Source organism: Myripristis murdjan, chromosome 12 (assembly GCF_902150065.1).
Source record: "Myripristis murdjan chromosome 12, fMyrMur1.1, whole genome shotgun sequence".
Taxonomy (NCBI): Eukaryota; Metazoa; Chordata; class Actinopteri; order Holocentriformes; family Holocentridae; genus Myripristis; species Myripristis murdjan.
In genome coordinates this window covers 5868604-6012782 of record NC_043991.1, presented here as the reverse complement: position 1 = coordinate 6012782, position 144179 = coordinate 5868604, and the positions used below count along the sequence as shown (strand labels likewise).

The following is a 144179-nucleotide window of genomic DNA, read 5'->3' as shown; positions in this document are numbered from 1 at the left end:
AGTATTAACATGTTTTTAGCAACAAGAACTGACAGTCCCTGCATAAACCTCAATGGAGGGGAGCAGCAGAGAGCATTCTAACAGCTGATATGCAATTCCACCATAGAAACCATTGCATTTAGGAGAAAATGCCTTTTAAACAGCTGTCCACTGTAGTGACCGCTATGCGCCAAAGGGTTAAATTAACATTTACTGAATGCGAATGTTATGGGCTACCTTGTCTCTGTTAGCTTCAGTAAGTCTGCACTCCATCTGCAGTGCACTTACTTTAAATCTTTAAAAAATGTATCGTGTCCATATGAAAAAATAAATAAAAGGCCGTTTTTTTGTCAATCGGCCTCGTGAATGCAGATATCATCCAATCTCAAAATCTCAATATCGCAAAATGCAAGATATCGGCCGGAATGATCAGCCGATCGATTGATTGGTCAACCTCCGATCCAAATCAGTTCTGCTTCCTGTATGAGAAGACAATCTGAAGAACTAATCGATGAAAAACACATGATATATAATGGCTTTCTTTGATGGAGAGGAGCTAAAATGCGATGAGAAAAAAAACTGTAGTCGGTGACGATGGTTGGCCACTGTGATGTCAAAAATGAAGTCCATTTCACATTTATCTTTATAGTAACTACCAAAAATGGCTTGCTTAAATTGAATTTGAAGAGCATCCAGAATTAATTTAAAGAGCATCCACAAGCAAATGTTTTAGTAAAGTTCGATGCTGCTTTGAGAGGTCATCTGTCAGAGAGCAGCCTGGCACCGCGGGGTAAAAAACATCACCCTGCTGGAAGAAATTCCTCTTCACGTTTCAGACAACCGTCCCTTATACGTCCATGTATACGTGGAGATATGTAACACCGTCCAGATATTTGCTCGCCTGAGTCTATTCCTGCTCCAAACATCTGTGGGGAACAGCAGAGCCTCACAAAAAACCTCCAGCGCGCTGCACACCTGTGAAATTCCACCAAAGCCACCAAAAATGCAGGCCTGGAGCCAGAGAGACATGAGAGGATTTGTGGTGAGGGGAAGAAAAAAAAAAGAAAACTACGATGTTTCTGACTCAAGTTCAGCGTTTTACAGGTTTGTTCAAATATGATTCATCAAATTAGGACGTTGTAATCCACAGGAAGCGGCCCTCACTCTCACTGTGAATGCTTTAGGAGTCACTTTATTAATATTCAACAGTTTCAATCCATTTGACCTGATAGAAACTGATCAGGTTTTTGAAACAAATAGATCCCTGCACATTTTCTCCAGAGCAGTAAGCGAGTAAGAGTCTCCCGGGTTTTTGCTGCTGAGTTGTGTTTCGATTGATAAAATATTAAGTTAAAGAGCTGCGAGTTTTGGAAAGGAAGCACATCTCGCATAATTAAACAACATCACACGAGACGGAGTGATGTTATTATGAACATCATCACATCTGCAACTCGGTTGATTCAGTTTTCAGAGGTTTTTAGATATGCAGTTGCTTTGAGACAACGGTTCTACTAAATCTACTGAATCAATTTTTCATCCCTGCCAACACGAGCAGCTCCGTCAGAAATCAAACAGCTGACCTGAACACTGCAGCTCCTCCTGCCCATCGCTGCAGAGCATGTGCAGCAGAAAACCGATCTGATAAAATCCTCAATAAAACAGTGACAACATGTTAGCCTGTTAGCTAAAAACAGCATCACTTTGCAAATCGGACACAGGGAGGCTGTTGCCATTGGCTTAATACGATAATTATCTTAATAATCTAACAAAAATGAGACTGGCTTTAACCGACATAGCTAAGTGTATCTAACAAGTTCAGGTTTTATCATTGTTTTACTGATACAACCATAAAACATGGGACTACAGGGCTTAATTAGTATTTATTTTATTTTTAGCTGAGAAGCAGCACTGCCTGTCAACAGCAGGGGGCGCTTCCGGTCAACAGTGGAGGCAAAAAGGAAGAAATGTCCAACATGTCGTCCTTCTGCTCAAATTCATTTCAATTTAACTCCATTTATTTTTATTTATTTTTGTGCGAAGTTTGTTACCGATAAAAAGTAGATCCAGGGCATTCATGCGAATAACAGCTGTTACTAAACATCAGTAAAGTGGAGGGATACATAATAGCAACACACCAGCGTACTGATATACTGTATATCAGCACCCATGTAGCACCTCTTGTCCAATCAGATCGCACCACTGGACCTAACTTTTATAATTCAGTCAACATCAAGTTCTGGCACATAAACGAGGGAACATAAAAATAGATGACAGAGGGTTTTATATTTTTTCAGTGATTTTTTTTTTGGCATCACTTATTTTGTGAGGGAGATATCAACGTAATGTAGTGTGCTCTTTACAAAAAAAAAAAAAAAAAAAGGTGCTATGCAAAACCTTCCCACAGTCCACAGGTAGCGTTCTATTAGGACCCCGGCCCCGTCAGGTCTCGGAGCTTGCGGTCGGGTTTGGCCTCGTCTTTGCGAGGTTGTGAGAGGCGTTTGGCTCGGCGGCGGCGGTGATGGCGGCGGCGAGGCCAGGTTTGGCCGGTGTCAGCGGAGGAGCTGGCTCGGGGCCAGGCAGGCCACAGCGCGGCTGAAAACCTGGCCGGCGCAGAGAGAGAGAGCGCGGGCGTGCCAGGAAAGATTTGTCAGAGTGGGTGTCAGACTGTGAAACGCTGAAGGATTCATTTTGGAATTAAACCTCAAAAAAAAAAAAAAAAAAAAAAAAATCCACGGTTGTAGTGAAATATTAACATTTCAAGCCGACTGAGTGATGCCTGCGACTCCGTTTGACATTATAACACTTTTTTTTTTTTTACCACCTCAGTGGCAAATTACACAGTAAAAAATGAGATAAATCCTGTCACTTGTCACCATAAAATGAAGAACCACCATATTTTACTGCTTACATAAGGCTGACATTATTTCTAACATGCGTGTAACAGTAAAAGCGACGTGTTAAAGAGCATAAACTCTGTTCCACAAATGGAAAGTTGAGTGTTGGTAGAACAAGCTGGACTGATTTAACACTGAGCGGCGGCATTTTAAGCCGTTCACCGCTGATGTGTATCCGCACAGAAACAGGAGAGGCAGGCCCTTCTTAACTAATAGCTATTGTGCCCTAACACACTTTTCCCCTCACCTATAAACACACACACACACACACACACACACACACACAGCGAAAAGGCTCTTTAGGGCGACTTCACAACAGGACATTATCAACGTCTCAGGGAAACACAAAGTCCATGCTGTAATTAAATCCCCAAAGTCAAACCCTGCACATAATTAAGAAATTAATAATTTTCAGCAAAAAAACTGAAAATTGAAGTTAAAATTAAACAGATAAAGCGATTCACACGAGGTGAAGTGTTCTTGTTGTTGGTTTTTCACTGTGCAGCACATCAAAACAGTCACATTGGGTTTATTTTTTGTGTTGTTAACGCAATAAGAATCTCATTAAGGCTGTTTTGCAGTTTCCAGTCTCGATATGTAAGATCTAATTTGTTGGATTTTGTTTCAAATGAAGTTTCACTCGGAGAAACTTACAAGGAGATATTCGCCAGTCTGAAAACCGCAGCACCTCCGCGTGAAATTAAAGTGTTAATGTGTGAAAATGAAGTTATAGTTGTCCTGAAATCAGGATTTTAATTAAATAAACTGTTTTTGTAGCCATTCAGGATTGTACGTTTCACAAAATGTTAACACTGGGGGGTTAAACTGATCTTTTTTTTAAATATGCAAACACTTTTCTGGGGATGAACAAGTTTCATGCTAATTCGCCGCTGATTGGCCGCGGCTCAGCGTCGACGGCGACCCCCGGGTCTCTGGCTCGTTCGCCTTGCAACAACCTCGACTCGCACAACAATGCGGCGACTGATGGGCAGCAAACAAACTGAAATTAGCATCGTAATGACGCCTAATGGCCCTCGCATGCGACTCACATTAGCCTTGAATACGAAAAAGCAACTGTTAGTGAGCGTTAAGTAGATTTGTGGATTTACAGATCGGCGAGCCTTTCGCTTCAGCTGAGGTGGAGGTGGAGGCGTCAGGCACACGCACGTTGCTAATTTAAATTTGCTCCACACTGCAAAAAGTCCAAATCTTACCAAGATTATTTGTCTTATTTCAAGTAAAAATGTCTCATTTCTAGTCAAAATATCTCATTACACTTAAAATAAGACATGATCACCTCAGAAATAACTTGTTTCAAGTGAAAATGTTGCCAATGAAACAAGCAAATTTTCACTTGTTCATTTGTGTCACAAGTGAAAATTTGCTTGTTTCATTGGCAAAATTTGTTTCTTGTTTCAAGCTAATTTTCACTTGTTTTAAGTGGATATTTGCTTGAAACAAGTGAAAATTGTCTAAAAACAAGTTACTTCTGAGGTGATCATGTCTTATTTTAAGTGTAATGAGATATTTTGACTAGAAATAAGACATTTTGACTTGAAATAAGACAAATATTCTTGGTAAGATTTGGACTTTTTGCAGTGCACAACTTCAAAATAATAATCAGTTTCGCCAGTTTCAGCACACATAAACCAGTTTGAACCTGAAACCTGCAGATGTGTTTGAGGAAATGACAGAAAGTATTCAGTGTTTCTCCGCTGCAGCAGTCAAATCCTGGACGGAGCCGCTTGTTAAAGTTCATTAAAGCTGCTGCCGAGAACAGTGACGGAGATATCTGTAATTTTATCTACACTTAGGTTTATGGGGTAATTTTTTTTTTTTTTTTTTACTTGTTTCATTTGGGTTATCATGCCTTCATCTTAGACGGTGATTGCGTGTTTGAATAAGAAAATCGCTGCCTGGGAGGAATTCCTCTGAGTGAGAGTTACGGCGCCTTGTGTGTAATTGGATTTATTTTTACACATGGGCTATTTTTAGTTTCACTATTTTTTTTTTTTTTTTTTTAAAGTCATTCTCACATGATTTGACCCTGCATATTGAGTTAATATGTCCCAACAGCAGACATGTAAAAATGAAAATCCACTGTTTTTTTTTTTTTCTTAAACACTGTGTGACCCTGATCTGCCTGATTTTGTTTTTCTTACAATAGAAAAGCATTTCTAAAACACAGTCTGGGACACATGGGAGTGAAAAATCAGCTTCTCTGTTCCATTTTAAATTCACCATAAGACTTTCTATAGTGTTTTTTGTATTTTATATGGGTCTCCTCTGTGCCTGGACTGTTTTGTTTCACAGGTAACGGAGGTGAAAACGGCATCGAACGCCTGGGGAAGCCGGAAGAAGGGTATTTTGCCCAACACGTCCTTTAAGCCCTCAGTGTTAAAAAAACCCGAGGAGTGTGCAGTCATCGATAAACACAACACCTCTAATCATGCAGCAGCGCCGCTTCCTCTGCAAAGAAAAGATTCACAGATGCAGCTGCGTGAAGATCTTAGGCTTTACTGCGGCATCCTTCCTCTTCCTGCACTACAAAGTCTGTCGTTAATCAGTGGGCTTAGCAGTGTGGGGCCTTTCTGACATTGCTACATGGTCAAATAGACACACACACATACACACACACAGGTACACACGTGCGGTGCAGCTCCCCGGCCCGCGCACGTTTTCACGAGCCAGCGTTGAGGCAGAGAGACGAGCTATTAAATCCCTATCGGAGCTGCACAGCCCTGCGTTACACAATCAGGAAAAGCCCGCGGCGCTTTCCGAAAGACGGCCTGCCTGCGCTGCACACACCGGCCCGCGTTACTCTACAGACTTTCAGGGATCTGAGGTCTTTTCCTTGGCACGGGACTGGCACCACGCAGCTGCATCTGATCAGCTTTCATCCAGGTACTCGCGAAAAAACAAAAGGATGTACGTGGACGGCGGATTTTAATCAGGAATGGAAAGATCTTTTAAGTTAATTTGACCTTCTGAATGTTGGACACGTGAGGATCGGGAGGATGTCAAAGCCAAAATTAAGAATTGAGGTGCAGCACAAATCCAGTGTCTAAAGTCTAAAGAAGGGACTTTCTGGTGTTTTATCAAACTCTGTGAAGCAAAAAATGCCAGCTGCGATTAAAGAAAATCTCCCGAAAAGCATCACAGAGAGCGCTACTCATTGCCCGATTAAACAAGTGTTGAGTAAATTTCAAAAGATGCTGTGAAATCATTTTTATAATCTGCATGAAAACAAAGCGATGTCGTGTTCCAAGTCATATTCCTGATAACACAGCTGCTGAATGCAAGAGTCCTCTGTCCTCCATCAAGACAAATGTGATGAAGCATATCAGGGCTTTTCATAATAAAACTCAACACCGAGTCTGGTCTGTTCACTGGCCAACCCGACTTCATGTTCGATGAAACGAGAGGGATTGCACATCGCTGTTTGGCGCCATCTTTCTAAATCAACAACATGAAGCCGGTCGATCTGAGAAGCCAGCATCTAAACAGAGGAATCGACATTCCTGATGCACAAAGAGAGAGCAAAGGAAAAGCGGTTAAACAGGGATGTGCTCACAAAGGAAGCCAAAATGAAAATATGAAGAAAATCTGCATCTTTTTTTTTTTATGATGTGGAGCCGCAGGAACTCCCAAAGAAAGTACACACACTTCTGAAGCGTTAAAAAATGTCAAAGTCATTGTTCATCACACTATCACACAATATCAGTCATTTTGGGTCAAAGTTTTAGATGGATTACATTCATAAATTATTCCTATTGAAAAGCTGTTTTTGCCCTTACTGTAACATAACAAGTTGTAAATGAAATAAGTGTCCATAAATTAGGTGAATAACATAAATAAAATATTTTGTGGGTTTTGTGGGAGGTCCTGCGTGGGAGGCGGGTCGCCCTCCTGAGGCAGTGATATGGGAAACACTGGTGGTGTTTGCTGCTCCATGCGACGTGATACATCCACCAGGTTTGGCTCTTTAACTCCTTCCCTGTCTCAAGAGCAAGAGCTTCACCCGGAGTGAACCGCGTTTTTGCGCAGCGACACTAACCTGAAAACTGGTTTAGAGCGATGCACAACATCACAGGTTTGCTTTGGTCTCACTATCAACGCTCCTTCCAGGCCCTCCAAAATGGCGGGACTACTTTCTGCCGTAGCACCGCCACTGTGTCACCCTGTAGGTTGAATATGGGTACCGGAGCGCCGCAGCGTGGTGACACAGTGGCAGTGCTACGGCAGAAAATAGTCCCGCCACTTTGGAAACCAGGAGAAATTAAAGCACCTATATCTACTTTGTTCATTTTAGAGCCTTACACTCCCGGTGAAGCTCTCGTTCTTGGGACAGAGAGGGAGATAAAGGACCAAACTTGGTGGATGTATCACACTCGCAGTTCAACCAAGATTTAACACCAGCAGCAAAAGAGCACCAGTAATAACACTATATAGCTCCTATCCAACAGTAAAGGTGGAGCTCCTACTGCTCAGTGCTCATTGAACTGTTATATTGCAGTAATAATATATTTGAACTAGAAAAGTGCAGTTTGTGTGGGCAGGCTGGCAGAGTGACAGTGGCGCTTGGGAGAGAATCTCCTGAAAGTAGTGGTCAAACAAATGCTTTTTCCTCAATGACAGTAAGTCCGAGCAGAAAATAAAATGTATCATGAGAAAGGTAAGGCTTTGGGCTTTCAAACTGTGTCAAAATTATTTTTCAACTCCCCAAAATGCCTGCCCTAGAGCGAGTTAAAAAAGTGTGTGTTTCTCCTTCTCTCCCCAGATTTCGGTTTCGGATATAATGGGAGTCTATGGGGGAGAGAGCTGGCACTCCTGCCGTGTTAAGTGTCACCATTTAAAAAGTTGAAACTACTTTGCTTTTGTATTTACATTTTTCAAAGCAGAACTAGTTTTCCTACTACTTTACCCGAATTTATGCATGTAGAGTGAAAATTGTGGCCGGGGGAGCAAGTAAAAGACCAAATTTTTAGACGATTTCTCAGGGCTGCTGCACTCTAGCTGTGATGTCACTCACTCTGGCACTCCGAACATTCTGCCATTAGTGTGTATTGCGTCCAAATTTCGGCTTCAAACTGGAATTGCGGAGAAACGGAAAGTCGGATCGGTTTGAAAATCGACACACCCCTTCTTCTCCACAAGACGCACGTTTTTCATATTTGGTGCGTGGACGCAGGTCAAAATCTCTGCACGCCAGGCCCTTGGGAAGTTTTGGCTATTCATTTTGGATGGCCCAAATTTTCCATAAAATCGGAATTGTGAACATTCCGTAAGTCGGAATGCTTATAAAAGTAACAGCAATCTTCTCCCAATCGGGCCGCACATTTTTCCAATTCATTGTGTGGGCCTAAAACGAAAGCTGTGGAAGTAGTTACGTGCCAAAAAAATGTGCAGAATAATAAAGAAAGAAAGAATTAGTAGGAAGAACATGAGGGTTTAAGCCTCCAGTTTGCCCACTAATAAAAAATAATATTGAGTAGCTATAGACTTAATTCATGATAACTAGCTGACAGACCTTCAGCTTCAGTCTCTGGCTGTAAATCAGGACACATGTGACAGAGAGACAGACGGCACATCTCGGTCTCTGGTGTCGTCTGTCCCGGCAGACGGACAGAGAACACCCGAGGAAACGGCAGATATTTAATCTGGAGCTGTTTGGTCAACAGTAGGAAGGAAATCAAGCACCTCAGTGAGACAGACTGGAGGTGTGAGGCTGTGAGGACATGCTGCAACTTGAGTCTGGAAAACTGTACACACACACACATGCACACACGCACACACATTCATACATATTTGAACATGTGATACATGCAACATGCAATGCACATGCAAAAAAAAAAAAAAAAAAAAACAGACACACGAGTGAGTGCAAAAACACACATACAAATGGATAAGGACAATTACACAAAGAAAAATATATGGACAAAAACACAATTATGTATACACACGATCAGGGACACACACACACACACACACACACACACATGCAGCTGGTGAGTGAAGTAAGGGAGCAGTGAAAAGGCAGCTTAAGACACTTTAAATAAATCAATCAATCAACTAATCAATCAATCAATCAGTCAGTCATATGCCAGAACACTACTGTGTATATCGATTAAAAGCAGCCTTCATGTTCTATAAATGTCATTGTATTAGTATTTGGATGACATTTGTATATTTTTTTCTTACTTTTATAAGAAACATTTTGACCAGGAATCAATTTTTAACAACAGGTCTTATGTTTCATCTGTGAGTCTATTTTTTTTTGGGGGGGGGGGGGGGGGGGGGGGGGGATGTACTGCAACCACTGCCAGGGTTGTGCAATATGATGATGTATGTCCCGGGACGAGAGAAAAATGTCTATCCTTGGAGATTTTCCTCGATTGTTTCAATCGCTGTCGTCACAAAAAAAACACTTGACGGCAGTATTTTAATGTCACTGTGTCGGAGCTCTTCGTTTAGTCTTTGAACGCACCATCACTACACACGGTCTCAGTTGAGGAACTTGTAACTTGTTAAAAATCGGCGTACTTGAGTTGCTTGGATGTGAATTCTGATGCCGAGCAGAAAATGGCGCTTTTGCAAAATCCACCGCAGGCAGAGGAAACAGGAAGGGCAGTACAGGGAGACCCAAAGACCCTCAGTTCTGTTCAGTGTCACTCCCAAATAAAAGGAGAAAAGAAAAAGTGCCTTTCCTTTGTCCTTAGTCATGACGCAGGTGTTTATTGTGTCTAGACAACGAAACACGCTGATATATATCGCGTCAAGTCATGAAATCCCTCCTCCATGTCGTGTAAAGAGCATGCAGAAGCACCGGCGAGTTGTAATTCTCCCAGAGTTTGGCCCAACAGGACTCCGCCGGGGCCAGGAACAACTCGACACCAGATCCAGAGAACAGAATTATTCATTAATTTCAAACTGCGGGCCGGATGATAAATCACTTGTGCTAGCGAGAACATGTGAGAGGAGCCACACCGCGCTTGTTTGGGCCGAATTTTTTTACCGACACAGATTATGAGAATAAGCCACGGCCTAAAGCTGAAACAAGATACTCATCCGTTAGTTAATGTTTGGTCCAAAATTTATTAACTGCATATAAATCTGCAGCTGCACTGTTAAAAAAAAAAAAAAAAAGAAAAGTTCAGCTTGTGGATTCAACTTAAGGGGAAACTGCTCAAGCTTATGCAAGTTAGATCTGATTATTTTACTGTAAAAGCAGATAGTTTTGGTGGCTTCAGCTCATATGTTTCATGATGATATCACAAATAAAGACTCATTCTCTCTGAACAAGTTAAACTATCCATTATAAAAGTTTATTTGATCAAAAGTCTTACTTTTTTATGTCAAAATAAATCTTTATGAAGCATTTATCTCTTCAAACTTGCATGCCACCTCGAGATAATTTTAAATGCTTTAACGAGCTTAATGAATTAAGATTTCAGGGTAAGAGGAAGGTGAGATGTCTTGCTGCTCTTGTAATTTTTTGCAGCGTGCATGCATGAGGCCGTGCGTATAGAGTTTCATCGCGGCCGGCCGTCCTCGTCCGTGTGCCACCGTCACTAAATCACCGCTTTGGACGGACGCGGCTCTTTCCAGCGGGACAAATGAGATCTAATCGAATTTGCTGCCCGTGTGGTGAAATTACAGTGATTTATTGGAAACACCGTCTCCTCTCTTGTGCTCTCTCTCTCTCTCTTTCTCTCTCTCTCTCTCACACACACACACACACACACACACACACACACAGACATGCACACACATACGTTACAAGCCAGCTCAAACACAAATGCAAATACACAAAAGAATTGTTTCTCCAGTGGAAGAAAGTACCTTTTGACAATTTTCCTAATCAGGCAAAAGAGGAGAGGGGAAAGATTTCTAGCACACACACACACACACACACACACGCACACACACACACGCACGCACACACACACACACACAATGCGTACATGCACATTAGAGATGCACTGATCCACTTTTTTCCAGTTCAGATCTGATTCTGAGACCCGAGTACCCATCAGATACCAGTTTTTTCTTGATTATTCTAATTATTGTAGTAGTAGTAGTAGTTGTTGTAGTAAACCACACAAAGCGTCAGATAAAAAAGCAAAAATACACAAAGATGCTTTAAATTTACAGGTGGAGGAGTGCAAATTGCCACAGCCGCTCCTTTAACGTTTTGAAAAAGATGAACACATTATCCGATAGTCATCAGTAGATTTGGCTGCAAATGTATTTTCTAATATGACTGCAGTACCGGCACACACCACCGTGGCGCTGTATCCTCATTAGCATAATGCATCCGGGAAGGCACTGCAGAAGAAGAAAAAACCCTCTGCGTTCACTACCTACAGACGGGCCAGCAGACTGCAGCAGTGGTAGATTAACTACAGAAATATTATAGAAATATTACATATAGCAGTCTGCGTGTGTGTGTCTATTAGGTCTGAACAATATATCGTCATCATATTGTTATCTAGATATGAACGTGCATGATATTAATACCTCAAAAATAAATTATATGGATAATTTAGGGTTAGGGGTTAGCCTAAGACACTGATTGGTCCGTTCTGATCAATATTTTGTGAGGTAACTGCATTTTCTACGTGTGTTTGGTATCATTATGCTATTTTTTGCTTAATTGTTGCTAGACTTAAAATTTCAAATAAGTTTGAACCCACGGTCATATCATATATTATATCGCTAACAAGATATTTGGCATAAATATCAAGTTATGAAATTTCGCTCATATCGTGCCGCCCTGGTGTTTAGCACGTCTCCGTACCTGGATCGGTAATATCAGTTCAAGAAATGGGTCCATGAATGAAGTCTGGATCAGCGTCAATACATCGGTACATCCCTAATGCACATGCACAAGTACACGTCCTCTCTCACACACACACACACACACTTTCATCGCCATCATCATCATCATCACCATCATAACCGCTCATTTAATCTCATTAGCGGGAGAGCTGACACAGATCCGCCTGTACATCAGTGGCAGGTCGCCCAAAAAACAGGACACAGTGTCAACGCCGGGCCGCAAAATAAGCACAGCCATTGTTTTCTCCCGGATCTCCAGCTTCACTTTTTCACAGAATTTACATAACCGAGTCCCTGAGCGGTGATTAGGACCGGAGCGGCGCAGATCCGGGGGTTTGGAGACGCTCACGCTGACAGGTCTGCGGTGTCCGATGATTTTTTTTTTCGGTACAGAGCGAGCTCCGGGACGCCGTGTGTGTGACCTCTCAGATCTACACGACACCGCCAGACGGTGAAGTTTCCCACACATTTGCTGATTCATGAATATCATAGTGGATTTATTCACAGTTCACGAATATATATTCAATGTGCTACAGAAACCTAATATTCCACTTTTGCCTTTTTTACTATAATTGAGAGCAGACTCGCTTCCCGATGTATAGAAAATGTCTCGAGGGTCAAGCTAAACTGTTGAAAAACAGCACGAGCATCAAAGAGGTAATACAACTTTTTTTTTTTTTGTAGTTCCTGAGAGTCGACATTTTCAGAGATGCAAGGTTGTTGCAGGACGCCGGCAATATGAGACGTAAACGTTTGGTTTGGGCCTGATATGCTTGTTACAGCCACATTTAAGGAACAGCATTCTTCTGAAATTGGGTATGGAAATGCTTAAATTGCAGACAGGCAGGAGGATATGATAATTGGGTTAAAATCACCAGCGCCGCTGAGACCGGTTCACGCTCAGTTTCACGTTGGGCAAAAGTTGTGTTTGGATTTGGTCGCTGAAATAACTTTCTCATATCTTACGCTTGTCTTACGGCGAGGAGGGAGAGTGTGAGCGGGGAGAGAGAAGAGAGACAGAGAGAGAGAGAAAGGCAGCGAGGGGGAAAAGTCATTTCTCATCCTACATAAATATTTTTCAAACAAATTTAATTAGGCCTCTAACTTAAGTTGGAACTAATGAGACCTTGAACGGGGAAAAAAAAAAAAATCTCACGGCAATTGAATTACTCGATCAAGTGAGAAATCAACCGTACTTTCAGGCTGACAGCCATGCATTTCTGAGATCAGAGGGTGGCTTGTGAATGGATTTCGTCAGCCCTGTCTGGTGAAGCCCGGCATATGGCAAAGCATGTAAGCCCTCAATTCAAGCGAGAATAAAGCGCTGGAATTGAAGTTACAAGGCTGTCACACAGAGGCAACGTCATGATACCTCTAATGGAGACAGCGTCACGCCTTCCTCCTTTAATGCGAGCGCCGCGCCGATCTCGGGTTTTGCATCTCGGCCTCTCCTCGTCCGAGCCCCTCTCAGTCATGAATGAACCGAAAAGGGGTTTCAAACATTCCTTCCCCTTTGCTCGCGGACGTACACTGAGAGCGGCATTCATCACCTCTCCATGCACCATTACTCCCAGCGATGGGAGGAGGGGGGAGAAAAAAACAACACTTTCATTAGCAGGTCTGCTCCATTGAGGTGAGGAATGTCCCGTGGGTTTCAAACAGCGGCGACAGAGAAAGCAGTCCTTCATGCGGCTATTGTTGTCCTCAACAAGCTCACTTAGTGTAATGGACAAGGCCGAGCTCGCTCGTCAAAAGACAAGGGGCACCATGCGAGAGAAAGGGCAGCCATGCTTAGACAGATTAGAGATCCCAAAGGAGAGAGAAAATAATATTTCATTGTGGATTCACACAGCAAGGCAGATTCAAAAACGGACGTAAGATGAGATATATCAAACAGTCCTCCTGTTTTTCTATGTAAAAATGATTTCAGCTATTTTACTGCCTAAGTCTCACACATATTTTCCGATTTACAACACTAGAGATCCAACACAATGTGAATCAATTCAGTTCTTGTCAGCCTAATCGATGTGTCAGTGCATGAAAACAAACATATTTAATGTTAATATATGAGGAAATAGACCTTTCCTCAGAAAAGGAAAGGAAGTTCATTTCCAGCTTGGCTTATAAACTGTACTTTTCTTCACAAGCTGCAAAATTATCTGCATTTTAACCAAATCTTAACATCTTAACAGAACATAAACAAGCAGGTAGGATGGTAATATTTATCTGTTTTCCCATGAATAAAGGCATGACATTTTTTTTTTTTTTTTTTTTTGGAGAGTTATTTGCTTTTCCATTTCCCTAACTCTAAGGTCTGTTTCATGCCAGTCGCAAATGGCCAGTGAAAATATAGGCTATTACAGGCGCTAGATATGGTTGTACAGCTGAGGCTTGATCTGAGCAGCGTTTTCACTCGGCAAATGGCTGCGGCTGAGGCGGCGGTGTGGTTTCACACTCATCTGTATATCATACAGCTCAGCTGAGCCAAAAGGTTTAGAGTGACGCTGCCCTTTTCAACTCGACAAGGAAACTGTGAGAAATGTTTTAGAGCTTAAAGCCTGAGGGGTCAGCTGTCCGTCAAACTGTTGATTTGATTGAGGCTGACTGGAGACGCTGTGGCATGAGATGCTGCAGGCTGTGTGGGTGCAGCTTTAGGCCATATCCACATGAAGCCATTTCAATCCAAAAACACATTGTTTGTCTGTGTTTTGGCCTCCCATCTGCATGTAATATCGTATATTGGGGCAGCCCTGATGTCCTTTTGTGTCCACGCAGAGGTGGACAGCAGACATGGACGAGCAGGCTGGGATGGAGTCTGCATGGTCACAAAATCTGCAGACTTATAGGCAGTGATGAAATTTATGTCGCACGGTCCCTCACAGAATCGCAGATATGGAAAGTATGATAGGGCCTTAAAGCGACATTCAGACTGAAATCTGCTACCTGCCTCACAAGAGTTCCTGCGTTTGCAACAAACTTTTGGCAGAGGCAGTGCAGAGATTTGGGCTTTAACTTGGGGCTTAAAGTGTGAACCGGATCTGCTCAAGATGCCTCACAGTCTGTGATGCTGGAGGAATCTGCCTCTCTGCATAAGGCCAGTTCATACTTTGTGTGTCTGCAGGAGTCTGCTTTGGCCTGTGTGACGTAAGTGTTTTCATCCCCCGGACCCTTATCCTGAGGTCCCAGCCCAAAATTTGTGACCGTGCACAACGTTGGTCTGGTGTTATAGTTCTTACAGGGGAAACTGCTTTTTCAAAATGGTGCTATGGGATTTTCATGTGATCTAGGTCATAGTCTAGCATCAAGTGTGCAAAGGCTGTTTTAGTGTGGATGGTGGAAATCAGTCTGGAAACGCTAAACAAGGTGTTGTTTGGCATCCTCTTGATCAGTGTTCCCCAACCCAGTCCTCAAGGACCGCCTGTCCTCCAGGTTTTGGTTTCAGCTCTGCTCTTGCACACCTGACCCAATTAAAGCCCATGCATCTTCCTGCACGCCCTGTTCAGGTAGATCTGCTTCAACCAATCAGCATGAAGCCCTTAAATGGATCAGGTGTGAAAGAGCAGAGCTGAAACAAAAACCTGCAGGACAGGCGGTCCTTGAGGACTGGGTTGGGGAACACTGCTCTTGATAATGACAAACACAATTTCGTCCACCCGACTTTTTCATTTAGCACCCACGGCACTCACCCTGATTTAATAACTCAAGCACTTCCATCAGATCTGCTCAAAACCAAAGAACTAACAAAGAAACAAAGCGATTGCTGTGATTTGCCTTTGTAGGACATTGACCTCCTCTGATGCTAAGACACATCATTTCACGGTAATATTGCACGTACATGTGGTGGCATTTCCAACACGAGCCAAATTCCTGAATTATCTGTGACAAAAATACTGCCTCATCTCCATCGGAGTGTAAGCCCGGCCAACAATTAAGAAAAAAATACACATTAAGTCACCATGCCCGGTGCTTTTCTCTGAAACTCCGAATCTCTAAACACTGCTTTGGGAAACCGACTTCACTTCACTTAACAACTGCTATGAAAGCCCGGTAACTATACGTTAGAGCGTGTATATATTATATTCCATTATTTCACACAGGCTGTATGTATAGTTCACAAGGGATAATGCTAAAGAAATGACTGCTGGGTGGTTTGGGGCAGACTGAGAGGCCAGCTGCTTTAAAATAACAATACTTAAAGCTTCTGGGTGTTAGAGTAAATGGTCAAGTGTAATCCCCTTAGCTCCCAACCAGCATTAGCAGAAATTCCACAATAATACGCAACATGATTTCAGAGTGACTGCCACCTTTGAAAGGCGTCTAGTAATTGTAAAAGGTCACCAAGGGGCACAGACGAGACAGACACAGGAACCTAAGACCGCCGGCTTAAAGAACAAGGTTTTCTTTTTTTTTCTGCCGATTTCAGACGCGAGTCATTAGGATCCATTTTTCTTTAACGACAAAAGACACAGCTGAGCACGGCCGAGTGTTTTTACAGCTGATTATGAACACCGCACCTCTCGCCCCTCAGCTATAATCTCTGAGAAAAAAAAGCAGGAAAGAGAGAGGGAGAGAAGTGCAGACCTCTGTCCTCCCACAGTAATCGTGACATGTGAATCTACACACCTTGCGTTTTTTTAGTCTCTTGAGATACTGCGCTTCGCAAGGACGGCTGGAGCCCGTTCAGCCCGAGCAGATTTAACGAAAAGTTAAAACAATAAAGAGAGAAACTTGCAGCCGAACAGTGATATGAGACCCTTTTTCGACACTCAGTATTTCGAGCCAAATATTTCCACTTCATTTTCAACAGAGCTGCATATTTTGATAAAAAGCATGCAGCTGAAAAAAAAAATTGTTCTTGTTCACTCCAAACCTGTATGTTACTCTATGTCTTTAGGGCTGAAACTTCCTATTAACCGACTTCTCATTCTGTCCTTAAAATGTTCCAAAATAATGACAAAGTCCTATCTCAAGTTACCAAAGCCAAAAGAAATATGTTGTAAGTGCTTACTTAGTCTGACCAGCAACCAAAAACATACAAAAAAAAAAAAAAAAACACACACTCTCCTTTGTAAACATGTCACATTGAGAAAACCAAGCAAACCTCAGCATTTGCAAAGCTCCATCTAGCAACTGTTGGGTATATTCCCTTGATAAACTCTTAAAACCTTTAATCAGTTACCAAAATTACAATCGATTCATTTTCTATCAATCGACTCATCGAATCAGCACATTTTTCAGCACTAAATGTGGTGAATGATCACAGGGAAGGACTCACAAAACCATGTCCCAACAGGCAAAGGGACTACCAATGGAAACTGGTCTAATGTTCATTGGTGTACGCCTTTACAAATAAATAAATCTGAAATTTTAAAGTATCAATTGACTTTGAAACTCACCTGTGAGAAGTTGAGCCCATTGAGCGGGTGGCACTGCTCCTCCACCTTCTCCACGGCCCCCGTCCTCTTCCTCATCCTCTCCGCCTCCTGGGCCAGGTACAGGTCCAGCACCGGCACCCCTCGAGTCTTAATGTCCGCCTCCGTCAACGAGTTCACCATCAGCATCACCCAGACGGGCCGCTTCCTCTCCCAGTTCCCGGCGATGGCGTTGAAGAGGTAGTCGGCGTAGAGCCCCTTCCCTCTCTGGTCCGGCGTCATCCAAGACGGCATCATGAGTTTGACGTACTCCAGGTGTCGTTTCAGCCGCCGATAGATGTCCCTGGGCAGGACGTCCTGGAGGTTCTCGCCCTGGGGCAGCAGCTGGCAGCTGGTCAGGGCGGAGATGGTGTACGGGTCGGTGAGGTCCAGCTCGAAGTAGACGATGTTGCTCTCCTGGAAGGCCTGCTTGGAGTTTTCAGGGATGAAGTCCCAGACGCGCGTGTAGGGGACGTGGATGGTGCCGTAGAAGTAGGAGGGAGGGTCCCGTTTGATCGTCCACAGGAAGGAGTTCAGGTCAGTTTGCTGGGAATAAGAAGAGGATATTAGTGTAAAGAGAGACACAGAGGAAAGAGAGGCATATGGAGACAAAGAGAGAGAGAAAGAAACCGAAAGAGAGAGAGAGAAATAACCAGCATGCCTCACAGAGCACAGGAACAAAAACCTGCAGAAGGACCACACCAGGGATTTTGAATTTTTGTCCCATTTACTTCAATTTCCCCACATTTTTCATCGCAGTAAAGCATGTTTCAAATCACTTATGATTTCACAACATGTAAACCAAATCCCTCACTTTTCAAAGTCCAGTTCACCTCATAATATTCTGCCAACATTCATAAACCACAGAACTGATAGCCTGATGTGTAAAGCAAAGTTTCCCCGGGGACTATTTTCACTGGCGGAGGGGGGCGTTTCACTTATTTCAAAAAGTCCTGAAAACACAACAGTGCTGCTGCTTTTAGGAAAACTGATGTGGAGGACTTTATTACAGTGATGGGATGCTGGTGTGAAGAAAGTTTGCAGTCTCTGAAAGTTCATTTTCCTATCATAGTGGAATGAATGGAAACCAGCAGCTGGAGGAACGTGAAGGAAAAATGATATTGGACTTCTAAAATATGACTGCTCGCTTTGGGAAAATGATATTGTAAAATTATATTAGGCTAAACATGCAAAATCACTTGTACGGTGCTTTCAGTTTGTTAATGCATCACAGCTGTTCAGTGCAGTTGAGCAGTCCAGGTGGGTAGAGGAGGGCTGGGGGCTCAAATTAAATCAATTCAGGCAGACAGAAACAGTGAAAATGTGATTCATGTCGTTCAGTTGTGTGTGTTGTAATAAACCAACAGTGCGCGGGCCCCGTCTGACACTGTATGTGTTTTACCAGCTAACAAAACTGCCACTTTGTTTGCGAGGCTGTTTATTGGACGGGCTGCTAACAGAGTGATAATGACTTATTAACAGGCCACTTAGGAGCCGAGTGCCAAACAGACAATACACACAGCGAGCTGGTCAAACTTCTGGCTCAGCGCAACAAAAACAGGGGGGACTGCCGCTCTGTGATGTCCAAAAAGACGCATTTAAACATCCATTCTGACTTTTAGGAACATAATTCACCAATGGTAAGTTAATTAAGAGGGCATTTCATTAACAATAGCGTTGCATTAAAAAAAAAAAAAAAAAAAAAAATCCCAGCTCAGTGTTAACATGGGTCTTATTATTTTGGGCATTGTGTCAAAAAAAGAAAAAAAGAAAAAAAAAAAGAAATAAGGAGAAATAACATCTTTCATTTTTGCTGTCTCTTTAATATAAATTATATGACTTTCTAACAGCAAATAATGCAATTTTTCGAAAAAAAAAAAAAAAAAAAAGATTTAGTATCCATATAGGCTACAGTAGGCTATTCAACAGTTTAGAGAGACTGAACCTTACTTTTAAAATGTGTTGTCTGTGGTATTGCTGTAATATTCCCATAATTTCTCTACAGGAACATAAAGTGTCAGTGGTTCCTCTGCCTTTACAGTTTGGTGTCAAAATACATTTCTATAATGTGGTTGTATTATAGGCTATTTGTGAGCCTGTGGGACAGTGCTGTTTGCTTGTTGGGGGGAGATAAAGAGGTGATTGACTTACTTTCCTGTTCAGCTCGCAGTTGGTGGAGTCCTTCAGCCTCCATTGATCCGCCCTGACCAGCAGGATCAGGCAGGACTGGATGAATGCGCCCAGAGTGCCCCGCATCATCGCTCTCCAAACGCGCCCGGTAGTTTTTCACAACGTGTTGCAGCGGCGACTGTTCCGCGGATCCACTCCTATTCCCAAAGCTCCGGCTCCGCGGAGGCACGTAAAACCAGCTGACAAGGATCCGACGAGACGCCGGACAGAGTCATGTTGGACGGAGCCTCGGCTCGGAGCGAACGGCGCTGTTTCACGTGTTTGAGTCGGACTGAGAGACAGAGAGAGAGATGGGCACTGAAGTGGATAAAACGCAAGGTCACATCATCCTGTCGTGACTCTGTTCCTCTCCCCAAACCCCTGATCCGCTCCTGTGCATCGCTTTCCCGAGGGTTTACAAAGCACTTTCCTCAAGTTATCCACAATCCAAAGTTTGAAAGTTTGAGGCCACAAAAGTAAAAGCTCAGCGCAACAGGTCCACTCGTGTGTCAGCGCACCTGAAGCCAAATACTAAAGCAAGTTTTTTTTTCTTTCCTTCTTTCTTATTTTCCCTTTTCCCGTTTCCACGTTGCTATAAACGTGCATGCATGTGTGGATCTGGGGTCTCCGGCTCTGCTGTGAGGGAGAAAACTGCACCGATGCGCTGCGCTTTCAATGGAAAAAGTCATAATCCAGGTCTCTGTGAGAGAGAGAGCGCTCGGTCTGCTGGTCCCGCTGCTGTTTCTGACTGCAGCTCTCTCTCTCTCTCTCTCTCTCTCTCTCTCTCTCTCTCTCTCTCTCTCTCTCTCTCTCTGACGTGTGTGCGGGAGCATCTCCGTCGGGAAACTCCATTCTACCTACCCCCTAGGTTGTCCCCCTACACCCCTCCCCTCTCTCTCTCACACTCTCTCTCTCTCACACACATACACACACAAACACACATGCACGCGCACACACACGCTATTAATCTGATTACGCATCACCCTGCACGCCACTCGGAGAGACGCGTCTGTTCACCCCAAAGTGAAGGTGAACCACGCAGCCTGCAGATCTTGGTCGGTAACTTTTACCATAATTGGGACAACAGCTGTCAAAACCCGCATGTGCAAATATTGCATTACTTTTATTACTTTGTCAGTGGGCCGGAGGATCTCACAGGCCCATCTTGGTGCATGTCTACATGTCTCCAGTCTGTAATTTGTGACCTTTTTTTCTCTCTGTGGTGTAATTATAATAATTCACGCCGTCATTACCGCCCATTTTCGGTTCCAGAATCACACTTCTCAGCCGGGCTGATTGCCTCTCTTGTTGTTTTCTCGTCTATTAGCTCTGCCCCGGGAGGCCCGCAGGCGATCAGGGGGTGTCAGCGGAGATCCCGTGGCTAGATTATCATGCGCAGGTAATTAATGCCTTACAAACTGGCGGCATTAACATTAGAAAACCCACTACAGCCGCAGCAGCGCTACAGTACATCTGAGCACAGATATAGAAGACATAGAGCGGTCATTCCCTTTCACCATCCGGATCAGGGACACGGCATGGCCACTCACGATCAAAAAAAATCCCAGAAATGTGTTAAAGAAGGCAAATGTGTGCCTGTGTGAGATGGTCATGATTTAATCATTTAGATAATTTATCACAGTGATGGAAAATAACACGCATCAGCCACTGCCCGGCTTGTCCACATGCAGACATTGTGTTTTAGTGGCAGATCAGCCGTGTTTTCTTTGCGACCCAGCAACACAGCAGCTCCTTTCACTGATCAGCACATCTCCAGCCGGAGTGGGGGGGACTAACCGGGTGCAGATCTGTGTGTTTTAGGTCTACCTCGTCCCCCGTCCAGCGCCGGGCTCAGCCGGGGGCGGCCAGCACATGTTGATGTTGTCAGACGTCTGAGTAAATACAAAACGTTTTGTTGACAGAGCACCGACTCAGGACATGTTTTCATTAGCTGCTGTTTGCAGACAAAATAAACCAGACTGCAGACTTTTTCTTCATTTATTTATCTATTTATTTGTGTACAAGGTGGAGTCCACAGATGAGAAAATCAAAACTTTCAGCTCTACAAAGTGACACCAGTATAGAGACTACACTATAACTTATTCCCATTATCTTCTATTTTAAAACAACATAACATTACACTGGGTAGCACAATTGTCTCTGTTTTGCAGAAAATGTACATTTCATAAACCTATGGTTGTCAAATAATGTAATATTTCATAGATTTTCATGATGGAAAAAGTATCTATCTATCTATCTATCTAGTTCAATCTATATTGTATTGATAGTTTAATAGTATATTCCTATTTATATGTTTTGCAGCTGTATATTCTGCCTGGACTGCAGCTCCCAAGAACACTGCATGGTTTCTCTTGAAGGAGAGAGAGGAAGAGAGAGTGAGTGAGAGAGAGAGAGAGAGAGAGAGAGAGAGAGGTGCACTGAACAAGAGAAAGCTGCTGATCATTCTGCTTGTGGCTGAAGAACAACTCAGACGGGGGAAATCTTCACGTTGTTTCATCTTCCCTCTTCCAGTTCTCCTGTTTCCCTGCAGATCTCTGACTTTCACGCCTGCACCTTGTTCCCTGATCAGCTGCACAGTGGAAATACCTGCGTGTGTGTGTGTGTGTGTGTGAGTGTGTGTGAAAAGTGAGTGTGTATAATTGATTTTCTGTTTTCATTTAGTTTTAGTTTTGGGGATTCTTGCCACCTTTTTACTCATCAGCCATCTCTAAAAGACTCCCCTACAGCCTGCCTGAGCGTCTGCATGCGGATCCTGTCTCTGAAGCCGAGCGGCAGAGCTGCTGACACGCACGAGACGCTGTTTCTGTTCCCTTACCTTCCCGGCGGATCACCACATCACAAACACCTGGACGAGCACATTCTGGAAGAGACGTTCCTCCTGTTAAAACCATTTAAACAGAAACAAGCGCTTTCTTTCTATCACAGATTCTCCTCTTTGCCTGCTGGTGGCGCTAGAGCGAAGGCCACCCAAATTGCAATGTTTCATCCTCCAACCAGCATGAATGTTATCACAAAATTTCAATCAGCAAAACAGATTTTTCAGACCTGCCTGTCTGGACCGAACAGCTGGGGCAAAAAGGCACATTCCATCTATTAACTAAATCATTTGTGTGTGAAAGACAAGAGTTTTCTTTTTCTTTCATTGGGGTTATTTATATCACATCACATCATTGGGAGGGGAATACCACCCCAAACTCCCTTAGATTGCTGGTTAGATAGCTGGTTTGTCCCATGTAGTGGCTCCGCCGGTCCAAGAGTGTTTTATAGTCAGTGAAGATATACTGACTGTGAAAATGAAATTAATAAATCCCGTTCTGGCTCGGCGTAAGTCTCAGTCAGACAAGGCCGTTACAAACATGATTTATGTGAAAGAAAAACAGGGTGTAGTGCCACAGCGTCGCTTTGAATTCATCAAAACACGCAAAGACATTACGAGATGGAGGAAATGCACCTAAAGCCCTATGATCGAGGCCGCATCATCTTTTTTTGTGGTTTTTGATTCACTATAACATCACCTCAGCAGCAGCACCACACGCCATTTACTTTGAGAAAACCGCACCTTTCAGCTTTCAAAACTTTACTGACAGTTTGCAAGCAAAATGTAGATGTTTGTCTCGACCGAGGAGTTTGATTTGAGTGAGGATGCCATTGAAAAAAATCATAGGACTGCATATTTACAATAAAAAAAAAAAACACAGTGGACACTATAAGGACATTTAAAAGATCAACTGAAGTGCAAAATGTGCAATATTGGAAAGAGCACAGTCAGAAATAAATATGAAAAATGCTGTATGCTGATTATTTTCAGTGCCCTGATGTTTTTCTGTGTTTATACACACCTGTGAGGGAAAAAAAAGACCTCTGCTTGTACCATTCCTCAGGTCAAACAGGGCCTGTGAGAGCCCCCCCTAGTGGAGAAAGTGTCACCACAGAGATTTTCTATTAGTGCTCATGTGGGGGGAAAGGTTGATGCACACAAAGAAACAGAAAGAGAGACAGAGAGGAGGCCGATGGGATGGGGGAGGAAAACAAAAACCAGAGAAAACCAGACAGACAGAGGAGAAACAAAACCAGAGCAGTCGGGATCAGGAATGCGGCGACACACGACGTGGAAACTCCAAGTGATCTCCGTCCAAGATGTGAGCCGAAGACTTGAGATCTGGCTCATCTGCCTCTCGGTTTTAATCGGCCGAGTCTGCGCCGCACTGGAGTCAAAATATTTCTTCAGATATTATATTAGATATCATGTAGATCCAAATTCTTACCCCTTTCCCCCCCCCCCTGTTCATTCTCTATTTGGTCCCTGGACTTGGAAAGGAATGTGACTTTTGCATGTTACAGGGAATGAATGAATGAATAAATGAATAGATGAATGATTTATTTTTGATGTGGGATTGCAAAAGTAAGGGAGGCAGCATGAACAACACAGGCAGAAAACTTTAAAGGCATGTGCCAACATATTAATGTCATCGGTGAGTTTTATAAAGGAGTTATAAAGGCAGTTAAAGTCTTTACTCATGTTGTTTCCATCCTTTAATTCTGATCAGTGTTTAAATACAGTCTCCTGTAGTTTTACATGTCAAATTTTGATTTTCCACCCTCTGCAGAAGCAATTACCAGCCATTCATTTTCATCAGGAGTCAAAAATATTTTTACTCAGACCTGAAAAATGCTGAGTGAAGTCATCCAACACAGTGACAAATCTGCTTTAGGCTTATTTGTCAGAAAATCTTTTGTTTGAAATTTTATATTATTGTGCTCGCTTGTGATGAAATACAAAAGTGTCTGCCAGATTTTAGAAACAAAAAAATTATATGTTATTTTTCTCTGACACATCTCAAATGTGGGATTTCTTTTTCCCACAGCAGAGCTGTTAGAGTAGACAGTGCAGGTTTGGGACTGTAATATTTCCAAATATAAAAATCATGAAAAAAAAATAAGTAAATGTTAAAACATGTAATTAGATACAGCAGACATTAAAAAATGTGAAATGATGTTAAATGAAACCCGTTCCTAGACACAAGGCAGCGAGCTTTAACTCAAAATTACAGTGAAATGCACCTTTAAACAGCAGCTGGTAATCAGCTCTGCCTACAGACTAGATGATGTGTGTGTGTGTGTGTGTGTGTGTGTGTGCTTATCTTTATTTGTGCTATGCATCCGTGTTAAGAGATCACCTGCACCTGTTTCCTCTTTAATGTCTGAAAGGGAGTGTGTGGGGTCCTCACACACACACACACACACCCACCCACACCCACACACACACACACACACATGCGCACACACACCTGTTGTTTATTTCCATTATCCCTGTACTTAACCTAACCAAGCAGTTCTATATAAATAGTTATGCACCATACATCATCCCACCCAGCTCTGTGGAACATCACACACGTCTGAGGTAAGTTCTGCGTAAATCGCCGCTTCTCATCGTTTATTGCTGTTTGCGTCGACAAACCAAAAACCACATATTTTACTTTTTCCCCTAAAACAAGATGTGAGGTCAGAGGGAAGCCAAGTGTGTGTGTGTGTGTGTGTGTGTGTGTGTGTGGCATGTGGGTGGTTAAGGCCTTATAGACAAGATGCCAGAGAATCAGAAACACCTCACTTTATATTATCATGTAAATGTTTTTTAATTTAACCTTTTTTTTAACCAGGCAAGTCAATTAAGAACAAATCCTTATTTCCCATGACGGCCTGGTGAAAAGCAAAGCCTCTTGAGTTGAGGGTACTGGGGCTAAAAAAAGGAAAAAATCAGAAGTTAAAAGGACAGAGACACATCCAAATGTTTCTAACACACCCATCACTTTATGTATAATCACAGCAAACATGCATCTGACAACGGTTGACAATAATTACATAAAAATCAACGCAGTCTGGCACAGAAACATCAGCAGCTACATTACATGAGACAACAAGCATTGCATAAAAAAAATATGCAGTGTTGCCCTAACTTCAAAATCAGATGAAACAGAAGCAAGTGGGATGACAAGAATAAAAAAAAAGATAATTCAACACAACACAGGAATAGTGACTATTAGTTTTCTACTGTAAATTCTCCTGAGCCCTGTTTTATTTGATGTGACTTGAGCCAAATGAACAGCTAAAATGAGAGTGTCTTGTCCTGCTTGACCATGAAAATTTGGGACATGCTTCCTTTTCACATTTTTTGAATATGCCCTTTATTTATGTATGTATTTATTATTTATTTTAATTTATTTAATCTTAACTTGTATTTGTTTTGGCTCTATTCAAAGTCAGGATACAGTTACTTGGACCTGGGAAGAAAGCACTAGAGCAACGCACTTGGTAATTATCATTATTATTATTTAATAGGTGCATCTTCATAGATAGATAGATAGATAGATAAATACTTTATTCATCCTGAAGGAAATTTGCAGTTTTTCAGCAGTATCCACAGATTACAGATTAAATAAATAAAAAATAAAGAATAAGATCTAAGTACAACAGAATAAGATCTAAGTACAACCCAGTGTGCAAAAAGCAATGTGCAAAAAACCGTGTGCATAGGTGTATAAAATGTGCATAGATGTAGGTCAATGTACAAATTTAGAAGAAATATACAGTATACACAGATGATAAATAGCAGTAAGCAAAAATAAACACTATAAACAAGGAATATAAAAAAAAATAGAAATATGAACAATTTAAACAGAAGTCTCATAGTCTCTGAGATTAGATTAGACTATAGAGTTTGATGACGGCCACTGAGGGATGATGTAGACGTTAAAGTTTATGTAGAGCCTTTGTTCAAAGTCTCAAAGGGATTTAAAGGCCCGCAGTTTAGAGACAACAGGACGGCAGCCCCTGATATGAACCCTCTCTGTGGGCAAGAAAAAATTCTGTCCCCAAAAAATAAATTCAGATGCCAAAAAAAAAAAAAAAAAAAAGGAAGCTTCCTCACCCGTTATCCTTTACTGAGCCGCAGGCTGAAGCAGAAGAGACACATTTTTGTTTGGTTTATTTCTTCTGAACTTTTGAGTGTCCCGTGTTGGTGAGACGTCAGTGTGTCCAACCTATCCCAGGTGAGTCCGTCCCATGTGGGTCCCATCCCGTCCCAGGTCAGTCCCACCCCCTTGACCTAGATACTGACGTCGTCTCACTCAAGGCCAACAACACAGAAATGTATGAGAATGTTCCGGAGTGTAACAGGTGGAATACATGAGTGACAGGCAGAAGCCTCGGTGGGTTGGAAGAGCAGGGAGATAACAGATCAGGAGAGGAGCAAACAACGGCTCGCTAAGAAATGTGGTGTTGCACTGCTCTGGGACACACTTGTAAGTTTGACTTTTCCCGTGTTACGCTCTAAGCATCAATCAATCAATCAATCAATCAATCAATCAATCAATCAATCAATCATACTTTATTTGTCCCCAGGGGGAAGTTTGGTTTAAGTTACATCCCGTCCAAGAACACAAAAAGACATAACAAATACAGGGTTACAGGATCATGCATGTACAGTGGTGGAAAAAAGTTTTCGGACACCCTTAAAATTTTACACAATCTCACAATCTCAAATATTATCATGAATATTTGTGGAAAAATCTTTTTTTGTGTTTCAAAAGGTGTGGCTGCATTAGACAGATACAAACAAATACAAATTATATTTTTTTGTTTATTGTTTACAAGAAAAACTAACCAAACTAAATTCTTGACAGTTTAATCTTTATCTTCAGGCGTGTTTCCTGCGTTAGGTTCCTTGTTTTAGCCATTTTTGTGTCTGAAGAACTTTCAAATGTGCTTAATATAGACACGAAGCTTGGCAACAAAAATTGTGTCTTTTAATAAAAAGAACGACCTTCATCACTGGTACCAAAATGAGCCAATACTCAAAGTTTCTGATGTATTTTTATGGAACCAATCAATTTGAAGTTTTTAATGGCTTTTTTAGGATTTGTTTCGTATTTTGGCTGTGACTGTACTAAAAGAAATTGCACTTGAAGACCTAAGAGTGATTTGTTAATGCAATATTTCACAAATGCATGGGGTGTCTGAAAACTTTTTTCCACCACTGTACACAGAACAGCATATGGACTGGACCACATGCTGCAAAAAAGCACACACAGACACACACACACACAACAGAAGCACAACGCAAGTTAGCCCAGTACTATAAGCATGCAGAAAAAAAAACAAAAAACGTAATTGTCAGGCAATATGTCATTGAATATTACAGTCATACAGATTAAATAAAAAATAAACTCACACACAGCTCCCCGTGTTGAAAAGTCTTGGAGTGGAGCTCAATCTTTGATCTTCTGCCAGAAAGTCTTCACGCTGCACATGACTGAATGGATTGTGGGTTTGGCATCTAGCCACATGTGACAAACGCCCGCCTTTTATATACACTACTATCTTTAAAAAAAAAAAAAAAAAAAACATGATGACATAACTCACAGCTGGCTTTCCATCCCGCTTTCCCCAGCCGTCTTTGAGCTAACCCCACCACTGGACAGCACTGGTTATATGACAGGTCAAGGGGGGCGGGACTTCTAATTTTTCTGGTCTTATTTTTCATGATTCCATTTATGTGACGTCATCACAGTTTGACAGAAAGTGATGTCACACTTACAGTGGTGGAAAAAAAGTTTTCGGACACCCCATGCATTTATGAAATATTGCATTAAGAATCACTCTTAGGTCTTCAAGTGCAATTTCTTTTAGTACAGTCACAGCCAAAATACTAAACAAATCCTAAAAAAAGCCATTGAAAACTTAAAATTGATTGTTTCCATAAAAATACATAAGACATTTTGAGTATTGGGTCATTTTGGTACCAGTGATGAAGGTCGTTCTTTTTATTAAAAGACACAATTTTTGTTGCAAGCTTGGTGTCTATATAAAGCCAGCACATCTGAAAGTTCTTCAGACACAAAAATGGCTAAAACAAGGAACCGAACGCAGGAAACACGCCTGAAGATAAAGATTCAACTGTCAAGAATTTAGTTTTGTTAGTTTTTCTTCTAAACAATAAACAAAAAAAAAAATATAATTTGTATTTGTTTGTATCTGTCTAATGCAGCCACACCTTTTGAAACACAAACAAGATTTTTCCACACATATTTCATGATAATATTTGAGATTGTGAGATTGTGTAAAATTTTAACGGTGTCCGAAAACTTTTTTCCACCACTGTATGTGTGTGTGTGTGTGTGTATGGGTGTCATATTTTCACTGCTCAGGGCTGAACTAAAACAGAGCTTTGTATCTTATCAGTTTACAGATAAGGGTGTGATTGATGTCACTATTCCGCCGCCATCGCCCTCCATTGAGACATCTCCTCCAGTCAGGCGCCCCAGGCCTCACCGTAGGCTGTCCACTGCCAGTACATTTCTCTGTGTTTATGGGATGGAGAAATTGGCTTAAATAAATTGTCAAATTGACAAATTTAATACAGATGATGAACAGGATTCCCTCTGTCGTAGGAATTGCAGTAGTGGAAGCATCAACATTGGACGAGACGCGGGGGTACGACGAATTTCCGAGAATCACGATGTTGTCAGACAACGAGGGAGAACACAAGGGAGAACACGAGGGAGAACACAAGGGAGAACACGAGGGAGAACACAAGGGAGAACATGAGGGAGAACACAAGGGAGAACACGAGTGAGAACACGAGTGAGAACACGAAGGAGAACACAAGGATAGTCTGGGCGAGGAGGCAGAGGTTAATGCTGACAATTGTGAAAGATATCATTCTTTCATTGATAATAAGAGTGATTCTATTCATGATAACTCGACTTATGACAACACAATTCGAAGCACAGAGGAAATTGAAACAGATGCCAACCTGGAAGTGCTAATTGTTGAGCGATGGTTCAGAAGATGCATGTATGATATCACGAGGTTAAAACACCGTATGCTTGAGAACTTATACAGGCAACTCAGGCAACTCAGGCAGAGCATTAGACGACCCCGTTCTACCAATCTGAGGGCCACTGTAGCTAGGCAAACCACTTGCGAGCAAAGAGCGGGCGTGCGAGGAGTACATCGCAGAGTTCGGTTTGGAGATAATATTCGATCCATTCGTAAGTAGCTTATTGTGAAAACGATGTTCAAATCTTGGCGGAGGGTGTGGACGAATTTCGTCATGAATTCGTACAGACAACATGCTGTGACCCACTGGATAGCGTGACCATCGCTTCAGCGGCGCTGGCAGTTTTTCTTTCTTTCAAAATTATTTTTATTGATTTTTCCATGGATGCATGTTCATATCAACTGACAGGGTAAACAGGATTTAATCCAAAACATCCATAAAGTTGTTAGGTACAATAATAATGATATTACCAAGATTATATAGAATCAAGCTATTCCAAAACAGTGCAAGTAGAATATAATATGAAAAATAACCATATATGAGAAGAAAAAAAACAAGCAAACAAAGAAATTAAATGAAACTGAAATAATAAAAAAAGAAAAAAAAATGAAAAAATAATAAAACAATTAATTAAAAAAAAAAAAAAAAAAAGCAAATTCTTAAAACCTGAAACAATTACAATTCCTTGCCCAAACAATTACAAAACAGACTTCAAGGCTTTCTCGCATGCTTCTATACAATGGCTGGAGTTTAAATTTGGGCGGTATTCTGTTGATCGATGTGCAGAGTTAGATGGAGAGATAATTATCTTTGAAAATTTTGGGTGTTATTTTCATGGCTGTCCTCAGTGTTTTAGCCCACATGATCAATCTCCTCTCTCCCAGACTTTACGTTTTAGCGAACTGTACTCAGACACTATGGAAAGGATAGATCGGTCACAAACGGATTACAAGGTTCAATCCGTTGTGGTTATGTGGGAACATAATTGGAATTTTATGAAAAAAAAAAAAGGATCCCATTGTTAAATGTTTCTTAGAGAAGTTTCAAGAACCCATTCCGCTAGAGGATGAGCGTATAAATTACGTTGATTTCACCTCCTTGTATCCTTTCGTAAATGCACATTTCCAGTACCCCTTAGGGCATCCAAAAATAATTAGAAAGGATTTCGACGACGTTGAAAATTACTTCGGGTTGATACATGCTCAAATTATGAAAATTGTAAAAAAAAAAATTAACTTTGACCCTCTCACAGACCTGGTAGAGGGCTATCTCAAAGACCATGACCCCCGTCGTGAAATCCCTGCCCAATACAATAAAATTACATGCAATATGAAACCTTTGAGCTCACTAATAAACAGCGTGTGATCAACTTTGCAGTTGTCTTCTTGCAGATGGGAAAACATTACCATTTGGGTATTAATCGCAAGGTGAAATGCATGGTATTTCAAAAAAGACTGTACAGATTTATGATGGGCTGACCTGATGACCTTTCTATACAGTTCTTTTCTGATATTATTATTAGGATTATTCTGTATTGTGTATTACACTTCATCGTGTATTCTGTATTATTCTCCATCAATTTTGCATCATGTATTATTCATGAATCATGTATTCATATATCAATAAATCCTTCTTCATTTATCATCTTCTGTCATCCTTTTCAGCCAGAGATCGTCTTTGAGCTAACACCACCACTGCACAGCACCGGTTATATGATAGGTCAAGGGGGTGGGACTTTAAATTTTTCTGGTATTATTTTTCATGATTAAATTTATGTGACGTCATCACAGTTTGACAGAAGGTGGTTCTAATATTCTCTTACGGATGTAAATCAGCATCCTTGCTACATAAGTCTGGCATGAGTACATATTGTGTTTTATACTGATTTATTATTAATATGCTCTGTCCCTATCATATAGATAAAATAATTAAAATAAATATTTATTTTTTTTAGAAATTTTCTGGCAATTTTCTGTTTTTTGTGTGTTTTTTATTTATTTATTTATTTATTTTACTAATTTCTTGCAAATTTTTGAGTCTTAAGCATTTCTTCATCACCTTTTTCCCTTTAAAACATGTTAATTTGCTCAGGTTTTATGGGGATAACTAATTGACTGTTTTTGATTTGAACTATTTGGGGTTTTTTTGTGGCTTTGGGATGTTTTTAGGGAATTTTCTTGCTCACATTGAGGGTTCAGGTCAGAGGATGTCATCTTGTTTTCCTGTGACTAAGAGCCCTAAATCAACTTGAGCATGCACATTATCGTCGACGAGCTGCGTAGCTTCCCGTCGTCTGGTTCAAAACCTATAGAACAACTCAAAACAACACACTGACAATCACCCCGTCGCTCACTTCATACAAAGATGTAAATGCGACGCTGTTCTTTCACAAAAGGGACCCGTGTTTGAAGCCCGTTACACACTCCGGCGGCCCTCGTCGGTATCGATACCACATCTGTACATTTCCACTTTAAAGTGTCTCGGTTTGTGAAGATCAAACGGGACGGCCATCGTCTGAGCAAACATCTGATTCTGCCTCTGTGGAAACCTTCAAAAGGATTTCACAATATGGAAATGACTACATATGCTTCGTTTTATAAAAGGCCGGTAGGTGGATGTATTTGATCCTGACCCGTCCAGGCTAATAATCATCAGCACACAGTACAACTCACTTAGATTTTGTTTTTATCAGCATGAAATTCAAACACACTTACTGGCAAAAGCTTATACGTAACACAAATGCACGTGAAACGATATCGACAGCACGAGAGAAACAAGAGAATTTAGCGATATTTTAGCAAATGTAAATATAAAAAATGACCTCCTCCAGCTCTATTTCTCATGTGAACACAGAAAGACAATCAAGCATTTTATCATGAATGATTTGCCTTGATTTCTGTGTGATTAAACCCCAAAGCGATGCCAGAGCAACACAGAAATGGCACCAAAGAACAAGAGCATGTGTGTGTGCGCATCCTTTGTAGTATAGACCTCTTTTTTTCTCCTTCTTTTCTCTTTTGTTTTAAGGATGTACATGAGTATAGAAGCGCATCCAAGTACAAGAAAATTGCTTTACAAATCCCTCATGTTATTTTAATCCTGAAGACAGACCACATAACACATGACTTCCAGTAAGCAGAATGCAGGACAGATGAATCCATTCCTTTTACATACGGTCAGAGGAGAACAGAGGCGAGGAGAGGGAGGAGAAAAGAAGAAAAGAACAGAAGAGGAAAGAAAAGGCAGTGAAAAAAAAAAAAAAAAAAAGGTGACAGCATGAAGGAGAATCATGCAGACCATAAATCTTCCAGTAAGCGCTGGTTTGAGTTCATATGACTCAGTCCATTTGCACATGGTCAGTCATATTGACCATGGTCTGCTTCCCTCACAGCACATTACACTCCGATTGAAAAGAACTGGCTCTTGCACCTGGCACAGTGTGTGTGTGTGTGTGTGTACGTGCACGCATGCATACGTATGTGTGTGCGAGCGGGACTGTGTGTCTGTTGCCAGTCTGGGTGTGAGTGTGAGTTGGTGGACGGGGGTCGAACTCAGTCAGAGGTGAAATATTTCCGCCTGGTGAGGCCAAGCCAAGCAACTGACAAATCATCAGCCGCTCAAAAGCAACACTGGAGATGGTATTCTCTAAAACGCCTCCAAATATTATTTTTCATGTCTGGTGGAGGAATGTGACACATTTTAAAATTATAATCATGCACATATCCTCAGCTTAATATCTTGTTTTCAAGGCGGAAAGGCATGGAGACTCTAAGTAATGTCCAAAAAAACTCAAAGAAACCTCTGAATATTTAGAGTCCTTGTCTCTGAAGTGAATATGAATCTGGATTCCCAGGGTCATATATGAACGGCTTCCCCAGAGCAGCTTTCCATAAGTTCTCTGCAACAATCGGATTCAGAAAAACAGCCGTCCCAAGCAATCACACCAAAAAATATCTTCTTCACCGGTGGGTTCATGGTGGATTCTCTCCGGCCGGGCAGGACAGCTGCATCTTATTCACGAAGCCCGAGCGTGAGGACAAGAAACATGAACACATGTTTCTCAGCGGAGGAACTGGCTTCCATTCGCCACAAAGAGGTGACTTTAAGATTCTGCCACTTATTCAGAAACTCCTTAAAAAGCCCAGCGGCACGATACATTTCTCACTTAATCACGAGACACACACTCAGTGGCCACTTTACTAGGTCCACCTGCACAATCTAATCTAATCCAAAGCAACTGTTGTGCCATAAAGTTTCCTTTCCTGCTGCCTATAATGCTCAGGATTCCTTGTTGTCACAGTAACAGAGGTGTTCATTCACTTCTATGTTTGGCACTGAGCTCATAGTTAGTGCTGCTGTTGGACTGGACTGCACTTTACTGACAGCTGTTTCCACTATTCTGTCCCCCCTCATGAGTTATGAATAAGAAGAACAAAAAATCAGAAACACCTCTCGATATGATGTGCAAGACCTCTGCCTCTCTCTGTGTTGATGGGTTGGCTTCTCATCGTCTTTCTGTATAAATGTGTCTTTTCTAGCTGTGATGTGCATCTGCCCTTATTGGGCCTCATTCACAAATGTTTTTTTTTAATTTTGGATTTTGTTCTCAGGTAAAAAAAAAAAAAGAATCTACTCACACTGGAGTGCCGACATGTTTGTGAAAAATAATTGACTATTGTATTTTCTCCAGAATTACAGTGGTGTAATGTTGTATGATTTAAATTACAGTAACATTTATAGCCTATCATTTATTATATCTTTCAATAACTGTGCACTCTTCTCTGGATACAGCATTCACGGAACAAGTAAAAGCATCCCACATATCTTTTTTTTTTTTCTTATCTCTTAATTCCCCTTCAGAAATATCAAAAAAAAAAAAAAAAAAAAAAAAAAGTTTGGAGTCTGGTGCTCCGCTGTCTTTAGACTTTTGTTGAAGCGTTCTTAAATTCTCTGAACTTTAATTCATTTCTGTGTGTGGTTTGTGTGTGTGTGTGTGTGTGTGTGTGTGTGTGCACGGTGCAGCAGAATGAAGCCCACAGCACTTGTTTGTGCACTCTACATAACACACGCTGAGCTTTTATGAACGTGTCATAAATAAATAAAGCAATTTGACTTGACTAATCTCATCATTGTTGTTTTCGGTGCAGATTACCAGATTACCATCACTTCCACTCCGCGACCTCCCAACATCAGTAAACACATGTTGTGCTGAGACACGGTGGTGGAGAAGGATCCATATTTTCTTCCTCTCTGTACACACACAGCCCTCCTGGACGTGCAACTCGCACACAAACATCCTCCTTTTAGCCGACACAAGAACCACATGATTGTTGTTTTTGATAGTCGCGAGGCATTAAACGATCTCTTTCTTGTAAACATCTTTGGATTCAGGTTTCAAACGCAAACATGACACTAACAGCAAGTGACGCGCTGGCCAGACCGAGGCACGGCTGCACAGGAACTGTGTTGGAAGTGGTTGTGACAGAGACGTTAGTCACAGCATCAAAGTGAAATGGTGTCCGAGGAAGAAAGCGTTTACTGGAAAGCAGGGTGTCCCGCGGCCAGAGGCTCAGACCGTGAACCAAAACCCTGTGGGCTTCGTTCCAGCTCAGGACCTTAACGACTCCACCACTCTGCCCTGTGGCCTATAGGAAACTAATTATTCACTTTTCATTAAACTGTTTTCAAGGATATTATGTTTCAAGAAGAAATATGCTTTATTTTCAAATGACAGAGTCAATGAGGTATTTTTGGGGATTAGAAAGAGTAAATTCATTCAACATATACACTAAAGACTAAATTCAACATGCTGCGCAAAATATGACATCCTCAAGTTAGAAAACTCATTTTTCAAGAAACAGTGTCTAGTGCAGCTTTTACCTTTGGTTATGTGTTGGTCAGTCTGGACTGAAAAAAAAATGGACTGATATATAAATATAGGCTATTAAGAAAAAAAAAACCCTTAAAGCTGCAGTGAGTCATTTCTGACCACTAGAGGGCGTTGAGAGCCCTAACTCAGTTTACACACAGAGTCAGTCCTGCTTCCCGGTTCACGGTAAAATGCTAAAATCGAACGTTGAGATGTAAAAACACATTTTTTGGATGGAAGTGAGGGATACGTTTCACTCTCACAAAGCTCTTGTTGGATTACTGCTGGATTATTTTGTCTGTGAGCTCCAATTTGAAAATGTGGTGAAGCTGCAGACCTTCAGCTACAAGGTGAGCTGCTCTGAATGAAACCTTTCTGCAGTTGCAGTGCTGATTGCAGTGACAGAGGCATAAATGCACGATTGATCTGAAATTTGGATATGTTTCTCTGCAGAAGGTGCGATTTCAAAGAACTTTTGAAAGAAGATGAAGCAGTGAGGGGGTGAAGAGGACACATAGAAAATTCAAACCAGGAAATAACCACCGGCTGGCTGTGACTTGTTGGTCGAAAGAGCACCAACAGTGATCACTCTCATATTGCAAAAGTATATATATATATACACTACTCAAAAAAATTAGGGATATTCGGCTTTCAGGTGAAATTTCAGGATGAACCTAAAATGCATTATAACCTTTACAGGTGAACTTAATGTGACCTTCTGTAAACCTTTGAATGCACATGTCCAACTGTTCAATGTTTCAGTACTTTTTGCACAAGTTGCTGTTCTCTAACAAGGAGCTTAACGGCAAAATTCACATCAGGTGTTTGATGCTCCAGCTCATCGAGGTCGTATCATTAGGGAACGGCTGCTGGAGACTGGGGTACCTCAGATGGAGTGGCCTGCACTTTCTCCAGACCTGAATCCCATAGAAAACCTATGGGATCAGCTGAGTCGCCGTGTAGAGGCTCGGAGCTCTGTACCCCAGAACCTCAATGTCCTGAGGGCCGCCCTTCAAGAAGAGTGGGATGCCATGCCTCAGCAGACAATAAGTCGACTTGTGAACAGCATGAGACGTCGTTGTCAAGCTGTAATTGATGCTCAAGGGCACATGACAAGTTATTGACACTGACATTTTTTGTTGTGGTATACCCACCACTGTTGTTGGCTTTTGTTTCAAGAAATTGTTTGAGATGAGGAAATCACCAGTGTATGCTTCTACTTAAATGCCCTACTTTCATGATATAATATCACTGTAGCGTGAACTTTTTACATTTTCCATAAATTTCACCCAAGAGCCAAATATCCCTAACTTTTTGTGGGTAGTGTATCTACATGCATGTCATATTGTTTAATGTAGGTTGGTAATGTAGATTTTTTTTTCCCAGCTGTGTGCATTTGATTGGAAAAAAAATTTCCTTTGTGTTGTTCCATAGTTGCAGCTGTGGGTTGATGAAAGTGCAGCTGGTTTCTCATTGAGGTCAAAACTTGTATTTCTTAAAGGTCATCATTATTTTTAGCTGCTGTCAGGTCAGGAAAATGGCGTTTCTCCTCCAGCTGCATTCACTATCACCCTCACTATCACTTCAACCAGCCTCTCTCTCTGTCTCTCTGCTGTACTGTAAATATAAATATGTATTCGGCTCAGTGGCTGAACAGGATTTGGTTAAATTGGCGTCTCGGTTGTCAGTCGCTGCCAGGGCCTACAAAGAGCTCAAAGCCGATAATTCTTTCCACCGTCGGCACACAAAGCCTTGGAAAGAGGCTGATTGTTCTGATGTTGATTTTGACTCTGACCTTTACTGCTGCACGTGTGTTTCCGAGCTCGTTCCGCAGCCCACTGGTTTCCTTGGCTGTCTTTCTCCCTTCCCTCCTTCCTTCCTTCCTTCCATCCTTCCTTCCTTCCTTTCTCTCTTCCCTGCCCTCTGCTCAGTCAAGTCTTTGACCCTAAAGCCGGATCACTGGGGCATAAATGGAAAATTCTGCCACATTTACACAAAGAAATGTGCTACCAAAAGAAAAATGAAGAGAAAACACCACAATCCAAATCACACTTATGATCTTTTTTTTTTTTTTTTTTTAAATCATCTCTCCTCATCATCTTTACCAGATCACCCTAAAATCACCTTTCCTACATTTTGATCCTCAAATTTGTCATTTCACCTATTGTTTATGATAATCACCAATGCCACTGATCCAGGACACTGTGGGCAGTGATAATACAAAATAATGATCAGTGAAATTAAATAAATACATGTTATGATACCACTGCAACAGAAACATCTATGTGAAGTTAATCCACATGTAGTCACTGCATTAATGCGTGTTTTTAATTTCAAATTTTCTTCAAATTTCATTCCCATCTTGTGTTGCAAAGTAGAACTGAATAGAAAAATTGCTAAATACAAAGTCGTGTGTTTCATTAAAGAAATGGCCACACATAGAACATCTGAATTTCCCAAATAATTCCTCTTGTGAATATAGTTCAATATGGTTAAAAAATAATAATAATAATAAAAAGATATACCTAAAGGAGCAGACGAGCTACTTTAACATCTGTGTTTCTTGGCCTCGGTTACTTTCTTTTTAATCTCAGCTTTGAAGATCAGCGGGTAAGCACAGCAATATCTCACCGTGACATTTTTCTACATTAAAATCTCATCTTTTATCAGAAAGGAAGCGGTACTCATCGCTCACTTGTTTTGAAGCTTTTTAAACGTCGCGTACCGCAGCGACGTCGGTCTCACAATAAGAGATGAGTTTTTAATGGAGGCGGCGCCACGCCTCATCTCCTGCAGGGACCCGTCGGTGAGGCACAGGACAGGTAACTGGAGCCGAGGTACGCAGAGAGGCTTTTTGTTGGTTTGCTGTGAAGTGTGTTCAGCACTGCACCAGGTTTTTGTCTCATTCATTGCTGATAAATGAGGACAGTGTTGAGGAAAAGCGCGGTGACTTCCCAGCTTATGTTACTTTACTTATGGCAGTGGTTCTCAAATTTTTTTTTTTCAATAATGTACCCCCTTTGATTTTTTTTTTCCAGCCAGGTTTCCCCTGACTAGTGCAAAAAAAGGTAGAAAAAGCCTGTATAAAGAGGTCCAACACAGCTCCATCAGTGTCTTTTTGTCTTCTTCCTCCTCGCTTGCAGCTGCATCGCTACTACGGTTCATTTTCTTTCTTGTTTTTTTGTCTCGTCTTCTTGGTCGGAGTGAACAAACGTCCTCGCTCGACAACCGCGGCAGCAGATTTAAACCACAAACACACACACCTGACTTTCTGTATGTTTTTAGATTTATTTATTTATGTAGGAATGTGTGCTGCTGCAACAATGTAGTGTAATTTCCTGTGAAGGATCAATAAAGTACTCATCATCATCTGACACCTTCAGGAAACCCAGAGGGAAAACTGAACATAAAATGCGATTTATTTATGTAACTCACTTTTACATTTTTATTGAACCTATCATGGAATTATTAGGAATTATGAAGGCCTGATATTTTTTAAATTAACAATTAAAAATGCTAAAAAAATCTCGCAGTACTCCAGTGTACCCTATAGGGGTACGAGCACCCCCATTTGAGAACCGCTGGCAGACAGATTGGACTGTTAGCATTCTCCAGAGTTTATTCAATATCTGCCTAATATTTTAAATGCCGTGCCTCTCTCTGCGGCGATGTCAGAGACCGTCCACCGGCGAAAAACGACCCCATGTGTCGTTTGTACAGCAGCTTATTACCACGTATAGTTGCGTTTTAAAGTTAAGCGCCCTCTAGTGGTCCTGTAAGACTGACTCAAATTCAGAAAAATAAGACATCACACACACGTCACATTTCACTGCTTCAGTGTCGTGCACACACAGTTTAAAGTCACAAATCAGTGGCACAAAACAAATATAAAAACAGAAGTGCAGTTACCGTAGCTGTCGCTGAGAACTGATCGACTGACAATGTAGCTGTGTGTGGCAGCTCTGTGTGTGTGTGTGTGAGTGTGTGTGTGTGTATAAAATAAATGGAGGCCATAATGACCTCACTCGGGCTGTACAGGGCCCATAAATCTGTTCGCTGAAAGCTGCTCTGCCTCTGTATCCGCGCACTCACCCAGATACGTACGCCTGTCCGCGGCCAAAACGATGACTTAATTCACTTAACTGTTATTTTATGAACCCTTCACTCTTCCGGGCCCTTTCTGAGACCCGTTTTAGCGAGGGCGGCGGGCGAGCTTCACGGGGAAATGAAAGGTCAACAGCAGATGCCAGAGAAAAGCGGTAAACATCATCCTGAAGCCGGGAACCTGAGGATTCATTTGAGTTGCAGCTCAGCACCGTGTGTCAAGTTATTACTGTCAAAAATAAGCATTGTGTTTTGGTTAGACACATTTTTTTCAATTAGTATTTATTTAGAGTGTATAAGGGTTAGGACATTGTGATAAGAGCACATGACAGCCATTTCCATGTTCAACTATGTGCCAGACGTTATTGGGTTGATACCATTTGTTACACAGATTTGGTGCCAAATTGAACCATTTTTGACCACCTGAGATTCAATAAAGATGGTAGAAATTCCTTCTAAAACACCACATTAGGACACCAAGACCCTGAGGAACACCACAGAAAAAAATCATACTTTGATTTGGCATCAAAACCTTTGACATTTTGGGGATTTCTGTTAGAATTGCATTTTTCAGCAAACAGATGGCGAGCACTTCTGTCTGGAAAATGCTCAGAAACGCCACTAAATGAAACTCTACCTGGAGAACCAGAGCTCCTCTGAACGGCCTCGCTCTCTGGTTTGTGTCTGCAAAGTTTCATGAAGCTGTGATTATTCTAGAGGTCATTATAGGTCATTTTATACAGTGACGTATAAAATGAAATGGCTGCTATGGGGGCGAACATCATCACACATGAATCAAACGTGGCTCATTGAATCCACAAGAGTCTCAGCTTTCCAGTCAAAGCCGACTGATGCGGCTCCAACACTGTTTAGGCCCCAGTCTGCACAAATCAGTTTTTCAAAGCTAGTTTTTTCCCTCCCAGGATTTTGGAGGAATATTTACCCCTCGTGCCAGCAACCTAGCACGACATACTTGACATCAATCAATTCCTGAGCTTGTCTAGTTTCATATGATTTCATATTATCATATCATATTCCTCCGCTTGTCTAGTTTCCATAAGACGCCGTCACTCCGGCTTTAAAGAGCCTCCGAGAGACGGTCGGCCATCGAAACGGTAAGAGGTTGATCTATCTGCATCACCCCAGCACATAATCAGAATTATATTATTGCACACAGAGAAAGAGAGAGAGAGAGAGAGAGAGAGAGAGAGAGAGAGAGAGAGAGAGGATGAGGGGGTGTGAAGGAATGCAGCTGTTCAAACAGGCCTTTGATTTAGCGGTGACGGCGCCCAGCGTGACTCACTCGGCCTCAAACACCGTGGAGATCAGTCAGACGTTCATCCCTCGGCTTTGGTGGTTTCTCTCTGTGTGTGTGTGTGTGTGTGTGTGTGTGTGTGTGTGAGTGAAACACGCTGGACATGCATGCACGAGCGAGAGCGGAGCTGTGTGTGTGTGTGTGTGTGTGTGTGTGTGTGTGTGTGTGTGTGTGTGTGTGTGTGTGTGCAGTACTTGAACTTGCATGACTCGACCCTGCCGTCAGCTAAAGTCTGCAGGGAAATGCCCACACGCACCATTTACATGCTTTAAAGTGCCTGGACGTGAGAGGAGGCGACGACAGAGGCGACGTGCTAACACTCTTGAAGGATGTGTGTGTGTGCATGTGTGTGTGTGTGAGAAACAGTCCAAGTCAAACTGTATTTATTTATTATTATTATTATTTTTTAAATTTATCCTTTATTTAGCCCAGGAGGTCCCGTTGAGATACAAAGACGTCTTCTTGCAGGACGTGCTGATCAAGACATAAAATACACACACTCTCACAAAATAAAGCCCATAATTGCACCTTTAGGGGTCCAGCAGCTTGTCACAAGGGCCTCTAAGGTGCAACTTTTCCTATATTATAACTACAATATGGAGAACTGTGCAAAACTGATTTCAAGGCGACTCAACTATAGCCTACAAGTTAAAATCTACCTTTAATTAATATTTTATCTGATTTATTCATTGTTACACTATTTGTTTATTAATTGTTTTGGGCCTAACAAACGCTGTCTCCCTTAACATTTAGAGGAAACAGTACATAATTGGGAGCATATATGTACCTTTTTGGCTCTGAAAAAGGTTCACATAATTATCTAGAGGTCCAGTAATTAACCCTAGGGGTGACATTTGTGCAGATTATATAATAAGGGACAGAATTGGACTCCTAATGTACGTCTGTTTCTGTGGAGATAACAGTTTCTGTGTGCTTCTAAGGCAGTAATATCCGTTTTATGTTTATTGGTCAAATCCTGGTGCATTCGGTTTCTCTGTTTGTGTATTTTTCCATGTGTCGAGCGCCTGTAAATGATCTAATCATGAGGGGGAAAAAACTGAATTCCCAGACAGATAGTGAGATTTAAAAAAAAAAAAAAAAAAGAAAGAAAAAAGAAAGACTCCATTAAGAGAGGCGTTGGGTGCTGGCTGCCGTCACACAGGAGCTGGCAGCCTCCTGAGCCTCGTGTGTTTTATGGAGGCGGCTCGCGGGCCGGGGAGCGAGTCAGGCCATTTGGATCGTGTTAGTGAACCTCAGAAAATGCACGGGCCTCAGCGGGGGGAAACCACGAAACGCTGCTCGATTCCGGAAAGTGGACCGTCCAGAGACTCGGTTTTCATTTTCTTCCTGTGTTTTGTTTTGTTTGTTTGTTTGTTTGTTTGTTTGCTCTCTGGACGGTGATCAAGCATTTGCAGTCGAGGCCCCGGGCCAGCTTGGAACAGCTTCCCTCAGGAGATACAATTAGCAAATTATCTGTTTTTGTTTTTTTTTTTAAATATATTCAACCACTGAAAACTAACATATGAACTCCATTTAACTGATAACGTTTCGCTCTTGTTATGCAAGACAGAGTTTACACGTCTGCCGGTGCCATTTTAGACTCAGACGTGATAGAAATGAGAAGTTACTATTTCACTGCTGTTGTTTAGGGCCCATCATTTTATTTACATAGATATTTATTATTCAGAGAAGCATCTTCTAAGGTGCTGTCTGATTTTCAGCTCCTCAAAATGTTTCCCTTTTCCTGTTTCCTCTTCATTTATGATACAGTGAGAATTATTAAAAGAAATGCATGTATGCCATCTCTTTTAAAACCACATATTGTATATTTTAAAGTTGTTTTTTTAAAGCTGTTAAAGAGTTGTTGTTCCGGCTTCAGTTTGGTGACTATAAACTATAATGTTCCTGTTCCTGTTATCTTTATTTTTATTTATTTACTTTTTTAACCTGGGGGTAATAATGATTATTGATTATTCCATGATTATTCCATTCTGATGTATGTAAAAAGGCAAAGTGGAAATGGAAAAAAAGTGGATTCATTAGGAGGTTCCAACATGAAGGAATGACAAACACAACACAGAGAAACAAATTATTGATTACTGATTATGATCTAAGATAATTAAATAAAATAATTTAAAAAAAATAATATTTGTGAAATCAAGAGTCTCTAACACAAAGAATGAGAAAAATATTACATGGAAAAAGTAGAGAGAATAAATCAAAAATTGAAAATGTCAAACGAGAGCCATAACAAGCCTATTTCTAACCCCAAAAAATGATTAAAAAAAAAAAACAAAAAAAAAACAAAGATGCCAAACCCAGTGATGTATCAGAGGATTTGAAGTCGCCATGAAATGACCTCACATGACCTCTATTTCCTGCAAAACATCTTAAACAGTGACATCATCCTGCAATAAAACCTTCATAAATCTTTACACATCCTCTCCCATGCACCTCACCCCTTCAAAATAAAGTTACGTTTCGATCCCGTTGGGTTGCGCTTGTGAACGCTCGTTCCCCTGCAGCGTGTCCCGCCCAGACTTCCTGTTTCAACAGGAAATACATCACATCAAGAGAGTAAGAGTCCATTTCACGGGGTCTTGTATGGAATAACTGAAAATGTCAGGTTTCATCCAGGTCAAATAATTATTTGAATATTTTAATATGTAACCCATCACTCAGTAAAAAGGGTTTTAATGGGAAAAAGAAGCTCATGAGATTAGCCATGGCAGAAATACACAAAATTAAATCAGCAATTAATGGGATTTCTGTCCCAAAAAAAAAAAAAAAAGATCCGATCCCTCTGATTGGTTGTGAGATCAGTGTGTTTAAGTCGTGGCCTTGGCGCACAGAGGCCGCCTGTCCGCCTGCGCCCCCCCCTCCCACCTCCCCCTCGCTCTCGGGGGTCAAACACAATCTGCAGAGCCACTTTCCTTTCCTTTCAGTCGCCGACTGTGTCAACAAGCCCAGTTTCCCCGCTGCACTTCTCACCTGGCCACTGAAGCCCTGCCAGAAGTGATCATGTAGGAGTGGAGAGGCTGGCTGGGCACTGGCCGGTTGACAAAGCACGCTGTGTGTGTGTGTGTGTGTGTGTGTGTGTGTGTTGGGTTAATATGTCTGTGGTTGCACATGTTCACGCGCACATTAAAGTCAAGTGTCAGGTATCTCCCAGGCTTCAATCCAGAGAGTTGAAACACCACTCAATCCATGAAACTTGTGTCTCTGTGTGTGTGTGTGTATCAATGAGAGCCTTGTGTTATCATGCCCCCCCTCCGCTCCCGATCCCCCCAGCCTGATTGAAATGTAAATTGAACGTGTCATAAAGCCCATATTGTCAGCCAAACGCCAAGTTATGAAGAAATAATAACAGGCTCTTTCATTAGGGAGGTGACAGCTCTCGTTTGCTCTGATTTCCCTCTCGCTGGAAAGTTTCCATAATCGCTTCAATGTTGAGAAACAGAGCAGAGAGAAAAAAAAAAAAAAGAAGCTGGGAAGAATGACAACATTCTCCCTTAACATATTAACAACAATGTTATTGAACTGACAGCGTTTTTCTGTTTTTCTGCGTCTCCTTTTTCATTTTAATAACTTGCCGCTAGCTTTCTCTCAGCCGGCATGGGCAGGAGACAAAAAACGAAAAAATAAACTTTAAAAAATCGTGGCACATCAAATGATGCTAAAGTCAAACTAGTGGGGATTTTCGTTTTATTACAGGGTGACCAAATTCGAAGAAGACACTCAGGATTGGTGACATTTTGGGAATAAATTAAGAATTCGACTCTTTAAAGAGACTTTATGCTGTAGTTGGTGTTTCTGTCCCCCAGTTTGTCACAGTGACTGGCAGAAAAAGCAGTTTGTCCAGTGTATGCTGGTGAAAAAGAAATAAAAAAATTTAAAAAACAACTTAGCATTTATTCATAAATATCTTGAACACCTCCTGTATTATGTTGATATCATGTTGCATCACATAATTTATGAGCATATTATTGTATGTTATGAGTTTGTCCTGTAGGTGAATTTCTTGTGAAAAAAAAAAAAAAAAAAAATTCAAGCCACTTTTGCCACCAAAACTATTTGGTTAGGAAAAGCTTTAGGTTATGAAATGTTGGCCATCGTTCAGTCATATTTGCCAGCTGATCAGAGACAAAACCCTGGACGTCTTGCTTGATGCATGGAAGAAAAAAAAAATTATTACTTGAGCACCAAAATGCCCATCGTCTCTCAGCTGATGAGACCCTGCGTCACCTAAAACCTCCAGGATTTTGTCTGCGAACGGCCTTTGAGCTTCTCCGCTGAAGAGCCGCCGTCATCTGAGCCGCTCGAGCCGAGCAGTGCCTCCTTCTCCCAACGTAAAAACTCGCTCGCTAACGGTAGCTGCAGAAAACCACGGCTCTCGCTTGAAAATGGACTCAAACCGCGGCCTGGAAAAGCAACATCCTGTAATGCACTCGCTCTATCTGCAGCCTTGGTTTGCAGAAATAAAATCTCAACCTATTTTGTTTCCTGGCGACTGTATCAGGCCCTGCACACAGGGAAAAAATAAGTACTACTGCTACTACTACTACTAATAATAATAATGATGATGATGATGATGATGATGATGATATTTGCTCTTGACATAACATGCCTCCATAATGAAATACCTTCTGCCAACGTCTGTATGTTGGCCTGCGGTCGAGAGAAACCGAGCAGTCAGGCTGTTTTGTTTCTTCAGTCGCATCGATACTGAACTCCCAGCTGCCATTGCTGCTCCCTGCAGGGCCACCAGAGGGAGGAAGAGCGTCTGCATCCCGGCTGATTTCATAAACATGAGTCAGCGGCCCGAGGGTCGCTGGATAAATTTGTCAAAATGGGACGGCGGATTTATTGTGCAAACTTAATGTGGCCCACCTGGCTGGGATCTGCCCACGAAAACGACGAACCCTGGAATACAAAAATTGAAGAAACCATCTAACCTGCTGTGGGAAACCGTGTCGTTTGGGCCGACCGTGAGGGAATCCAAAACACAGAGGTGTGTTTTCACCGACACTGGAGCGTCCCTCCAGGGTCGGACTGTGCTACGACACGTCTAAAGGAAGTTCCCGAAGGCTGAGGACTGGGACAGAGAGAGAGAGAGGCAAAAAAAAGCTTTCAGGAATCAAGAATGGGACATTGACACCAGGAAGTTCCTGTGTCCACAGCCTCAAGGGGCGTCCCGGGTTTGTTTCCCATGGATGGCTGTGTGTAGTGTGTGTGTGTAGGGGGGTTTGAAGGTCAACACTCAGTATTCAGAGGAGAACAACCTGCAGTAACATGGAGGTCATAGAGCTGTTTAGTGCCGGCTAGATGTGCACTGGGTTTACTCCTCTATACATTTTAATGGGTGCTGGGTTAACAGGTGGAAAAACTGTAAATGATCAGAAAAGAGGCGGGCATGCTCTGTACATCCTCTACTACACCACCGGGCATTCATGGCACCAACTGAGGATAAATAAATAATAATAAAAAAATGCTTCAGAGAAAAAGAAACTCAAGGCCAATGTTACATGTGAAACTCCATTATTTATAATTATTATATTTATTTTTATTTTATTTTATTTTTTAATTAACCATATTTTATGAGTGTGCGTTGGTCTCCTAGTCCTTTTACTTCTTATTTTATGCTTATTTGTCAATCAAGATGTAAAGCACTTTGAATATCATGCATTTGTTTGAAAGGTGCTATATAAATAAAAACTGATTGATTGATTGATTGATTGATAGAACTGAATTTTGTGGAGTTTCATCCAAAGAAAATCGTGAACCGGGCTTGCATCATCGCTTGGATCGCTCCATGAGTTTGATGAAACAGCAAGAGTGAGTAAAATTGAATTTACAACCTGCAGCTGTTTGCATGAACGTCGCGCCGTGTTGACGTCGGCCTCAGTTTCACAAAACGGTGAGGAGTGAATGCATTCAAGGGAGCATGTGCGAAGTGCGAAAAATTTTTTTTTTTTATTACTAAAGCACTGAGGTTGTGCTGTGTGGTTATAAATAATGAGTATCAACATTTTAATACATTTAAAGATACCAAACCTCTTCATTACAGCGTCCATTTTCCATATCCATTTACCCCTATTGAACAAGGATGGAGGAAAAAAAACAAAAAAAACAAAAAAACAATTCAGTTACAAATCACAACTTTTGTTTGAGGATTTCTATATCTTACATACTAATCCTGAATCGATATTTTGTCCTTATTTTAGAAATATTTTTATTTTAGTCAAGGTGATGGGAAACATGCAACCGCCATGTGACCTGTTGGAACAAATATTCACTTATGGATCTCTAGCAATGCAATGTGGGAATTAATACCATCACAGGAAGAAAAGACAGGTGGAAAAGGCAGCTTCATGCCGCAGCTCCAAACTGTAAATCAAAAGTCGGGAATAATTTTGGCTTTTTTAATTTAGACGGTGAGTTTGAGACAGACTTGAGCGCTGCAGTATGAGCAGCCAAGTGTTGGCGGTAAAGTTTTACTGAGTTTCCCCTCTGGGATCAGTAAAGTATTTCAGATTCTGAATATGATCAACATGTGAACTTATATGGCCCCTGTTAGTGTAAAATTACTCTGGAAAAAATGCCATACATTTTTTTTTTTTTTTAAATTTTGCTGGTCTGTTTCTATTTTGAGGCCTGAAATAAACGTTACAAGCTCAAAGTAAATTTGACTGACATGCGTGTGATTAATTGTCTCTGGAAGTTTGATTCAGCCGTTTTCCATAGTCCAGTGATATTAAAAAAAAAAAAAAAAATCCCCAAATGAAACAAAGAAATCCAAAACTGCATAATATGGTAAAGTTGAATCTAAATTCTTAGAATGGCGATAACTACAGAACTGCAATACACATCAAACTGGCAAATATGGTGAATCTCATTAAATCGGGGGGGGGTTGTTGCTCCCTGTTGAGGCTTTTCCAGAATGTGCTGACTGGATGGGACACACAGCACCCCAGAGGCGCGCACACACAGTGCTGGGAGTGTGTGTGTGGTAGTAAAAAGGTACCACAAAGCTACATCAAGAAAAAAAAAGTGTAGAAAATATCGTGGCTTGATATAAAATCAGCCTTTGGAAACGACAAAACAGACTCTAAACCTGAGTTTTATACAAGCTTTATTTACAATTTAATTTCCAAGTTTTGCAGTTTAAGAAGCAGGTTTTTCTTTTTTTTTTTTTTTTATTAACAAGTGATGAGTAAAAAATACAGCAAACATTACACATTTAACCCTGCCCTGTTTTTCCCATTTACATTGATCTGAGCTGGCACTGATGACAAGACCTTTGTCATTTTCACCACATGGAGACAAGAGTTCCTCTCATCCTGGACAAACACAGCATTTATCTTCCTCTTTTTGTTGCATAACAACGGGCATGTAACAGTTTTTTGATCTAATATGAAAACTACACATCCACAGTAACAGTAACAGTATAAGCGGTGATATAATATTATAACACTCTTTAAAACAATCTTATAAAACTGCTGTACAAGCGGCAGAAGATTAAGCCAAAAAAGAAAGAGAAAAAATAAAATAAAATTGCATGACATGATTTAAATGTTACAAAATAAGACGATTATGACTGTAAAATAGGTTAAAATGAAAAAAGCCCTCAGTAAGCCCATCTAAAAAAAAAAAAAAGAAAGAAAACGGGGAAAAGGATGTTAAATTTACAGACAGTGGAAACTAAAAAAAGTAAAAAGAAATAAAAGTAGTAATTAAGAAAACCATCAATCATTTGATCTTAATCATTGTCCAAACAGAAAAAAAAACAACGTAGACTTCACTTCCCAAATGTTTCTGTCATGGATTTCTCTCTCATGAAACTGTTGTTCTGAAGTAAAGATCTGTGGAAAAATCACTGAAGTGTCCTGCCAAACCAACGTCAGCTCACACACAGGGAACTGCTGAGGCCTTAGCATTAATCAGTTTGCTCACTGATTAACTTATGACAGGCGAAATACACTGACAGGGATATTTTGCCCGTGTCCTCCAAATCTGTGCCTTAGGGTTCAGTCCCAACGGACTTGTGTGGAAGCACCAGCAGGAATTTCCATGAACATTAAAGGAACATTCCAGTGTTTTGGGAAAAATACTCCTTTCACCTCTGTGCGTCCAGAGGTTTGGTTCCTATGGGTAGCATTTTGCGTTAGCTTAGCATAAACACTCTAAGTGTATGGGAGTCATTAGCCTAGCTCCGTCAAAGTGAAAAAATAACCCTCACAGCAAATTCCAAGACATGTATTTCAAATACACATGATCCACTGTGTAAGTAAGACAACTTCGGAGTTGCTGAATGGATTTTTTTTTTCACTTTGACAGAGCTAGGCTAACGACTCCCATAGGCTTTAGGTGTTTATGCTAAGCTAACACCAAATGCTACCCATAGGAACTGAACCACTAACTGAGCCAAAATGTCAGAGTGATCCTTTAAGAGAAGAGGAGAAGAGAGCAGGAGGCTGAGAAGCAGAAAACAGGGGCAGGAGGATAAAAGAGAAAGAAGTTTGTGCATGTGTGTGTATGTTTGTGTGCGTGTGTGTGTGTGTGTGTGTTTGTGTGTGTGCGCTGCATTCAGAGGGCAGGTGCACGTCCTCCTCCGGCCTGTCTGGAGGGCACAGCACATACAGCACATGACACTGCAGAGGGTTGTTAGTGCTCATGCTGCTGGTGGGATGTTGGTTATTGACAGGGCTCAACTCAAGACAAAGTCATGCAAACGGCAGGCAGGCGGGGAGTTCATGCATCGCAGCTTCGGCTGAGCCAAGTCCGACCCATGCAACGCCAAAACCAGGCTTGCGCAGCTCACTGGCGTGACAGTCATGCAGTGACATTGCTGCCGAGGGAGGACAAGGAGATAGAGAGAAAGAGAAAGAGAGAGAAAGAGAGAGAGAGAGAGAGAGAGATACCAGTCAAACAGCAGGACTTTTATTTTTTTAGTCAGGTCTTGCAGTCCTGATCTCGACGGCACACAGCGAAGCAGCGAGGTTTAACCTAAGGGCTTCAAGTGAATAAGGGGTCGCTCATGATGCGCCACATAAAATCATGAAAAACGGAACAAAAGATGGATTAGAGGAAGGATGAGATTAGAACAGGCATTTCTATTCAAACTTAGAAGGATTAACACAGACAAGAGTGGTGGTGGTTAAGAGGAAACAGCAATACTGATAATGATAATAATGATAATAATATTAATAATGCACATCAGAAACTATGAGTGGTGCTTATCCCATCACCTTCAACGCAACTTGGATTTTTTTTTTTTTTTTTTTTTTTAAACCAAGACAGCGATCGAGTGAAATGGAAAATAAGTCCATGTGAACATGCTACATTGAACCCAACCCATCACTCGCCGACTGACTGGTATCACTTGATCAGAGAGGCTGCAAAACTAAAGTAACGTGGATCAAACATTATGGAGCATGTAAATTCAGAGCGAATGGCACATATGATGAAGACGACCTGATAAATGCTGGTAAAACTGAAACCATCTGAATCCGTTTCACTAATTCTCCGCTTTGTCCCACACTGGCTCGATGCTCAATGAGAAACATGGGAGCCGGTCTGGATGCTTCTGCAGCCACGAAACCACGACCTACCTACCTGTGCAACGACCTTCAACTGCATCTGCTTCAACACGTCACACACCGACAGAGTTTCAATCATGTCTTGGGAGTTAGACTCAAACATATAAAGTTATTGCTGCATTGTTTCCGACTGACAGTAACAAGTCGATATTAGAGATCATTTGGCCCAATAAACATTCTACACAAACTGAACACTTAACACACACACATACAATTACTACTATACATCATCCTATGCCCCTCTGTGTTTGTTGCTCACTACTTGTCTCACTCCACAGAAAAAAATGTGAAATATGACACTCAAGATCAACTTTCTGAAAATACCGTCCATTTTTTTTAAAAATACAATTCAAACACTGATGGTGTAACTCTTTATTTTACGAGTCCACAATTTCCTGGTTAAGTAGGAGGCACTGTGAATAGACAGTAATTTCTCTGAAACGTCTTAATAATACCCCTCCTAATTACCTCAACATTTTTCCTGTAATTTCTTGGAAATAACTCCACTGATTAATAATCACTTATAATATATTCCAATATCTCCCCAACATTTCCTGTAAGTTCTTTCATTTTTTTTTCTCCCAAAGATCCTTGATGGGCATATTTAGGCTGATATGGAAAACACACAGGAATTTGACAACCACATGAAAACAGTGAGGCTCCTGTTCTTACCTGTTTGTAAAGGGCGATGACTTTAAGCCCATGAGAGAAGAGGATCTGAAGGCTAACCTAATGCAGCATGCGGGCTAGTTTTTGTGCCACAGCTCAACAAGCCTTGTGCTCAGTGAAGGAAAAGAAGGTCCACCTGCAGACTTGATGTTTCACTTTAACAGCTGACGGCTGAGCCCAGCTATTAAAATGAACCGTGTCACCCACCGCCCATGTGATTTAGAACCATCATCCTTTTACACACATGATTTTAGCTAAATATCTTGGAAAAGTATTATCATCAAACAGAGAGGGAGTTAAACCGCCCTGGTGACTTCTGGTGGGTTGATTCCATACGTCCTTGATTCTATAGATTCTCCTATTTTTGTTAGTGAAGGAGCTTTGCCAGCAGCAAAACCTGTTGCCTCGCAGAGTAATCAATTTGTCTCATGTTAATATTAATATTAATATTACTAGATACATAGTAGCATTGCTTCTGTAGGAAACACTGCGTATTACGACTGGTTAATGGTGCTTTGGGAAAAAGTGTAATGGTTCCAAACATTTTCTGTCACCAAATGTGGGCATGATGGCTCTCTTGCTCTCTACTTACGAGCACTGTGCGCACAGTTGCTGTGCACGGCATGACGCAGCGGTAAGCCCTTTGTAAGCAGGCTCCAAACCTGTTCGAAAAGAAGCTCTGGATCCTACGATGTAAACAACAGATGAAGTCTGCAAAAGCAAAGGATAAAACGGATGGATGCAGATGATGAGTGTGTTGGGTTGATGCATGACATCCAGCCCAAAGCCTTTGTAAATTATGGTTCATCCTTTATAAATGGATTTAGTGTACATGACACTATTCACAACTGTTTTGGATAACAGATTTGATTTGCAGGGTGCACAACAATCTGGTGCTTTGTTTAAACCAGGGTTTTTTTTTAAGTGGATTGTACATATCAACAAGCAAACCCTTGAATAACCTTAAAATGGCAACAATATATGACATTTATCATTCAGGTTGTGTTATTAGCTGCAGCCAGCAGATGGGACAAAGCAAGAGCCGGTCCACTGGTGTGCTAATATATGATGCCTGGTAGTGAGACCATAACACAGTCCTGCAGAGCGTAGCAGACTGACAGGTTCATCCACTACTGGATTAACCACAACATGCATCCAAATACAGGGTTACACACCCAAAATATAGAGAAATCCTGGCGCGCTTGCAAGGAGAGCGTTTAATGCCTCAAGGGAATCTGTCGCCCAGAGCTCTAAGAAAATAACCTCAGGTTGACAGACTGGAACCACTGAAATGCCAAGATGGAGTGGTAGGACACACTTTTAAAGGCGGTAGAGCCTGGAGCGTCCCGGTGGCTCACTGTGTAGAGCAAGTACCACGTCAAACTGAGGCTAAGTCACAGCAGCCTGCGTTTGAATCTAACCCAGGCTGTTTGCTGTCTTTGCTGTCTCTCTCTACTGTGCCTGTCTAATAAAGCAGAGATACCCCAAAAAATGATCTTCGGAAAAAAATATTAGAGGTGTAAGGGGCTCAGGGTCAGAAATATTAATCTGTCACCTTTTTCCTTGTAGATTAATACAAGTAGCAAATGAACAACAGTTACTTATTTAACAAAAAAAAACAAACAAAAAAAACAACTTTAATTTACATCGTTGTTTTTCTTACAGCGTGTGCTGTAATTTATAAGTACTTTTGAGTAATATAATAGGCTGTTATTTCTCTAAGGTTGTGTGTAAACAGATGATGGTTATACATCAGCCTGAGCTCAGCCCTCAGGTATTCAAGTGAAGCACCAAGCCTGTGGCGAGAACTAAAACTCTCCTGTCACTGAGCGCAAAGCCTCTCGATCTGTGGTAACTGCCTCTGTAATAATCAACTGCTTTGGGGAAATATCAGAAGATACACACTAAATAATATTAGGGTAATTTACAACACCGTTCAGGGTACCAGAACAGAACTGATAATAAATCATAAACTGCTTACCAGGATATGGCAAATAAATACATGAATATAATGTTAAACATTGAAGTCATTTTCAAGAAATTTGGGGAGAACTAATAATAATTTTCAGAGACGTTACTGGCTACTTACCAGGAAATTGTGGACCTCTTAAAAATAAGTTGTTACCAGAAAAATTAAACACTAGTCTAAAGTAACAGGACTCAACCTCTAATGTGTTAACAGGTAGAGATGTGCATAAATACTGCATTAATAACAGGTAGACAGGTTTCTCACAATGAGAATGACAGTACGTTTTCAAGAGAACAGAAACTGTCGCCGCCCCAGGGTCCAGATTGCTTGCCGGTGGGAACACTCCTGCGGTGTGTCAAGGGTTTGTCACAGGGTGTGTGTTCAGGGGCTCAGGGGCTCAGTGTCGGGTGGGAGGGGGTGGTCAGAGGTCGGGGTGGTTAGTCAGACTTTACAACTATGTCTAGTGTTGGGAAATCGGAGGTGGGGGTTGGGGCGTGGAGAGGCCAAAAGTCTGACATCACAGGAGTCAAAGGAAAAATATGCTTTGTCAGGAAAAGAGTGGTTCAAGGTTCAAGGTTTTTGGGCAGCCTTGCCTGGCATCTCTACCTCACAAGTCTTTTTAAGGAGACACTAAAAGGAAAATAAATGGGCAGAATGCAGGAAAACAGGAACCTCCAATTAGACAAGAATTTTAATTGTGTGCCTCAAAAACCTGGCACATCCATCTAGGTTCGGGCGATGTGTAAGGTAGTTTGGCATAGTATTTTGTCAGCCCCGGTGCCCTCTACCTTGCGGTGGCTGGCTGGACGTGGCCTGGGTAGGAGCGCCGTGTGCTTGTGGCCTGTCGCTGCCGGGCCAGGAAAGACTGACCGGAGCCGGTGTTGGCCAGCCGGTCCTCAGCCGCCTTCTTCTGCAGAGACATGCCCTGGGAAGAGAAGGGGAGGAAGCTTAAAAAACAGAAAAATACACACACTTGTTCATCTGGCAAAAGGAATAAAAGGACAATGTACAGTCCAGTGTTCAAGATATATTACATGACAGTGAGCAGAATGAGATATAACAGTGTAATATGAAGCATAAATCCAAAAAACACACACGGCTTGTATATGGAGTGTGCTTTACAAGACTGCCACCAGGATGCCCACAATGTTAAGTGTCAAACTTTATGCCAGCAGGGAAAATAAAGCTTTTCCCCATCCAATATTACCCTGGCATACAGAGCAACAGAGGCATGACAGTGACAACAGAGAATGAGTTAAGTCAACATTATCTAATCCTCAAGCATGGAGGGAAAACAAAGATTAGTACTGATTTAACAAATCATGATCATGGCTCTTTACAAGCCATATCCACTAAATGCCTGTGACCAGTATCCATTAAGCTAATAAAAAGTCTACATTGCCCTCTAGTGGTCAAAATGACCTTGTGCACCCTGTAAAGCTTTGTTTTTTTAATCTCATCCCAGTCATGTTTATTAGCTTGTACTTTTGAATGATCTCTCCCCATGTTATGTCCCACAGGCCTGGGGCCATTGGCAGTACTGGGAGATTCCCTGGTGGCCTGACTGGCTGATTGGCCCACACTTTTCAGGTCAGTGTTGAGATTCAAAATGAAATACACAAAGAAACATGACGACTAGGCAGCCATATCAGTCTGATCTCTGGGCCTTTTTGCCCCCAGCAGCAGCCAGGCCAGCTGGCCCACTTCAACCCTGTGTTCCCCGGCCATGGACAGACTGAAAACAGCCGGACGAGTCACAAATCTGAGGTGTGGAGGAGATGTGCATTAACCCCCGTATTTCTACACATGTGCAGGGACAAGGCTACCATTCTAAAACATAGTGTATATGCTGTTAGTAACAACATTCACAGGCTTTATGAAAGTAGTACAAATTAAAGTCAGTCTTAAATTTGATTTTATTGCACAGCTCAACATGTATTTCTTGGTTTCACACTGGCTATGAATCATAACACTGGCTAATATTGTGATTAATTGGTTGGCTTTGATATGAGAGAGCATATGGCTACACATCCCACATTTTGGTGCTGTCTGGCTTTGGCTTCAGGAATTTCATGGGGTACCAAGTCTGAACTGAGTGTTTGCCTTTTTCATAATTTACTGTAGCCTGTTGCGTTGAGTGGCCTTGTGGTTTGGGTCTTTGGCCTGTAAAACTCTGTGAAACTGTGATTTTTGGGTGTAGTCTGAATGTGTGCATTGCTTATGTGTTTGACTCCGTTTCTTTTTTTCTTTTTCTTTTTCTTTTTTTTTTTACTAAGTAGGACCCTGTATGGACCTTGAAGTTTGCCATGATGAAAAAAAGAAAAAGCAAGTGAGTCACAGTTTCAGAGCAGAGTGTGTCCCCTCTTACCATGTTGTACCAGGCCGACACGATGAGTTTCTCCTCGTAGTCCCTCTGACTTCTCGTTTTGTCCATCTCTTTCTGTTTTGTGGAAACAACAAAACCCACATCATTTCAAGTAACAAACCAATATTTTAAACTATGTCACGGCATTAACCAAAATCCCAAAGAAGCAGCCACTGTGTTCGCCTCATTTTACATAGTTTTCCTACTAACCTCCAAATATCAATCAATCAGATGGCTAATTATTTAAATGAGTTGTAGCTGAAATGCAGAGCAAATCTTCTGATATCTGTTGGTTTTACTGATCAAGCGCTTGATTCCAAACCTCTGTGGTGTGAGAATTAAAAAATAATAATGCCAGTGTCTGAATGTATATATATATAAAAAAAATCAAATCACCTATATCAGAGTAATTTCCACAGCTATAGATTCACATTGCAGAGAGAAAAAAAAAAAAACTGCCACTGTTTCCCATGAGCAGTCTCATCACAGCTACAACAAAGTAAAAATTTTATATTACACATGCTTTGTTTTAGTGCTGCCTTGATACTGTGTACAAAATATGTCACTTGTCTGTGCCTTTTAGGGCCATATGTGCTTCTGGATATGAAAAAAAAAATATATAAAATAAATAAATAAATAAAATGAAAAAATAAATGAAAAAAAGCAAAACAACAAACAAAAAACAAACAAACAAACAAACAAAAAAACAGCACAGAGTCCTGGTTTGATGGGCTGATTACCTCCAGTGAGTGCAGCATCCTGTCCTTCTCCTGCAGCTGGTTCTTCAGGGCCTGGACCTCTGGACCTGAGCCCTGGTTCTGCTTGGGGTCGAGGGTCCGGATCACCTGGAGACGACACACACAATTTAACACACCGGCTGGGGGTTTCTGTTCATCTACGTCCATGTAGAAAACCAGAGTCTGCCAGTAGTTTATCTACAGGAGCTATAAAAATGAAGCAAACAATATACGTACGCTCTTGGCCTTTTCAAGGTATTTCTTATATCTCTCCTCCATTTGTTTCATGTCATCATCCTTTTTCTTCAAGGCATCCTCCAGCTCCTCCACTCGTTGGGCTGAGAGCAGAGAACACAAGAGAGAGCTCCTAAATGACTGTATTGATTTTTTTTTTTTTTTTTTGTCATTTTTTAATACTGAAACATGTTTTCATTTTCAAGTGCACTGTTTGTCTGTTTTTTTATTTGGTTTTGCACAATATGGCGTCTCAGCACCACACTGTAATTTCTGAAGTGTGTCAACAGCCTTCAGATGAATTTCACACATTCAGAATTGAACAGGGGCTTCAAACTCACAGGTAGCGTTGTATTTGGGCTCCATGTCGTCAATGAGGGCATTTTTCTTGAGCAACTCGTTGTTCAGCTCGCGCAGTTTTTCCCTGGTGGAGAACAGACATTTCAAAACAGAACACTCTTTTGTGGCCTAGTTCTATCAAACACTCCTTGCTTTAAAAGCTGTTCAGTATGTAACTACAACTGTGGACTTTACAGCTTAAAAAAAAAAAAAAAAATCAGGTTTAATGTTTGAATTAAATTAATTAAAACAAAATGCTATAGCAGTCATTAATACTAAAAACAAAACTTACATGTGTTCTTCATATTTCTTCTTCAGAATAGCAGACTGAAACAGAAATGACATAAACCTTAGCCTTCACAACATATTCAACCTCCATTAAGTCTTACAAAGTAAATATTCAAATGGCCACTCTGTTGGATTAATGTAGGGGCTGATATTGCAGCAGCAGCACATTGTAATCAATTTGATCTCTATAACTCATCTTTGTACCGGCAGCTGACTGTGTGTGCCACGCTCGCACCCAGAGCTGCTCGGCTCCACTCTACAGGGAATGGATTTTGTGGCTGAGTTGCATTTTGATTAGTGGAAAGCTAAATGGAAAATACATTAAGTAGAGCTCATGTCCAAAATAATGAGGACTGAGATTCAGAAGATCAATAAACAGAATATAACAACCAAATGCAAGTTGTAGCACCATCCCCAGCTGGTTTTAGGTTCTTACAGATCACAGGACCGTGATCTGTAAGAATGCTGCGCACTTCCCTTATCATCCAACAGAGGGCAGCGTATACAGCAGATCATGTTCAGAACACAGAGCTGTAATTTCAGGATGAACCAAATCAAAGATCTGGTGTGACTATAAAACAAATAAATCACCACAAAATCAATTTCAACACCAAAATTACTCAGTGTGTGATTTTATGCCTCATAGCCAAAGTCCAAACAGGTTTTTGGAGAACTGTTGTAAATAATCTTGTTTTTAGATTATATGAGAGGGATGTTTAAGCAGTGTCACTCTCAGTGTATCTGATATGGTAAAACAGCAAAATCATGTGAGCCCAGATAACTGCACAGTGCTGGAAACAAGATTACATGCTCAGATCGGCTCTAAACCAGAAGGCAACACCATGGAGACCTCGGGATCCTACATAAAGAAAACATCTGGCTGTAGAAGGGGAAAAGATGTCCCCGAGCTGATTAAAAATATCTCAAACTATCTATGAGGGAAAAGATACCTAAAGAATTTTGAAGAGGAAAACTAGCGTGAAAAAGGGGCTTTTAATTATTCCATGTGAAACAACTCAGCATAAGCAACTGCACAAACTGTAATAATGTGCATAAAATTGTGAAATGCAACAACCTCTTTGTAAGTAAGTTAATACGTTTTAGCATTAATGGGAGTAATTACAACAACAATATGTAAAGTATCAACTTTTTTGGTATATCACAATGTAAAAACATGTTATATAATGAAATAAGGAGCAAATTCTTGGTTAATATTGTAAATAAACTTGATGCCTTCTCCCCAATAGGACCAAGAACTTTTGCTATATGCAAGACTTTATGATCTGCAGGCATCAACAGAATGGCGAAACAGGACAGTTTTTTTTTTCTTGTGTGTATTGTTAATGCTAGTACTTTTTCAACAGCTACCGTTTTCATCAAATGGCATCATGATAAATTTGAAAAACAACTATCTTACCTATCTTTCTTTCATTATTCTCTCAAAATAAACACCTTGAGCTGAAAATAATAAATTTAAAATAATAGTAAATGCCAAAAGCAGTCACTAAGCAAAGTCACTAAGTTATGCACACTTATTACAGTAAATTTGAGTTGTTACACGTTTCAGGAAGCCTAAGAAAAAACACTAAAAACGTTAAGCTTAAAGGAAGATCAGCATTACTAATACTAACTCTAGGAGTTTGTTAGGCATCATCGAGTCATACTTACTATAGTCTGATTGCGGGAGCCCCGATTGAAAAGAAAGGGACAATAAATGATTTACTGAATGGAAACAGTCACAAACCTGCCAACCATGAGCATTTCTTTGAGCATCGCATCCATTTTAGAAACGGAGACAAACTGAGGCAGAGACAAACGGGCCATCTGATCATCAGGATGGATCAAGAGGGCCACACTGCACTTTATCTTGTGTTATAACATCCAATTATGCCAAAGAAATTTCAGAGAAATAAACAGGTGCACCATTCTGACATGATTTTTTTTTCTTTTCTTAATCATAAATACCTCGGTCAGGGATACTTAACTTCCATTAACTTCCAGGGGCCAGTTAATGAACCAACATTTATAAAATCCATCAGATAAAATGGATAGAGTAAAAAAAAAACACATATCTCTTCCTTTCTTTGAATTCTGTACTTTCAAATTTTGTTGTTTTGGGAAGGGATGGGTACGTGTTTGTGCCTGCTGTTGGCTGAATGATCACCTCTCCTTCTCATTGGCTGGTTGGCCTGTTACATCACAGTGCACAGGTTCACTACATGAGCCTACGCTTTGTGAAACATGTCACGTGGCCCATATGCGTGCCTCAAGTTGTTGGGACACTGAATATACCTTTTTAGCCTTTGCAGATCGAGAGATAAAGCCTTTTCCCATAGGTTTATGAATATCAAGATCAAAATCGCAGTATGCCTGGAAAATATTGCAACATGATATTTTGTCAATATCGTGCACTTCGACTGTTAATCTATCTGAATTTTCCTCTTATTTTGAAAGACAGCACCTCTGCTCTGGCTGCTTGGGAAAGAACACTGATGGTTGATAATAATTTGCAAGAACTGCACACAAAATGTAAACATGTTGGCAGGTATGCGACCAGGAACCCCCAGAAACCAACAAAAAAAAATGATTAGTGTTTTAGATAGGTTAGTCATGTAGCACATACAGTAGCAGCTGATGGGGAAAACGGTGATGAACAAGCATGCAAGCTCTCGCTCTCTCTCACACACACACACACACATACACATACGTTCTTGAGGGCTGTTTTAAAAGTTTCGATCCGCCCCTTCCTAATTACCACTTGTCCCTTTCCAAAGAGTAGTTTGAAGGAGACGGGGAATGAATGGAGGGTAAGATAAGTTGAAATTTGACACATTTGACAGACTTTTGCACTTCTTTTCATAGATCAGATATCAGTTGATTGCATCGGAATAAATTACTGTTACTGATTGACATGCAATTAATACTTGAGGATTCCATTTCTAAATCAAAATTGACCATTGAAAACATGTTTTTTTTTTATCTGGACAAATGGCCTGATCAATTTATATGTCAAAACATAATATTCATTTACTTCCTGTAGAAGTCACTGCTTGGTATCCACGACTGACAGGACACAAGGACAGGATTTAAACAGCTTCTCTCCCAGCTTCTCCCACTCTGTTTAGACAGCAGGTCATGGGGGAAAAGGAAGTAGCAGAAGACAGGCGGCTGAGTCATTTTTCAGAGTTTTGGGATGCACCCACGGTGATGCCATCCCAAACACTGCTACTACCTTGTAATGCCACTGATGACACGAGAGCCCTCAATCCAATCAGGTGCCTTCAACAAACAAGGCTCGCAGCCATCCCAAGAAAACTACAACCCCTCCAAAGCTACAACACACAGATCATCACACACACAAAAACATGGATGGCAAAAATGTTAATGTTAATGACAGCAAAGGTTAAATGTTAGGATGAGTTAGTTACGCATCACATAGCAGAATGTAAACAAAAGTGATTTTCATTGTTTCCTGTGCACTGAGACAAAAGCTAAGCAAACACATGCAGAAAAGGGTGTACTAAACAGATGCTCCTTTTACCTTCTCAGTGTGGTGGGTTAATTTTGTTCACAGCCACATTCATATTTGAATATGTAGCATTTTGACTCTGTTCACACTTGGTTTTAACATCCACTGCAGGTGACCCGATGACAAGTGGACAGCCCTAAGTACAGTCGTAAAAACGGCGTTCAGTGAGTCATGGAGACGCCCTAACTCAAACCATCTTCAGAGATGGGTTAGAGGTGGTTTGGGAGGCAATGGTCCGCAAAGTACTTGTAGTGTGAATGCCTATGTGTCGCAATGTGACCTCAAAGATAATGTGTGTTATGGATGGGCAATGTTGGGAAGATAGTGGCAGCATGGAATATAGAAGAGAAGAAGAAGCGGTGGGAGAAAGTTGGAGTTAAGGCGCAGAGGAATCAAAGTAAGAGAAGAAAGGAAAGAAGTAATTCTGAAGGGCCTGAGTCTGAAAACAAAACTGATCATCAGTCACTGGAGAAACATTTGAGATGCGTGATGAGGCCAGGTGTGAACAGCCATCGGTCTCAACTGTCCACCTGTGATTGGATCAACCCAGACGGATGTTAATACTATAATAATGTGAACAGGCCTCTTTTTTTCCCCCAGATGGCGGCTTTGCTGCAGAAACGTTGTTATAGTTGCTGTGGAAGGCTACAAATCGGGACCATATTTAGTCGCCAAGTACTCATATGATGGGATTTGTTTTTTGCAGCTGTTGCCAACATTTCAACCAGAGACAATGTCACACCTCCAACGTGAATCCATACAGGACCTCATGCATGGAGCTGCATTACTCACATCATCCGCCTTGGAGCCCTGTTCCTGAAGGTTTTTCTGAAGCTCCTCCACCTGAGACTGTCCCTCCATCAGACGCTGATTTATCAACCTTCATATGGTGCACAGATCAATAACATCAGTTTAAAACCACAGTTTGAATACAGCAATCAGTAAAGCACTACATGGGCAGTGGTGGATGAAAGGTCAAAGAAGCAAGCTTGAGGCTTTTACAACACATTATGTAATAATGCTACATTTTGTAATAACTTAAAAAATGTAATAACCCTTTCCTTCATTTTGTAATAAGTTGTCACATTTTGTAATAAAAACTTTGAATGCAAAATGTAATAAATGTTCCTACATTGTGTAGTAAAAGTATCTAGGATATGTCTACAGAGTGAGGGAGCGGCTGATCATATTATAAATGCTCCCCTCACTTTCCCATTACATTAACCTCCCTCCGTGGGAAGGGTCTGTTTCAGTGACTGCAAGTTACAGTTGGATACTCTTCAAAAAGTGAGCAATCAGCCTCAAGGGAGCAGAACACACATATATTTTAGAATTGTGCAATTTACTGCAATTTATTTAAGTAAATATTAAGTAAATAAGGTGTGGCACTTGATGTAAACATAGATAGCAGTAGTGACATGATATTACCTACAGCACTGAATTGTTATATATTTGTCCAAAAAAATGCAAATCATGCATTAGCCTATGTAATAACAACTGTGGTAAGTTTCTAAAAAATGTGGGAAATCTTATTATATTTTGCTTTGAAGATTTTTATTAAAAAAATGTGGGTGTTCTTACAAAATGAAGGCATCCTTGTTTTGGACAGTCAATATATGGCCTATCCACTTTTTACCCTTCAAGTTTTTTTTTTTTTTTTCTCCTGTTCCCCGGCGGCAAAGCTGCATGCTTTTTGTTCTCTGACCTGTTTTCTGTCTCCAGTTCGTTTTTTCTGCTGTTGGCGTCCTCCAGGAGACTCTGCAGCAAAGCGATCTTCTCGTTGTCGGAGCCTTCCTGGGCCAGCTTCAACATCTTGTTCTCGTGCTGAAGACGAATCAGGTGCTCCCTAAAAAAAGAGAGAACATGAAAGTGATATTTTACTGCAAATGGTAGAATATTTTAAGTACAAATATCTCCAAAGGTGTCAGAAATGACCTGTATGCATGTTCAAAGTTATACTTTTCTATGAGTAAAACTGTACATTTGTAGTTATCAATAATGAGAGCTGGGAGAAAGCTACATTGGAATTTAGGTGTTTTAAAGGGCAAATGAAGTGAAGGAGGCTGGAGTTATCCTGTGTGTGATTTCTTTCAAAAACAGAGGAAAAAAAGGCAAAGACAACAAAACAAATAAATTACCTGAAAATTAGTAAGAAATTAGTAAAAACTTAAAAAGAAATTGACCAGGAAATTTTAAAAAAGAGAACAATTACCAGAAAAAAAAAACGAAAAACAAAAAGAAATAAAGTGAATTTCATTAAGAAGGCGCAATAAGGATGGTGTGCTAATCTGACGCTGTTTGAAATTCTGTCAGTTTGATTTAAGTGTTTATAACACATTTGTCTACTTCAGATGTTAATCGTTCAGATTTATGAATCGTGTGAGGCTTTATTTATCAGTTCCAATATCCACCTACATCTTCAGCTATTCAAAACATAAGATAGTTTCTGTTTTTATGATGATGTCTTTAGAGCAGTCTGCCTTTTGAGTGCAGTTTTTTTTTTTTAGGGTGTGGTTGCTGACTGCTCGCCAACTGGAGAACTGGCTAAATGTTCCCAGACACACTCACAGCTGCTGGATAGGCCAGACTGGACTATAAGGCAAAGCAAGACGGCATAAGAGGGTCCTGTGTAGCTCATTAGGTAAAATATCTCACCCACAACACCAGAGGTGGAGGTTTGATTTGTTTGCAAGCATAGATTGGGAGAATAACAGTGTTTCCAGCTGTTGAACCCATTAAACAAAATTTCTTTAAAAAAAAAAAAAAAAAAAAGGAAAAAAAAATTTCCACACAAGATTTAATCCCTTATACAGATCAGATGCTCCTTATTTGGGCAACAGGTTGGATCTAAGGCAAGCATGTTACCTATAATCAGTCTCCCTCTCTTGAACAGAAAAGAGCTGAATGAACTGAGAATAAAGCAACAGAAGTTGACTTATTATCACTATCTTTTTCACACTGCCATCCTCTTTAGATATCTCACATCAAGTATCTCTCTTGCACAGCTTCCTTCCCTTCATCTTGAAAAATGTCTGTGGTTGCACAACATCACTCTGAAGCAACATACCCTTTTCATTACTCCACCGTTGCTGATAAAATAACATTGGGTTAGTCCTCATTAAAAAAAACCTTACCCTTGCATCAAGACCAAAGAAGCCCTTTTTCCACCAGTGAGTTTCAGTGACTTTATGATTCAGATCCCTCAAACAGATAAGGATTTAAGTGAAAATCCTAATTTACAAAAGTTATGTGCACCAGAATGTTACTGCAAAACAGCTGATTAGAAATCGGATATCTGGATCATATGTGCCACAGAGTGTACAAGCTTGTGAGCTCACTAAAACTACACACAGATTTTTACAAATAAACATTATTTAAATCCATGCTGACAGATTTTAGGAGTCTAGAAGTCAGACAAACAAGACACTTCAGTGCCAGACTGGCTGTCAGAAGGAAACGCTATTTCTTGGCTCACTTCTCGTGAAAACCTGGGCTGTTTAGGCTCACTAGAAACAGCCTAGCTTAACATAAAACATTCCCTGAGCTAATCCAAGCTGTACCACTCGCAGGCCGGGCAGGCTGTGCTGCCAGGAGGAAAGTAGCTCTCTTGGAAAGCAGCTGACGGGCTGATGTAACTTTCACATCTGGAGTCTAACTATTACATAACTCACTGTGCATACGTAGCCGGCTTTTTGGGCCCGTCTCATCTGCCTTAAAACAGCAGAGGGAGCAACAACAGGAAAAGCCTAGAGACCATCTGTCCACACGATATCAGTGTCAAACAGACATAAGGTCTGGGGAGGACAGGGCCCGGCTGAGTTTAAGATACTCAAACTTTCAGATTTTATTTGTTATCGATGTCGTGCCTTCTTGCAGTTAATGATGCAAGATGAAATACATCAAAAACTGCAACTATGTTCTGGCAGAGATTTGTTATGCATGGCTGATATGCCAACACAGGCATTTCTGGAGAACAAAACTGATGAATGTCCTGACACAGACAACAAGTTCACATCTCTTCCTTTTTATTAACTTTTTTGGTTTATGATGAAGTTTATGATTTTTTATAAATTGAAATTGCTAATTGTTGATAATAGTAATGATTTGTGGAAAGACAACTGCAGCCCAGGATAAACTTTGAATTAGTTTATTTCAGTCTTACCGTATCTCAGGGGTCGTGATCTCAGCAGCAAGCGAATCCGAGCCTTCACTGCTGAGCGGGAACAGACCTGCACCAACAGATAGCACCGTTATTAATGGGGAAACACAAACATGCAGGTACTGGAGCTTCTGGGTAGCAGATAAGTGTGTGTTCAAAATTACTCAAAATCTGCTGGAATTTAGCCTAGAAAAAGGTGGGAGGCAGCAGAGATACGGTGCAATAAATAAAAACTGCCAACCACATTCATAACCTAGACATGAGCACACAACATGTACCTTCTCCTCCACTGTGCTTTCACAGAGCTCAAAAAACATTTTTTTTTTCATCCAGGCAAAGCTTGAATAACTTGATCAAACAGGTGCTGAGCTCGCCCCGATTTTACTGGAAATGTCAGCGCACCAAGCAGTGACAGGCGCAGTAAACAAGTCTACAGCTGTCACTGCTTGGTAAAAGTCTGACTCAGCTACGATACTTCCATTCCTTTGGGCTAAATGACAGGTAGTTAAAAGTCAGTACCAATATGCATAAAAAAATGTAATGGAAAAAGTGAGAGTTGCGTTCGGAGTTGCTTTGTTCCTCTACCTTCAGCGGTGAGCAGATCACTGTGATAGACAAAAGGATAAATGTGTTCAACAGTTACAATTCCACCATCTAACTTCTCCTGAAATGACTCCCATTTACACAAAAAGTGTATTTAAAATCCACATGACACACTGTGTAAGTAACACAGCTTCAGAGTTGCTTTGAGGTTTATTTTTCCACTTTGACTGAGCTAGGCTAATGACTCCCAACATGAAATGCTATAAGAACTGAACCACTGAACACACAGAGGTGAAGATGGTATGAAATCATCTTGTCTCCGTTTGGATAAGGTGGTAAAAGGTATTTTGCCAAAAATGTTGGAGTATTCCTTTAAATAAAATCTAAGTGTGAAGCCTGGAGTGACAGTGATGAGAGATGTAGACAGTGCAGAATGAGCCAAAACCCCAAATTATTAAGTTCTTTCTACAGAGAGTGACATTACAAAATGGCAGAGCGGATGTAATGGATGTGGATGTGTAATATTACTTGACGTTAGCTGTCCTTCTTGGGCTTGAACGCAGTGCAGCTCCTCGATGGTTTCCTTCAAAGAGTCCCTCTCTGTCCTCATGCGCTAGAGAGAGGGAGCAAAGACAAAAGTGTGAACGTGTAATACAGAAATTAGTAACGCAAGGTCACAAGATTAGTAATATAGCGCTTTTGCCTTTTCCTGAACTTTGTCCCTGCTGCCCACTGTACACTCTGTCTGACCCTGAGTAAATCCTCTCAAAGCGAAACAATGGCTCTGTATCAAACAGGCTCCTGACTGGCTGCCTCTCGCTCGGCACAAAGCAGCAGCGTCTGCTTCGGAAAACTTTTCCTCCTCTTCCTCTGCCACCTGAATAGCTGACAAGCCGTGTTTAACTTGAGGATTGATATTAAAATGTCAAACATTCTAACAGTGTGTGTGTGTGTGTGTATGGGGTGTTTCGGTATGATCTTGTGTAATTTCTCTGTATTTCTGTGGTACAGACTGATGGCTTACAAAGTTGGCCTACGGTAAAGGAAGTTAATAGGTTTTACATGAGCACGTATGTGATTCTAATAACTAGAATAACAATGAAACAGGTAGGGTGGAATATTTCTATTAAAATGTATATTCATTATTTTGGCTGGTGATTATTATTCTTATTCAGAATATTTAATATATTATCCACAAACTGGACTGTCTTCTCTGCTTTCAATATATTTTTTCCTCTTTTTTCAGAGAGATCATTGCACCTTGTATGCTTTCATTAAATCAAGCCCATGCTAAAATCTTATTTTGACAGCAACGCTATGTTTGCCGTTACACAAACGTTACGTCTGGGTTGATGAATTTCTGTGATACACTGCAAGCTGTGTGCAAACAACGTATCTCCAGATATGTTTCTTCAGCTTGTTTTCCTATCATAGCACTACCTGACAAATATTAGTTCACTGAGGTGGCTCTGCAGTTATACTGGGTGATGCTATCACAAATGAAAAATGAATGGTGCATACATCTTTCTCTTTCTGGAGAGAGTCCACTTTCTCTTTCAGGCGTTTGTATTCAAACTCCATCTTGTCAGCCTTTTTGGACTCTTCAGAGAGTCTGTTCTGGAGTTCAACCACCTGTGCAGGAGAGGAGAGGAGTTCAAATGAGGAAATACAGCGCCCAAGTCTGGTGTCATTTTGTCAAGTGTGACTCTGCAGTTCCACCGGATCATGTGTAGTCCAAAAGCTGTGTAGAGAGCAGGAGTGGGATGTGCAATTTTGTGCTACACACAGCCTTACCAGCTATTATTCTTTGTTCCATGAAACAAAATACATCAGCTAACTTTTTTTTTTTTTTTTTTTTTTTGTCTTTCAGTTACTTTTTGTTGTGTCTGTTGCTACCAAAATGCCACTTGTTTGGGAAAGATGACTAAAATAACATCAGTGGCAGTTTGTTGTGATCAAGAAAATCTATTATATTAAAAGTAACTGAAGAATCAAAACTCACAAAGTTGATGGCGGAACCTCTGAAACAACATGTAGAATATTTCAACATAGCCTTTTTTTTTTTTTTAATTTCATACATATTTCGCAGGCATTTCAGATTAGATACCAAATGACAGAGATGCTAATGTATGGCATAAAAATGACGCAAAATAATGACTTGCACATGTGGTAAATTCATTTACCACATCTGGACACTATTTCTGCACTTGTTTTTTCATCTTTTTATCATGTTTGCATTGGTATTTCTTTTTTATTGCAATACAGCCACTTCCTTGGGGCCTACGTTTGTGTTCTGGGAGCAGTTCACGTGAAAGTCAACACAGCTTGGCTTACCTGACGCTTGTATGTCTCCACCTGGCCCTTCGTGGCATTGGCCTTCCGTAACTCCTCTTCCAGAGTCACTGTGTTCTGCATATACATAGTGTTTTTCTCCTCTAACAGCTTAACCTGCAGACACAGGGAGAGAGAGAGAGAGAGAGAGAGAAAGAAAGATTTTTTTTAGACATTTACATATAGTGTCAGCTTTGGCAAACTTCACACTCAGGAATGCATGTAAACAATTATTTACACATACTGGATTTGCCTTACATTTACCAATGAAATCATGGCTAAGAAAAGAAAATCAAATGCTCTGTTTATATGTGTGAAACATTGTTGGGTAAATGTAAGATATCAGCAGTGTACGGTTCAAGTGGTCCCAGTCATAATCAGCCAATATATGTTCTAAAAGGCTGACCATTGCATTGCCATTTCACATACCAGATCAAAAGTTGCAATTGTCACATGTCAGTCTGTTACCTGTTTGATTTTTCTACCTGAGATTGTTGTTTTAGTGGGCCACCTGCCTTCTATCATCTAAATATGCTGATACATCAAAGTATAAACTGACAGTAAATCAGATAACTGGTCAGTGTACCGTCTACAGATGGCATCTTTTTAAAAGTCACTGCATTTCCACTCGGTTCATTCAAGCAACTCGCAGCAACCTAGATCTTCATCTGAGCATCCATGAAGCTCTAGTGCACTTATACCATTCAGTTGTCTATGGATATTCTCATTTATCCAGGTCATCGTTCTCTTTGGGCAAAAAATGAATCGTAGGCAACTGGACTTGTATTTGTCTTAGGAAGATGTTTCGCCTCTTATCCAAGGGGCTTCATCAGTTCATGCGGGTGGACACTCCCACAGAGGTTAAATATCTGGACCTTACCCGACTGTCTTTGTCAGACTAGTGCGGACTAGAAAGACCGATGCGCATGAACTCATGAAGCCCCTTGGATAAGAGGCGAAACGTCTTCCTAAGACAAATACAAGTCCAGTTGCCTACGATTCATTTTTTGCCCAAAGAGTACCATTCAGGTGTTTTTTTTTTCGGTCTGTGCAGCGTCTGTTTAAAGTCTGTGTGTGGTGTGAGTTTGCTGTGTGTGTCTGTGTGATTGCATTACCTGTCTCCGTAGAACTCCCAGATCCTCCAGTTTCTTTTTGTAATATTCGACCATTCCCTCGAGCTTTGAGACTTTATCTGACGAGTGCCTGGACAGCGAGCGACAGAGATGATCAGTTTAATTAGCTGATACTACATTTGAACCGGCAACAACTTTATCATACTCTATACATTACTCTGTTTGTGTACTAAAGCCTACAGCAACAATAATCAATTAATTCTAAAGACAACATTGTACTTGTTATTGTATTAATTACAAGCAGCTATTCAGCAGTCATCATTTATCAAACCCACTACAGCGCCCCCTTTTGGCTAAATTGCATGAAATTTGGTACACATGAAAGGCCTTTCGAGGCACGGCTACCAAATAAAAAAATATATATTGATAATAATAACCAGATTCAAAATCAACCAATAGCATATGATTAATTAATGGATAAATATAACAGCATGAAAATATTAAGCACACGATAAAAATATACAGATTAGTGTTATTTTTGCTCTATGTCTATGTAAAAGTTGTTCTCTGGACAAGAATAATCATGTGATAATAATGATCACGTGAAATTTCATGTACAGTAGATATCATGTGTGACAGTAAAATTCCAACATAAAGCTTTTGATTTGCTGTGTTACCACAATTCCCATAAACAATGGATGGAGTCTTCAGTTAATAATAACTACTGATGCAATCTCAGTATTAGAGAGCCTGTAATTTGCTTCCTTGACTAACCTGAGCACGTCCATCTCATCCTTGAGGGACTGGGCTTCGTCGGCCAGTGATGTTAGCTCTTCATTCTGAGACCTGACATCCAAGAGCTCTTTCTCAAGTTCCTCACAGCGGATACGGTAGTCATCTTTTGCGGCTTCCAACCTAAAGGAATCACAAACATCACCCTTTCAGATCTGTCAAGATTCAGGAAGACAGCATTTTGAATAGCACACACAAACTCAGTCTGCCTGCCCCATCACAACAGATTTGCAGTTCTGTGCAACTCCAAGGCCTTTTCAAGCAGACACTCAGATTTGAGAGGTGTTCAATGTATTCCGCTGGTAGTTTGAGAGAAAATTAAGTACACTGATTACTTTAATAATACACTGTTTCATAGAGTATGTTCACACCAAGTGCCTTCTTGAACTGAAACAACTAAAATAAAACACCCGTCTTTTGTTCTGTAATTCCTTATATATTCATCAGAGGTAACGTTGAGATAGTTTCATCCTTTAACAACCACGTAGACTAGAAAGTTTGTATACTGTGTGTTTATTGTGTTTATCGTGTCTGTTTCCTTACCCGCTGTGTTTTCCTGCAAATGCACACATGTAAAAAGCCATTCAGAAATCAGAGTAATGGTTTGCATGGCTCAATAATCGGGTTTCTCCGGGAGAAATTAATCTGTTTAAACCAGATTTGTCTTAATCCTATACTCCCATTATGGAAAACAGCTGTACTTAAGTACAAGTAAAATTACTGACTCTAAAAAAAATACTCCAAAAAGCACAAATATACAAAAAAGCTACTCAGTTACAGTAATGTGAGCAAATGTAATTAGTTACTTCAGCCTCTGGTTTGTATCAGGGGCTAGAGTTAATGGAGGGTTAAATTAACTTGGAATAGAAGTGGGTGTGATATCTGCAGCCTTTGGCCTTGCTGAGGTCTCTCCATCATGACTGATCCATTACTCCGTTCCTCTAACACATCATCCCTTACCTGAACGTCTCTTCTTGTAGTTGCTCCAGCTGTGTCTGCAGCTGGAGGTGTCTACGTCCCGCAGGGCTGTTCACGTCCTCTATGGAGTCAGACTGGTTAAGTCTCTCCATGAGGACTTGGTTTTCTGCAAGCAAGCTGCTCTTTTCCTCCTGCAGGGCTGCCACCTGTAGGAAGATAGGTGACCAAGAGAGGAATGGCAGAGAGGGATGAAAGGGAACGGGGAGGGAGAAATGAATGGAAACAGGGAGAGAAAATAGAAAAATGAGGAAGAAGAAAGAAAGATGAGAGAAAGCCAGGGGACCAACAGGGTGAGGAATTGGGGCAGAATAGAAAAGGGGAGCAATGATGAACAGGGAGAGGAAAAGAAATGGAGCAGAGGACAAAGGTTGAGGAAAAAAATGGAGTCAGGAGTAAGGGAAGGAGGGGGTGGAAGAGGATGGCATGAGGGTGCAGAGAAAAAAAAGGAAAGGAAGATAAAGAAGTTAGGAGGGGGAAGAGCAAGGGGAGCAGACAGAGCAAGAGAGAATAAAGAAAAGAAAGTATGAGTTAATGAGTGACACCTCGTTGGATAATCTTTTTAAAAAAAACTGAAATTTACACACATTTTAACATCATAAAATCCATCAGGTAAACACAATCACTGTGGTATCCAGTTGGGTATTAAAGCAAGCAACACATCAAAAACACTTCAACAAGGCAAACCAACAAACTCTGACATAGCCAACGGGGCTACATGCGGTTTGATGTGGCCTTCTCAATGTGATGGGCAGGGTAGCAAAGCAGCAGCCGTTTTTTTCGTTTTGTTTTGTTTTGGGAATTTTTTTTTTTTTTCATTTGGTCTAATTATGGAATACAAACCCATTACGGGTGCGTTTGACACAGGCACCTTAAAAAAAGCATAAAAACAAACATTTTTCAGCAGGCTCCCAAATTATCTAAAGGACAATTCTAGTTCTAACTCTGCTTCAGTTCCAATTCTATTCATATTTTAGCCCATACAATACACTGCACACACACTCAACATTATCACCAACTTTTTTATTTTTGAATGCATTTTTCCTACCTCCCTTGTGGCCATTTTTTCCATTAATTTCCTTACAGTACAAAAAAAAAACTTGAAGAGACTTGGAGAGACAGGTAATTTATCACAGTGAACACTACTGGGACGCCCCGGTAGCTCAGCGGATACGAGTATGAGTCCTGATCGCAGCATCCTGGGTTTGAAGCTGACCTCAGGCCATTTGCTGCAGGCCATCCCCTCTCTCTCCTCTAACTTTCCTGTCTCTCTCTACTGTGACTGTCAACTAAAGCAGAAATGTCATAAAAATGTCAAATGAAATGTCATAAACAAAACAAAAAAACCTGTGAACATTCTTCCCCAATTTATTTTTGTCAAAATTACATTATTGTTGCACACTTGAGCGTGGCATCTGGGACCTCCAAGTCAGAAAAATGTATTTACTAAACCTGTGTGGCTTGGTGTTCCGTCATTGCTCATCTCTAGCAAGTTTCAAGTCTTAGCAATTTGATTTTTATACTGTAACAAAATGAATGCGCAGTGATGGCTGATGGGCAGGTAAGAAAAACATTCAAAAATCAAAACTTTGGAAAATAACCGGTAATGTTAAGTATGCGTGCAGTGTTTTACACGCGCTCAATGATAAATAAAAACCGGAATTGTCCTTTAATGAGTCAAAATATTATGGTTATTGCACACCTTAATATTTTTTTTCACTGAAAGCACAGACATTTTTCATATGATGATATGCAGGAGCCTTTTACCAAATGCCAAATGGCAGGTACAACCATTTCTGCATACCACAATTTCTCATTACTGTTTACTTTTAGATAAACAGGTGCTAATTAGGTACTGCTTCCTGATTGGCCAGATGCAAAACAGAGACAAGCTCCAAGACAAACAGTGCTGCTGTCACCTTTTAACTGTCTAATTCATTCTATTTCATTCACACATTTCCTGGTGATTGCCTTTATACCCCAGTGTAATGTTTTGTTTTGTTTTTTTTTTCCAGGAGGAACAGTGTTATGATCTTTCTGTGGATTTTTAGTCATGGAGGAAAAGTTAAAATGATCAAAACTGTGGCCCAACTTCACTAAAGCTGATGGAAATACAAACTAATATGGAATAGACAAATGTCATTTATTTAGAGAGATGATGTGTGTAAGTTAGCAACAGTAACACACGCAGAACACCTGCGACTCCCTGCATGGCTTTCATGTCAGTGTGATTTTTCTGCTGCTGGATGCGATGCCTGAAAACTAGCAGCTTGTCATTGTCCAGGCATGGAAATAACTGAATCCTATACTGTAAACCTGACTTTTTGCCCCTGTCACCTTTTTAATTTGCTCTTAATTTATAGCCAAAGAAACTAGAAAAGCTGCAGCCATTGCTCGCTTCTGTGTATTGTGAGACATTGTGCTGTCTTGTACTGATGTGATAACCAACCAGAGAAAACTGGCAGGGTATAAAACCTTATGCTCGTTATTCATATATATATATATATATTTTTTTATTATAGTGAGCATATACCTTAAAAATGCTATGTATTTTGCATTTATTCTATTATAGTCTTTATTGTATATATTTTGCATTTATTCTATTAGAGTCTTTATTGTATATATTTTGCATTTATTCTATTTAATCTACCTGCTTTATATTGTACAGTGCAGTACAGTTTTTTATGTTTCTACTGATGCTGCTGCAACATAATTTCTCAGTTTGGGATCAATAAAGTAAATCTATCTATGTATCTATCGATCAATCTATCTATCTATCTAAAATGAAAAAAATGTCTCTACTCTCAAACATTTAAAAAATAGCAATACCTAGTGATGACTGGAGGAGCTTTATATAGGATCACTTTATTAAAGTCATACTCCAATACATAAGTGGAGTGGAGTGCTGATAACAGTATCAATAACTAATGCTACCAATTACCAATGTGGTTGATAATCAAACAAACAGGACAATAACATGATGATGTAACTTCACTCAGTACAGGTACTGCCTAAAAGGATTTACTAGGACCTTCTTCAAAGTAATGAGATGTAGCTTTGTCTATAATCTAAGGGGAATTTTGGAATATTTGCCTTTAGCATCTTATTTCTGTCATTTTGTTGTGACTCCTAAAAGATATGGTCAGAACAGCACAAAAAGAAGGAAATAAGGTGAGGATGATCCAATTGATCTGCAATTTGAAAGAAAGAGAGACAGCGTGCCTAAAACAAAATCATATTCAATTCCTACAGATGTTGAGTTATTAACAGCAAAAACGGCAACATTACACGCAAAATTAGTGTAATGAAGTGCACATCATGTTTTTGTTTTTCAAATATTTTGATATATCTGTTTTGTGTGTATCAGTGATGTCCTCTGGTGAATCCTTCCTGGGTCCAAAAGCCAAGCTCTTCCCCTTCCTGTCTACCAACATGAAAACATGAAACAGACCAGGGTTAACAAGGCAGGAGGTTATTAGTCAAGGTGAGGACTGACACACCCACACAGTACTGAAATTGTGGCTGGTGTGCTCAAAGATGCACACGCGTATGCATGTGCACACACACATGCACATATGTGTACACACACTTGCGCCCACACACTCACACTCACACGCACGCACATACACTGTAGGAGAAGGGAAATCTGGATTCCAAAGGGGATGCTGTTGCAAGCAGACTGAGAAAATCCAGGACTATTAGACACGCCACACACCATGAATGGAAAAAAGAGACAGAAAGAAAAGAAAGTTTGGATTTACCCTCTCTTCTAGTTCAATAAACTCTAACCTCAGTCTATCACGCTCCTCTTGGACATGGAGGGCCTTTAAAGCAAGGCACACAGTATTGAAACAGTCAGGCAATTAGAGAATAAAATATTTATCAAAACACAGGTCAACAGGTAACCCTTTAAATTACAGCTCCATCTTTTCCGTAATTATGGTGTAGTAAAATGTAAAAAAAAGAAAAAAAAAAGAAAAAGATAAATTATGGGATACACTGCCAGACAGAGACAGAGAGAGCACATCTCTGTGTTGGCAACAGTTTATTGTTCTCAAGCTGCAGCAAAATAATTGATCAAGGGCAGGTAAATGATAGGTCTGCCGGAGGCAACAGAACCAGCTGTGCTTTTGAAGCTGTGCGATTACACTGATTACGTAAGAAAGGGAGCTGCTTTTTAAAGCATCACCAAAAAAAACATAGCTTCAGAGATACACAGTAAGACAGCTGAGAGAGTTATTTAATAAAGCAGAAAAAATAACATACTGAAAATTCTAGTAGAAGCTGGGAACCGGAATGCTACAGTATGTACTGCCTCAGTATTTCTCTATAAGTTTGAAAATAAAGTTAAAAAAAAAAATAATAATACTCATTTCTCCGAAACAAACAAATCTTCCAGACCAACTGTCTAAATCCATTTTAATTTTTTAAGAGTGACCATTTCAAATTTCATTATCTTAAGATGATATCATCATTGTTAAAGAATGAGAAGACTGTCTGTATTATATAGCATTCACACTCAAATTATAGATTTGCCTATACATTATAGTATAGTATGTATGTGAAAAAAAAAACACCTTTGGGACTGTGTCACAGCTTAAACGCTTTGAGTGTTCAAGAATGAATTTCTCTTCTACAAACAATGGTGGTGGTCCAGTGTGAATTATAAAAGCATGTTACATATTGTCTGACGGTGACAGACCATCTCCAAACCAACCTGCATGTCCAGCTCACGGCACCTCTGGGCAATCTCCTCTTTGGTAGCCAAAGCATCGTTAAGCTCTTCCACCGTCTTCTTTAGCTGAGAACAACAGAAACAATGATTCAGCGCACCCTGAATGAGCCAGTTTCATCCGTACAAAAGAAGTTGGGAAATGATCTTTTACACCCACTAACAGCATAATCTGCTTTTTCAGGGGATGGTATTACCCACAGCTACTTGACTGTTTAACAGATTGAGATGATACTTTAGTGGCCCCTAAGAGGCAATTTATTTTTACAGTGTATATAAAGAGTGTAAAGCACAGTCTCGCAGGAATCTGAAAAGTAATAAAGAACACTTGTATATTCGACATAAACACTGCACACAGAAATATCAGCACTAGAGATATACAGATATACACAATACAATTGATCACAAAGTTGTCAGAGATGTTATTGAGACAAACTGTTCAGGGCCGTGATGGCAGACGGCACAAGGCACAAAGCTCCTGCTGATGCAAGCTGTTTTTTGTTTTGTTTTGTTTTGTTTTGTTTTTTAAACTGATCGAGGATCTGTATCTGCGGCTGGCAGAGTGAAACATGGGTAGAGGGGTGGTTCGAGGTCACTTTGTGTTTAATGGCATTTGTGATTAAAAGAAAAGTCCATTGATCTTAGACCATTTGCATGTGTGTTTTGAAGAGTTTGGCACATGACTGTCCAAAAAATTACCTTGAAATTCAGAACAGGGCTCAATCCTAAATGTATCTTCCAAGATTCAAATCAAGGTTTAACACATATTTAAATGTACATGTTTGGATTGGATGATTAAATATTTTGTAACCATGTGAAACAAATAAGGATGCAGTTTCACAGTTCTACAATGAACTAAATGAATTAATCAGCACTTAGTTAAACTAACAGGGTAGATGATGATGGATGTTTGTTTGAATGTTTAAAATCATATGAGTGGCACTAGGAGCAACTGAAAATGATGATAAATGACCTGGTTTTTCATTTACATGGCAGTTCAGACATCAGCTCACTGCCATACAAGGGGATTAAATCAATTACTAAAGTGAATGCAAATGCACTGTTACAGAGCATGTGTGTGTGTGTGTGTGTGTGTGTGTGTGTGTGTGTGTGTGTGTGTGTACACTGTAGTGTTGTCACTGATACAGTCCTTGGACTAACATACAGTAGTTTAATAACAAAGAGCAAGCTTGGACTTCTGACCACACCCATCTGCCCCAAATTAGCATTGAATGAATTATCCTTGAATATTCAGGACAGCCCTAGAGAAAACAAATACAATAAGGTTGCATAAACTCTCCCTACCTGTCTGTCCAGGTCCACATACGAGTCGTTTCCTCCCGTCACTGGAGTCTCCTTGCTCATAAGCTAGAGAAACACACAGAAATATATAATTGTAAGGCAGAAGAAGACATCATTACGAGGGCAAGTTCACAACCTCAACTGCAGGTTTGCAGCCCACACTCCCATGGTGATGAGCGGCTGTAGTTGTCCACACTGTCATCAAATAGCACTTAGGCACAACACGCACACACAAAATCTCCTGTAACAGTTTTCATAATTAGAGCTTCTGTGAATTTTCTGACGGAAACTACAAACTGTCCTATTGATCATTTTTCCATTCTTTTCCTTTTATTGCACTGAACTGTGAGCAGACTGATCTGTTTACCGTGACTGGTCAGCTTGGTAAAAATCATGGTCCATGTCATGAGGACGACTCAAATTTACAAATGAATATCGCACAAACTTAAAGCAACACAATTATTTTTGCGTAATATGCTATGTGTTATCTGACACTGTGTACTCGCATTTGAACACATGACACCTGCTGTGTACCAGCTAGGGACGTGTCATGATTTCAGAATTTTTGCATACTGAAAAATTTAAAGGAAAAAATAAATAAGCAATAATAATAATAATGGAAAAAAAAAGTTAATGTGACTATTGTTCTGTCTCTCTCTTTTAAGCATTTTTGAAATACCCATCTGAAATACCCATCCTTAATAACAGGTCATTACGTTCTATAGCACCCTAACTATCTGCAGACTGAGGTACTCCATGCCCTTGTTGCACAGTGGTTGTTTTAAGAGGTCAAGCTACAAAGACGGCGCACTCCTTCATGATCAGCTGGCTTACAGAACATCATCCATTCAGTACAAATGAGATCTTAGACAGCACGGAGGATGAAGATAGAAGGTGTGTAAAAAATGATAGCTGAGATCAACCCCATCATCGATTATTACAAATGAGAAATGAGTCAAAAGGGTGTCACCGCTATGCTTTAGGATTTATTAAAAGGCAGCTGGGATCGTCAGATATGTGGGGTTGACAAATGAATCCAGTTCAGACTGTGTTAGACTTCTTCTGAATTCGCTCTGCAGTTAGTTTCTTCCGCAGTCTGAATATTCAGGCTCCCCTTATGTGCCCTATGTCACGTTAACAAGGGGGATGCTTATGGTCACATTGCTAACAAGGGTGGTGGCATCGCCCCTCGTGTTGCCTACTGCCTACACTGTACACTTAATGTGAGAGTGACATCTTACCCGGCGAGCCCTTTCCTCTGCTCCAATCACATTTATCATCACTTTTTGCCACCCTCTCTCACTCAGCCACACACATTATGCACTGCTTTATTCCTTAATAAATGTGCTATGCTACTCTTATAACAAGTGTCAAGAAAAATACACAGAGAATGATAAACAAAAGCAAATGTTGGCAGGCATTAGAAAGCGAACAGGAACACTGAAGACTTTGTTCTATGGTGGATGCCAACAAAATCAGTTGCTGGACAAAATATACCACATTTGTGTTTTGTGTACATTAAAAAGTTATTCCCCAAAGCAATTGTTAACTACATTCAGAGCGACCTAGACAAATAAGCAAATTCTGAAGTATTCCAAAAGTAATCCAAAGTATTTAGAGTAGGTGACTTGAGTAATATAATGGAATATGTTAAAAATTACATTTTAGGGCATGTATTCAGTAATCTATGGTGGAACACAATTTAAAAGTAATCCTCCCAACCCATCCATTTGGTACAGAAGTTGGGAGAACAAACCATTTAATGCTTTGTAAACAGTATTTGGGTCTAGATCACATGAAGGGGCTACCTCTTGAATGGCTGTCATGACGACATGCTGCACTGACTCCTCCATAATCATTATCGTCTGGATGTACTCTGGACAAAAACACAGGGACAGACAAAAGAAGAGCTTCTCAGTCACTAAGTAGCACATCATAATATAACAGGACATTGGTTTCTGATATAAAATTAAAATCCACGTAAACACATGCATATGTACACACCTTGTTTTTGTTCACAGCTGACAGCACAGCCCAGTATGAGCTGCAGCATCCTACCAAGCTCTGCTGCATCCGAGTGTTCTCCGATAAGGTTTACATCTGGCAGGGTGAAGTCATTAATCTGCTGGCCTAAGACCTACACAGAGGAAAGAAAGGAAATGTTATGCACACAGTAAAATCAATATAGTTAATTATACTTAACTGGATTAAAATAGACTGAGTTGTAATGCATGACTATTTAAACTTAAATTTCTTTTGATTTCCTCCCAGGACCAAAATGGTCCTAAGGCATCTGGAGACCCTACAGAGGATCACAAACAGGGTCAGCAAATGTGCTGTGAAAAAACATAAAAAAAACAACTATGTGCCACAGACCACAGATGCAGCTCGTAAGTTGACTGGCTTGACAGGGCAGCGAGGCGAGATTTCATTAAAGGGCTGATTTATGGTTCTGTGTCAAAAGTATCTATGGCAGTGCAGGCATTTATAGTTCTACATTTGGTGGGTCTGCACACAGACCACTGAAATGCTAGACAGCAGTGTCGAGTTTATTTCTAACAAAGCTCAGATAAAAATGGAAATAGTAGCATTTACATATTTTGTTTCTTTGAAATGGAGAGTGTGCACTCGAAGAAAACCTTCTGTGCCCTCCAAGCAAAGCTGGGAATATATCTCATCTTTTATTTAGTGACATCTGGTGATGTTTATAATTGGGGTGAGGTGTTGTCCAAATAATCATATCTGTGAATCTTTTCAGCTCATCTCTCTGATCGAATTCAAGCTGTCTTCATTATGAGTAGAAATGAGCCGGAAATGTGAGAGGAAATACAAAAGCAGTTTGGCAGACCAGTTGCAATAGTTGCTGTCTTGTGTGCCCAGTTACAGTTTTGGACAGGCGTGTGAGAGCTGTGGCGGCAGCCTCTGTAAGCCATGCCTGCACTGCAGAGCACCTGTGGTGGTATTCTGGTACAGGACTATGAATTAGCATTGACACAGCAGTAGGCAAGTTTCTTTCATAATTATTTTGTATAGAATGGGATTTTCATGACATATTACAAGCAGGTCTTGATTAAAAAATATTAAAATGACTGATTAAAGAAAACGCATTGTGTTGATATTTTTATACCAATCCCTAATATTCACAGATAACAACATCTAGTCTATGATTGTGCTCAAGGTGAAAACAGGTTCTTTGCTCATATACAAGCTCAGGGGTTAGGGTAGTGTCCTGTGATTGTGTCTTACATTGTTAACAAATATGCAGGGTTGTGTGAGGATCGTGTGACAGCCAGCAGACACACACAGCAGTCTTAGCATTAGGTTCTGAGCCTATGGGTGAATCAAACTTGCATCAATATATTCTTACCTCCTGGTTGTAATCTAGGATGCCTTTTAGAATTTTCTTGAGATTGCTGACCTGAAATAAGAAGAAGAAAATTTACGTAAGACTTTCACTGTAATGATAGCACTACTGAGTCCAGTAGCATCAATCTACACTTTTGACTGATGCAAGCTATGAGAAACCACAGAGCTTCAGGCACTGCAGGGGACTCAACAAATGTCCAACACACTGATTTGGGTGTAGGTGTAGGTACCTCAGTCATCAAGAACACCCATAACATAAAACATAAAATTAATTATATTATTTACATGCTTGATAAAAACCTCTGTCTTATTTACACATGAATAGGCCACATCATGTAGCCATAACAACAATCTGAAAAATCAGAGCAGTATACATGAACTTTACTTCACAAACATGCTATGAGGTTTATACATGAGCAGGTCCAAGAACAACAAAAAAAACAGCAATCGTGTTGTCCCCAGAAAACCCGATCAGTGCATCCCATATTAAAAAGGAAAGCAAGTAAGGCGAGTGAAAGCGGTTCATACCTTCAACCTCCAGTTGTCTCCAACTTCAGACTTGATTCGACTGATCCAGCTGTCATTGAAATATACTGAATCTCTACAAAAGTCAAAGACATGAGAAAAGGGAGTGAACCTACAGAAGAACGAGTGATAGATACTATGGCCTGCGTTGTATCTCACCACATTTTAAAACTGCAGCTGACAGTACACAGTATACTTATTTTTCTGTTAATGACATTTGAAAAATCATGTGTGCAAGAAGCACAGGGAAATGTCTGTGTTTTTTGCCTGGGCTTTTAGCAGTGCAGCAACTTTGACATTTTGGGCATGCATCCCCCTGCAGTATTTTGACTTTACACACATAAACTTTACACTCACATAAACTTTATGATATAACTGAAACAATAATAATAATAACAACAACAATAATTATTATAATAATGACAATGACAATAATTCCGTTTATGTTTCATTTTTGAGTATGTAAAATATATTGTTTGTTTTACTACACCTGGCAACAACAATCACACAACAAAGCTTACAGAAGATAGTTTGACTGTTTTCACAGTCAAACCATGACAACACGTGCATGAGCTCTTATTGTTCTGGACAATCAGTTTTTCATCTTTGTTTGTTCTTAGTTTAGAGATTATGCTTGAAAAAAAAAGAAAAAAGTTGCTACTTGAAAAGAATATTTTCAGCAATTGAGAGACTGTATTTTTACTGTTGTACCACTTGCCACTAGCTAGACTGTATCATATGGAAACATGAAGGCTTACTTAGAAATAGCAGCAAATGCACAGAAGCACTTGACCTCACTGAAATTCCTTCGGGAACATTGTCAGTGCGAGAAGGGCAATGAGACAAGTATAGTATTCTTTGTATAATTTTGTAGGGTTTCTGACTCAGGTTTGGTTTGCAGATTTTCAAATGTTTAGTGTCATGGGACAAATGAAAAAAAAGTAATTTTTCCATACTTTTTCCATCACAACTACGTACTAAAAACACTGTATGTAAGAGAGAAAAATAACTCTGGGACAACACTGTCACTGAACCACACTGTTTCTAGTGTACACAGTGGGATAGGGGAAGGAGAGAGAGCCAAGACATTTTATGGATTTAATCAAATAGAAGCCTCACCCTAATCCAATTGATAGATAAAACATTTCAGTACAAGAATTCTCTGCTGCTTTTTTTCTGTGGCCTTTACCAATATCAAACACTTACACTTCAGCCTTGTGTTTTGCTGGCAACTATGCACCTCTATTTCTAGGCCTTTTTACTAAACACAGAAATATTGAATGCATTTGTTTCTCAGATTTGCATTTAATTAACTTACATTTTTTGTAGGGCCTGTGCCATGACAACACCGCTGGTCAGGTCTTCAACAGTCTGGCATGGAGCCTCCACTTCAAATGTTTGGATCTAAACAAAAAAACAGAAGCAAAGTTTGAGATCAGAGAGAAACAAGGCGGCCTGTAGCCTGTGACATCTAACATATTCCCTCCAACACATACATGGAGAGAGACCACTATTATAATATCAAACTCTAAACACTTGAATACTTTGAATTCTTGTGACATAACATTTGTGTTAGAATAATTATGGCTATATGTCATCACAAAACACAATGTTAAACTAGAGGTAGAATACTAGAGGTAGAATACTAGAATTTCTGGCAGTGCTCTAAAATGGGAAAAGTTTGTAGCTTCACATTATGTCAGCTTCATGTCCAATTAAACAGTATGGGCCTCGAGGCAGGGCCATTTGCCAATCATCTGCCCTTTGTCGAAATCTAAGTCAGTCTTTATGCCAGCACTGACACCGAAACTGTTGGCTGGACTTCAGCTGACACATGAAGCACGTCCTGAGGAACAGTGACTCTTTCAGAGATCTCCATCTTGGAAGCATCTAAATGAATTCCATGAATGAATGAATACTGGAAGTGACACTGCCTTGTTTTGCCCTTTCCAACCATCAAGCAGTAATCCCCAGAAACAAAGCAGGTTGGTAAAAATGCAGTTAGGACAAGAGTTTTCAGACTATGGCAGTTCAGTTCTAGCCATAATTCTAAAGCCTGAAAAGCAACTTGAAAATGAAGCAAAAATAATCACTTTTGCAGGTTAAAAAGACAGAATAAAGAAATAAGACGCAGCCTGTGTTTTGGCTCTAGTAAACTTCACCATTAGTATGTATGTGCATCAACTGATCAGGGATTGTAAATGGCCAATAAACATTATTAGTGTCTAATCATCATTTTAACTCCCGGTTTAAAAACGGGAAAAAACCCCAAAGTTTCAGTTGCTGGATCAATAAAGAGGACGAACATGTGCTATAAACAGTGTGAGACAATTCGTGGTCAGCAAAGTATTTGTTTCATAAGTGTTTTGTCCAGTTGGCAGTTTAAAAAAAATCTCATACAGAGCACGCTATTGCAATGAAATACAAGAGTGTATGTTTTGAATTTCACACTAATTTAATATACTGGACAAGAGAGTCTGTGCCCTCACAACAGAAAAAAAAGTAAGATGGGGGTAGAGAGGGTAGATCATTGTATGTGAAGTTGACAGTACTGACTATGTCTACAAAGCATATTTAATTATGTGAATTGAATTTACATTATGCTTAAGTGTTGTATCATTTATTGACTGAATTTTTTTTTTTTTTTTTTAAATCATGCACTACAAGGAGCAACAGGTGAGTAAGCACCAGGGCTGCACCGACTGACTGGCCACCAACTTTACTGAGCCGATAAATGTTTTAGGTCATTGGTGATCGGTGAGAATTTGCGACAGCCATCATTAGATTAGTTGTAGGCAGGTCATCCTCCTGGTATGTTTTGAATTTCACAGCCTATGATTATAGATTAGATACAGGCCAGTGCACTGCACAGAAGGCAGAGCCTTTACTGCTGGAATAACAAACACTTCAGGCATTGTCAGTACAGCAGGTGAGTAAGACCCACAGGTGGTTTTCAAACGTCCCCATGTACCACGTGATTGGTAGATCTGATTCTCCTCCTCATTCCTAGACAATATCTGAGATAGGAATTACAGATGTGCCGACCCCAGTGGCTTGGATAACATGTGACAGCAGTTTGGAGTTGGCAACAACTGCTCAGTTGGCAACAACGGCTCAGAATCATGCCACCATTCACAACAAAACTCATTCTTTCTCATGTTTGAATTAGCAATGTCCCCCTGCCTGCCAGTCAAATGAATGCATGCTGTCCCTCAACTTGGTGCACCATCAGCTATGACTGTGGTCCAATTCATTAGTTTCAAAAGGTGGTGGTATCAATTATGGCAAAAATCATAATCACATTTATTTTAATCAGTAGTGAGATCACAGTTATTTAACATTATTAATCAATGTTCTTAGAAAGATCATGCATTTACTGAATTTTTAAAAACAACTTGTCTTGCTTTGTCAACAGTGGATTTTCTTGAACTTAATATAAACAAGCCACAGTCTGGCTGAGAGTGAGGGGTGTGCTGGATTTACATCACAAGACAAAACAAGGGCAATTACCGCGGAACGGAATGCGGCATCGTAATAGTTTTATCTCAATTGTCTTGGTTTCATAAGTTCCGGAAGCCAGAATTGCAATCGAAAATAAAATTTGATTAAATGCCCAGCCCTATCTTAATGTCATCACCTTTATCCACCCTTAACATGAAACACATTCAAAGTCAAAAGGCACTATCACATGCTCCACAACCAATGTTGTTTATTCAATAAAATGCCTGTGCACTATTGGCTATGTGGAAAAAATAGCCATATGTTCAAGATGTGCATAGTTGAGCAGAGATGCAGAAGCCAAGACCCAAAAGCCCAGCTGCCATGCATTTTTGAAGGCAAGACCAAATGTGTCATTCATCAAATACACAGGCACAGAACATGTGAAAACCCCCTGATGATGGGGAGATGTAAATAAACCTTAGTTCACTTGACCCCTTTGCATTTTCTACAATGTTTGTGAGTGATTTTCACTTGTAGTGAAGACAACATGGAGCTGGCTGAAGAGAAACATGCTAAAGTCTTCAGCAAATATGTTTGTTTGTATGTCACATGATTCCCAAATGTCACTGAATTCATGATGAGAAATATCTCAAAACAGACCCAAAAATCACCAATTAGCCTTCAGTGCAACCTAAACTCCCCAATTGGCTCTCCCTCTTACCTCATACTTTGGCTACAACTGTGTCCTTTTCTAATTTTCTGCTGTTATATTACTGCTAATTGTGTTTTATTGCACCTTTTATCATAATTTACACTCTAAATGTTATAAAAGGCCTTCTAGGGACTGGTGTTGCAAATTAACATCTGCTACAAACACTATGATACTTGCATTGGATAGCTGTTGTCAGTTTGTCTATGTACAATGTATGAAATAAACCATAAATACATAAAAAATAATGCTTTAGCTACATTATGTTTGTCATTAGAATTAGCTTACTTTATGTCCGATGCTACTTGTTTCACTTTTTCCATCCAGCTCAGTCACTTGACATATCTTTTGGTTCTTCCTGCCCAACATAACCCCAACTTCCTCCCTCCAGTCTAAAACACTCTTGCCTCAGGGTAAGGATATTTTGTCTTGTGTTCAGAAAAGAAAAATGAAATGAGAAAATGAAAATAAGAATGCTGGAGAGCTGACAGAAAGAAAATGACAGGATATTGAAATGTCTTCCCATCTGTCTGTCTGCCTCTCTTCTCAATATGTGTCTCAAAAGCCACAAATCACATAGTTATGATAAACTTATACATTGTTGTCTTAATATATTACACTTTAAGAAAACAAAAGCCTTTAAGCACCACCTGATCAGCTGTGATGTGCTTCTGTGCCAGCTCACATACCACACAACGTATCATGAATGGCATTCAGATAACACTGGAAATGTATAAAAACTTATCTTCAAATAAACCAACACACATTACTAATTGACATTGTTTCATTTCATAGTTTCATTTCTCATTCAAAATCCAATCCTGGTCCAGAGGATTTGAGTTTATACAAGTTTAGAAAACAGGGCTAACTTGGATTTAAACCACAACACTCTGCAGTGTAGCCCCTCAACACTGACTACTAAACATGGGCAGCACAGGGACATTTAGTCTATTTTTGGATGTACCTGTCTTTGACCTGTCTCTGCTATTTTACTGCCATTCTGCCAGCTTGTTTGATGTGGTGAAAGGCCTCCTGAACACATCGTGCAAATCACTGTCCCTTGTGTGCATACTACGTGTGTGTGTGTGGGTGAGTGACAGAGAGACAGACAGCAGGGTGAGGTAAGGGGTAGAATGGGGGGTTTAGTCAGTAAACAAGAAGGCATGACATCTGACACTGTGTGCTCAGCAGAGGACACGCTTCACATGGCATGGGGGTGACATTACACTCACACACCCCCCTACCATCAGAGCGTGTTACATCAGTGAACCAAGTAGGGCAACCTAAATGTAAGGCTCTGGGTGTTTTTGCTTTAGATTTCAGTAAAGAAAGACTGGTGAGCCTGAAGACCGAAAGACTAGAACACTTGTGCTGCATGAAAACCTCAAAGCTGCAGTTCAGAGTATTTCTTTTTGCAAAATTGTGGTGACCACTGCAGTGAGAGTATATATAGAATATATACTATAAGGTAAAGGAGGGTGATTTAACAATTTAATGTTTTCACTTATTAAATTTGGTTCAATTTGTGACCAGGAAGCACTGAAGCTGAGGAAACTGATTGTTAAAGCAGAGTTTTGTGTTAAGGCTAGGACCTTATCAATAAAGATCATATTAATAAATGCTCTGGCTGAAAAAACAGAGTACATATGAAAAATAAAACTATCAATACATTGTGCAAAGGAAACATTGGTTGGGATGAAGATGGATACGAGTTCAACCAAATCTGCTGGACCCTGAAAAAATGTACTTATTAAAGCTGAAATATAGGTTTTGACAAGTTGCCTCTCCCCACTAATTGTCATTTAGTGTTTAATAAATTGGACTGGTGAAGTTTTTCCACTGGAGGATTTGAATAATTAGGACTCAAATTCCAAAGTGGTGGAATCTGTATTATTCACATGTCGGCATCCATATTGGATTTGTGTCGTAGAGTTGGAAAGCTTTCTTGTTAGACAGTGAGGCAAATGGAAACAGGCACACTCAACTGTTTGCTTGATTGAAAAAATGACTTTAAGGAACCCTTTACAATGGTGTTTGTGAATGGAGGTTAGCAGAAAAAAACTAGACGAGCAGGTTAAGGTTAAATTATAGCCATTTTAATCCAAAATATTTACATGAGTATTTTCATAAGTTTGGGTTGGGTGATAAAATCAAGCAAAAGAGTTTAAAAAACTACTCTAAATACTGCATTGCATGCTTTTTTGGTAATCCACTAATTATGTCACAGTGAACCAGCAACCAGACCATCAGGGGGGAAAAATGCTGAGAAAACACAGTTCAAACTACTTTGTAAAATGATAAAACACAACAAAATATTAGTCAAAATTAATTCATGTGCCAGCAGAAAACGGCACTCATTTAAGTTTATTGGAAAGAAGTGCCCATTTGTTAATTTAAACATTATGTGTGGTGCAAGGTGAGAGGAAAGGTAACTGTTTTTTTTTAATGCATTGTCCATCATTCAAACGCCTGCCTTCCAGAAATTGCACAACTCATGTTTACTCAGTTGGCTGGCTAAGTAAAGAACTGCATCCATCTGTGCTTCTAAATATGCACTTAAGACCTAAAATATTTTGCTATCCACAATTTCTCAGCCAAGTGGGATAAAACTGATACGCTGGTGAAAATATTTATGCCATAATTAGCCTGTACTATGTATTAAGATGTTACTGGGCAAGATGGTGATACCATGGAAATCTGATGAGAGCCCATTCCTCTACAGTAAACCAATTCCAATAAATGATCTGTCTCCAACTGTTGCATCACTGTTGTCATTCATATCTCTTTCAGGCAGTGAAGCCACCAGCAGGAGAGCCTCTCGGTTAGCCAGCTAGGAGCTCAGGCCAGCCGCTGGCAGAGAGCCAACGAGGGGCTGAACCAAAACAATGCCCCATGTTACGTAATACCAATTATCTGAGAGAGGCAGGGAGACAATTTTACGGGCTTCAGTCAGCCACACACAGAAACACGGACACGGCCAACTTTTTTGGGGTGCAGAGGAGCAGAGAAAGAAAGACTGACAGAAACACAGAGGCATGAAGAGAGAGATACACAGGGCGAAAAGCAAATGGAGAGGGCAATAGTGAGAGGGACATAATGTGGGATAAAGGAGCAGAAAAAAGGGTCAGAGAGAACAAAGGCACAACAGAGTAACCCCACATTCAGACAACTGGCGCTCTTGTCTTCAGTCTCGTCGCCTGCGAGTGTGTCTATGCGTAACCCACATTTACATATCCAGCTCCGACTCGGGAGTTCTGATGTTGTCTAGCTTTTTACACAAAAACCACAGCTGTTGCCATTAACTTCAATATCAAGTTCACTTTGTGCTTTTCAATTTTTTTCAGCTACATTTAAGTTGAAGATATGTGTCTGGCTTAGGTGCCAATCAGTTCATTTCCCAGTGACTAGGGTGGAGGAAAAGGAGCGGGTCCCAGTTCTGGTCCCATTCATTGTGGGTGCATCTTTTTTGTGGGCTGCCATAAATGTTGACAGCAGCACCTGCCAGTTCAGTAGCTGCGACTGGATGGCAAATGCTTTCAGTGCTATTTCAGACTTCATTTCAAGCAGTTTAATGTTCTGGTTGGCTGAAATGGATACGAGTTGGTGGCCGGCAATTTGTCCCACTCAACAACCAGCATTTCAGTGAGTTATTATTATGTAGCTGGGCATGGATTATCAAATAATTAGATGTGGGTAAAATTTTAAACTGAGTGAGTAATAATGTATATTCAGCTTTCCAGCTAACTTTAGGGCTATCCTGGCTAGGAATTCACCCTGCGGGACTGCCTAGAGTAGGAAATGCATCAGGTCTTGTTGAAGCTGTCAGCGTATGTAACGTTGCCAGAGAGGATGTGTGAATGAAAGACCTTTGTGTATTCTGTGCTGCTAATGGTGTGGTGCAGTGGCAGGACAAGGTCGTGACAAATGCATTATTATACCAAAGGCTCTTTTGAGGGGATCCCACTTCTGTTAAAAAAAAAAAAAAAAAAAAAAAAGTTTCTCATGAATTTAACATTTTTTTGGATTGTCTACGCGAGGACATGCCCATAGTTAGCCTCATCTCTACTATAGACCCATTCAATGTTTTATCCAAAGGCACAAGTACTCCGCAATCTTACCAGCAATTACTGATTTAATATTTTACTATTCTATATATTGCTACGATTTCATTTGCAAAGTCTGAACTAGCTAGAGTGGATTTAGATGTGGATTATGGTGCCAAATATAACCCCGTGTAATGTTGTAGTCTTACACCTACCTTTCAAACAAAAAGTCAGATATCTAAATATTTAAAGCATTACAACACTGACTTACATCTTGTGAGAGGTAACATCACATCATGTGTGTAACGATGATAAGTCACAACGGGAAGAGAACAGGCTTACTTATACAAAACATCTTGCTTGTACAATTTTAATGGACACAATATTCATACAACAAGCAGATGTAGAGTATTTTCACTCCAACTAAATCTACACAACTATGTAAAACAGTCAAACACGCCAACTGCTGCCACGTTGCCGTTTTTCTTAACCCTCATATGGTATTCGTTTTTTTGTTACACAGGGAGTCCTGCTGGGTCTGGTGGACCCGTTGCATTTTGGGGCTTTTAATTCAACATAATCAAACCTTTTTTTGTTAAAATATTCAGCAGATCTTTACTTCATCCCAATTGCAAGTAATATAAACAATACATATGTTAAATTTCTTCCCTTTACCTTTGTAAAATAACATTTATGAATAGAAATAACACTCGTTTTTTTTATTAAAATGCAACAAAATAAGAAAATCTATCATAAAACAGGCATAACTAGAAAATAATCAGCAAATGTACAAATGAAGGCAGTTTTTTTTTCATAACTAGTGTTTTATTTGAATTTCATTAGAAATGTAACCTAACATTTACACATAAAATCTGTCTGAACAACACATTAGCCCAATTGAACACAGCCATTTCATACCAGACTATGCCATACAATAGGTGCAGAGTTTCACTGTGTGTGTATTGCAAATGTACTTCTTGCACTGGGTGCATGTATATTGTGTTTTTCTGTCCATCTTGGGTCCACACACCTCACAGCGCTTCTTTTTGTTACTGGCCACAATCTAGAATAATGAGAAGATAAAGATCTTTACTAACACTCGTCACATTGGCAGCTATGCGGGGCGGTTCATTTCTTGAAAACGAAGACCATTCAATTCTGCCATTTCTTGACATCCATATGTTGTCATTTTGAAGCTGCTCACCAGCTGGCCCTGGGGCTGGCTGCTGGCCTGCTGGTCCTGAGGTACGCTTGCGTTTGGGAGCCGACTGACGGGCTGATCCTGGCCTCTCATGGGCTGGTCCTGGGCCTGGTTGCTCGTGGGCTGGTCCTGGGCTTGGTTGCTCATGGGCTGGTCCTGGGCCTGGTTGCTCGTGGGCTGGTCCTGGGCTTGGTTGCTCATGGGCTGGTCCTGGGCCTGGTTGCTCGTGGGCTGGTCCTGGGCCTGGTTGCTCATGAGCTGGTCCTGGGCCTGGTTGCTCGTGGGTTGGTCCAGGCTGCTCACATCGTCCTGGTTTGCTGAAGGGCTGGTCCAGAGGCTCTTTTACGCTTCTGAGTTGGCTGATACTCATCCTCCTCTTCAAACTCAGTGTCAGACAGAATTTTCAGAAATGTGATCCTCACATTCTGAAACCTCTTCCTCTGCATCATCATCATCACCTTCTCTCTCTTCCAATATCAGTTGTAAGGCAGTCTGAACAGAAAATCGCTTTTCCATCTTGATCAGTTGTGGTATGGCACCACACTGACAGAGCTATCTATAGCGTCAGGTTCCTGAGATTGGTTCCCGCAAGACAGAGGGTGAAATGTGTGGGAATGTGGGTGCAGTTAGTGTTGGGTACTCCAATTTTCTAACAATGTTGCAACCTTGTTTGGGAACAGGTACACCCACAGTGTGCACCTGTTCCCGCACTCGCTCTCTCTCTCTCTCTCCCACACAATACACACACACGCACACACACACACACACACACACGCGCGCGCGCGCGCACACACACTAACACACACACACACACACACACACACACACACACACACACACACACTCACACACACACACAGAGGAGGAAGGGAACATGAGGGTGCACAGGATCTATGATTTACACACTTTCACTAGGTCCGGGTCCAGTGGACCCGAAGACCCTGTATGTAATATAAATGTGTAGAGGGGGTACGCAGGGGGGGTAATTGAAATTTTTTTTCTGATTCATGTTCCTCACAGAAAATGACCCAAGGCCAATAAATATCAGTTTGAAAAAATAATTATTAGTATCATTTTTCTTAAGCTAAAAACTGAAAACGGGTCCCACAGACCCGAATACCTTATAAGGGTTAATGTATCAATGTCCATCACACCTATTCATCATGGCACATTTTCATTAAGTTGAATCTTATTCAACTTAATGAATGATGTCTTGGTGATGTCTTCTCATCACCAGGTGAAATTACTAACTTCCTGTTGGTTACATCACTTTTGTAATATAGACTGGGCAAGAGCCTGATAGACTGGGCAATACTGCAGTCTGCTAGATTTGAGTATTCTAAACAACAGGCCTACATATCTTCACTTTCAGTATTTTACACTACCATGAAGTGAGGTTAATTACATTTTCATGTATGGCTCAAAGCCTGAACCCTGGGAGTGCTCATACCATGCTCTACCAGCTGAGCTGAACAGGACTGACAACTTAATAATACTGCTGTGTAATCAAGATTAGTAATGTTATGCTATGTTGTAGAATGGGTTGTATGATGACAATCTGTCTGTACAGGATTTTGCGACCACACTGGAAGCATGGTGACATAGCCTATTTTAAAGGTCCGATCTATAATTACTGAGCAGTGCCCATATTTCCACAATCACCACTTCATCTCCTTGTTTTCATCTGGTATGTACGGGGTGCAACTTTTGCAGTAGTCAAGGGTGCAGGTAATTTATAGATGAGCACAACTGGTAGTAAACACCAATAGTTACATGAAACCCTCTAGCCCAACGTTACAAATGTAACCCGTACTAATGTTTCCACTAAACTGGAAAAGGAACAAAGAAATGGGCATTTGCACAAATCAAAGACAACTATGAAGTGCAGAGTATATGGCTATCACACCACTACAAACACAGAATCATGAGTTGAACTCCACACATAATTCTGCTACAGGGTGACTGCTCTCCACCATGACAAGATTTGGTCCGCTCCATTTCCCGCAGCAGGAGGGACGTAGAAGTGAAGCCATGTAGAAAATATACAGCAAGCCAGCCCAGAAAGCCCAACACTCTCACTCAAACACACATGGTCGAGATACTAGGCCTTGACAGACGTTTCCCCAGGCATGACAGCATGAAATTCCCACAAGGAAAATATAAATGGGCCTTAATATGCCTGGTACTAGATATCATAATCAAAAAGTTTTGGATGCTGCTAGAAGCCAGAGTGTGACTATAGTGCCAGCCGGTTGGATTTAAATGGTTGTTAGTTATTAGTTCTGTAATTACATCAATCATAACACGTTTGAATCCACCATCTGCGATCAGCGAAAAAACTTTTCAAATCTGGAGCACCTTTTTCAGGTTCAAATCTTTCCCACTGCTAACCAACTTCTTCACTCATTCTAATCTGATTGTATCTGGGCAATTGTGGGATAATCCAACAAAACATGTGGTGCTTTCTAGACTACTAACCCATTGTATTTTAGACCCTTCTTATTTTTTTTTCTCTTCTTGCCGCCAAGCATTAGCAAAAAAGTGGCTGAAATTAGTAGAACATTTGGTACTAAATGCCTGTAATTACTGGCAGCAGAATTTACAAAGCAATGTGGAAAAACGGGGCACTGTTCATTTCTAACCATATGGATAGTTAACCAGTTAGCCCAACTGTCAAAACACATTCAAAGCTCCTCGTTGAACCAAACTGGCAATTACAGTAATTTAGTAACTATGGTAATAAGCCTGGGATCGACATCTCTCAGAGGAAACACCAGGGGTGCAGTCGAGTCTCAACTGTGGCGTGCCAGGAGGTTTGACTAAATGGGTCAAAAATTCAGCTAAATGTCATGCACGTGCAAGAATCTGAGCGTGTGCATGCAACACCATCTTGGACATGGTGCACTCGCAGTGGGGGGTTACGCTCCAGTCAAAACAGAGGATGGTAGTGAGGATGTCTGTAGTGAACCAGTACAAATACACTGGTATGATCATCTGCTCTACTTTTTACTTACAGTCCTGCAAGCATCACTGAAAAATCAAGTATTTAAATGTACCGGCCTAGGTTACATTAGATTGAGATTTTTGTTTTGACTTTGTACCGAAGTATTAATTCTTATGGTATTGCTAAAATGTAAATAAACCCTTTGGTACTTTTATATTTCTACTGTGGAGAGTCAGGGGATGAACAGCTGTTAGTGGACACACTGCAACATTAACAAGTGAGTAAGCTGCTCTTCCAGCATTACCTAGGCATTCAGAAAACAACACTGTTTCTTTGTTCAGTTCCACAAACTCCAACCAGTGTCGGCTAAGTTGCGGTTATTGTAAACAATAAGGAGGATCATTAGCAGGTTCAGTTCCACTCTTTAAGACTACCTGTTGTCCCTCAGCCAATCAGGGCAAATTGATTCCCTAATTCCAAATACAGTAGGGCCTAATACGTCCATGGGAAACAAAAGGAGAAGTGTAGACCTGCTAAAGCTCTAAGCTGTGAGTTCTTGGACAAAAGGTCAAGAAGCTTTTGCTGACAGAGTTGAAAAAAAAAAAGGTAATGTGAACTGTCATGGCTTGCTGATTTCAGTGTTGGCTTCAGAGGTCTTTCTGGATAGACAGTCCTGGGCAAAGTCATGCCCCCTGCGTCATCATAATCATCTCTCAATCAGATTATTATGATTATATTTATCCCCGAACCTTGAAGCAAGGGCCACAGAGTAAAGGAGCTCAACCACCACCTTTGCATCTGCTGGAATAATCTCTCTTTCCCCTCGATTATGCAACGAAGCAAACTTTAAACTGAGACACACTGTTTAAACAGCTAATGTCTTAGGTAATAAGATATACATCCTCTTGTGTGTTGTAGCCAGAGATTAGGCTAACAAGCCTTTAGTGCTGCTCACACTGTAGCAGCTGGTTAGTCCCAGTCCTTTGACCCAGAGCACTGCTGGTTTTCTGTATGCCATTTTCTATTACTCAGACAGTTTTTGTACACTCATGCACCACTACTGTGTGCACAAACTTGAGTACTTCAGATTTGGCACACAATGGAGTATTTCAGCCTCAATAATGCAGTTTCTCCAATGCTCTGAGTTTACTTCATTTCTCGCATTCCAGTCAGCATGACGTTCTGCTGCATCACTGTATCTATGCACAGTTGGTCAGCATGACACACTGCACAAACACACATTCCTGCTCAATTTTAGATATTCGATGCTGAGACAAAAACTGTCTAATTTCGGTAGTTTCCATTTGCCATGTATGTCGGGTCCTGTTATTGCACCATCCATGCACAGCAGCACCAGTGTCAACTAGATCAACTCCTAGGCCTATATGTGTATTCTTTATATCTGATAGCTTGGTGATGGTAGAATTGTTATAGCTAAACTGTAGTTACACGGGCATTATCAAGTTATTCCTCTAAACCTATGGTTTTAAATAAGGCCAGACAAAAAAAAATTCTGGGTTCCAGTTCTCGACCGAGTGACCCATTTAACCCCCGAGTCAGGTTATTTTATTGGCCTTCGGAAAATAACTTCATGGAATCACGTGCCACCGACAGCACTGGCTGGAAAGAATGGACTTCCGCTTATGCAAAAATTAAATTAATTATACTTAAAAAGCAACCCATGCATCGCTTCCAAAAATAAAAAAAAAAAATAAAATAAAATAAAATCCCTACCTACTCATCCTTGACATGAATAAATAATAGAAAATAAATCCCCCCTACCCATTCTTAAAATGCTAAATAAAATAAAAAATAAAATAAAATAAATTCCCTACCTATTCATGCCGTTAAATGACAAGGAACTGGAACCCAAGGTATTTTTTTGTTTGGCCTCATCAGGACAACACAAAACATGATCAACTGACAAATAGAGACTATACAGCAACACAGAATTTTTCATTTATAGTTACCTGAAGCTGAAATGAAAATCTTTAGCTTTACTAATGAGTTGTTTTTAAAAAAAAAAAAAGTTGGTCCACCAGTTCTTTGGCTGCCTTGTGTTAACTGATCACCCTGGTGTGGAGATTTAAATTTAGCATACACGTGCTAGTTAGGAAACCCTCTTGTGTTTGTGACCCTGGGCCAGCTGTGAACTGGTGGACCGAGAATGACTTACTAACCAAGAAGCATTTGTCACTGAAAAACCTCTGATCAGCCATGAGGTCTTATCTCATATTCATCAACCACAACGTTAAACAAACAAAAAACAGTAAGATTCCTCTCTGTATTACTGGAAGACTCAAATTCAAGCAGAAAATAGATTTGATCTGCCCCAAATTTATGAATACAAACACAGACTGGCTGCTGCTATCAGAAGACCACCAACTTCCACCATGAACCAAATCATGTGTGGAACAAATCAATTAGGTTTTCAGCACTGGAGTGATGAGAACACAGCAATGAGTGATGGAAATTTACAAAATGTCAAACAAGTTTAACATTTAATTATTAAAACTAATCCTGCCAAAAAATTCTCTCAAAATCTTCTACTGTCTGTCATGTTGAGGCAACATGTTGACTCAACTGGTATCAAGACCGATTGAGTCAGGTTCTAATGATGGTTGAAAATCATTTTTGTGACAAACATGCCATCGACCATAACATGAATTAAGTCTTGCATTCCAGTTTAGTAAGATTTGCCCGTGTTACAGAGTCTGGCTGGATAACAGCAATCATACCACGTCAGCGTGCCAATCCGCCTTGATCACATCATCCTTATTAATCTGCTAATAGGGCAGCTGAACGAATGCCACAGAAATGGAATGGAAAAGAAAGGACAATGCCTGGTTTACGATGGTAATTCCCATCAAAATTCACAGGTGACTTGGAAAATGAGAATCATTATGAAAAATGAGTACCTAAAGGGAATACTCATTCCATCCGTTTCAATTGTGTGATGACCTGTCTCTGACCCTGACAGGGTTGTGCGCTCAGCATGGGTTTGCCACAGTAGTGCAAGCCATACCATTTTGTTTGGCCAGGCTGATCAAATTTGACAGATTTCAGGGTCGGGGAGGCTTTGACTGCAGTTGATGTTGAAGTACAAGAGTTAAGCAGACTTGGCATGATGTTAAATCCATGGGATTATGTATATGGTACCAAAAGAGCCTATGCAGAGGAATCGCAAGAGCCAAAATCAGCATTAAGATCAAGACAGCCCTAGAAAATGGAAATTTCTGAAATGAATCTCTTTCAACAAGCACAAGTTTTAAGTTTCCAAAAACTGTGGATCCTTGAACAAATCTCAATCACATTTTTGCTAATGTAGGCCTATGTTCACTGAGTAAGCCTGAACTGAAACACAGACTTGCAGAACCCATACTACAGTACATAATGACAGACTGAGGCCAAAAAAGGAAATCCACACCTACAGACAACACAACACCCAGAGGGATACACAAACACACTCTAATGTTAGTGGAAACAGTTGGAAGAGGAGACAATAGAGCTCAGGAAAAAGTCTGTCACAGAACTAGGCTAAGGATTAAAAACTGGCAAATAAAATGGCACTGCAGACAAATTAGTAGCTGAGATGAATATTATGGGTATGAAGAAGCTATTGTAAACTTACTGTCACAAGTACATACAAAATGTCTACTATTATATTTTCATGGGCTTTTTTTATGGGTGTATTTTAGATAGTGCCAACTTCACTGGCCCACAATTAAACTCATACAAATGTAGCTTGTGAAATCAAAATGCAAACTAACTGCATTCAGTAATTGCAGAAAAAAAATGTGCAGCAATTGGGTTAGTCAGCGACTTCAACCTTTTCCTGTTTAAGACTTTGAATACCAGCAAAAACACTATAATCTCTGCCTAATATTCCCAAAAACCAACACTGTGGGGATTTATTAGGCTCGGCTTGTCTATTTCCTTGGCATAAAGCAGAGCTAGATAGTGAGATGTTTACGCTGATTTAGTAAAGTATCACATGTTCAGGTGTTTTATCGACCAGCAGTGACACTCTGTGCTGTGACTCCACACTTAACAGGCATGTGAGGAATGTTAGCCAGCCACATTATTACCAGGGAGATGGGGAGAGCTGATGAGGAAAGAGTTGGGGGTGAGACTTTTCTGAGTTTTCACACAAAGGCCAAGCCAGGACAAGAAGAGGAACTGGATAGTGACAGGATGCATGGCTACTACGGTGCGTGAGAAAACATTTTAAACAAACCCCTCTTTAAAATGGAGTTGAGGATACAGCCATGCTATTTTACACTCAAAATGTTGGTGCGTCGACTATTGTCATTCAATACATAAGACGATTCCTTACTTTAAAATGACATGAAAAGTTTCACTTCCACAACTGCGTCTGCCATGATGATGTTTAAGACATTTTCATTTTTCGGCACACACCAAAGCTTTCATGGTATGGCAAAGCTGTAACATCTCCCTCATTTGAATGAGCATTTTTAGCACCCTTAGTTAGGCCAGTTCAGTTTCTTTAAATACACAAATATTACATAAGCCAATATAAACAAAGCGAATTTCAAAATATTCCAAAATAAGGCTTTGCTAGTGTGTTTTGCAGGAGGAAAATGCATTCAACATAACTATTAAGACTCAAAGACAGTGTTTTTGAGTGAGAAATTCTGAATGCAAACAAAACCAAATACGGTTAACAACACTGGTCACCACTAAGATCACCAATGGCAAACATCCCAAAAGTCTGTATTCTATTAGCAACATAAAGAAGCTAACTGCTAACATTAGCTATCATTATTAACAGGCCATTTTAAGGTATATCCTTAAAAGGTGTATCCTTAAGATTGTTGTGGCTATCATCGCTCATTTGGACCTTCTAGGGATTTTTTCTCCAACAATCCATTAAGCTCATATTGACTATCAAGAGATAAATTTGGAATATGTTTTAAATAGACTGCCTGTGTTTTTATCAGTGTCAGCGTCTGCAGGGCCATGTGTTGTGTCCTACCCCTACTTTGACATAGACACCACAGCTTTCAACACTTTCAGCCAACATAAAATGTTCAAGAAGCAGTCAACTCTGACAGGCTTTCTAGTTAATTCAATTCAGAAATGTGATTTGCTATGCATATCAGCAAGAACACATAGAAAAGCGTGTAATTACACAGATAGGAATTACATAATGGGTGACAAGGGAGCTTGACTGTTCCCACAATACTACAGCCAATGAATGACATAAATACATTTGTTAATTTAATGACAATGACATAAATCATTAAGATCTTGGCAACAGGTGCCCACACATTTTCCATTAAGTCCACTTTGAAACTGTCTGTTGAGTAGAGCTGTGTGTGTAAGGCTCTTACAACTGTGTGACGCTCTTAACAATATGAATTGAACTGCTTATGAACTGTTGATTGTTCCCTTTCTGGTGTATGAAATGTTTAATCCAAAGCCTCAGAAAAGCTAAATTAAAGCACCCATCACCCATGTGATAATTGTGTTCACACAAATTGAATATTATATCATAACAATGAGCGTCTTCTGATCAAAATGTCCGTTAGTACAGGCTTACAACAGCCTATGACACTGAATAGAAATAAGTGAGTAACACGCAAGTCACTACCCTTAAAGGCCAGCTTATTCAACTGTTACACTAGCTGAGTAATAAATTTGTTTGACACTGGCAAATAAGAGACAAGCGGCATTAAATGAATTGTGGCAAATGCCTAAAAAAAAAAAAGAAAGAAAAAAGGTGCATGCCCTGCAGGAAACCAAATACCAGCATCTCAAAGCCAGCCCAAGAGGACACCTCCCAAAACATGACACATACTTCAAACATCTAGCCTGTACTGGGCCATAGTGGCACACTATTTTGCCAGAGATTGCCAGGAAATGGACTGTAATTATACTATCTCACAATCTACATTGTTCAAAATTAGCTCACAGTATGAAAACCCATCTCTGTTTCTGAGGGTTAAGGAGGGAGAGCAGTCAAATAACCGTATGGCTCCCGGTGTGATCCCTGGCTCCTACAGGTAGCATGTCAGGTTTCCCTTTACAACAACTGAGACACTGAACCCAATTGAATGGCAGCCTCCACCATCAGTATGCATCAGTATGTCAATGTGTGGGGTTAATGGCTTTTATTGTGGTCGGAGGAGCAGAAAACAACTATAATAAATTCTGTCCATTTACTTGTAGATGCCTGGGTGATCACTAGCAGAAGCTACCATTGAGAACTGACAGGTAACGTTACATGTCTTTACTCCAGTCGGCTGAGTCCCAGTATCGGGCGACTGAGTCCCAGTACCGGGCGACTGAGTCCCAGTACCGGGCGCCGGGTTCTGTCACTTGGTCTCATGGTCTCGCACCAACCCTGAACCTCCGTCGGAGTGTGTTGTTCCCAACCCAGGCGTGTTGTTCCCCTGCTGTTTAAACTGTTCATATTTCTATTTTTTAATCCTCGTTTATAGTGTATATATTGCTTGCTGCTATTTATCATCTGTTTATACTGTGAATTTGGACATTGCCCACATCTATGCATATTGTATACATCGATGCACACTGGTTTTATTGGCTTTTTATCATCTATTTATCATCTGGGTGCTATTTATTTATTTATCATCTGTTTATATTGTAAATTTGCACATTGCCCTCATCTATGCACATTGTATACATGGATGCACACTGGTTTTATTGGTTTTTTGCACATTGTTTTTTTGCACATTGGTACTTAGATCTTTAGATCTCGAGGGTCATCTTTTATTCTTTCTTTTTGATTTACTTATTCTTTATTTTTGATTTACTTAATCTTGTACTCTGTGGATACTGCTGAAAACTGTGAATTTCCTTCGGGATGAATAAAGTATCTATCTATCTATGACAGATTTGCGTTTTGGGGTTTTTAAATCAATACACCGAGGCTGCTAGGCTAACGTTACCCGGTGTATTGGTTCATTTTGACTCACAGGGAGGGGAATGGGGAAGGCGTAAGACAAGCGGACATACATTAGACAACAATGACAGGAATGCACCGTCCCACACTGATGTAAGATCAGACTAAAAATGTAAAAAAAAAAAAAAAAAAAAAAAAGGCTAGCAGAGGAGCGTTTTTTCCACGATACGAGGCCGACGACGTCTCCGCGATGTCTCCGAGTAAACCAACCGACCCTTAAACGTTACACCAACCGACAATGCACTTTTAAAGTTCCATTAGCTAACAATAGTCAAAGGCGTAACCCAAATAACGGGTTTTACTAGCCGGTCTGGTGGTGGGTTGAGCACACAACACACACACACACATACGCACAGATATATATACACACACACACACAGCTGGCCTGTCTACGTAGCCAACGTGAACCCCTGTTATTTTTTTTGGCCAGCTAACGTTAGCGGCTAGCCTGCGCTGCTAACATTAGCCTGCTATGCTAACGTCGCCGGCGTCAGAGAGGCGTGTGTCAGATTTTAAGGGGGGAAAAAGCGAGTGGTTTTCCGTGACCTACCCATGTCAAGAGGCTTTCGCATAGCTCCATTCTGTCCAGGCTTTCTGAGGTACTCATGGTAACTTTGCGCAGACTTGGCGAGCCGAAACGAGACGAGTGAAGCCAGGCAGTCCGTCCGTCGCGTCCACCTCAATCTCCTGGCCAATAATCAGATCCGCTGCTTTTTCCGCTCGGCGTGTGCCAGAGGAGGGCCGGGTGGGCGGAGTTAGCGAACCGTGCATGGCGAGGAACAACTGGGAAAACATATGGGCGTGTGGAAATAATAATAATAATAATAATAATAATAAACTTTATTTGTATAGCACCTTTCATACAAGAACTGCAGCTCAAAGTGCTTCACAATAAAAAGAAGAACATTTGAAAACACATTAAATAAAACATTAAAAAGAATAAAACACAGCACAGGGTGGAATTAAAAAGAAAAGGCTAAAAATTTGAAATAAAATTTGAAATCAAACAAAAGATGCAAATAAAACAATAAAAGACAACAGTGTGGAAAGATGTTAATAATTGTATAGTTAGCCCCCGTGTTACCTTCAATTTCAATATTTTATTAGGCTTTTATTATGCTATGGTATGCTGCTCGTATGTATTTTTTTTATATTTATCTATTTATTTATTATTATATATGTTTGTGTTTTTTGAGCTGCTGGATACCTGAATTTCCATGTGATGGATGAATAAAGTATCTTCTATTCTGTTTTATTCTATTCTAATTTGACCCCAGGTAATTTAAACCTCCACAAAATCATTCTAATGAAAAATGTTAACCAAATTTGTATCAGGTACTTTGGGACACATAAATAGCCCTTTAAATAAAACTTATACATCATTTTTTGTCTTATTAACTATCAGTGGATCTTGCACTACTACAGGTGTGGCCCTAAAGCAGAGAGAGTTTTTTTTTTGGTTTTTTTTTTTTAATATTATAATGTCATGTTAAAGCTCCTCATACAAAACAACTAAAGCAAATGTAAATTTTGATGTTTCTTATATTTTTTACACAGCTAAGAAAAAAAAGCCTGGAGAGCCACCGATGCATACAAAAATATATCCAGGACAATGAAAACATACCATCATGTTAATTTTATGTTTACCCAGTTGTGCATTTAATTCTTTTAATCTTTTAATCCTCCAGTCAAACGGCCTACTCTTGTATTTACAGGGAATTTGTGAAATCCATACATGTCAAAGCAGGAGTAGCTGTATTTAATGCAGGTTTTGCTGAAATGTCCTGCAGGCGCCCTGTATTTATTTATTTGTGCAACGACGGGAAATCAGCAGCAGTTCGTCCTCTCGCTTTGCGTCACGCTCTTCGGCAACGTCAGCCTGCGTGAGATTTAAAGCGCTGGGATTGGCTGACGCTCAGCTGACGGCTCCGACCACCGCATGAAAACTGGTGCCTGAGACATTAATAACATCTCCACCGCAGACAAACAACAAGGATAATGTTTTACCGGACCAATGCGGATGACATTTGTCAGAATTAATTTAATTAAAATCTGTATCTTCAGGCCCATGAACACAGATGATTCACAAAATGCGGCAGAGTCAGAGCGCTGCCCGTGCTGCGCATGGGTCCTACAAGTGGGCGACCACGCGGCATCTGCCACGTATGAACACAATAATAAACAAAAACAACCACAGTTACCCTCATGATGGCTGCACAGCTGCCAGAGGAATCTAGATAAACAGACAGCAGATAGATGTTCTTTATCATACTACATACTAAAACACATCTATAGATCTTTCACCTTTGAGTAAACTATATGCATAATTAAATATATCTATAGAATAGTATAAGCATATATAGAAAGGATGTATACTAATAATGTATAATTTTAAGTATAATTTCCATGTGGCAGCCCCTGATGTCTGGTGTTGGGTGACAGATGGGTGACAGAGACGATCAGACTTGATCCAGCCTCATGGAACATTTTTATGACATATATACTTCAACTTATAAGTATACAAAATATGTATACAAATATACAAATTGTATACAAAGTATGTATTATAATAATACTCAATATGTAGTAAAAAATCCAACATTATCTCATGAAAGAAATGTGTTTAGGTTCATGTCTACCTTTGACTCATGTTCCTGAGAGGCAACCGGAGAGGAAAACAAACAAACAAACAAAACAAAACAAAACAAAACAAAACAAAACAAAACAAAACAAAACAAAACAAAACAAAACAAAACAAAACAAAACACTGACAAAGAGTTTTCCTGTAAATTTATTGAGATGTAATGGCTGTGCACGTCTTCCTCAGAAAACCTGTTTTGGTGTGATAAGTATAAGCAGCAGAAAAGAACCAAGTATTGTACACGTATTTACAAAACACTGCAGCTGTTCATCATTAAACTAAATCAAGTGCAACATAGAGAGTTTGTTAAATTTACAGCTGATTTCAGATTTTCGGTTGATTACCTCACAAGCCGATGACAAAGTGTAAGACACAGCAGTTCCAGATTTTTTTTGGGTGCGCGTGCGACTTTGAGATGTGTTAGGATCATTTATGAAAGCTCCTATTTGAACACACTGTATTTTTCAGAGTGCTAAGGTACACACACCCTCAAGTTAATTAGTGAACATTCATAACCTGAGCTGCTCTACATTCAACACAGCTGATGATGACTCCTCTTTGCCTTTGGTTTCTTCATCTTTTTATGCCACTTCCACAACAGGCCCCGACTAGAGGTGCTTTTCTTTTTTCTTTTTTTTTTTAATTTTCAAAAAAAAAAACAAAACAACAACATGCTGTTCTGTGCAGCCTTAGCGGACAGCCACAGGTGCATGCAGAGATTGAACAGATTTGTCAATAAATGCAACAGGCAGCATGAAAAACAGCAGTGTGTATCAAGTTGTTTTCAATTTAAATATGCATTCAGCAGCACAGCGCATCAATAACCTTTGCAGGGCATTGTTGTTGGCCGTGTAGCCCCAAGTAACTTTTATGTATGTGTGTGTGTGTGTGTGTGTGTGGCAAGGAACAACCTTAGTGCAACAGGCCTTCCTGGCTGACGTCATATAGCTGATGTTATATTATAGTTAGGGATGCATGATAATGTCGGCACATCATCGCTATCAGCCGATAAAGCCTTGGAAATGGAATATCAAAATGAAGTATCTGCCCTAAATGAAAAGCGCTTTTACATGATCCTCGTGAACAACTTAGAGGTTACGATTTCTTTATTTGCAACTTGTGAAATAGGTCAAATTTGTCCTGGTTGTGGCTGTGGTCAGGATTTTCTCAAGGAAGAGCGTCATCCAAGCCTTACAGATTTGTTTGAGAGAAAAACAGAAATAAATAATGGCAGGATTTTTTTCACAGCCTAAGCTGAAGTTGTGCTCTTATGAATGTGTGCATTTTGAAAAGCATTGTATTTTATGTCTGAATCTGCCTGGGGGCCATCACGATAAGAGAAGGTATAATATAATAATCATGTTAACTCTACTACAGGAGAGATCTGATGTTCTCTTCAGTGAGGTGGAAAATACATCTGTGCATTTAATCGATATTGGCATCGGCCAAGAGTTGGAAAATATCGGCATATCGGATATCAGCAAAAAATCCAACATTGTGCATCCTTAACTATAGCTCTAGAGAAGTGAAAACACTATAATAATAATAATAATAATAATAATAATAATACACAAATCTGTCCCTTTTGATGAATGCACATTTAACACAGGACCCCAGTCAGTCCAGCTTTAGGGATACAGTTACATTTTAGTCACTGTCCCTACATAGACTACACGTTAGCTCAAATTTTAATACGTCACATTTTATTTATTTATTTATTTATCCATTGTCAGAATTCAATATGTAAAGCTCAGACAGTTAAACTGGGTGTATACTGTATGTCAGGCTGTGAAGAGAGACTAGTAGCCAACGGGCCAAAAGGATGAATATGGCTTTACTGTGATGTCGGTACAAAGTGGAAATTCAAACGCCAGGTCCCAACACATTCCTCCTCAATGTCCTGTAGTCTCTTAGCATTGGCACTGCCTTGATTCAAATGATGCACCGTTAGCAGTGAATTCTATGTACAAAGTCAACACTTGTGAATCAAAGTCTTCTGCTAACCACACTTAAGTGATAAAATGATTACTCAGTCCGCTAAGCACACCCACTGGAGGAAAAAGACATGAATGAGCAGCGGTCCATCGGTTCCTCAGAGTCCATGAAGCATCTACACCTCATATTGCAGAACTCACTCTCTCCCGGAGTTTCGTTGCCTGATATGAGCAAACCAGAGTCCTAGCCGTTGAGTCTCTGCGTGACCACCTCGCGATACATGATGGAGATGTAGATGAAGAGCAGGAGGATCACGAAGAAGTCGTCCATGAATCCCAGGAGGCCAAAAAGAGCCTCGGGGATGAAGTCGAGCGGCGACGCGAGGTAGGTGATGGCACCGACGAGGCAGAGGAGAATCCGGATCCTGAACATCCAGAACAGGCCGCCCACCGAAAACATCTCCCGGAAGGCGTGACGGAGCAGGGTGGGCACGTCTCGCAGCCTGTCCATCAGCTGGAGAGACCGAGGAAGAGAGGGGAAATGTTTGTCTGTCATGAATAAATCCCCTTACATTTTCAACATGCAACACAAGTTAGCATCTCATCTACATACAACCACAATCTGGAGACACAACTGGACAAAAAACATGCCATTCTGTCACGCAGTTTCAAGGGTTTATTTATTTAAAATCATCTGGAAAGTTCATTTAAATAAGAGCCTGTTTCACTGTAGAGGGTTAAAAGAGTGGAATGTCATGCAATGAACCTGTCCACCAACAGAGGGCGTATGTCAATCTGTCAATTAGGCTTTGATGGAGTGGGTCAAAATGAGTATGAGTATGAAAATGGTTTAATTATTGCATGAATCACACAATTTATCCTTCAGTAACAGCATGAACGATTGCTGAATGACAACAAAAGCAAAAGGTAAAGTCTGAATTGTGCACTCAGTGATGAAGGCAGGGATCTCTGCCTGGTATATCAGGCTGTGCGATATGATCATATGTATAGTCAGAGGAAAGAAAAATGTCTATTGAGCGAGATTTCCCTCTACAGTTTCTATCGCCGTTGTCACAAAACCCGCTATACGGCAGTCGTTTGCATCAATGAGTCGGACCTCCTTGTTTTCTTTGAAGGCACCGTTACTACGAATGGGACGTGTATTTGAAGTACAAATCACGCGGCGTGTAAATTAGACAGCTTCACAGTTGCTGTAAGGTTTATATTTTCACTTTGACAGAGCTAGGCTAACGACTCCCATAGATTTCAAGTCTTTATGCTAAGCTAACAAGAAATGCTACCCACAGGAACCACTGGACGTACAGAGGTGAGAATGGTATCCAACATCTTGTCTCAGTCTGGGTAAATTGGAAAAAGAGGATTTTTTCCCAGAAATGTTGAAGTATTCCTTAGCCTGTGAATAATGCTGCCCAAAATGAATAGCCGGCAGTAGTGAACTCACAGATCTTGGCTGCCCCGAGAACCTGCGGTTGTAGTCGTTGATGTCTCTCAGGATTAGCTGGGGCTCTGCCTCGCCGTCCTGGACCCTCTGAGGTGAGGCATGCTCATGGAAGAGGGGGAAGAGCAACGTCACCTGCACCGGAAGAAGACAAACAACTTCGATAACTACGACAACAGGAGTAACAAATCCTGATACAAACTGTTAATAATGAAACTTGCATTAATAAGAATATCTGAATGTAAAATGAGCCGTCAGAGGATGAGCTGCTGTCTGACATTCACTCAGCTCTTTGTGATGGTGAATTTTAGAGGAAAATATAGATTTCCATTTCACTCCTTCATCACTGTAGAAGAAACATAGATACATTTAGCATAGGAAATAAAATAATAAAGAGAAAAATCCACTGTAGAAGAACAGTATGTCAGTCCCACAGACTTCAAACTCAGAAAGACAGCACCACGCTTGCTTCAATCTGCGCAAATGACCCATTTGAGATCATCTCATTCATCTCTAATGGGACGCTCAGCAGTAAGAGGCACTGACAGCTCTACTCTCTATTGCAGAAAAAGCAAGAAATGATGAGACGTGAAATGAAAAAAGTGCAGCTTGATTATTTTATATTGAACCACTGCTGCAAGTCTCACCATTTGTCTGCAGATGGGGCAGTTAATAGCTCCCAGCCAAGTGCCATACCTCCAATAGGCTATAATACAGGAACCTGCAGAGAAAAAAAAAATATATATTACTGAACTTTGAGGGTAAAACAGGCAAAATTACTAAAACTATCACTACATCAACTGAAGATATGTATTCGTTACATATGTCAAGCGTAACTTTGTTGCTGCAAATCAACACAAATGAATTCTGCCACATATTTCTGCTTGTTGGCCATTTTGCCCTCATGACAACAACAACAACAACACAACAGCCTCACCGCAGAAGAGGTGTCCACAGTTGGTCTCCACGGGCAGAACGGCCTGCTGCAAACACACGGGGCACGACATGTCTGTGTAGTACTGCTGCCGCGCCTCCGACTGAGGGCTGTCATCCTGCCATGAAGCAGCAACATGTGGACACGTATGAGCACCGAGTTAAAGACATGACACGACCTGAGTTCACAGCTCTGTGGTAATAATCACTGATGGAGGGGAAAAAACAGGAACACCAGACATTGATGGCAAAATCTCCCTTTTACTCAAAATAACTTTAATCAATTCATATTTTCACACCAAAACTGAATGGATGGACCAAAAAATGGACCAAAAAAAACTAAAATCTGCTTAATTTTCTTTTAGATTCTGTTTTAGTTATTCCCAAATTCTGCATTTTCTGTTGTAATTCTGTTTTTTAAGATTTAAGCACATTTTGTCATCAGAAAGTGTGATATGGTGGACGAATAAAACTTGAACAATTTCATAAGAAAGTATTTAAAATTTCATGAATGTCAAGGAATTTGTGACACAACACTGCATCAGTATTTTCAGTGTCTGCATCATAGAAATCACAGGGCCCTGATGAGCAGCCTCTTGTCGGCAGTGGCGGATACAGAACATGGCTAATGGGTGGGCCTAAAAAATTCTGGATGGGCCTGTTATTTCATTTTGTTTATTTTTTTAACCGCCTTTTGACAGCGTGTAACGCGACGTAGTACGTCAGTCACGCAAGAAAGTTTTTTTTTCTTCCTTTTTTGTTTTTGCTGTCTAGCCTATATAACTGTTTGCATATTTGTAAACGAGCATAAAATAAACGTTGGAAAAAGGACATTAAAACATTTATTTATTTAGTTATTTTTTGGTCTTGAATCTGATCTGGCCTACCCGTAGATCTGCCTCAGCTTGTCGGTCATATGCCTGTTGTGTCTCTCAAAGTTTCTGTGTGGATCATGTACAAGACAAACAGGAAGGCCTCGAAGTGGGCATACTTGATAAAATGAAATGAATACTGCGGTTTGTTTTAATACTTAAGAGCGTGTGGCGGTGCAGCTGAAATAATTCTGAAACAGGTCAGGGATAATCTACATCTGTATGCAGAAGCAGTACGGAACAAACACATTAAGCCTGTGAAACATTAATTCAGGCAACAAGGCTTAGTCGTGTTTCCCGCTCGCCTCGAAATGTGTCAGCAGCTGCTCACCTGCTCTGTCTGGAGCTGCTGGCGGACGGCTCGAACGTGCTCCTGGTTCTCGGGGTGAATGTTCTGCTGGTCTTCTCTGCAAAGGTCGAACAGAGAAAAGCGTTCAGCGTGACACTGACAAGCCTCCCTCCGCCGAGTTTCATGCCAGCACGGTCACACAAGAGATAAAACAAACTGAGCTGAACAAACCAATCGAGAAGTGCCGCCACCAAGAGACGACCTCAGAGGTATGTGGTGATTATATCTGCTATTATTTGCATAACCAGTGCAGCTGTCACATTAAAGAGGCAATGACTGTTACATATCCTTTAGAAAATGATGTTTCTGCGATAATGAGTGAGTTGTAAGGGGTCAGACTGTCAGCTGACAGACACGCTGACGAGACTATTTCACCAGTTTACTAAATCTGAAACACCCTCTCTACCGATGGACGTTTTTGTGAACAAATGACAACAAAAAACACTTAATACATTTCTTAACATCATCATAAATTCACTGGGCTCTGTCCAAAATCAGTGGAGGAATAATTTTAGCTGTCACATCTTTATTAAATGGTTTAACAAACAGACCTACTTCAGTGATCACTGACATGGAGCTAAACATATTTTCTATGCTTGATATATTTTCCTTGGGTCTTATTAAAGAAAAGATTATTTAGAACCTTTATTTCTTTATTGAAATGTTACACTGAAATATAACTGGATATCTCGTTTGTATAACATTTGGTAAGACTTTGTCAAGCTGTTGTCATGAGCTGTGTAAAAAAAATCAAGCATGTTACTTCTTATGCAGGTGACCTGCTGGGCCTGCTGGTGGCGCTAGAGGGAAGGCCAGGGAGTCACCAAAGTTGACAAGTATTATCATCTACCCCACAGTGCTACATGTTTTTGACATATTAGTTTGCAGTATTAATCTGTCCTGTTGTTTGTGTTAGAAGGACGATCATGGGTTCATCAAAATTGACAGATTTTATCCTCCAGGCAACATAAATATCGTCACCAATTTTCATGGTGATTCACCAAATAAATTTGGTGATATACCCCATGCAAGTTAAAAAAAAAAACTGCCTGCTGGTGGCGCTAGAGGAAGGGTCATGGGGTCACCAAAAGTATCCAAACTTCATCGTCTAGGCAACATGAACGTCTACTCTGGACCAAGCGACTGACCTGAGGACAGCAAACACAGGAGAAAGGCTACACTGTGCTGGTATAAGAGGCTGATTGAACTAATTACAGTCACATTTACCAATTTAATGTTCGGTTATTTTTGCCAAACAGCGCTAAAGAAAAGTAAAACCTGGGCACTGTCCCCCAAAAATACTTGTAAGGCTCAGATGATTGTAGCATCCACTTTACAAAGCCTCTTAAACTGATGAGGCATTTCCCACAACCAACTTAAATAAAGACTCTCATTAAATAGTTACTGTGATTAGTCCTGATGACTCTAATCAGCAGGTACATGTTTTAATGTCTGCCGCCGTGATATAACAGTGATTTTCGTTGCAATGTCATCCCACACTCCAAGTTTATCCTTCCTTAGGAGTGCTCCTTTGATTTACTTTCTTAAACTGGTCATCTTGAGGAGATGGGTTTGGTTACAGGAGATGAAGCGAGTGTTGAAGCTTTAACCGGTGCTCACACTGGGCAAGAAAACAAAAAAGTTAGCAGTGTAAAAAAAAACGGGAAATGATGCGATGATCGGCTTGGCCTGATCACTACCAAATTTGTCTGTTATCACCAGTAAAAAACAACACAAACCCCTGGTGAGAACCCAGTTGAGTTTCCCCGAGGTTGACCACTTTGGGAGGGAGAACGGGCTGCAAGGGCACATAAATGAAGTAAATAAGATAAATAAAAGTTTGGAATCGGTACGTACCTGCAGAGCAGAGTCAGCAGGCCTCCCAGGAAGGTGACACTGACTATGACGACAAACAGCACCTGGTTGCTGATCCCCTCAATGAGGGTGTCCTCATCTTGGATCAGGTAGTCCAATTCCCCACAATGACTGTCCTCCATCACACACACTCATAGCCTACAACACTGGAGAGCACAGTAACACAGTAAATGTTAATGTTTTCAGCCCAAATGGTAGGAAACAATAAAAAACGACAACAACGCACCGGAATGACGACTGCAGCCTTAATAACATCCTCTTGTGCAATAACTGTATTATGACCGTGATGGACTGAAATGAAGGTGTTTCACAAAATAAAAGACTGTAAAGTGTTGCACTGCATGAGGAACTCCATACCATCCTATATAACAAGACAGAGATCAATAACGGTAATTTAAATGTAGATTTTGTATCTGCTATCCAGATGCGAGAGGTGTATCTCCAGAGAAACTGAGCAATAATTCCTTAAAAGTGCATTTTATCGTCAAACAAAATTCTGTTTTGAGTCTAAGTCATGGGCTGAAATCACATTATCAGGGCCGGCAGAGGAGAATAAGCAATAGGGAGACTGTTTAAGGGTTTCAACTTGCTGGCTCAATATCTTCGTGTCCTGAGCAAGGCTGCAATAAGATCCAATAACACCAAGATATTAATGTTAGAACAACATGGAGAAAAGCAGGCAATTCTTAGCACCTTGTTGAAGCTGGAATCAGCAAAAGTTTGGGATTTTTACTTGAGAAATGACGTGATAAATCAGATTTCAGGCTCTTCCCAGCTGTGTATGCCTATGTGTTGCGCAAGTTACTTGATAAGTAATAGTATGCAAAAGTTCACATTCAGGGTTTTCAGCGAGTCTAATCATCACCAAGCACCGGCTCACAGTCTTAAAGATGAATTTAATGACTTCTATGGACTTATTTTAGAGTTTTCACTGATCTCTGCCCCCAAAACCAGACATATTTTGTCACTATGACGCTGTAGCAGCGCTTTCTCATGTTATTTAAAAGCAGATTCATGCAGTTTCAAATGGGCGGTCAACCAACTTTGTGATGACGTGGTGAAAAATGATGATCAGCAATTGTCAAAGGAAGGAAAAAAAAATATTAGAAATAATTCAGGAGTTCAACATTTTTACCCCATCATAACTGCACTCCATTTAACTCCACTGTTTAAACTTTTATGAACATTTGACATCAAATATTAGATTCAGGGATCAGGAAATATAAGATTCAAACAGGGATCAAAAAGTGTCACATTAATTTAGTGGGTTATTACATCAGCCTTGGCATAAACCTGAGCCTCGTCACGAAACACAGAGGCGTGCCCTCCTGTTTGAAACTGCATAGTCCAATGCTTTTCAAAGGGATATTTCACTCAAAATGACTATCAGCTTCACTATGGAGCTCAAAATGACTGAAATCACTGACTGTAGGATAAAAAAAACTAAAGTTATATAGCAGCTTAGAGAGGTTTTCACTATGTTTATGTGGATTAAAGGTAAAGGTGCGACTGTAGTTGTTGACATGAACTCACATAGCGCTTGACTTGTCATCTTGTCACACCAAACAAGCTAGCTCCTGTAATGTGAATGAAATATCGAGCTCTTATTAATGTTAGCTCGTCGATACACACCGCAGCCTGTCAGCGGGACAAACACCTCAGCTGCTGTTGTGTTTTCATTCCGGAAAAATCCTCGTCAACGGGTGAAAAAAAGCAGAAACAGCACCGGTGTTTACCGTGAACTCAGGTTAACCCTCCGGCGGCTGTTAGCTTTAGCCTGATAAGTCGCCTCTGGCCGCGCTGCCATTCATTTAGCAAAACCCTCAATTAATAAAAAATATTAACTAACATGAGACACACAACCACAAAGTCGGGATTCAAACGCAACTGGGCCCATAATCTGCCTAATCACACACACACACACACACACACATACACACCTTCTCGCTTCTTCTTAGGCGTAGAAACGTCTTCGGTTTCCTTTTGGCTGAGAAATCAAAGAGTAGAAACACAGAGCGAGAGCATCATCCGACCAGAGAGGTTCGTTTTACTTTTAGTTTTGTTTTACCATTTTTTTTTTTTTTTCATATTTATCTAAAACACATTCAAATATAAATTAAAACGAATTGTAAATAAATAAATAAATAAATAAACTGGGGGAAAATAGATTCCATTAATATAAAAGCAATATAAAAAAATACAACGCATCACTTATTCCTCTTTAAAGAGTTCACAGCACGTTCTTATCTTTATTGAAAACACATTCAAATGGGCAAATATTTCAGACATGATGTTGTACAAAGAAACGGGAGTATAAATTGAACTCAATATAAAATAATAATAATAAAAAAAAATTAAATTCTAATAAAAAACCAATATTGGGAAAAAATAGATTTTATTAATGTAAAATCAGTATCTAAATACAGCTCATTTGTTCTTCTTTTTTAAAGAGCTGACAGTACAGGTTGACGGTTTTATTACTTTAAAAAAAAAAAAATAAAGTTTGGAAGCCTTTATATATTCTTTAAATTCCCACACACAAAAACAATAATCTGTACAGCAGTTTTTTTCCCTCTTTTTTCTTTAATGAAAACACATTCAAATATACAAATATTTCAGATATGTGCTCATCATAATGTTGTACAAAAAAACAAGAGCATACATTAAAATAAATAAAAATAATAATAAATAAAAAATTCTAATAAAACAATATTGGGAAAATAGATTCAAATAATATAAAATCGGTGTAGAAAAAATAAGACACATAAATTATTTCTCTTTAAAGACTTCACGGTACAGTTTAACAGTTTTTAATTTGATTTAATTTAATGTTTATAGGTTTGACAGTCTTTATATGTTCTTAAAAATAATAATAATAAAAAAAAAATCATCCTACAATCCAACGAGCAGACTCTTACCGCCATGATGAATCTCAGATAAAGAATTGTGTTGGCACTTTTCAAATTACAAGAAAAGTAAATGACTTCCAATTTATCAAAGTTATCTCTGTCTCGTTTGCCTTGTTAATTTGGATTTCCCGTGTGGGTGTTACGGGAAGCGCCAGTAGGTGGCGGCAGCGGCTTTAACGAGGGAGCAGACAGCTCGTTCAACATTCAAGAAGAAGATCCTCAAGCCCCGCAGCGGCTTCCGTAGTACACAGACCATCAACAACAAGGCGAGGGTGGCAGAAAAACCTCCAAAACCTGAACCAGGAGGGGCAAAATGCCTCGATATGCGCAGATAGTGATGGGCCCGGCGGGCAGCGGCAAGGTAAGCTGACCGGGCGGGGAGCTAAAGCCACTAGCCGCCTGTGAGTTAGCCTCTGACAGGTTGCTAACAGCTAAGCGGCTAACTAGCACATGCTATCCTTCACTTACTGAGGCTCCACAGCAGAACTCACCTGGGTTATAACATAACGGCTGCTAGCACCTGATACCTGTGTTATTTACCTGTCCTGGTCGCTGTTTCCCTGTCAGAGCACCTACTGCTCCACCATGATCCAGCACGCCGAGGCCGTGAACCGCTCCGTCCAGGTGGTGAACCTGGACCCGGCCGCCGAGCACTTCGACTACCCGGTCATGGCAGGTGAGAGGAGGGGAGCCCCGCCAGCTGCTGACCCCCCTGTTACCTTCAGATATACCAACATTTTTTAATCAGCTGGGGTCAGTGTGTCCCAGTCATTTAAACCTCCAGAATATGGTTAATAAAAATGGATGTTTATGTGTCATGTACTTTATGTGTCTTGTTGACCTGAATAGCCATTTGTATAAAACATGATCTCCCCCACTCAGTCTGCTTTTACATCAAAGATCCTGTGGGAATCATGTTTTTCCCTCCCAAATGTCACATTAATAATCAGTGTCATAACAGCTGATTAAAATGCATGACACAAAGACCACAAACATAAATCGCAGGATACATAAAATAAGTAAATACACCCCCCGCCCATGTTAGTGCACAGTATAAAATACAACAAAAGCACAATAAATATGTGGTTAAAAGTGCATGTAAAATGGGTCAGTGTGCAGGTAAATTTGTCCATGATCTTACGGAGTTTCAAATGGATTTTGTCCTCCGCTGCCTCCTCCAGAGCGCCTTCAGCCTCTGCCCAACAACGGAGGGAGTTTTCTTCAAGATTATTAATGGCATGTTATGGTTCCTCAGTGTCATCCAAAACAGCTAAAAGTAGTGTTTGTAAAATGTTGATATTTTGCATTATACTTGGAGAAACATCACAGTTAGATTTACTTACCGTCTCAACTGAATGAAACAGTTTGTAAAACCTTTAATTAATAACAGTCATATAGTACTGTTATACTTAGCCTGCTATGGTTACTTGATTAAAGAGTGTTATTTTTCCAGAAATCACTTAAAATTTGTGTCCAAAAGGCCTTATACAAGCTTTAACTTCAGACTTTGACCAGCCGTAGTGTCGCTGTTTCCTCAGATATCCGTGAGCTGATCCAGGTGGACGATGTGATGGAGGACGACTCCCTCAGGTTTGGCCCGAACGGCGGCCTCGTCTTCTGCATGGAGTACTTTGCCAACAACTTCGACTGGCTGGAGGAGAGTCTGGGCCACGTCGAGGACGACTACATCCTGTTCGACTGCCCAGGTACGAGCCCCGAGACGCCAACACGTGTTCAAAGCTCCGTGAAGTAGAGCTGGGCAATATGACACCCCCCTGTATTTGTTTCAGACTTTTCATGATTTACAGTTTTAATCTAGATTTTTTTTTTCACAAACTACAACAAACTAACTGATGGAGATGATCATGTGACTGGGCATGCAGGTCCTGTGGAGATGACTGAAGTGTTCGGCTTGATTGACAGAGTCCTCGGCTGCTTTTATAACGTTATAGTAGTCAAAATCTCGATTTTTTGCAAGTCAGACGTTTTCATTGATTTAACACATATCTGAGTTAACTGATTTAATTGATTAATTAATCGCACATTTTACCTTTTTATCCTGTGATCTGGATATTGCACACTGTTTTTTTTTTTTTTTTTTTAGTTTTTTATCATCTATTTATCATCTATTTATCAGCTATTTATCATCTGTTTATACTGTAAATTTGCACATTGTATACATCGATGCACACTGTTTTTGTTTTTTTTTTTGCACATTGTTTTTTGCACATTGGGTACTTAGATTTTTAGATCTCGAGTGTCATCTTTTATTCTTTATTTTTTATATTCTTTATTTTTTATTATTCTTTATTTTTTATTTACTTAATCTTGTACTCTGTGGATACTGCTGAAAACTGGGAATTTCCTTTGGGATGAATAAACTATCTATCTATCTATCTATCTGGCCATATTGAAATTTTGATTAATTTTTTCAACCCTATTTCGAAGCCTCCCAAACTAAAGAACTAAAGCACACCACTTAACAGGAGATAATGTGATCATATTTTGTATTTTTGATGATTATGCATTAGAAATATATAACGGTAGTTTGTATTTCCATAAGAGCTACGAATGAACGAGGTTTTATTCCGTCTTTGGTGCTTCATGTTTTCTAGTTTTGATAAATGTGACAGCAGCGTGGTGCCTGTGAAACCCCGTTTGCTCAGCGATGCCTCCGCTCTGCAGGTCAGATCGAGCTGTACACACACCTGCCCGTGATGAGGCAGCTGGTGGAGCAGCTGCAGCAGTGGGAGTTTCGGGTGTGTGGCGTCTTCCTGGTGGACTCGCAGTTCATGGTGGAGTCGTTCAAGGTGACTGCTTATTTGACACATGACTAATTTTTCTGCATGAATGGATCCCGTCAGATGTTGTAGAGATGATATTCTAAAACCTGTGATGAAAATAACGACGATAACTGTTTCCTGCAGTTCATCTCGGGAGTCATGGCGGCCCTGAGCGCCATGGTGTCATTAGAGATCCCTCAGGTCAACATCATGACCAAAATGGACCTGCTCAACCAAAAGGCCAAGAAGGAGATTGAAAAGTAAGTTTGATATGAGTGTAATCCTAATTTCTGCAATACTTCTCCAATAATCCACGTGTCCTCATACACTCCTCTGACTTCACACTAACACGTAGAAAAGCCAACGCTGAAGGCATGGATCAGACTTCCTGTAGCTACTAACACACAAACAACACATTAACAGAAATAACAGTAACATCCAGATCACTAAAGGGCCTTTTATTAAAGTCCCACTCCACTCAAAAATGTGCTTTTCTTTCTTATGTTTCTGTCCTCTAAAATGTCGGAGCTCGACTCTACTGACTTGTATCTGGTCAAAGTTTGTCACTAGAGAGGCGTTTTCACACTCCTCTGCTGAAGGTGGAGGTGTGTGTGTGTGTGTGTGTGTGTGTGTGTGTGTGTGTGTATGAGAGATTCAGACGAGCCTCAAGCCAACTGGATCTGCTGCGTCACAGATCCCACAGCCAATCAGCCGCCAGCTGATGGGGCACTGCTTTGCATATCATTAGCAGCAGCTCCGTGTGTTTTGTTCGTTTGTGTAACTGAGAGATTTGCTGAATATTTTTTTTTCATAGTTATATTGTGAGGAAGAATGCACGCTTCTTTAGTATCGCAGTGCAGTGTTTTATTTTGAAAAGACCAACTTGAAATGGTTGCTTCATGTAAACAAAATTAGCGTAACTAAGAGATTAACTGAAGATTTTTTTTTTTTTTTTTTTTGGCTGTACTAGACTTCGTTCTGTGCATTTTTGAGTTACATTTAATATAATATTGATGAACAGATTATTTTTAGGGGCTTAATAAATGGCTGGAGGGGGACTTTAATTGCAGGAGATACATTTTGCACTAATTGTGATTTATAACAAAAGATTTGTCGGTCTTCTCCAATAACAAGAAGAGACATAAAGCTCTGTGTTTGAAGCTGCGCCTCTTTACACATCTCTGTTGTCTTTTAACCAAAAACCCCACACATACACTATATTACCAAAAGTATTCGCTCACCCATTCAAATGATCAGAATCAGGTGTCCTAATCACTTGGCCTGGCCACAGGTGTATAAAATCAAGCACTGAGGCATGCAGACTGTGAAACAAGACATTTGTGAAAGAATGGGCCGCTCTCAGGAGCTCAGTGAATTCCAGCGTGGAACTGTCATAGGATGCCACCTGTGCAACAAATCCAGTCGTGAAATTTCCTCGCTCCTAAATATTCCACAGTCAACTGTCAGCTCTATTATAACAAAATGGAAGCGTTTGGGAACAACAGCAACTCAGCCACGAAGTGGTAGGCCACGTAAAGTGACGGAGAGGGGTCAGCGGATGCTGAAGCGCATAGTGCAAAGAGGTCGCCGACTTTCTGCACAGTCAATTGCTACAGAGCTACAAACTTCATGTGACCTTCAGATTAGCCCAAGTACAGTACGCAGAGAGCTTCATGGAATGGGTTTCCATGGCCGAGCAGCTGCAGCCAAGCCACACATCACCAAGTGCAATGCAAAGCGTCGGATGCAATGGTGTAAAGCACGCCGCCACTGGCCTCTAGAGCAGTGGAGACGCATTCTCTGGAGTGATGAATCACGCTTTTCCATCTGGCAATCTGATGGACGAGTCTGGGTTTGGAGGTTGCCAGGAGAACGGTACATTTCAGACTGCATTGTGCCGACTGTGAAATTTGGTGGAGGAGGAATTATGGTGTGGGGTTGTTTTTCAGGAGCTGGGCTTGGCCCCTTAGTTCCAGTGAAAGGAACTTTGAATGCTTCAGGATACCAAAACATTTTGGACAATTCCATGCTCCCAACCTTGTGGGAACAGTTTGGAGCGGGCCCCTTCCTCTTCCAACATGACTGTGCACCAGTGCACAAAGCAAGGTCCATAAAGACATGGATGACAGAGTCTGGTGTGGATGAACTTGACTGGCCTGCACAGAGTCCTGACCTGAACCCGATAGAACACCTTTGGGATGAATTAGAGCGGAGACTGAGAGCCAGGCCTTCTCGACCAACATCAGTGTGTGACCTCACCAATGCGCTTTTGGAAGAATGGTCAAAAATTCCTATAAACACTCTCCTCAACCTTGTGGACAGTCTTCCCAGAAGAGTTGAAGCTGTAATAGCTGCAAAAGGTGGACCGACATCATATTGAACTCTATGGGTTAGGAATGGGATGGCACTTCAGTTCATAGTATGAGTAAAGGCAGGTGAGCGAATACTTTTGGTAATATAGTGTAATTTCCACCACCTTTCAGGAACATGCTCCTTATTGGTGCAACAGACGGCAGAAACCTCTAAAATTAGAGTTTCTCGTCTACATTAAGGATTTTTAAAGTGATAATAATTCTCATTTTCTTCAGCGTGTTGTGCAGCTGCTTCATGTCACCCTGTATGTTCACTGTCTGACCACTGGAACATGAGACTTATTCATAAATTAAAAAAAAAACAACAACAACAAAAAAAAAACACTTTAAATAAATTTGTGTCTCCAGTGTGGGTGTTTCTCAGTTTAATTGGTTGCTTTTTCGATCCTGTGAAATCTTTTAAAACACATGACATTTAGTGGCTGTTGGGCGGAAAAAAGAAAGGAGTTAATGTCAGTTTCTGAAAATCCTGCAGTGATGAAGAAACAAGGCTCTCCTCTCAGACGTTCATGTTTTCCTGTGTTTTCCTCAGATACCTGGACCCCGACATGTACACCATGACAGAGGACAACTCTGACACCTTCAGAAGCCAGAAGTTCAAGAAGCTGACTAAAGCCATATGCGGTTTGGTACGTCAGCTTTTCACAGTTTGGCTGCAGACAATTATGGAAAACAAAACTTAAAAAAAAGCGAGCAAGAAGACACATCGCTCTGGAACGTGATTTAGGAAATTCTTTGTTGCTACTTGCATTAGATTTTAACAGGTTTCCAAATTTTCCAGCTTCTCCCACACTTAATTCTGGATCTTTATGTTACTCTGAGCTCCTTCCTGGTGAAGAACTGTATTTTTATTTTTATTATTTTACATGAGAGAAAATTGTGGAGATACCTTTTATGGGAAAAGTGGTTCATTTTTATCAGCCACCAGTCAAATAGAGATAGATAGTGACCGATTGTGTCCGTTGGGTTCTTTACATTGAATTTTATAATAAATCCCACAGGAACACAGTATGAAGAGGAGTTTTCAAGCTTACACTTTTAATCATTTGTTGTTTTTGATTTGCACAGTGGCTTAAAAGTGGACGTTCAATTCACTAAACTCCTATTATTATGGTTTTGGGAGCATCAAGCAAACAAGATTTTCTTTTTGAAGCACACAAGCATTTGTGTTTTGCATTACAGTCATGAATTTCTGATTGAAGAGTCTTTTTTTTTTTTTTCTCTCCAGATCGATGACTACAGCATGGTGAGATTCCTGCCTTTCGATCGCACCGACGAGGAAGGAATCAACATCGTCCTGCAGCACATCGATGCCTCCATACAGTACGGAGAAGATCTGGAGTTCAAGGAGCCAAAGGTTAAAAAAAAAAGATAAATACAACCTTAGGGGACAGTTTAATGACGTAATGATCTATATCTTGTGTTTGATACGTGTGTGTGTCTTCACGCTCCTGTCCCTTCTTTTTCCTGCAGGAGGTTGATGAAGAACCCAGCAACGCGAATTATGATGAATTCTTTCAAGGCTGATGTGACTCCAAAGATGTTGAGAGAGACAAAAAAAACAAAAAACACTGTGCAGGGCATGAGGAGGTCGAAGAACAACAGGAAGAATCCAGGAGCTCAAATTTCCTTCCAAGTCCAAGTGGAGAGTCGAGACGTGACCTAAATCCAAGCCATGCCGTGAAAGAGACTTTGTGTGGTGTGTGTGCATGTGTGTGAGAGCGCCGAGAGAGACAGGCGTTCATTTCCGACACTGATTATCACAATTATAGCCGTCAGACCTGCAGCGGACATCATTATCCATCTGAGCGAGGAGCAAATCGTGTCAGATCCCGCTCCGCTCTGCACCGCCTCGCCTCTCCTCTCCCAGCCACAGTCAGGCCTGTGCTTGCTAACGTTGACACCGCAGAAAAGCTCATGAGATGACATTTTTTTTTTGATGTTTTACTCAAGGATTAGGCTGCTCCAACAAATGCATGTGAAAAATCAAGGTTAAAAAACTGGGGAACAGCAGGATGTCGAAGAGGAAGGTGGTAACTTTTTAGTTACAAGCAGAGACTCTACCTTCATAGTGGAATCTAAAAATACACATTTCCAGAAAACAAAATACATACACAACAAATTAAATGAAGAACTATAGGTAATATAAAATATGATAAGTCAACAGGGGTCACACTTGCAGAGTCATGTGACCCGTGGATACTAGATGCTAGTAGCTTATCCTTTTGAAGTGGAAAACGTCTGTAAAATACCACTAATTTTCTATGGCCTGTGTATTTATAACTCTAGGGAAGGAGTTTTAACAAACTGCTGCTAGATACATGAATAAATTATTTCAGCAGATTGGACTGTGGACCGCAGTCAAGTTGGAGCGTGTGGAAAAAGTTAGCAAGCATGTGCACCATTTATTTTCATAACTATTTTCATAAATAATCTCGCCTGTTTTTGTGTCTCAGAAAAATGTGTGTTTGTGACTTCAGATTATTATTCAGTTTTGTTTTGTTTTAAGAGACATTTTAAAGTTTGAAGAGCTGTTATTCAGTGCAGTTATCAATGATATATTTTTTTAAATAAATAAAAAAACAAACACCAATACATTTTGCCTTTGTGTGTATATACACTACTCAAAAAGTTAGGGATATTCGGCTTTCGGGTGAAATTTCAGAATGAACCTAAAATGCATTATAACCTTTACAGGTGAACTTAATGTGACCTTCTGTAAACTTTTGAATGCACATGTCCAACTGTTCAGTGTTTCAGTACTTTTTGCACAAGTTGCTGTTCTCTAACAAGGAGTTTAACGGCAAAATTCACATCAGGTGTTTGATGCTCCAGCTCATCGAGGTCGTATCATTAGGGAATGGCTGCTGGAGACTGGGGTACCTCAGATGGAGTGGCCTGCACTTTCTCCAGACCTGAATCCCATAGAAAACCTATGGGATCAGCTGAGTCGCCGTGTAGAGGCTCGGAGCTCTGTACCCCAGAACCTCAATGTCCTGAGGGCCGCCCTTCAAGAAGAGTGGGATGCCATGCCTCAGCAGACAATAAGTCGACTTGTGAACAACATGAGACGTCGCTGTCAAGCTGTAATTGATGCTGACATTTTTTGTTGTGGTATATCCACCACTGTTGTTGGCTTTTGTTTCAAGAATTGTTTGAGATGAGGAAATCACCAGTGCATGCTTCTACTTAAATGCCCTACTTTCATGATATAATATCACTGTAGCGTGAACATTTTACATTTTCCATAAATTTCACCCAAAAGCCAAATATCCCTAACTTTTTGTGAGTAGTGTATACTGGTTAACAGCGCCCTCTGGTGGCCGCGGCAGAGCACGACAGCCGTCCACTTCCTGTCAGTCAGTAGGGTGGGACAGGCGGAAGCGGCGTCCCTGCAGCGCTGACATTTTTCTTTAGCTGAGCAAACAGGGCGGATATTTATCAGTGACGATGCCGGTAAGTAAAACCTGAACATTATAACATTCATAACCATCTTTTATCGAGAGTAAAAAGCAGAGAAAAGTGCTGTCGGTGATCCAGGGCCCTCCGAGGCCTGTCTTGCTAGCTTGGTTAAACCCTAGCCTGCTAACTCGCCGTTTAGTCATGATGAAACTGCTAAAAAAAAAAAAAAAAAAAAAACACAAAACACATCATTTTACAATCGCAGAACCTGTGTTAGTCCACACCTGATTGATTTATGTATTAGCTGTGTGATAGCATGGACGGTATAAGCGACGACGACCTGTGTAAACCCTGTAATCTGGCTCGCTAGCGTTAGCCTCACACAGAGGATATGTGACAGACAGAAAGTTGGTGTCCTCGTTTTGCAGGCGTACCACTCCAGCCTGATGGGTGCTACCTGCAAACTGGTGGGGAACATGGCTCTGCTTCCCCTCAAAACCCAGTTTAAAGGACCGGCTCCCAAAGAAAGTAAGATGATGTCTTGTTTTTTTTCTTGTCTGTTGTGCCACCATAGCAAAGTTGACCAGGAAGTCAGCTCCTTTTCACTGCAGCTGCTAAGTAAATGTCTTATACTTGGACTGAAATCGATATTATCATTCATTTACCCATTTCAACATGTATTTGAAAGGCAATTGAGCTGATACACATGTTTGTAGTTGCTCGTGGATGTCACTTCCATATTTGGTCTGATGTGTGCATCCTCAATCTGACAGGGCTGACTGGTACAGATTGCCATCTGTCATTTTCTGGGTCCAAGCAGTAATAATCTGGGCTGGGATGATATGTTTATCTCCTGATACTGATACATGATTCTCTAGTGTGTGGTTGTAAAGTTTCATGAGACTGTGATTATCCAAGAGGTCACAATGGGTCATTTTATACTGTGATATCAAGTTTCAAGAAATGGTCTGAATCCAGTGAAATGGCTGTTATGGGGGCAAACATCATCACACACAAATCAAATGTGGCTCATTGAATCCACAAGAGTCTCAGCTTTCCAGTCAAAGCCAATTGATGCAGCTCCAAGACTGTTTAGGCCCCAGTCTGCACAAATAAACTATACACCATTTTTATCGCATGCAAAAAAAGGCCTGACTTTTGCCCCAAACTGCATGGGATTAGCAGAAGGTGGGCACATCTGCAAAGGGGAGAGCCGTGGCTGCCCAGAGAACCCATTTTCATCCAGAAAATCAGAGGTCAAAGGACCCCACTGGAAATGGCCATGCCTAAATTTTCTTTGCCAAAAGTTCGCCCAACTTTAGAGCAATATTTTCCCCCTTGCCGACAACCTGGCATAGCACAATTGAATTCCTTAGTTCATCTAGTTTCATATGATGCCGATATTTAAAAACACCGATTAAAGAATCACAATACTTAAGTGAATCGATTTTTTTTTTCTCTCTCCACCCCTACTAATAATAAATCAATAAACTTCTCCTGGGAGTGTTTGTTCCTCAGATTAATATTTTGACCTGCCACAGCGCTCAGCCTCGCTCTCTGTCATTGCAGCCTCAGATTCAGACATCATCGATGAGGCGATCTACTACTTCAAAGCCAACGTCTTCTTCAAGAACTACGAAATCAAGGTGAGAAATAAATGCACTGTCGCTCGTCTCGGCCCAAAGTGCACGTGAAAGTGCATGTGTGCTATTATTGGAGTGAGAATGACAAACATTTTAGGGAAGTTAAGTGTCTGTATGTGAGGACTTGAAAGTTTTGCAGCCAGATGTAGTTTTCTTGGTCACTTGCAAGTGATAATGACATTTTACCCCTTTGTTGCCCAAACTGTTGTCATTTCTTAACATTTTGTACCCTGTTTACAGTGGAGCCAGATAAATATGCTAACAAATACACCAAACATTCATTTAGATTTTTTTCCACTGGCAAGTGAGCAGCAAGTTTTGTTCCTTTTTCTGATTTTTTTTTTTTTTTTTTTTTTTTTTTTGGTCATAGCCCTGCTTGTGTGTGTCTGGAGGCTGTGTGCTCTGTTCCTCCACATGCCTCAGCTTGCTCCTCACTGCAGTCTTCTCATAGTTTCAGAGTTTTAAACCACACAGTCTCTTACCAGCAGAAACCTGCTGTTCGCTGGTCACAACCTCAAGCTTTCTAAATATTCATGCAAAAAAAATGCAGATTTTTTCATATTAAATCCAAGTACTTCAGCTACTGATGATGATGATGGTGTGTATGTTTGTGTTCCAGAATGAGGCGGACAGGACGCTGATCTACATCACGCTGTACATATCTGAATGCCTAAAGAAGCTGCAGAAGGTAAAACTGCACAGCTGTTTCAGAACTTACAGCGGGCAACATCTGCATTTTTACACCGGCTTCATTCATGTGATAAAGATAAAGCTGTGGTTCTCAAACAGAGGGTCAGGGCCCCACGAAGGGACCATAGGATGATTTTTCAGGGTTATCATTTGATTACTGAAAAGTATTTTTTTACACAAATGTTTTGAACAGATTCAACTCAGTAGCTGCATTACTAGGCTGATTTTTGTCCTTTCCTTGCATTAAAATGCTTGTGACTTGGAGCACAGTGACAACAAATAATGTTTTTGTTTATTTATACATTTAAATTTGTGTGTTTGTTGTCTTTTCATGTGGTTTTGCACAAATGTGCCTTTTATTTATTTTTTTAATTTTAATTTTGATTTTCTTTTTTTCTTTTTTGGAAACTCTATCAGTATCATTTTTACATTAGAGCTGGACAATTAATCGAAATTTTATTAAAATCATAATATGGCCAAGTGCTATATCCAAATCTCAGGAGTTGCACATTTTGATAGAGGTAAAATGTGTGACACAACATCACTGTTAATAAAATATAATGCTACAGAGATGCCCTGAACATTACAAATTTTATTTTCTAGATGTAAGAAAAAATGTTTGTTTGGTACAGAGCATGGCAAAAATCACATTACTGTAAAATGAATCACAGTATGATTTAATTTTTTTTTAATCATTATTATTATTATTATTATTATTATTTTACCAAATTGTTCATCCCTCGTTTACATTTTAGACCCTCAACTACTTAATAATTATTATTTAGTGGATATAATATAGCAAAGCGCAGTCAGCAGTTGATAAAGGGATTACAGGAAGTTAGAGTTGAGTGTTGTTGAGAAATAAACACAGAAGGTTAATCTGGTAAATGTGGAGCTGATAGGGCATGTTTTGTTGATCTTAACCTCTGCTTTGTTGTATTTCTTTGTCTTTGCAGTGTAGCTCCAGGGGCCAGGGAGAGAAGGAGATGTATACTCTGGGAATCACCAATTTCCCCATCCCCGGAGAGCCTGGCTTCCCCCTCAACGCCATGTACGCCAAGCCTGCCAACAAGCAGGAGGAGGGTAAGAGCCAGTGCCGCAAACCAGAAAGCAAACCGGACACGTGGCTCTGTTCTGTTCTGTCTGAGGAGATTTACCAAAAAAAAAAAAAAAAGCATCTCAGTTTTACTCACAGCCTCCTCGGACATTGCACTGTGTTAGCAGTGACATTTTAGCGTGGAGTCACACAAATGCCTTTTCACTGCCCTGCACTGAATTGGCAAGAAACCCCTTTTCCCATCTTACACCGCAGGCACTGCTGGTCCCGAACCAGCAACGAGCCAAAAATAGCAGCGCTGACCTGCGCCACGAACGCATTAAGTTTCTCAGATTAGAAGTGCCCACATATTAATGTTTGTGTGCTTGTCTGCCTCAGTCATTGTCCTCACATCAGTGCTGTTATATTTGTGAGGAATAATCATGCCTCAGAGATCAAGTGTAATAAGACATGCATCTCTGAGAATCCCATCACAATAATCCCTCCTGTGTCTTCACCTTGCTTTTTACCACATATTACTTTCTTTTTTTTCTATCAGGGTAAGTAAATGTTAAAGACGGGTGGTCAACAAATGGACCACCTGGGTTTATAGTGACCATTATCACTGTGCCTGAAGTCTTTTCCCCTTTTAGCTTTGAGAGTAGCAGTCAGTCCATTAATGCCTGATGTAGGATGCACTGCTGCGTGTCCTCTAACACTCAAAGCCAACCGGCGTAGTCGTTGACATTTGGATGATAACGGCGCCGGTGGCTGTACAATCATGACGCGATAACGACGACGTTGGCTGTGTTCCCGTTTGCAGAGACGATGAGGGCGTACCTGCAGCAGATCCGCCAGGAGACCGGGTTGAGGCTATGTGACCGCGTGTTTGACCCCCAGACAGACAAACCCAGCAAGGTGAGAGAGTTACCTGCCGTCGTTCATTTCATTTCACTGGCAGTTCTCATCAGTAAAAATCTGAAAAAGTCTGATTTTTGTCGACCAAATTCCGCCTTTATTTGTTCAAATGACCTCAAATTGCCTTCATGAAATAGAAGGTGTACGTCAGAAAGTCCATAATTTCACCTCTTTTTAAAGGTGAGCAAAATTCCATAGAAATCAAATGGAACCAACTGAATCGATTTCTGTGGTCTGAATCTAAAATCTCTGCATGTAAAAACATTCAGCAACCAAAACACCAAACAGGTTCAGATGTTGAACGACCTCTGACATATTCTGGATTACATGCAATATATGGACAATGTAATCATTCACATTGTCATAAAAAATAAGATTTAAAACACAAGTTGATGAAGAAAAGATGATCATGCTCTGGTTTATCCCTGCTCTCATGCTCAGCCTGGTCAGTTTCTTACGATTCAAACATGAAAGTCACTGATTTCACATGCAAACTACGATCCTGCAAGGACTGGAGCTTTTCATGTGTATTATGTTAAATCGCTTTGTTTTCTCATCACATGTTGAGCAGCTTCTGGGTTGGGGCTCTTAAAAAAAATATTATGGCACAAAGTAGTGTTAACACTTTATAACAACCATAATTAATGAATGGTACAGTGCCAGTTAATTAAATTTTAGTTAATGGTTATTTTACTGTTAACAGTCAATGAAATGATAATTAATCATGTTGACTAATCATTAGTGATGCCATAATTTATTTTGTCATCAGATCAGTGTAGTGCAGTTAGAATGCAATATTTTCCTACTGTGTGTGTGTGTGTGTGTGTGTGTGACCTCACTCACACTACATTTGTATTACACTGTGCTTTTTGATGGTGTGTGTTATGGTGTGTGTTTTGAGCAGAGTCAAATCTCATGTCTCTGTGTTTAACATCACATAGTTTTTTTGATTACTGATAATTAGTAAACATCATTAATTATCATTTCATGGTTTGGTAACAGTAAAATAACTATTAATCTAAATTTAACTATCAATTTACCATTTATTAATGACAGTTATTATAAAGTTTTAGCAGGCGAGTCTTTGTCTTCTTTACTTGTGATGAAAGAATGATGTTGGTTTGACGATGCGAGTAGTTCAAAACAGATTTCCTAATTTCCTGAACTGAGTTGTTGTTGTTGTTGTTGTTTTCCAGTGGTGGGTGTGCTTTGTGAAGAAGCAGTTCATGAACAAAAGTCTGTCGGCTCCTGGCCAGTAAAGAACCTCGGACATCCCGTTTCTATCCTACATGTGCAAGACGGATTGAGTTTTTTTTTGTTTTTTTTTTTGGTTTGTTTTTTTTGTTTGTTATTTCTTTATTTTTCCAGGTTTTGCTTTTGTGTGGCGAAGATGATTTTATACTGAATATGAGTCAGAGCATATGACCTTGCTTGTCTGGTTGTTAATCAAATTGAGCTGGTGCTTAATTCAATAAAGCAATCAATGAGATTAGAAATAAGTGTTGCACTGTTTTCTGTCCTGCACTGCACCTCACACCTCACTAAAACCACACAAACTACAAAACCAGTTTATTATTCTCAATACACCACAACCTGAGGGAAGTGGATGTAATATGAAAAGTCGTATTTCAGTGAGAGTCATTCACAGGGATATTATAACAGTCGATACGTTGGTGACAAGTTAATACCACAGATTTGGAAAAGCGGAATTGGTGTCTTCAGTATGAACAGCATCTACACCTCTCTGTTCTTATTCGAATACACTTGACAAAATGAACTATAGACAAATATCTGTACTTGTGATCCATTATTTGTTTGTTTTTTTTCAAGTTATGTGCTGAATGGATTTTCAGTTCAGAAATCATAAATACCTGTTTGATCCCTGAGGAGAAACTGGGACAGTTGCAGTTCCTCAAATTCCTGAGAGGAAACATACACATATATCTATCTATCTGTCTATATAGATAGATAGATAGATAGATATAGATATATAGATATAAAACCATAAGTGATGTTATGAGAAATAGAAAATAATAAATATAAAAACATGCACATCAGAAATTTGCCAAAATATTATTACAGTACCTACAGAAATAAGACTTTGAAAATAAGACATTTAGAATATGTAGCCTTGGTTAATGGACCACATAACTGTACACTGGTTATTTTACTATGAAATAATTTTACATGTTAGGACTTTACAACAATTCAATAGTGCAATATCCCAGTGTACATATGGTGCTTATAGGTTTACATTTTATATATGCTCAACTTCTGTCCCTGGATTTATTGTATTATTTTTGTAGGATTAATGCACACATTTATACATGTGTACATTTCTCATAATTTCACTTATGCTTAGTTTTCTCTTTAGCATTTGAGCAACTGACCCCATTTCCCATCAGGGATCAGTGATGTGTTTCTGATACTGAATCTGATGTTCATGCTGTGATGTTGGATCATGCACCATAAAAATGTGAGTGCGCTGGTTTTGTGAGCCCCTGGTGAGCTGTCAGGGTTTTTTAATTTCTATGTCAAGGCCAAGTCGTGTGAGTGACGGCCAGAGAAACTGCACACCATCAGTCAGGAATATCCACACTGAGCTTTATTGCTTGTTTTCACAATCTTAACATATTCATATGACCATCAATGGGTAAAAGTTCACACCCCGCGACTCGTCCGAAAACATCCTCACCAAAACATAAAAAGTGCTGTTTGTTTAGGAGAGCCTTTCGCTGCGGCTGGGCTTGGAATCGCTACGAGACTATGGCAACACGCACTACCTCTCGCGTAAGAAAGGTGGAAGCACCTTTTTCTCTGTACATGTGCAATGTTAAAATGTATGACATTTTCTCCAAGGGAATACAAACAAGGACAAATAACTTGCCTTCTATGGTACAGTTCATAATATTTACATAGATAAAAATACTATTGTAGCATTGATCTTCATTACAAAAAAAAGTATTTATTGGTGTCATGCTTCAATTCTTAGCTTTTTGGTTTGTCCAAAATCGTATTTTTTTTCTTTTTTATGGACTCAAAAACAGAAGAGAAGCCTCCTGATGCAGACATCACTGAAGTTTCCTTTGCAGTGAACAAATTTTAAGGCAGCATTGTGTGATAGTTTCCCCTTAAGAGAAGGAACACTTTCCTCTGCAGAACACGTCAGAGGTGCAGGGACAAGGAAAACCAATGTTGGTCTCTCCATCTCGTTAATGAATGCAAGACTCCAGACTCCAAAAATTGCATATTTAAAGACATATAACTCTAGAGTGGATGGCTCAGTGTGGCAGGTTGAAAATCAAGATGAAAAGAAAAAAAGCCCTTCAAAACAAACTAGATATGCATTTTCAAACATTTGTAATCTAAATAAATAAAGAAATGAAGTCAGGTCAGAAAATGGGAATCAAAGGGGATGTTTTCTCCACATTCACCTGGCAGAAAATTTGTTGAATATTTACATAACATGGAGAACAGCAGGCTGGATGTCATAAATGAAATAATGGTGATTTGCAGAAAAATGGTTTCTGGTTTAATCTTGGGGTTGCACTAGTCTTCTGTGTATCCCGTGGATTAGGATTATATATAATAATATATGACTAAAAACTAAGCACAAGCTGCTTACGCTGTCATTTTGTTGAAATGCATCACTCGTTGAAACTGGTGAGAACACAGCGATGGCAAATCTTTTCAATGTGTCTGTGCAGGAATGAAGAGCGCCAGTTATTTTCTGTGTTCTCAAATAAATTCAGTTCAGTCCGTTTAACACGCTAAGTGCAGTGGGTTGAAAACAGTCCACAAAAAAAGAAAAAGCGCTACATAATCTTTAACAAGGATCTCTAAGAACCTCTACAAGCTCATGTTGAAAGAGTAAAATAACACCTACAACACCTCAGCCAGGGTGAGAAAGTCACTGATATCCAGCTGTATGCAAAAATGAAACGATGTGGCTCTCAAACATGTACGAGAAGAGAAATAAAAATTGACTGCTTGACAATATTCAAAAGATTTTTTTAGGGTGTGTTGGGGGGAGGGCACAGCCAAGGTACTTCAGTATTCATGGCTTGAACAGATCTGCTGAGGGTCTCGGCTCTTCTGTGCGGAGGCTAGTTGACACTGCAAAAGTTCTGCCAAGTGGTTTTCCTAGCTGACTCAAGTGCAACCCCCTAGTTCAAATCCCCTGTTGTTTAGTTCCAACCTGAAAAACAGAATAAAAACATCACTGTCAGTTAGTTTTTAGATAAAGCTAGGTTATGCACTTCACTAATGGACCTTTCAAAATGTATGGGAGCGGTACACTGGAGGAAAACAGGGAAGGGTTGTCGTTTTTTAAATTTTAGTGCAAGAGAGTGCACTGTTACTGTAACTATACTGCGTTCCTTCCTCAACAACCTGTCCTGGCCAAACTGTTGGTGAATCATTTGTACATCATTTTAAAGTTTTCAGGATTGCCTGTTAAAGTCGGCACCCGTTGTTCCCGGTTTAATCTACGGGGTTAAATCAGCAAAGCAATTCATTAAACTCAACGACAGGACAGCAGTAATGGAGATATTTTTTTTCTCCTCCTAGTTGAGGATGAAGAAAAAGAACAAAAATATTATTGACTATATACACTGAACATTGTTTTACCAAATAGTATAAACTTTGGTGGAGGAGGGTCAATCATTTTTCCCCAATCACTTGGGGAGGGTGAAGGAAAAATCCATTTGAGTCAGAAGGAGGGTCACAGCTTTGTATTTCTGAGTCTCTAAAATCCTCCAGAGAAATAACATGCAGTCCCTGACAGCAGCCCCCTGAAATTTCAGCACAGCCTCAAAAACCTCATTAAAATCATGCATATTCCTTCCTGTTTCGCTCAGGATGTCCCACTTCCCAGCTTAGATCAGACACAAACAGCAGGAGGGGTACTTACTCTAGCCTAATGGGAGTGAAGTCCTAGTCGAAAGCCATCTCCTGACTTTTCCGGACGCAGCGTGCCACCTTCCTCTTGAACTCTCCTGTTGGATCCTCCCTCCACTCTTTCTGCAGAGCATGACAAAACACACACACTTGAATCATGAGCTTCATAAAAAACAATCTTACCATGCAGGGATCAACCAATTATATCAACTTCACAACAAAAGAATATCGGTGAATCTGTGAATGTGTGTCTTTGCTTAATAACAAACAGTATCGGCCCTGAAAAATCGATGTCGGTCGATCCATGTTACCATGTAAAAGCTGTCGTGTTTGTTCAGAGAATATCATACACACAACTTCTCAGCTACTCTCCATTCCCTCAGCAAGCTACTTCATTCTAGACACTGTCCTCCTGCCATTAGAACGAGCCTGAGCATGTTTAGAGTGGTGGCACCTACAGCTGCATCCACGTTGGCAGGAGAGTCTCCGTTGGGATCCGCCAACATGGAGATAACGCTGATCATGATGGTCTCCACCGTGTGGATCGGCAGCCAGCGCTCCTCCGGTTTCTCATAGCCGTACTTGTCCTCTCCAGGCTCGTGCAGGATAGAGATGCACACATCACCGTTTTTTGCCACTGATGGGAAAATGAATGATACACAGATTACACATACGCCTGTTCATAACAAGCTAGTGGATCAACCTTGAAAAATATCTCTCTGAATGCCTTATTGTCAATTTTAGTTCTAAATTTTCCTTAGTAATTTCCTGCAATTTTCTTAGTGTATTTGCTCTGAAGCTATTCCACACTGTCTCTGGTCTTGTTTCTGAAAAGCAGGAAAAGCTCAAATTGACACACAGTGGCACAGCCAATCTTTCCTCTACCATGTAAACATCTTATGGATGTTCTTAGTATTTCCATGATACATTAATGTGCACTGATAGCTAACAGACCATGTTCCTGCAGCCAGTACCCACTGGTGTGAGTGCCTGAAACTCTCCCACACACACACACACACACACTGTGATAACAGCCTCATGGTGAAGGAAACAGGAAAGTGCACTGGTTTATTCTGCCACATCTGGAGTCATGTGTAGGCCTCTGCTCACCTTGGAGTTTACATCTGTCTCTACTCCAAAACTGTCCAAGCAAATTAATAAAGTACTTCAACACTTAATATACTGTATTGTTAGATTTCAAATTGATTTAAAATTCTTATTTTTGACTTTTAAGGCCTGAAACAGTCTTGCTGCTGGATATATAACAGATTTATTGAACTGGTATGTGGCCTCCTGACAGCTGAGCCCTGCCGGTCGCTCCCAGGTCACGGTTTGTGTCAAAGGGCGATCTGGTTTTACTGTTGGAGTGACAGCATGATGGAGCGCCCTGCCTGCTGAGCTCAGACACACACACACAAACACACAAACACACACGTCTCTAGCCTCCTTCTTAAAACTTCACTCTTCATGAAAGCTTTTGAAAATGTTTTTAGACTGTTTTCAATCCCATTTATCTGATCTTGTTCATTTTATTGTTTTTTTACTTCCTCTATTGTCATGTCCTTTGGCCTAAAGATTGATATGTTTTTCTTCCATATTGTTTTATTCCTTTTTATTTGATCCAGTTAATGTTACTGTCTTTACTTCTTCAGTGCTCCTGTCCTTTGGCCTTATTAATTTATCTGCTGTCTGGTTTTTAATTTCTTTCTGTAAAGCAGTTTGTAACTCTTAAGAAAAATGCTACATAAATAAACGGGTGGAAATCACCAAAGGCCCAACGATACAGTATTATCACAATACTTAAGTCACGATACAATAATGCTGCGATTTTAAATATTTTGTAATATGCTGAGTATTGTGACAACATGTATTGTGACTTATTACACTTTATTCCCAACTGCAAATTATGTCTCCAAGGGCAAACTTTGCCAACATTTGTTTTATCAAACAAGATTAAGTTTTCACCGTGCTCATCTCACTTCAGTCATTTTTATTGCATATAAAAACCTCATAAAAACGTGTCAAATGTTGCATCGATTGATGGTGATAAAATATCAATACGTGCCATCTGGTTATTGATGAAATATACTGCGATACTATGCTTTATTGATTTCTTTCCCAACCCCTAAAATGAAAGTTAATGTTAGTATTATTGTTATAAATCTATCCTGGTAGGCTAAACTGCTGGTATTTACTCTACTGGCAACAATAATAATCAATTCTGACTCATTAGAAACAAAATGCTCTTACCATTGGGATGCCAGATTTCTGTGATGAACCTCATCTTGGGAGGCCTCAGAGGGTAGTCATGGGGAAAAGTCAGGTTGGCTTTGAAAAAACCTCCCTCACTGTGATGAGAGAACAAAACATCATTGGGCCTGTCATTGAAAACTGACAAAAGTGACAAAAAGACAAAAAGTGAAGGTAAAAGAAAATAATCACTTGTGAATAGCCACTTATTTCACTTACAACAGTGTATCTTGAGGTCCAATGACGACTACCTCCCACTGGTAGATATCATCATCGTCGATGAGGCCAGCTGAAAAGCCCTCCACTGGGTTCTTGTTGAGCTCTGAAACCAAAGATTCACTCAATTTATAAACACATTTTGTTTTGACTACATTCTGTTCATTTTGAACCCACATTTAATGAAATCAGCATGCCCTAACGTTAGCTAAATTTGATGCTGCATACTATTTCAGTTCAGGGTTTGGTAACCAGCATAAAAACAGAAGGGAACTCAGTGTCAGTAGAGAAGTTTCTGGTGGAAACTGATCCCACCACATTAACCCCCTCCTATTATGTTCCCGGGTCACATTCAGTGTGTAACCTCTCTAAACACATGATCATTTTTTTTTCCCACTTCATAGTTAATGACTTTTCCTAATTTAATGGCAACAACTGGGTAAATTAACATGATATGCTTTCAATATCCTGGACACACTGTGTACACGTCTGTTTCTTTGGGTTCAATTTGGGTTCTGCTTTAGCTGCATAAAAGACAAGAGATATCTCAACACTTTACACACATGTTGTTTTGAATGACACAGAGGAACTATAAGATGCATTTATAATCTTAAAAAAACTTCCCTCTGCTTTAGATAGAGACTTGCAACTGTCAGATAGAGACTTGCAACTGTCTGCTGTATAGTTCTGTTTTTAACACTCCACTACTCAACACCTTAACTGTTTATTTATTATTTATTATCTATATATTACATCCTAGATTAATATACATTCACACTGTTTTTCAGACTGGAGGGGAAGTGGTGATTCCTTAAGAGGCCGAATCAAGTCGGTTAGCTCCTGAATCCCAGTACCGGGCGTCGGGTTCTGCCACTTGGTTCTTGGTTTCGTGGTTTCATGCTAACTCTCCTTATCTATACAATCTATACAATAATGTATATACTTCAGTTCCATCTGTATATTGTCATATTCATTCCATATGTATATTTTCACATCTCGTATCTCTTTTCCTTAGGTTAGCCCTTATTGGATATTTTTAGTTTTTAGTCTTCATAGTCTTTATTGTATATATTTAGCCTTATTCTTTTTTTTAGTTAACTTTATTGTATGTTTCTACTGTTGCTGCTGGAACACCAGAATTTCCCAGGTTGGGATCAATAAAGTATATCTATCTATCTATCTATCTAACCACACGTATACTAGTGCCAGGACCAGTGATAGTTCATGTGACATTCTGGGGCAAAAAAACATAATTCTCACAAGAGCTTTGATGTATATAAAAGAAAACAGTGGGTGAAGTAATAGTTTAATTAAAGAGCTAAGAAGGTAGACAACAAGAAACATGAGGTAGCTGACCTGAGTAACATTTCTAAGTATAATAATTATTTTCTGGGGATTTAACAGAGTTCAAATGGACCGTGATTGATTGATAAATAAATAAATAAATAAATAAATAAAATAGTAGATGTGAAGGCAGCAGGAGGGTTAAATGTCCTCACCAGACAGGCACATGGCATGGCAATTTCGAAATGCCACCAGCAGTGATTAGCTAACACCGGCTAACGTTAGCTACCTAGCCGAGCTAGCCTAGCAAGATAACGTTAGCGAGCCCGTTTTAACTAAAAAAAAAAAAAAAAAAAAAAAGCGTGTAGTCTTTTAAGTTGTAGACACGGTATACCTAGACAGTTTAATACACACTAATGTTAAAGCCAGTGAGAAAACAACGAGAGCTACCTCACGAATAAGCTGCAGCAGAACTACCGTTAGCCGGATAACTTCATGCTAGTTCACGTACCTGCTAGTTGTTTACGTAGCAACAGCGACGACTGCTCGGTCATTTTATACGTCTGCTTAGCTCCGTGTGGTTTCTACTGATTATCGATCAGGGCAGAGGACGAGAGGGCCGGTTAATCAGCTACAAAAAAAAGTTGTCCACGTTTCCGCCGGGGCCTTGTTTTTGGCGAACACCGGAGCCTCCGCCACAACTCAAGTTACAAGGAATGAGACGCGACAACCAGCTTTGGCTTTAACTGACAACTGCGCACGCGCAGTCCGGCAGGCGCAGCCGTCAGTGTTATGAATATTAATTAATACCAGAGGTGGAAAGAGTACTACTAATTGCTGCACAAGTAAAAGTACTGATACTTCACTGACATTTGACTGCAGTAGAAGTAGAAGTGGTGCAGTAAAAATCTACTGCAGTAAAAGTAAAAAAAAAAAAAAAAAAAAGTGTCTCATTTCAAATGTCCTGAGCGACTGAGGTAGGTAGGTAGGTAGGTAGATACTTTATTCATCCCGTAGGAAATTCACATTTTCTTCAGCAGTATCCACAGATTACAGATTAAGTAAATAAAAAAAATAGAAATAAAGAATAAGATCTAAGTATAACAGAATAAGAATAACCTAACAACAGAACAACAGAATAACCTAAGTACAACCCAGTGTGCAAAAAGCAATGTGCAAAAAAAAAAAAAAAAAAAAAAAAACAGAAAAAAACGTGTGCATGGGTGTATAAAATGTGCATAGAGGTAGGTCAATGTGCAAGCTCCTTTTTCCAAACAGTAACTGTGTTAGCTGGGATCTTTTCAATGCAGTTAGAAAAGGAGGAGAGAACACGCTGCAAACTGCATGCTTTTAAAGGGGCATTACGCTCAAACTGAAGTGAGGACCCTGTAGACTCAACTGAGAAAATGTGGAGAAAGCTGGGAAATGTGATGGTTCAGTCTACATGGTTCTCATCATCATTGATATTTTCCCCCTTTTTTCCCCACACTTATTCTGCTTTTTTTTTTTTTTTTCAGGTTGAGTCTAAATGGTTTTCATCTGCAGTTTTTCATGGTGCAGCTTGTCTTGTGAAATTTGAAAATGACAAACAGGAGAGAAACAGGTTCCTCTTCTCATCTCTGCCGACTGAGCTTTTATTGTGATCGGCTCCACAATCTGTCATTGATCATTTGTTCTCTGTGATGGATCTGATTTAAAATGTAGTGAGGGACAAAACTAAAAGTACAAAAGTAAAAGCTTAAGTAAAAACTTTAAAAAAAAAAAAAAAAAAAAAACTCCACAAAGTAAAAGTACACCAAAAAGCTACTCAATTACAATAACATGAGCAAATGTAATTAATCACTTCTGATTTTTTGGCATGATGGCCCTGAGTTATTTTTGTGTGACATTTAGTCTCTCTTACACGCCGTATTTAGACAACACTTCCATGCAAAGCCGTGCAGAATTTGCTACAAAAAAAAAAAAAAAAAAATAGTGGAAAAAATGAGAAAAACACACTATCCTTAAAGGTAACTGTAATGTATTTTCAAGTTGAGCGGGGAATGTCCAACAACAGTTTATTTACTAATTTCACAGAGCAGCGGCGAAGGTGACCCGATTTGAGCTGACAATGAAAGAATTGAACACAAGAATTATGAGGTCGACCCTGCATCACTGACCTGATGTTTAAATGTTGTCTTGCAATTTTTTAAAATGTTTTTTGCTAATTTTCGGGGTGTGAGGAGGGGGTGTGCTCTTATCATAAGTACGCCTCACATGTTTGCATGTGTCAAAGAAATGGCTCTTCAAATTTCCTTTGTAACGTTGAACCAAATCCTATATTTTTACTCCACACATCAAATCTATAAGACAGTTAGGTTACAAGGAGCATTTTAGGAGATGACTGGTTTAAGTAACATCATTATTTTTTCCCCCATATAGTAACACAATAATTTTAGCATGATAGCTAGCCGAACCCAGTGGATTATTGTGAATGAAATACACGTACACTATATTACCAAAAGTATTCGCTCACCTATTCAAATGATCAGAATCAGGTGTCCTAATCACTTGGCCTGGCCACAGGTGTATAAAATCAAGCACTCAGGCATGCAGACTGTGAAACAAGACATTTGTGAAAGAATGGGCCGCTCTCAGGAGCTCAGTGAATTCCAGCGTGGAACTGTCATAGGATGCCACCTGTGCAACAAATCCAGTCGTGAAATTTCCTCGCTCCTAAATATTCCACAGTCAACTGTCAGCTCTATTATAACAAAATGGAAGCGTTTGGGAACAACAGCAACTCAGCCACGAAGTGGTAGGCCACGTAAAGTGACGGAGAGGGGTCAGCGGATGCTGAAGCGCATAGTGCAAAGAGGTCGCCGACTTTCTGCACAGTCAATTGCTACAGAGCTACAAACTTCATGTGACCTTCAGATTAGCCCAAGTACAGTACGCAGAGAGCTTCATGGAATGGGTTTCCATGGCCGAGCAGCTGCAGCCAAGCCACACATCACCAAGTGCAATGCAAAGCGTCGGATGCAATGGTGTAAAGCACGCCGCCACTGGCCTCTAGAGCAGTGGAGATGCGTTCTCTGGAGTGATGAATCACGCTTTTCCATCTGGCAATCTGATGGACGAGTCTGGGTTTGGAGGTTGCCAGGAGAACGGTACATTTCAGACTGCATTGTGCCGACTGTGAAATTTGGTGGAGAAGGAATTATGGTGTGGGGTTGTTTTTCAGGAGCTGGGCTTGGCCCCTTAGTTCCAGTGAAAGGAACTTTGAATGCTTCAGGATACCAAAACATTTTGGACAATTCCATGCTCCCAACCTTGTGGGAACAGTTTGGAGCGGGCCCCTTCCTCTTCCAACATGACTGTGCACCAGTGCACAAAGCAAGGTCCATAAAGACATGGATGACAGAGTCTGGTTTGGATGAACTTGACTGGCCTGCACAGAGTCCTGACCTGAACCCGATAGAACACCTTTGGGATGAATTAGAGCGGAGACTGAGAGCCAGGCCTTCTCGACCAACATCAGTGTGTGACCTCACCAATGCGCTTTTGGAAGAATGGTCAAAAATTCCTATAAACACTCTCCTCAACCTTGTGGACAGTCTTCCTAGAAGAGTTGAAGCTGTAATAGCTGCAAAAGGTGGACCGACATCATATTGAACTCTATGGGTTAGGAATGGGATGGCACTTCAGTTCATAGTATGAGTAAAGGCAGGTGAGCGAATACTTTTGGTAATATAGTGTATATTACTGCATCAAACACATTCACACATTCACATTGTGGCCTGTAATATTTCTGTATTATTCTTATAGTAACTCTATTGCATCTAGGGTTAGAAATAATGTGCTTAACTTGGCACGAAATTTAAGAAAGGTGGCTGCCTCCAAATTTTATATGGAAGAAAAAACCCTGCATGTTGTCAATACATATTTTAGAGACCTCCCAAAACGTCTTGCATCATGTTTTTCTGGAAGCTCATGTCTGATTTAGGGGAGTTTTTATTCATTAAGCAGCTGCTTTCCAGCCGACCTGCTGGCCCGAGTCAGCTCAGATATTTTCTCTGTTGGAAAAGTGACAGTCTGGTCGGTGTTGGAGATGTCAAGCTGGACAAGACAGAGGACGTCAGGTTAGTCTTTGGTCCTTCAATGCGTCCTGGGACACATGTCTGCTTACAACTCTAATGCAGTGTGGACACAAACGTCCCAGACCGCTGAGATCCAATCACTCAGGACGTGTTGAGGACTCACTGCTGCTGTTCACACCTGAACTTCGAGGTGTCAGCTTGTATTCACATTTCTCAGGACGGATGATAACACCAGGTGAGGACAGGGTCACCTGTTCCTTGCATCAGTATGTTTGTTGCTTTTGGAGCCCCCTCTGCTATACTTGTGTATTCTCTTGAGGTCATTTTCTTTGGTGTCAATAAAGATGAGGTCGATTAGAGACAGGCGGCTATGGCAAGCTGAATTTATGAGTTATATATGATGCTGAGAAGATATCAGACAAAGTTTCATATCAGCCCCTCCAGTCAGCGTCAACTGGACTTCCACTGTCCAGTCGCTCTCCAGACAAGGAGAAAAAGGCAGTGGGTGACTTCAGATCCTGAGGACATTGCATTGTATTTCTTGATGACTTTTTGTCCGTTCCTTGTCACAGCAGTGATTGTTGAGAGACGTCATCTTACCTCTGAAGCAGCTGAGAAGTTTATTAGATGTCTAAATAGTCTACCATCCCCTGTCAGCCGATGAATTAATTAACACCTGTACTGAGACGCTGACAGGTACCCTTAATTTTGTAGCACCTGTCAAAAAGTATTGCAGTGTACCTGAAGGCAATTTAATTTAGAAGTCCATCTTGACATTTATGAAGAACGCCTCGCTATTTTCAACAGAGCGATTAGACGTGCCCGGCGGCCCTTACTTTTCAAACTTGATGTCAATAAAAATAATCCTTGTGTACTTTTCCCAGCAATTAACAAGGTCATAAATCCGGCTCAGAGAAACTCTCCTGACACTCTCTCCACATTTTCTTTGAATCTTTTCTCAGAGATAAAATGACATGGCCAAATATAACCAAGGGTAACAATAATGGTATTTGTGAGTCAGTGTCTGGGAGTCCTCTCTCTGCTTTTGACAGGCGACTCAGCTGGTTCACCACTGTTGTCAGCGAGAGGCTTGGAGGCAACGTTTTGCAGCTTAAACCCCCGTCCAACCTTTTTAAGCGTTTCTGATTGTCTTGAGGAGGTGCTGCTGGCTTTCGTGAACCAGTCTCAGCTCACTGGTATCTTCCTGGTAAAACCTCTCCTTGTAGTCCGACTTTGACGTATCTGTCCATCCCAAGCATGTTTAAAGTCCCACTCCACTCAAAAATGTTGTTTTTCTTATGTTTATGTCGCCTAAAATGTCTGACCTTGACTGTTGTGGCTTGTGACTGGGTGGCAGGTGGACCTCTGGCTCTGCAGCACGTGACGTTTAACCACCAGGAGGCGCCCAACTCAACCGTAGTCAGTTTTAACACAAAAGTAAGAAAACATTAAAGATTGGAACATTTCCACATGTCTGTAGGATGTTTTCACTGCCTACAAAATTTTCATTATATGCCACTGTATTTTGTTATGATTATTATTATTATTATCATTATTATTATTCAGGATTTTTAAAAATCAATCAATCAATAAATGACAGAAATTCTCACAAATATACCAAATATGAAAGTTAAAAAAAAAAAAAAAAAAAAAAAAAAAAAAAACAGACACTGTAAAGTATGTTTTTTAAATGGGAAAAAATATGCACAGGTGCAAAAATTTTGTCAAACAATCTGTAACAATTTCCAGAAAATCATTCCACAGTTGGATAATAAGAAGAAACATAAGAGAGGGGGGAAAAAAGCAAGGAGGAAAACGTAGAAAGAGAATTAAATTAAATTAAATAATAATTAAAAATTATTTTAATTAATAATAAAAATAAAAAAGTAAAAATAAAATAAAATAAGGTCCCTAGGAACAGAGTAACTTTCAGCACAAGGAAAGTTCCATGGTAAAAATGATTTTTTGGAAAACTCAAACCATCTGATGTTTTTATATCTCTGTTGATGAAACCACCAAAGTCACTGCTGGAGTTTCTTTGTATGGGGTGCTTCTCAACTCTTTATGTGTGTGTGTGTGTGTGTGCTAAAACACACAACAGTTTTCTCTTGAATGAGCTCTTGGGTCTGTGTTCTTCCAGGCCCGAGTGCTGGATTAACAAAGGCAGGGATTATCAGCAGAGCGACCTTCTGTTGAATATCAGCTGTTGAATATCTCTCAGTGGCTTCGGCTGTTTTTCTTCTCTCTTATGTTGCAGCTTCACAGTTAAAACAACTCTACTATACTACAGGAAAATAAAAAATCCACTGCTTTTGGGCAACATATCAGCCTGTTTCCCTAAGCGAATTATAACCAAATAAAACTACACTTTAACTCCATGAATAACTTATGAAGTGAGCTTCCTCGTCCACTCACCTCCTTGCTATCTCTCTCTCGGGACTATTTTATTTTCACTTCTCTTGAATTAGTGCATCTTATTTTATTTTTCTGCCATTTTGCATTTGGAGTTTGGTGTTGTTATCTACAGTGGTGCTTCAAAGTTAGTGAACCCTTTAGAATATTCTCTATTTTTTGCATAAATTTGACCTAAAACATGATCAGATTTTCACAGCACAAGTCCTAAAACTAGTTTAAGGGAACCAAATTAAACAAATGACACAAAAACATTAAACTTATTCATTTATTTATTGAGGAAAATTATCCAATCTTACAAATTTGTGTGAGGCAAAAGTGCTAATGAAGCTAATGGAGTCAGCTGCTTCAATTAAGGAGATGGGACTGGAAGTGTGTGTGTGCAGGCAGGACACACACCTCTAGTGTGTGTCCTGCCTGCACACACACACTCTGCTTACTGAGCAAGTCTGATCTTCTCAGGACAGTTTGGTTGGTGTGAGTCTTGCCTCAAACGGAAAAAACAAAAACAAAAAAACACTTCCACAGGACCTGAGAAGAAGCTTTTCTAGAGAAGCACAAAGTTGGAAAAGGAATCTTGGAGTTGCATCATTTGGCTTTGGCTGGAAAGCTGAAACTCTTGTGTCACAGCTCTATTTTCACCCAAAAATAGACGCTTAAAATTGGGCAGTGTTTAGTCCATCTGATTTGAACCTAATTTAGCCCAAAAATAGACGGTAGATGGTACAGGAAAGTCTTTATTGCGATGTCTTTTCAACAGCTTGAAAATGTCGGCTTTTCACCTTTCACTTTTCAACCAAATCTAGATGTTGTTTAGACGTATGGCAGTGATGTCTTTTCAACGTCTTTTCAACTACTTTTTGCTGTGTGGGTGTCTAGTTTAATGACTTGTGTGAAAATCTGATCATATTTAGGGCATATCCAAGCAGAAACAGAGCAAAGTCTAAAGGTTTCACAAACTTTCAGGCTACTTTTTTTGTCATCACAAATCACTCACTTAACCATTAAAAATGCACTTCTTCTGTTTTATGAGAATTACTGAAAACTACAGAGAAAAAAGTAAGAAATAATGCTGAGGAAAGTATTAAAGTGATGTGAATGAATGTCACAAGACTGTGAGGGATCCTACAGAACGTCTGGAGTATTCATGAATTATAAATGAAGAAGAAGAGGAGGAAAAGGAGGAGGAAGAGGAAGAAAATGTTAACTTTCATGAAATCACCTCCTGTTTTCAAAAAGCTGCACTGCTGCATGTTTTTGACAAACCACTCAGCAGATGGCAGTGTGACCTGCATATTACAGAAAACCAAAGTCCTCACATGTGGGTGGGTTGTAAAATTGCAACTTGAGGCTTTGGTGATTTTAATATGCTTAAAATAAATAAACAAGCGAACACAGCGTGAAACACTTTCAAAGGTTCACTTAGTTGGTGTTCATGTAAGACAATAATTAGTTTCAAGGCAATTTGTGGGAAAAAAGTGAACATGGATACAAACAAATTAGTGCACGAGATTTGAAGGAAAGAAGCTGATGAGGGACAGAAAATGATGCGGGATATCACTTTAGCTCATGAAACGTGAACCAAACCTTTACATGTTGCGCTTGTATATTTGCTCAGTGGAGTTGCCTTGTTCATTTAACCCCGACGTGCCCGGGGAGGGTCACTGAGGACACACAGCTCCTCTCCAGCCTCATCCTGCCACACAAACACGCCGGGAAGCAGCGGGGTGCAGACGCCGGCGCCTCCTGTAAAGCAGACGAGCGAGACAAGAACATCGCCTTCCCTGCCCGAGATACCCGCTGCTCATCTGGGGAATAGATTCAGCAGCTTCCCTCAGCCTCCCTTGTTATTGTCAAACTAGATTCATTTTAAAGCCTAAAGGCCTATAAGCACAGGCTTTACCGAACGCCCACACCTCAGGTAGGCTGGGAGGAAATCCATCAATATCTGTGCACTGCCAATAAACCATAATTATCCAGATTTAACCAGCAGTGAAAGTAACTAATTGCATTTACTCATAATTAAGGGAGCTTTTTGTGTAGTTCTATTTTTTTTTTTGAGTATTTCTAAAAGTCAGTAATTTTACTTTTACTTTTACTTAAACGTTTGGGCAAAAATATACTCTTTTTCTGACTTCCCCAGACTGAGACGAGATGTTTGATACCATTTTCTCCTCTGTACGTCCAGTGGTTCGGTTCTCATGTGTAGCATTTTGTGTTAGCTTAGCATAAAGACTTAAAGCCTATAGGAGACGTTAGCCTAGCACTGTGAAAGTGAAAAAAATTCACCTTACAGCAACTCTGATGCTGTCTTATTTACATGGGTTATCATGCTTTTATTTTACATATGATGCACGGTGTAAATCAGACAGCTTCTGCGTTTATTTTTTCACTTTGACAGCCAGGCTAACGACTCCCATAGACTTCAAGTCTTTATGCTAAGCTAACACAAAATGCTACCCGTAGGAACTGAACCACTGGACGTACAGAGGAGAAAATGGTATCGAACGTCTTGTCTCAGTCTGGGTAAGTTGGAAAAAGGGGTATTTTGCCCAGAACACTGGAATATTCCTTTAAGTACATTTTTGCTGAAGTATTGTACTCACCTAACTTTATAACATGCACATCTGCTACAGAGTACAAATTCGTCATGAAAGCATCAGCCACCAGACCTTCACAAACTGAGATTGTTACACGGTCTTTACGGTGCACTTTTAAAAAAAAAAAAAAAAAAAAAAAAATCAAATTTCCAGTTAGAAGAATCAAGTTCAAACTTTGTGTCACCTGACAAAGTTACTGTTTTGAAAAAGTAACTCACTAACTTACACAGTACATTTCAAATGAGTTCCTTTTTACTTTCGCTTTTTACTTTTGATTGACAAGACAGGATTGAAACTAGTTTAAAAAGCCTCTGTAAGCTTGATTTAGGCTCAAGGTGTGTGATAATGTCTTACTTTGTAGAGAAAGAAAGATTTTTAGAGAAAGAAAGACCTTACCTGCAACTTTTTCAGTAAGAACGAGTGCGAAACAGGTTCCCTTTTCACCAGGAGAGGAATTCATGTTTATTTAGATCCCTTAACTGCCTCAAACCACTTCCAGTCTTAATGCAGCCGAGGTGGTGTATGTATCCCACTGATGCCTGTTGATGCATATTTCACACATACCAAGAATTGTACTGGAAGCACTCTACCACCAATAATTTAGTCTGCTTGAAGACAAAAACACAAACAATTTATTTTTTTAGATCATTGTAAATAGATTCAGGCAGTAAGGGGTTAATCACGGGTACAGCCTAAAAAAAACAGTTTACACAAAACAATCCACTTTTCAAAAATAATATGAGCCTCTCATGTAAAATACAGTAAGAAAACCAAAAGTAGCAAAACCAAATCTGATTCTAAGGTATGAAACCACAAAACATGTCGATGCTTATTAGTTTGTTGTTTGACTGCTGTGTGTCATTCTCCCGCTTGTATACGTGTGTGTTATTCTCACTAGATATCCCCTGCCTTAAATAATGGAGCGTTAAATCCCCTTGGGACAGCTCAACACCCTACATGGCTGATTACATCCTGCTTTGATTTAAATGCACTCATCCCTCACAAACAGCCCCGCTGTCCCCTCTTCTGCCGGGAAATTAGTGAGCCAGTCAAAATGATTAATAAACGGCAGGTAAATAATTCTAATTTCATCACCTTACAGCTGACACGTCACCTGAGGTCATCCAGTGTCACCCTGCCTTTACTTACTGAGCAGGGTTATAAAGAAATGAGGAAAAAAAATGTGCAACAGCTGTACAGTATTCACCAAAATCAGAAGAATTGTCTTTCAGAGATTAAATAATTGATGTTTTTTTCTGTTGCCATTCAAATGAATTACCGGGCTCCAACTGGCAAAGCAGCAGCTCTCTAAATTATCAGTGAATGAATGAATGAATTTTATATAGTTTGTGTCTTGTCTTGCAGCCCATT

At 40.3% G+C, this 144179-nt stretch overlaps 6 protein-coding genes across 11 annotated transcripts in view; 2 read left to right on the top strand and 4 right to left on the bottom strand.

The window, feature by feature from the left end:
- Nucleotides 1-20000, bottom strand: part of trabd2a (TraB domain containing 2A) — a 99030-nt gene extending 79030 nt beyond the window's left edge. The window contains exons 1-2 of the mRNA XM_030064643.1: nt 19277-20000; nt 17111-17671 (exon numbers count right to left, since the gene is read on the bottom strand). Of these exons, the coding sequence (XP_029920503.1) occupies nt 17111-17671; nt 19277-19384 (669 nt within the window). The 5' untranslated portion in view covers nt 19385-20000. The remainder of the gene's footprint in view (nt 1-17110; nt 17672-19276) is intronic.
- A 27556-nt stretch (nt 20001-47556) lies between these two features.
- hook3 (hook microtubule-tethering protein 3) lies at nt 47557-99959 on the bottom strand. Of its 4 annotated transcripts, XM_030065023.1 has the most exons (26): nt 99803-99959; nt 81287-81372; nt 79972-80044; nt 79445-79495; nt 78082-78214; nt 77886-77953; nt 76081-76143; nt 74761-74844; nt 70029-70192; nt 69051-69191; nt 68319-68406; nt 67207-67320; nt 66394-66504; nt 65401-65485; nt 64333-64399; nt 61876-62016; nt 60963-61050; nt 58310-58315; nt 56646-56680; nt 56356-56438; nt 56018-56118; nt 55784-55888; nt 55047-55118; nt 53467-53603; nt 51302-51395; nt 47557-49289 (listed from the first exon to the last, which is right to left on the bottom strand). In XM_030065023.1, the coding sequence occupies exons 1-26, from the start codon at nt 99857-99859 to the stop codon at nt 49149-49151; spliced, it is 2388 nt and encodes a 795-aa protein (XP_029920883.1). In that variant the 5' UTR covers nt 99860-99959; the 3' UTR covers nt 47557-49148. The 4 variants fall into 4 exon arrangements, with proteins under 4 accessions (XP_029920883.1, XP_029920885.1, XP_029920884.1 ...); XM_030065025.1 differs by lacking the exon at nt 51302-51395 and having other exon boundaries at nt 99803-99859; XM_030065024.1 differs by lacking the exon at nt 58310-58315 and having other exon boundaries at nt 99803-99859.
- Nucleotides 99960-102025: 2066 nt separating this feature from the next.
- Nucleotides 102026-112783, bottom strand: rnf170 (ring finger protein 170). 3 transcript variants are annotated; one of them, XM_030064722.1, is made up of 8 exons: nt 112765-112783; nt 111256-111302; nt 109298-109461; nt 107423-107498; nt 106224-106338; nt 105934-106007; nt 105290-105421; nt 102026-104341 (listed from the first exon to the last, which is right to left on the bottom strand). In XM_030064722.1, the coding sequence occupies exons 3-8, from the start codon at nt 109435-109437 to the stop codon at nt 104072-104074; spliced, it is 807 nt and encodes a 268-aa protein (XP_029920582.1). In that variant the 5' UTR covers nt 109438-109461; nt 111256-111302; nt 112765-112783; the 3' UTR covers nt 102026-104071. The 3 variants fall into 3 exon arrangements, with proteins under 3 accessions (XP_029920582.1, XP_029920584.1, XP_029920583.1); XM_030064724.1 differs by lacking the exons at nt 111256-111302; nt 112765-112783 and adding an exon at nt 111052-111223; XM_030064723.1 differs by lacking the exons at nt 111256-111302; nt 112765-112783 and adding an exon at nt 110849-110972.
- On the top strand, nt 112420-119965 carry gpn3 (GPN-loop GTPase 3). The gene is made up of 8 exons (XM_030064721.1): nt 112420-112585; nt 112792-112900; nt 113763-113930; nt 114910-115034; nt 115152-115267; nt 117912-118008; nt 118608-118736; nt 118853-119965. Exons 1-8 carry the CDS (start codon nt 112538-112540, stop codon nt 118904-118906), a joined length of 846 nt encoding a protein of 281 aa, XP_029920581.1. The 5' UTR covers nt 112420-112537; the 3' UTR covers nt 118907-119965.
- Nucleotides 119966-120692: 727 nt separating this feature from the next.
- arpc3 (actin related protein 2/3 complex, subunit 3) lies at nt 120693-126567 on the top strand. The gene is made up of 7 exons (XM_030064725.1): nt 120693-120835; nt 121210-121309; nt 122351-122427; nt 123044-123112; nt 124071-124197; nt 124974-125068; nt 126265-126567. Exons 1-7 carry the CDS (start codon nt 120830-120832, stop codon nt 126325-126327), a joined length of 537 nt encoding a protein of 178 aa, XP_029920585.1. The 5' UTR covers nt 120693-120829; the 3' UTR covers nt 126328-126567.
- Nucleotides 126568-127658: 1091 nt separating this feature from the next.
- Nucleotides 127659-134463, bottom strand: ube2g1b (ubiquitin-conjugating enzyme E2G 1b (UBC7 homolog, yeast)). Its single transcript, XM_030064726.1, has 6 exons — nt 134229-134463; nt 132437-132539; nt 132218-132315; nt 130426-130604; nt 129981-130090; nt 127659-129266 (listed from the first exon to the last, which is right to left on the bottom strand). Exons 1-5 carry the CDS (start codon nt 134269-134271, stop codon nt 130004-130006), a joined length of 510 nt encoding a protein of 169 aa, XP_029920586.1. The 5' UTR covers nt 134272-134463; the 3' UTR covers nt 127659-129266; nt 129981-130003.
- Between the last annotated feature and the right edge of the window lie 9716 nt (nt 134464-144179).

What these genes read in the sequence shown, in the direction of transcription:
- hook3 (XM_030065023.1), bottom strand. Translation starts at nt 99,859, where the DNA reads ATGAGTACCTCAGAAAGCCTGGACAGAATGGAGCTATGCGAAAGCCTC. An exon ending in ATCACGACCCCTGAGATACG is followed by an intron (nt 62,017 to 64,332) that starts GTAAGACTGAAA and finishes CTCTTTTTTTAG; the next exon opens with GGAGCACCTGATTCGTCTTC. An exon ending in GGATGCTGCACTCACTGGAG is followed by an intron (nt 55,119 to 55,783) that starts GTAATCAGCCCA and finishes TCCACAAAACAG; the next exon opens with AAAGAGATGGACAAAACGAG.
- ube2g1b (XM_030064726.1), bottom strand. Translation starts at nt 134,271, where the DNA reads ATGACCGAGCAGTCGTCGCTGTTGCTACGTAAACAACTAGCAG. An exon ending in GCTACGTAAACAACTAGCAG is followed by an intron (nt 132,540 to 134,228) that starts GTACGTGAACTA and finishes CTTTGGTTTCAG; the next exon opens with AGCTCAACAAGAACCCAGTG. An exon ending in GGACCTCAAGATACACTGTT is followed by an intron (nt 132,316 to 132,436) that starts GTAAGTGAAATA and finishes CTCTCATCACAG; the next exon opens with TGAGGGAGGTTTTTTCAAAG.
- arpc3 (XM_030064725.1), top strand. An exon ending in AGGACCGGCTCCCAAAGAAA is followed by an intron (nt 121,310 to 122,350) that starts GTAAGATGATGT and finishes CTGTCATTGCAG; the next exon opens with CCTCAGATTCAGACATCATC. An exon ending in AGACAGACAAACCCAGCAAG is followed by an intron (nt 125,069 to 126,264) that starts GTGAGAGAGTTA and finishes GTTGTTTTCCAG; the next exon opens with TGGTGGGTGTGCTTTGTGAA.
- gpn3 (XM_030064721.1), top strand. Translation starts at nt 112,538, where the DNA reads ATGCCTCGATATGCGCAGATAGTGATGGGCCCGGCGGGCAGCGGCAAG. An exon ending in CGACTACCCGGTCATGGCAG is followed by an intron (nt 112,901 to 113,762) that starts GTGAGAGGAGGG and finishes CTGTTTCCTCAG; the next exon opens with ATATCCGTGAGCTGATCCAG. An exon ending in CTAAAGCCATATGCGGTTTG is followed by an intron (nt 118,009 to 118,607) that starts GTACGTCAGCTT and finishes TTTTCTCTCCAG; the next exon opens with ATCGATGACTACAGCATGGT.
- rnf170 (XM_030064722.1), bottom strand. Translation starts at nt 109,437, where the DNA reads ATGGAGGACAGTCATTGTGGGGAATTGGACTACCTGATCCAAGATGAG. An exon ending in CTGCTGACTCTGCTCTGCAG is followed by an intron (nt 107,499 to 109,297) that starts GTACGTACCGAT and finishes CGACCTTTGCAG; the next exon opens with AGAAGACCAGCAGAACATTC. An exon ending in CTGTGGACACCTCTTCTGCG is followed by an intron (nt 106,008 to 106,223) that starts GTGAGGCTGTTG and finishes TTTTCTCTGCAG; the next exon opens with GTTCCTGTATTATAGCCTAT.